The sequence below is a fragment of the Podarcis gaigeae genome, assembly GCF_964106915.1.
Source record: "Podarcis gaigeae genome assembly, chromosome: 4".
Classification (NCBI taxonomy): domain Eukaryota; kingdom Metazoa; phylum Chordata; class Lepidosauria; order Squamata; family Lacertidae; genus Podarcis; species Podarcis gaigeae.
Window position 1 is genome coordinate 107,718,447 of NC_139677.1, and position 121,896 is coordinate 107,840,342.

The window sequence follows — 121,896 nt, forward strand, 5'->3', positions numbered from 1 at the left end:
TGAATAAAAGACTTCCTAGGAAATTCCCTTTGACTGCTTCTGTATTGTTTCAAATGTGACGTCACTTACAGTTAAGAACAAATCATATTTATTGCTGACAAATCATACCACTGTCAGCTCATTAATCTCAATTCCAACAAACTCTGCGCTTAGCATGAGCAGCTGCTTTCTTCCCATTTCTTAGGTGGAAATAACTGATAAGGAAGAAGGGAGATAGACCCTTTCCCTTGACCTTTGGGGGTCTGGGGGCTTCATTTCACCCCTTAGTCCTGCTCCTGAAAGCTTGACAGATGTGAAGTATTTGTTCACACTCTGCCATGGCTTCAAAATCAATCCTCTTTGAAAAAATTAAAAATGGTATTGCAGTGCTAAAAAGGCTCAAGAAAGCAATTCCTGTAGTCGCTGGCATCTTAGCGAGCCGAGTGCCACTCTGCCAACTGTCTCACTCCCAGCTAACTAATCTGGAAAACTGCCCTGTCATCTCTGCAAGGACTTCAGTGTCCCTTGAATTAGCAGTTCAGCATTTCTGGAAGTGGAAATGATATACCTTTGTATATTAGCATAAAAAGCATGCATTAGAAAGTATTATCACCTTCGCTGGTGGGAGCAGCTGAGTGGACCAGGCCTCCTCCTGATAGCACTTGGGCTGCCAGCCTCCAGGTCAAGTCATCCAGTTTTGCAGCAAGCAACCCAAAAAAATGGGGGGGGGGCAGGCTCTCTGGGACCTGGCATGGCCGTAGAAGAAGAGAAGAAGAAGAGTTTGGATTTGATATCCCGCCTTTCACTCCCTTTAAGGAGTCTCAAAGCGGCTAACATTCTCCTTTCCCTTCCTCCCCCACAACAAACACTCTGTGAGGTGAGTGGGGCTGAGAGACTTCACAGAAGTGTGACTGGCCCAAGGTCACCCAGCAGCTGCATGTGGAGGAGTGGGGAAGCGAACCCGGTTCACCAGATTACGAGACTACTGCTCTTAACCACTACACCACACTGGCTCTCGACCTGCCTCCTCACACACAAGCAACCCAAAAAAATTGGGGCTGCCAGCTTCTGAGTAGCTCTCATCTCTTCTAGGATCAGGTGCTTAAGGCGCCTGCAACACACTCTTTCCACCCACAGGACCTCCGATGTTACGCCCTTTGGGAAAGTGGGGAGGAACAGAAACCAGCGGCCAACAGCCTCCCTTCTCTGCTGGCCTTTGCCCGAAGGTCCCCCCATCTCAGAGCAAGTAGCTCTCCCTCATGGATTCAGTCCTTTGAACACTTCCATCTCCCCAAGAGGCTCCCAAGGCTACTCATCCTCTGCAGTTGATAACAGACAGAACTGACTAAAAAAACAGCTTTGTCTTCTGGTGACACCAGAGAATTCTAGAAGACATTAACCCTTTATGGATGCACGATTCCCACATACAGGTTTCTTGGCAAGACAAGGGCCTTCTCTGGCCACTTGAGTGTCCTCCTCAGCATCCCCAAAGAAGGAGCTGGGTTGCAAGAGCTGCAGCTAATGGGGGGGGGGGACCCAGGCTAATGGGGGGGGCTGTCTAGCTAGGAAAGCGAGACCCAGAGACCGTTGTGGGAGACCCAGAGACCGGCTTCCTCTGTGCCGGAGCCAAAGCTGCGACAGATGGAGAAGCCAGACCTGCTGGGGGTGTCCGTGCTGTGAGCCCCTCCATCCTACACTTGAATTTGTGAGTAAATAAAACCAGATATCATAAAGACACCACACTCTACGCTGACCTTCATTCCAAGGAAATTGGATCTTTGGTCAGCGCCTGGGAGCCCTGGAATCTCACACTCAGAGACAGGGGTAGTTTACAAATACAAAACACAAACACACACAATCATTTGTGCCTGTGTTCCTGACACACAACCAAGTGTGAAGGGTGCATGACATGCTTTAGCAACAGCCCTCCTGTAAATTAAGAAATGCAACCTGGTTGACTGAAAAAGGCAACAAGGGAATCTTCTCCGGTGTCCCAGGAGGTCTGAGGGCCCTTAAAGAAAGAGGAGCCATTTCTGCACCAGTTACAGATAGGTAGACGTGTTGGTCTGCCATAGTCAAAACAAAAAATTCCTTCCAGTAGCACCTTAAAGACCAACTAAGTTAGTTCTAGGTATGAGCTTTCGTGTGCATGTATCTGAAGAAGTGTGCATGCACACGAAAGCTCATACCTAGAACTAACTTAGTTGGTCTTTAAGGTGCTACTGGAAGGAATTTTCCATTTCTGCACCCTGAGACACCAAAAGGTCAGCAGACTCCCCTGCAAATCCTGCGGAGCTGAGCTCCTCCTCCCGTCTTCTCCAGGGCCAGTTTCTGCATGGGGGGGGGGGTCTGCCTGCTTTGCCCTGCACCAGCCACAAGCACCAAGCTTCTCTCCTTGCCTGCCCACCCCCCATATCTACCCCAGATGAACCCCAAGAGACAGTAGTTTATTTTTTCCCCCTGGCCCTAACCACAGTCTTCTGCAACCTGGTGCCCTCCAGGTCTTTGGGCTCCAACTCTCATCAGCCCCAGCATCATCGGGGGGGTGGGGGGGCTAATGGTATTTGTTGTCCAGAGGGAACCATGTTTCAGAAAGCCAAAGCATTGCAATAAATCAGTCTGAAAATATAGTTTTTCCCCCTTCCCATTTATTGCTTCATTAAAAGCATTACTATTATGTGCTTAAAAATAATTACACAAATATCGAGGGAAAATCTAAAATATTCTATCCCATTTTTTTCTGCATTCTTTATTGCATTCTTAAATCTCGCTGTATAGTGATGTGTCTTCCCCAAAATTAAAATGAAACAGACATGAAGATGACATTGGCTCACTTTGCATACAGCCTTGTGTACTTGCTTTATGAACAACAACTGCAGTTTAACATGAACATTCTTTGGAACTTCCCTTCCTGGAGAAATGAGCCTGGCTCCCTCCTTGGGGTCTTTTGGCCGGCAGGTCAAGACTTCCTTGTCCCAAGAGGCTTTGGGGAAGTGACGGCTTTGCATGAAGACGCTGGTGACATGCTGCTTCTGTGGGAAGGTTCTAAATGCTTACAGTATACCAGATATTTCTATTAATTCCATTACCATAATATGTAATTGTTTCTTAAATTATTACTCTTTTTCTATGTGTTTAGCTGTTTCTATCTTAAGTGTAAGCTGCCTTGGGTCCCTGTCAGGGAGAAAGGCAGGACAACAACAAGAACAACAACAACAACTACAACAACTCTGGTATATCAAAAAGTTATTATTCCTCCTCCTCCCCCAAACTGTGCTGCAGTGATTTGGGCCAGAGTCCAGCTTGCCAGGATCAAAGAACTGTTAGGGACTTCAGAATCCAGACCAGAATGGAAAAATCCAAGCAGCAATATTTTACAGAAAAGGTTTTTATTGACTTTGGTTTATTTGTCAGACAAGCAAAGCAAAGGGGTGCATTCAGCAAAAATGAGAGAATGCCCCCTGTCAGTCAGATGCAGATACTTTTTATACCTTTAGGCAAAGCAATAGTTCAACCCTTGACCCACCCCTTACACATTCCCCTTTATACATATTCATTAAAAGCTCTACCAATAGGAAAATTGGTGGTGGCCTTTGGTTCCAAACTGCGTTATCCACTAGGTGGTGCTGCGAGCTTATAAACTATCTGACCTTCTTACAATTGCTAGGAAAACCACTTCTGACCGCATGCATGTAAAGATAGCTACTCACAATTCCTAGTAAAACCATTTCTGAACACCTGCATGCTGGTAAAGATAGCAAGGCAGTTTGTGGTTTTCACAGTTAGTCTTGTGGTGAGCTAGAGCTTCCTCTTCTCGGTGTTTTACTGGAATTGGGTCAACAGCTAGCTTTGCAGGAGTGAAGTGCTCTGACCACACTTGCTGCGTTTACAAAAATGCTTTGTGCAAGCAGAGGAGAGAAATAGTTTTTTAAGCTTTTAGCTTGCTCCTTATAAAAATGGCTTCAGTCTGGCTCTCCAAAGTGGACCCAGGTGGACCCTTGGTCCTCACTCCTTCAGAACTGCAGAGAGTTCTGAATCAGACCATCGATCCATCTACCTCAGGATGGCCTACACTGATTGGCAGCAACCGCTCTCTGGGGTTTCTCTCCCAGCCTTACAAAACACTCGGATTACGTACAGCATGTTATATATCTGAACTCCCACTCAACAGATTGTAGGAATGCAAAATAGAATCGTAGAGTGGGGAGGGACCCTGGGGGTCATCTAGTCCAACCCCCTGCAAGGCAGGATAATCAGGAGATGTTGGACAAAGGCGCCCTTTTGGAGAACAAGAACTGCAGGATCCTGCTGCGCAGCTCCCGGGTCCGGATGCCGTAAATGACGGGGTTGAGCACCGGGGGCAAAATGAGGTAGAGATTGGCAATGAGGATATGTGCATAATGGGGGATGTTGCGTCCGAAGCGGTGGGTGAGGAAGGAGAAGAAGGCAGGAGTGTAGAAGACACAAATGACTGCAACATGAGAGCCACAAGTGCCCAAGGATTTGAGCCGGGCCTCTTTGGAGGGGAGCCGGAAAACAGACTGCAAGATCAGCACATAGGACAAAAGAATGAGGACCAAATCTAGCATGAGGAAGGCAATGGCGAAGAGGCCATAGATGACATTGATCCGGATGTCAGCGCAGGCCAGCTTGGCGATGCCCATGTGCTCGCAGTAGGTGTGGGCAACGATGATGTGGTCACTGCAGAAGGGCAGGCGGAGAGTCAACAGGGCAATGGGCAGCACCAGCATGGAGGGTCTCAGAGCCACGCCAGCACACATCCAGGCGATGCGTGGCTTGGTCAGGATGGTGGTGTACCTCAAGGGGTCACAGATGGCCACGTACCTGTCAAAGGCCATGGCTAGCAACACGACAGACTCCATCCCCGTGAAGGTGTGGATGAAGAACATCTGGGCGAGGCAGGAGCCGAAGCTCATCTCCCCGAGGCCAAACCAGAAGATGGCCAGCATCTTGGGCAGAGTGGAGGTGCAGAGGCCCAGGTCGATGGTCGAGAGGAAAGAGAGGAAGAAGAACATGGGCTGGTGGAGGCTGGCTTCCGTTTTGATGATGAAGAGGATGGTGCAGTTGCCCACGAGAGCAACGAGGTAGCCGAGGCAGAAGGGGATGGAGATCCAGGAGTGGAGAGCTTCCAGCCCCGGGACCCCCAGCAAGATGCACGTGGGGGAATGAAAGTGGGTGGCATTAGACAGTGGCATTCTCCTCCTGCCTCTGGCCAGGTGTGGGTCACTTCATCCCTGCCAAGAAAAAAGAAACAAGCTAGCAGGTAGAACCATTTGGACGCGAGTAGAGATGCCTGAAGATGGCCATGGTGACCTACGATTGCAGCCAAGAGACCCGTCTCACATTCAGGAGTCAAGAGGAGCTTGGAGGCAAATGGGAATAGGTGAGTGACTGTAGAGAGGGGGTAGGAGTCAAGAGGGACAAGGAGGAAGCTAGAGCCAACACTGCAGTTCTAACCCCCGTTGCAGGGGGTTGGACTAGATTACCCCTCGGGTCCCATCCAACTCTACAGATCTATGATTCTATGATTATTGCATACATGAAAAGGATTACAGGTGCAGGAGTGTGAAATGTCTGGGTCTCAGCTTTTGCACATAACCTCCAGTTGCCTTGGCAACCAGTCTTCCGTGAGGGGCCACTGGCATCTCTTCCTACATCTTTCTCCCTGGCTTGTCAAAACACCCTAGCAAAACACCCTGAGTCCTTCTAGGGTCAGATAAGGCTGGCATTCAGTGCAGGAGGAAGGCATGAGAGCTGCAGAAGGCAGGCACACAGGAACCGGGAATCAAAACGTTCATTGGTACATTCTCTCTCTCTCTCTCTAAAAAAAAGGTTAAATGCACTTAGCGTTGGAACAGTTAGAACAAAGTCTGTATCAGGAATCTAATATCTAATCAGATGTCAAAGTTTTTACGTCACAAGCAACTGGCATTCAGATGCATCGCGGCCTCCCCATGTGGAGGCAGAGAAGAGCCATTCTGGCGAGACGAACCCTCTCACCTGCAGAGCCACAGGGAGATCCGTCAATCACCAGGAGAGCATCTGCTTCCCATGCAGAAGGTCCCAGGTCTGGTCCTCAGCAACTCCAGGCCGGGGGCTGGAGAGACTCCCTGCCTGAGACCCTGAAAAGCCACCGCAGCCACTGCCGTCCACCTCTAGGTTAAGGTGTCGTTCGGCTCAGCCTAAGGCAGCTTCTTCTGCTCCTGAGCTTCCTGGTGGAGTTTTGCAAGCAGCTGCATCCTGCACACAGCATCGCTCTGAGGCCACCTGGCTGAGCGGGAAGCAGCCTTTATGGTGTCTCTGTGGAGAACGAGGGAGGGGGCATCTCAAGGGGCTGTTCAGAGACATTTTCCATCCCAAACAGGTCCATTGCACCAAGGTATGCCCAGCTGTGGTGCATCTCTCCAAGGCCACCGGGTCAGGGGACAATGGACAGCATTCATCCTTGAGTCCCTCCAGCACAGTGCTGCCCCCAGGGTTTGAGGACCACAGGGCTGGGGAATCTGTGGCCCTCCGGGTATCCATGCAACCCATCTCCCGTCATCCCTGACCACGAGCTGTGCTGTTTGGGACTGAGGGAAGTCAAAGTCCCAATATATCTGGAGGACCACGGTGCCCCCATCCTGGGCTGTAGCCTCTAACTCCAGCGAGTCCAAGTGGAAGAAGAGAGGAAGGCTAGCCTGGATTTGAATTGTTTGAAGTTTCAGGCTAGCCTTCCTCTCTTCTTCCACCTGGAAGAGGGAAGAGGTGTCCGCAAGGATGCAACGGAAGAAGCTGCTCCATCCCTTTTGGGGTTCATGCCTCTGGAGCAGCAGAAAACAAGGTTGCTCCATCTTTTATGAGAGAACCCTTCAGATATTTGAAAATAGCCATAATAGAACCACTAGATTCCTCACCACCTCCATCAGAAGCCTCTGGCACTTGGTTCCTGCCTCCCTGTTCCCCAACGCTGCCCCTTGCCTTGGCAGGGAGACACACAGCCCTGGTCAGGCATCCCTGAGCCCCTTCAGGATTTCTCGTCAGAAATTGTTCCAGGGGAGGCAGGAAGCCAGAAGGACTGACTAAGGGATGTTGTAAAAGTGCCTCCTCTGCAGAGGCTCGTTCCAGTTGCTCTGCCCACACCCGGACAATTCTTCCGCTCAAAGGCTGAGTGTGAGCCCAGGAACAGAGATATCTCCCCCATGCAGGCACTTAGAGCACAGATGTCAAGGAAATAACTACCAGATTTTTAGAAAACATCTGAAGACAGCCCTGTTCAGGGAAGTTCTTAATGCTTGACTGTCCTGTGGTTTTATAAATTGTTGAGAAAGCCGCCTAGAGTGGCTCAGGCAACCCTGTCTGATGGGTGGGGTACAAATAAAAAGATGCTGATGCTCCATGTCTGTTTTAGCTGAGATTCTTTAGTTGAGTTGCTTTAGCTGAGATTCCTGCACTGCCGGGGGTTGGACTAGATGGCCCTCAGGGTCCCTTCCAACTCCACAGTTCTGTGGTTCTAGGATTCCTTCTCCAGGGCAAAGACCAAGTCAAGTGCTTTTGAAGTAGCCAGTAATTTAAGAATTCTTAAGTCCTCAGCTGAGTAGCACCTTTTATTTGTTGCTGTTGTTGTTTAGCCATTTAGTCGTGTCCGACTCTTCGTGACCCCATGGACCAGAGCACACCAGGCCCTCCTGTCTTCCACTGCCTCCCGCAGTTTTGTCAAACTCATGCTGGTAGCTTCGAGAACACTGTCCCACCATCTCGTCCTTCGTCGTCCCCTTCTCCTTGTGCCAACATCAGGGTCTTTTCCGGGGAGTCTTCTCTTCTCATGAGGTAGCCAAAGTCTTGGAGCCTCAGCTTCGCGATCTGTCCTTCCAGTGAGCACTCAGGGCTGATTTCCTTAAGAATGGATAGGTTTGATCTTCTTGTAGTCCATGGGGCTCTCAAGAGTCTCCTCCAGCACCAGAATTCAAAAGCATCCATTCTTCGGCGATAAGCCTTCTTTATGGTCTGGCTCTCACTTCCATACATCACTACTGGGAAAACCATAGCTTTAACTATATGGACCTTTGTCGGCAAGGTGATGTCTCTGCTTTTTAAGATGCTGTCTAGGTTTGCCATCACCTTTCTCCCAAGAGGCAGGCGTCTTTTAATTTCGTGACTGCTGTCACCATCTGCAGTGATCAGGGAGCCCAAGAAAGTAAAATCTCTCACTGCCTCCATTTCTTCCCTTCAATTTGCCAGGAGGTGATGGGACCAGTGGCCATTGTTACGGAAAAAATTCCGGGTGCGGAGTTGCCCTTGCCACCCGGCTCGTCGGACAGAGTCCGCGGGTCCTAGCGGAAGAAAATGAGTTCAGCCGGAGACAGGAGCAATAAACGGAGATCCAAAGTTTATTGCGCAACAGGTTCAAAATGGCATTGAACCCCGAGAATGGGGTGACATAGACTTTTAAAAGTTCCCTCCAAGTCCCAGAATACAGTGCAGAAAACGTCATGAATACATTATGGGAAGGTTGGGTTACATGGATGACCTCATGAATATATTACAGGGAGGTGGGGTTACATGGATCAGCACTTCAGAAAGGGAGGGGGAGATATGCAGAGTAAAGGATATGCATAGACAAACATAGATAAACGTTTCCTGAGTATGGGTGTTGGCGAGACAATGGGGCAGATATGCATCGTCTATCACCGGGCATTGTCGGGAGGAAGGGTTTGGCAGAACGATCCGAGCGGATTAGGGTCTTCCTGAGTACGTGACCTGTCACTCAGGAGATTATGGAAGTGAGGTAACGACATGGAGCCCGGAAGGAACAGAGTAGAATGACATTAAAATGGAGAAAATCGGAGTTTCGGTTGATTTTATATGATTTTCCGAAGCTTTTGGTCCCTTTGCCGGTCAAGTGTATATCGTATATTGAAAACGGAAACAAATGGATACATTGTAACGAAGTTTGACAGTTTTACGAGGTCGCTGGTTTCGGTTCCATTGTTCTCGCAGCGGGGAGCCGTCAGCAACTTGTCAAGAGGTTAAATGAGGCGTGCAAGAGCTCCCTGAGCTAGCTGCTGCAGGGGAATGCATGCTCCTGATTGGCTGAGGCGCAGCCATTATAGTCAATGGAGAATGTAGTTCGATACGGTCAACCCATAATAAAATAGGGCGAAGGAAAGGCTTAAGAAAAGAAGGGCTTATTCCGCCCGTATATAGAAAGGAAGAATATCATTTTATTAAGTCAAGGGGTATAGTGTGGTGCTTGTGCAACAGTGTGGGGTTTCGGGAGCTGGGCGCCGTTGGGGTCATCGCCTCGGGCCCGCTTTTGAGGAGGAGGAGGAGGAGGAGAGGAAAGGTACCCCCCTCTCCTTCCGTATCACCATGATCTTCGTTTTTTTGATGTTGAGCTTCAGCACCTTTTATTAGAACCATCCCAAAAGTCACCAGCAGTTTGAGGTCTCCATGACTCCATGACTCCTTCCTGCAGGAGGCAGGGATGCCCCCAACTTGGGTGGCTTTGAAAGACGATTAGACAAATTCAGGGGGGAGGAGAGGGGTCTTGAGGGCCAATAGTGCTAAGGAAGTATCAAAACTTGGGGTTTCCCAACTTTTTTCGCTCTGCAGGTCCAAAATTGGTCAGGTTCAAGCAAGATACCACAGGCCAGTTAAAGAAGCCAAACCGGCTATTAAGCCTGATCATTTATTTGTTGCAACTACCGGTAATTTTCCCCTGCAATTATTCATCCGCCTTTCACCTTCCATGGAAACATTCCTGTATTATCTTGAATCAGTTGGCGCCACTTATTCTTGCTGCACCTGGTGAACTCCCAGCCTGCATTGCGTTTCCCCAATATGCATTGTGAAGGTGATGGGCTTCTGTCTGGCTCTTTGCCGTGTGGGCTCTTGCCCAGCCTGCCAGGCAGGAGGGGGATTGGGGGATTGTGGCTGACCCTGACCCACCCACAGGGCAACGCGGGTCTTCTCCCCTCCAACATCATTACTACCTTTGGAACTAAAGGGGGGGGGAATTGGGCTATTTTGGGTGATCTTCTGTGTTTTATAGGGTTCCTTTGCCTTATTCTGATAAGATGGTCATAAGCATTGGTTCCTGAGCATTTGAACGGGTGCTCTATGTGTGTATGTGTGTGTGTGCACGAGCACACACTCGCTTTGTTTTGAGTCCCTGCAATGCTTCGGAAGCCTTGTTTGGGTGCCCCTGCTTTTGTCCATAAAATAACATCAGTTGGCGGCAGCAATGCTTTTAAATACCAGTGGCTAGAAACGGCAGGAGGGGAGAGCTCAGGTCCTGCTTGTTGTTTTCCCCCTTGGGGCATCTGGTCGGCCGCTGTGAGAAGAGGCGGCTGGGCTGGACGGGCCATTGGCTTGATCCTTCTGTCTGTTCTTCCCCAGAAGCTGTAGCAGGATCCAGATGAAAGAGGCGGGGGCCGCCTTGCAAACCAAGGAGGTCCACTCATCCTCCCTGCTGACGGAGATGCATCTGTGGTAGCTGCTGGGTGTGAGAATGTTGTGGATAGTAGGAGAGGATATATTGATTCAATATTATCCTTTCTCACTCACGCTAGTGAGCTGGTAGCAGAGCACATTCCCTAGAACACAGCAGGAAACTAGCTGATGGATTCGTTAGAACCATATATATTGAGCAATCTAGTCTGGCTTGTCCAGACTGGATTGTTCCTGGTAAATTCCCCTTTAGTTCCTTCTTAAAAAGAATGATGACACAACAGTCTTCTTTAAAAAGTAATGATAAGCATGTTCCAGCAGCCTTAAGGGTTTTCAATGCAAAATCCGTTTCCCAACTCCTGTACGCTGCAAATGTCTGGCATAATGAGGACCTGCCTGAGCTAGATGGCTTTCAGGCAAAATTTACGATCTCTGCTGCAGGTACCCAACTGTGTCCCCAACTCCATACTTCTGTTAGAAGCTGGTGAATGCCCAATTTCAAGTAAAGCATGGTGGGCTGCCCTAAATCATTGGCTCAGGATTTCAGTGTTTGATCTAGGGAAGGGTTTGTACCAACCCCTGACCAATGAGGAGTTTGTCAGCAAATGCCAGAAAACCATGGCTAGAAAACCCACCTCTATTGGTCTGTCACCCCCCAACTGTATTACCTGGGTTATGAAGGTGCCCTAAAGACGTTAAAGCAAAGATTATGGGATAATACACACAGTGATTTCTTTTTTAAAAAAAAAATAATTTTTATTAACTGGCCAATCACATCAAATTAAATCACATCACATAATTTCCGAATTACAAAGCCAAATTTGTGACTTGTGATCTCCATCACACACAGTCTGTAGTCTGTTGGCAGTAGGAGTACAATATGGGCATGTCTTTTAAGTTAACATCTTACATTAAAAACCTGACAGTACCAAACTATGGAAGGCTTTTCACCAAAGCCAGACTCAACGTCTTTCCTTCTGCAGTGTTGGATGGCAGGTGGAGAGGAGTTCCCTACCAGGGCAGACTTTGCTCATGTGCTCAAGACATTGATTCTATAAAACATATTTTGCTGCACTGTGCGAAATACGAGCAAGCCAGGGCTGAACTGATATTACCCTTCCTGGTACCTTTCCCGGGAAAATCAGAGGCTCACTATGTCAGGTTCCTATTGGAAGACCGGACAAACGCCAGAACCTTAGCAGTGGTGAGGTTTTTATCAGTGGTTGCAAGAACCAATGGAGGTAGGCTGTCTGAATTGTGCATTGCTTTGTAATGATTTGTTGGGTCTCTGGACTGTAATAAAGATTGATGATGATGATGATAAGCTTTGCTTACATTCAGTTCACAGTATGGTCCTGAAGGCAGGCTTGAGCTTTTAGTTACAGCTACAGAGAAAGGTATGGCTTCATCCTCTGTGAGGGATGAGCCCATGTGCTGCTGGCTGAGAGCCGGCAGACAGCAGAAGGCAAAATTGAGAGGAGGGATCAAGAGAGAGCAGCATAAGAGGAAGATGGCTGCGTGACCAGCCCCTTTGTAGGGTCTGCCAGGGTCACACCTATCTACCTGGTCACATGCAGGGGGAGAATGCTCCAGACCAGGTGTGACAGGAAGTCTTCCCGGCTGGAGCAACATTCCCCTGTGTGTCCACTCTGGGCAAATAGGAAACCTTGTATTTGACTGCTTTGACGTTCCTTCCCACACTGGGAGAGGTCCGCCTTTTCCTCCCTGTGCAGTGATACGGAGGGGGGGGGGGCATGTCTTCTTCACCTTCTTCTTCGCTAAAATATATCCACTTATTTCCGAGTCCAATTGTCAATGTCAAAAGGGACTAAAATCTATAAAATTCATAGATGCCAATTTGCTCAATAAAATTCATAGGTGCCAATTTGCTCAATTTCTCTAGAACTCCATGACACCTCCCCTGTCCTCCATAATCCCTCAAGCAAGGTGTCAAGACCCTAATCCTGTCAAATCACTCTGCCAAGCCTTTCCTACGGGCAATGCCAGTACATGGACCATTGTCTTCTCATCACCGGTACTCAGGATGTGCTTATCTGCGCACATCTCCAGCTCTGCATATTCCCCCCTCCCTCCTCCATTTGTTAATCCTGTGTAACCCAACCTCTTCTTAATGTATTCATGATGTAACTGGGATGTACTTTGCACTGTATCCTGGGACATGGAGGGAAGTTTCAAAAGTTCATGTCACCCCTTTCTCGCTGTTCAATCTCGCCTTGAACCTGTTGCGCAATAAACTTGGATCTTCTGCGGCTTGTTCCTGTCTCTGGCTGAGCTCATTTTCCTCCACAGGGACCCGCGGACTTAGTCCGACGAGCTGGGTGGCAGAGCAGCCTCGCACCCAGATTTTGCCGTAACAGCAGAGATGTGCAACACCAGCTTCACCTGCCTTCCTCTTTCCTCCTGGTCGGGGTCCTGGGGCTGGAGTCCCTTGACGTCTGACTCTCCATCCCTTACGGCTGCGTGGACCTCACAGCCTTGCTGGGGAACGTCTCCCTCCTGCTGGTCTCCCTAGCCTCCACCAGCCCCTGTTCCTCTTCCTTGCCATCCTGGCCCTGAGCCACCTGGGCCTCTCCACCTCCATCATGCCCAAGCTGCTGGGCATCTTCAGCCTCGGCGCCAGGGAGACCAGCCTGAAGGCCTGCCTGGCCCAGACGTTCTTCCTGCACACCTTAATGGCCACAGGGTCGGGTGTCCTGCTAGCCATGGTCTTTGACCACCAGGTGGCCATCAGCACCGCACTCAGGTATGGAGCCATCCTCACTCCCCTCTGGTGCTGGCCCAGAGAGTGGGGCTGACTGTGGTGCCCTCCCAAGGCAGCCCAGCGCCAGGCCCTTGGCACCTGTCATTCCCACAGCACCATCACCCTCAGTTTCTGCATCTCTTTCCTGACATCATCCTCTCTATCCTCTACCTGTTGGTGCCCCCATCATTTAGGGGGCCAAGACCAAGCAGATACGGACCAGGCTGTTGTTCTTGCAGGCAAAAGTGAAACTCTGAAGCTCCCACCTTGCGGTGGGCAAGAGGAAGAGAGAGGCATTGGGACACGCACCCCCCAAAAAAGGAGGCAAAGATTTCATGGAACAGAACTGTAGACTTCAAAGGGACCTCAAGGGTCATCTCACTCAACTCCACTTCCTGCTTTGTGCCTGAACGAGGATCCCAGTAACCTCCCTTTGAAAACGAGGCTTGAAGCCTTCTCAGGACAAAATGTGTCTTGGCCTCTGATGGTCACTAGCCTAGATGGATTGGACAAATTCATGGAAGAGGAGAGGGCTATCGGTGGCTATTAACCAGGGTGACCATCCACAATCAGAGGCAGCCATGGTTCTGAAGACCAACTGCTGGAAGCCACTGGAAGGGAGAGTTGCTCTTGTGCCCTCGGATCCTGCCTGCGGGTGGTCTCCATCTGGTTGGCCGCTGTGAGAAGAACAGGATGCTGGCCTAGGTGGGCCATGGCCTCATCCTGGAGGCTACACCCCCACCTCCCACACCAGCTACTTATATTTACATGTTCTGCACAATTTGCATGCTCAACAAGGTCGCAATAATCACATTCACATCGTTAAATGAATGCCCCTTCTAGTTATCTCTAGTTATCTCTCACTTGGACTCCTGTAATGCGCTCTACGTGGGGCTACCTTTGAAGGTGACCCGGAAACTACAACTAATCCAGAATGCGGCAGCTAGAGTGGGAGCGGCTGCCGAGACCACATAACACCGGTCTTGAAAGGCCTACATTGGCTCCCAGTACGTTTCTGGGCACAATTCAAAGTGTTGGTGCTGACCTCTAAAGCCCTAAACGGCCTCGGTCCAGTATACCTGAAGGAGCGTCTCCACCCACATCATTCTGCCCAGACACAGAGGTCCAGCTCCGAGGGCCTTCTGGCAGTTCCCTCCCTGCGAGAAGCCAAGTTATAGGGAACCAGGCAGAGGGCCTTCTCGGTAGTGGCGCCCTCCCTGTGTAATGCCCTCCCACCAGATGTCAAAGAGAAGAACAACTACCAGACTTTTAGAAGACATCTGAAGGCAACCCTGCTTAGGGAAGCTTTTAATGTTTAATAGGTTATTGGATTTTGGTGTTCTGTTGGAGGCCACCCAGAGTGGCTGGGGAAACCCAGCCAGATGGGCGGGGTATAAATAATAAATTATTATTATTATAGTTGGGCTGAGTGGAACCGGAATGTCAAGCAGCAGAGCTGAGTCAAAGGTTTTCCCTCCCTCAAAAGGAGTCATGCACAGTTCCTTGGAAAGAGGTGGGTGGCAGAGACTGGCAGGTTTTAGCCTTGGGGAAGCGGGTGTTTCCCCAGGTTCTTCCTTCCTTGTGCATCTCAGGAGTGCCCAGGTCTCTTCTAGGCAAGCCATAATTGGGAGAGTTACTAAGGTAAAGGTAAAGGACCCCTGGACAGTTAGGTCCAGTTGAAGGCAACTATGGGGTTGCGGCACTCATCTCGCTTTCAGGCTAAGGGAGCTGGTGTTTGTCCACAGACAGTTTTCTGGGTCATGTGGTCAGCAGGACTAAACTGCTACTGGCACACAGAGGACTGTGACGCCCCTTCTTCCCCAGGGAATGTGAGCTTTGAGGTCTGCTATGGCCTCACAAGGGGTTGCGATGGAATTTGGGAGCAGGCAGCCAGGCACCCCCTTCTCCTTGCCAGCAGCAGTTCCCTCCTCTGTCGGAGATGGGATGTGTCTCCTCATGCCAGAGTTTGATGAGCAATGCGCCACACGACGCCAGCCTTGGCCGTCAGCCACCTCTGCACCTGATGTTGCCCAAGAAGAGGTGGGGGCTGCTGAGAATAAAAAGGTGTGTTCCCCATCCCTCCCTCGCTCGACTCTCTTGCTTCAGACCTGCTGCACATCTTCCTTCAGAGCCACCATGAGTCTTGGAGGATTATCCCCCACCAAACCGGCCACTCCTGAGATTCAGGCAATCGCTGACCAGGTGAGCTGCCCTCTCCCCACAGATTCCTCTCCCCCTCCACCACCACCAGGCAGAGAGAGGCTCTGGGGCTCTGCCTCTTCTGGAGACAGAGTAGGGGTGGGGAAGCCTGGCTTCCAGCCTCGTTGCACTAAGAGGCTTTTCTTGACTCACTGTGGAAAATGACAGCCGTGGTGAGGCCTGTTTCTCAAGGATTCCCAAATGTCAGTGCTAGCTGACCACAAGCTCATCATGAGTCCATAGTGTGACGCAGCAGCGAAAAAGGCTAATGCTATTCTAGTCTGCATCCACAGAAGTCTAGTGTCCAGATCCAGGGAAGTCATAGTTCCGCTCTCTTCTGCCTTGGTCAGACCACACCTAGAATATTTTGTCCAGTTCCGGGCACCACAATTCAAGAAGGATGTTGAGAAGCTGGATCATGTGCAGAGGAGAGCGACCAAGATGACCAAGGGTCTGGAAACTAAGCCTTATGAGGAGTGGTCGAAGGAGCTGAGTATGTTTAGCTTGGAAAAGAGGAGACTGAGAGAAGATATGGTAGCCATCTTCAAATATCTTATGGGCTGTCACATGCAAGAGGGAGCAAGCTTGTTTTCGCCTGCTTTAGGGGTTAGGACATAGGTAGGCAAACTAAGGCCTGGGGGCCGGATCTGGCCCAATCCCCTTCTAAATCTGGCCCGCAGACGGTCTGGGAATCAGCGTGTTTTTACAGGAGTAGAATGTGTCCTTTTATTTAAAATGAACCTCTGGGTTATTTGTGGGGCATAGGAGTTAGTTCATTTTTCTTCTTCAGAATATAGTCTGCCCCCCCCCCCGAAGGTCTGAGGGGTAGTGGACCGGCCCCCTGCTGAAAAGGTTTGCTGACCCCTGGGTTAGGACTTGAACCAATGGCTTCAAGTTACCAGAAAAGAGATTTTGGTTTTCTGACAGTAAGAGATGTTTGATGGCGGACCAGTCTCTCTGGGGAGATGGTGGACTCTCCTTCTCCGGAGGTCTTTAAGCAGAGGTTGGACGGCCCTCTGTCCTGGATACTTTAGCTGAGATTCCTGCATTGTGGGGGTTGGACTAGATGCCCCTTGGGGGCCCCTTCCCAACTCTACAAGTCGATGATTCTCTGAAAGGCTTTGGGGGCCTTGTCTGCAAATAATAACATCCTCAAGGTCCCAGGCCTCAGAGAGGTTAGGCTGGCCTCAACTAGAGCCAGGGCCTTCTCGGCTGCAGCTCCAATCTGGTGGAACGCTCTGTCACAAGAGACTAGGGCCCTGCGGGACCTGACATCTTTCCACAGGGCCTGCAAGACAGAGTTGTTCCACCAGGCCTTTGGTCAGGGCGCAGCCTGACTCCCTCCTCTGGCAACCTGCTTAGAATCTTGCTTAATTAGTTGCCATTAATTCGATTTTAATTGATTTTTATAATGAAATATTTTTAGAATGTGTGAATATCTGATAGTTTGATTGTTTGATTGTTGTTAGCCGCCCTGAGCCCGGCTTCGGCTGGGGAGGGCGGGATATAAATAAAATTTATTATTATTATTATTATTATTATTATTATTATTATTATGCTCTCCAAGTGTACAACTCCAACCAGCTCCCAGCCAGGATGGCCAAAGCACTAGGAGGGCATCCAATGGGGAGGGGCTGGCGCCAAAAGCTTTCCCCCCCCTTGCCTGTCCCAGGGAACCTCCAGCAGCCTCTTCTGGCCCCCGTGAGTGAGCCAAGCCCCTCTACTCCCACCCTCGGGGCCCTTTCAGCTTCCTGCTGCCACAACCACCAGCCTTTGCCTTCTTCCCGCAGGTGAAAGTTCAGCTGGAAGCAAAAGTGAACCAGGCATTCAACATCTTTGAGGTTACTGAGTTCAGGACTCAGGTGGTGGCTGGCACCAACTACTTCCTCAAGGTCAGTGGCCCTTTCCTGGCTGGTTTATTTATTGCATCTCTATATCAGCTTTTCCTCCCGGGACCTCCAGGGGGCAGGCATGGCTCTCATCCTGCTAAGAGACGGCAGGCTGTTTTGAGACATTCTCCAAGGAGAATCTGAGTAAATCTTAGAAATACCGTATTTTTCGTTCTATAAGACACACCAGACCACAAGACGCACCTAGTTTTTGGAGGAGGAAAAGAAGAAAAAAATATTCTGAATCTCAGAAGCCAGAACAGCAAGAGGGATCGCTGCGCAGTGAAAGCAGCGATCCCTCTTGCTGTTCTGGCTTCTGGGATAGCTGCGCAGCCTGCATTCACTCCATAAGATGCACAGACATTTCCCCTTACTTTTTAGAAGGGAAAAAGTGAGTCTTATGGAGCAAAAAATATGGTAAATTTCTGAGGGCAAGAGACGTCTGACAGTAATGGGCTCCCATGGAAGGTGATGGCCTCGCTTTCCCTGGAGGTTTTTAAACAGATGTTGGATGGATATACAACACAACACAACACAACACAACACAACACAACACAACACAACACAACACAACATTTTTATTAAGTCTCCAACAATATTTCAAAGCATTTATCATCATATGCACAGCGGGTGGTGCAGACCACTGAGCCTAGGATTTGCTGATCAGAAGGTCGGCGGTTGGAATCCCCACAATGACGGGGTGAGCTCCCGTTTCTCGGTCCCAGCTCCTGCCCACCTAGCAGTTCGAAAGCATGTCAAAGTGCAAGTAGATAAATAGCTCCAGTGGGAAGGTAAACGGCGTTTCCGTGTGCTGCTCTGGTTCGCCAGAAGCGGCTTAGTCATGCTGGCCACATGACCCGGAAGCTGTACACCGGCTCCCTTGGCCAATAAAGCGAGATGAGCACCGCAACCCCTGAGTCGGCCACGACTGGACCTAATGCTCAGGGGTCCCTTTACCTTTACCTTTACCATGTTTCTTTTTTTACTTTCCAACCCTCCTTGCCTGATGTTTGTTTTTCACTCATTTTTATTAGCTGTTTTATAACAGAAATATTTTTATCATCTAAACCCTGCTGCCGTTCAATCTTTCGTTCATCCACTGCTCATATTTCAAATCCTGCCCATGACTTCATAACTGGGTGATAATTTGAGAGGTAATCATAGAATCATAGAGTTGGAAGAGACCACAAGGGCCATCGAGTCCAACCCCCTGCCAAGCAGGAAACACCATGGGACTCCACCAGCGGTTCCCATTCCTCCTTAAACGCTTTGTCATTACGTCCTCTTAATTTGGCAGTTTATTATTATTTTTTATTGGATTTATATCCTGCCCCATACCCAGAGGTCTCAGGGCAGTTCACGGAACAAAATCTCACCATTTCAGCATATTCCATCCGTTTCACAAGCCATTTCTCCTTCGTTGGTTGTCCTTTCTCTTTCCACTTCTGTACATACAAAGTTCTAGCTTCTAGAGGAACCATCGGTCAGGCGGTCTCTGCTGGTGACACCAGCTTTCTGTCTTCTTCTGTCCTCCTCCTCCTCACAGGTCCGGTATGCAGAGGACAAATACGCCCACCTTCGTGTGTTCCAGAACCTTTCAGGCGATCTCACGCTCCACGGTTATGAGCTGAACCACACCAGGACGGACCCCATCACCTACTTCTAGCAGCAGCGGAGAGCTCAAGAGCTTTAGGAGCTCCATCAATAAAGAGGAGGTCTTGGAAAGAGTCTCTGCCTTGGAGAAGTTGTGCAAGGGGAGGGAGAGGGAATGAGCTGTGGGGTGAGAGGAAGGCCCCCCGGCAGCCCCTGGAAGGTGAAGGGAGAGAGAGAAAGGTGGCATTTCTGGGGAGGAAGCGGGTGTGGCAAAGAACAGCTGTAATGGAGGTCGCCTTCGATGCCACCCCTTCCATGAATGCCAGTCTAGGGAGGGCAGCGGTGAGAGAGGCTCTCCGGGAGGCCTCCCTTTGGGCGGGGCAAGAGGGGCGATGTGGGGGGCTTGGTCTTAGATGGAGTGTCATCAGGGTGTTAACAGAGAAATCTGAGGGCTCCCTTGGACAAAAAACAAGGACACCAGCCAGGAATAGCAGAGCAAATCAGCAGCCAGTACGCTTGGTCTTTCTTGAAGACTGTCGAGACAGGACTCCCACCTGCCACCAGGTGGAACAAGATGGAAGCCCCGAACAAAAGAGCCCACAAACTTTTATTAGCTGCTAATCCCCATGTTACACCCCCCAAAACTACATCACTCATCCATCATGAAAGGGGAGGTCTGGTGGCAGTACTGTGAGCACCCTGGACCCTGTCCCATGGTTCCCCTTGCCCTCCACCAAACACCCATCAAGTGGAACAAAAAAGATATTTCTATTTCCCTGTTTCCCAGCCAAGTTCATCCCACCCTTTTGTCTTCATCTGGGTTTGTTCTTTCTGGAATGGCTACCTGTCTGGCACTCAGGTATCAGGATGCCAGGGATTATCACTCAGGCAGAGGGGCTGCTGAGCTCACAGGTCTAGATGAATTTCTGAAGTTTTCCCAGTGAGCCAGTACAGAGATGCATTGATCAGTGAATTGTTACATTTGGTATCGTGCAGCAGAGGCCCTTTGAACAGATAGGAAGAAACTGTGATGAAGTGTTTTGTGGGGACAAGTCACAAAAGTGATGGTGCTGATTTTGGTAGTGGGCAGCATGTGCATGATGTGTCCTGGAGGGGGACCCCCCCAAAAAAGAAAACCTATACATAAATTCCTGCAACAAGGGGCACATTTGATAGAGGAATGTTCCATAGAGGAACGTTGGTATGAAGGAAGTTAGAAAGTCAAAACCTAGAGGGGCAAATCACTCTGAAACTCTTAAAAATGTAATATGAGAAGCAAACTGGAACGCAGAATGTGGCCATTAAAAAGTGCAAGCAGACGGGAAAGGATGCTCAAAAAGACTCTGAGGAACACATGTCCGAAAACATGAAGACCAACAACACAAAGTTCCTTGAAAATAGTCGTAGCAGGAAGCCATCGAGGGAAGCGGCTAGGGCCACCCGTTCCCTTTGCTCAGGCAGCGAATGCCCCCCCCCCCTCAGAAGCTCCTGGCGCCAGAGGCTGAGGTCTCCTCTGAGGAGCTATCAGGAGGGGCCGCCTTTATCAGCCGCCTGCCAGGAGCGCCTCCTGCCTGATATCCCCCAAATCTCCCACAAACAGGTCTCCTCAGAGGCACCCAGGGCTGCTCCACTCACACACCCTCCTGCTGCACCCACAGCCCCAGGAGAAGTCCTCCTCCAGGTCCTCCAGGGGCCCGTCAGCCGGGTTCCAGGACTTGGGAAGAGTGGCCTCCACCCCACCTCGACCTGCCCCACAGGGCTGGCCCAAAACAGTCTGGAGAGCCACATGAGGGGGGGGGCCTGGGGGCCCTCATGGGCTCCTCAAGCCGGACCCGCCCCGTCCTAAAGAGTCCAGACAACCTCTCTCTCAAAACAAAATTTAAAAATTCCTTCCAGCGGCACCTTGGAGACCAACACTGGAAGATGCTACTGGAAGGATTTTTTAAATTTCGTTTCGACTACGGCAGACCAACACGGCTACCTTACCTGTAACCTCTCTCTCTCTCAGCATAAGAAGAGCAGGCTGGGTCAGGCCAAAGGGGGCCCAATGAGGCCAGCCTCCTGTTCTCCCCAAGGGGACGTGCAAACGCAGGATCCGGGCCCCAGAGCAAGTCTCTCCTCCTGCGGTTTCCAGCACCTGGCCTTCAGAAGCATCGCTGCCTCTGACTGTGAAGCCCTGGTGGCTTCTGGGAACATGGCCAGAGATGCCCCCCCAGGCCCTGGGGGCAGCAGCAGGGCTCCCCCACCTTGGGACCCCCCCCCCCAAGTCCAGTTGAGTCACTGCACAAGTCCGGGAAACTTCTGTCTCAACCAGCCTCCCTTTTTCAAGCATCTGCCGACCACTTGCCCCCAGTGGACCTCGGAGATCTTGGGCGCCAAGAAGGAGGAAGGCTGGTGTCTGTGGGGAGAGGCAGCAGAGGGCTCTGCCCAGGGGCTCCTCTGTGCTGGGGGGCCCAGGGGGGCCTCCGTGGGGCCTGGTCAGAGAGGATCAGCTGGATGTTCAGGGGCCCAGAAGTCTCTGGGTGGCCCAGGGGAGGGGAGACTCTCCTGAGCCCCCTGGCAGAAAAGGGGAAGGAGGGAGAGAAGTTGGAACTGTGTGGCTTATATTCCTCATCCAACTGAGTCTGATCTGCTGGGTCTTCTCTCTCCACATCCCGCACTGAGATCTGGTGTTTTGCAGCCTGCAAAGTGTGTGGGGTTTGGAGAAGGGGCCGAGATCTCATGCCAGGAATCCCTGCAGCCCCTGCCCTGTTCCTGTGAGCCTGGGCAGCGCAGCGCCATGAGTGAGTGGGCTGGGTGGGCATTGTGAGCCTTTTGATGGGGGTCGGGGAGCTGATGGGGGGCAGTGGGGGTCTTTGAGTGGGGAAATGGTTGGCATGGCAAGGAGGGAACCCCTTCTTCGCCCACACTCACAGCGAGCCAAGCTCATACCAAGAACTCATACCAAGCTCATACCAAGAACTAACTTAGTTGGTCTTTAAGGTGCTACTGGAAGGAATTTTTTTTGTTTTGACTATGGCAGACCAACACGGCTACCTATCTGTAACTATTTGCAGTGTTAGTCTTTAAAATCCCCAGGAAAATTTGCCAGCAGTTCTGTGTGAATTTCCCCTGACGCACTTGTTGTTGTTGTTGAGTCGTTTAGTCGTGTCTGCCTCTTCATGACCCCCTGGACCAGAGCACACCAGGCACTCCTGTCTCCCACTGCCTCCCGCAGTTTGGTCAGACTCATGCTGGTAGCTTCGAGAACACTGTCCCACCATCTCGTCCTCTGTCGTCCCCTTCTCCTTCTGCCCTCCATCTTTCCCAACATCAGGGTCTTTTCCAGGGAGTCTTCTCTTCTCAAGAGGTGGCCAAAGTCTTGGAGCCTCAGCTTCAGGATCTGTCCTTCCAGTGAGCACTCAGGGCTGATTTCCTTCAGAATGGAGAGGTTTGATCTTCTTGCAGTCCATGGGACTCTCAAGAGTCTCCTCCAGCACCATAATTCAAAAGCATCCATTCTTCGGCGATCAGCCTTCTTTATGGTCCAGCTTTTACTTCCATACATCACTACTGGGAAAACCATGGCTTTAACTATATGGACCTTTGTTGGCAAGGTGATGTCTCTGCTTTTTAAGATGCTGTCTGGGTTGACGCACACATTTCGGCAAAGCCATTTTCCACAATACAATACATTTTTAATCTTGCTTTTTAATATGTGCATTGGCTTTACCTTGCTATGGTAGCTTCACAGCAGAGTCTGGCTCTCCCAAAAAGTGGCAGGTGCAAAGGGGTTTTTCCTGCCATTGCAAGGGCATGGAGGAGTCAAGGAATGGCGGGATTGGGAGGGACCCCAAGCGTTCATCTAGCCTGACCCTCCTGGAATGCAGGAATCTCAAGCATCCCTCACAGGGGGCAAGCCATGTCCTCCTTACCCAGCCACCCCCCCCCCCCGGGTATGCCTGAAGGGATGGGGGGGGAGAGGCAGGATCCGTGCAGCATTTCTCCTGATGCCTGCCTGTCTTTTGTCTGTGCCCCCCTCCAGGCTGCGGAGAGCGGTGCCACCCCCTGAGCCTCCCCAGAGCCCCCCCTCTAGCAGCAGCTGACTCAGCGGCCCTCAACCTCTCCCTCGGCCCTCTTCTGCCCCCTCCTGCCTCCTTCCTCCTGATGGGCATCCCAGGCCTGGAGCGGCTCTACGGCTGGCTCTCCATCGCCTTCTGCGCCATGTTCTCCGTTGCCCTCCTGGGCAACCCGGCCGTCGTCCTGGTGGTGGCGAAGGAGCAGGCCCTCCACCAGCCCATGTACATCTTCCTGGCCGTGCTGGCCCTCAACGACGTGGCTCTCTGCCTGGTCATCGTCCCCAAGGCGCTGGCCATCTTCTGGTGGCGAGCAGAGGAGATCTCCTTCCAGGGCTGCCTGGCCCAGATGTTCTTTGTCCAGGCCTTCTTCCTCTCCAAGTCGGCCATCTTGCTCACCATGGCCTTCGACCGCTTCATGGCCATCTGCCGGCCACTGCGGTACATGGCCATCCTCACCGGCACCACCCTGGCCAGGATCGGGGCCAGCCTGGTGGCCAGGAGCGTCTGTGCAGTGGTCCCGGGGGTCTTTCTCCTCCGCAGGCTGCCCTACTGCCGCACCAACGTGATCCGCCACACCTACTGCGAGAACATGGGCATCGCCAAGCTGGCCTGCGCAGATGTCACCCTCAACAGCGCCTACGGCTTGGCGGCCGCCTTCCTGACCACCGGCCTGGACGCCATCCTCGTGGAGGTCTCCTATGTCCTCATACTGCAGTCCGTCCTGAGGCTGCCGTCCAGAGACGGCCAGCTCAAGGCCTTGGGCACCTGCGGGTCCCACGTGGGCGCCCTGGCGGTCTTCTACAGCCTGGCTTTCTTCTCCTCCTTCACCCACCGCTTTGGCCACAGCGTCCCCCACCACGTCCACATCCTCCTGGCCAACCTCTACCTCCTGGTGCCCCCCACCCTCAACCCCATCGTCTACGGGGTGAAGGCCAAGGAGATCCGGGGGCATGTCCTTGGCCTGCTGAGACGGAAGGGCAGCGCCCCCCAGTTTGGGGTCTGAGGGACAGACGCCTCGGCCTCTGGGCACTGGGTGGAAGAGCCCTTTTGCTGCCCGAGGCTGAGGACAAGATGGTACACAACATCCAACTAGAGCAGTAACTGGTTCTCACCTGAGTGCTGGAGATGGGGCAGAGTTCTCTCTGACCCCAAAAGCAGCCGGCTGGCTATGGGGCTGCAGGGCAGACCAGGGCGCACACATTTCTAGGGGGAGGCGGGAGGATTGGGATGTTGACAGAGGATTCTCACCACCTGAGTCTTTTCCCTTCCTTGAAAACTCAGCTGCCAATATCCGAATGCCACCCTACAAATCTGTGGTGCAGCAGCTGGAAGATTGTGCCCACCTCTGGTTGCCTCACATGAAAGCGGACATTGCAGAGCTGGAGAAGGTTTAGAAAAGGACACCCCGACTGATCCAGGGGAGGAAGCAGCTGAGGAAAGGCTGCAGCGTTTGGGCCTTTTTGGTTTAGAGAAGAGGCAAGTAAAAGGCGAAACGAGAGACCGATAAACTGATGCCTGGCCTGGAGAAAGTGGAAGGGAGAAGCTTCCCTCCCTCTCTCCTAACACTAGAACTTCTGACGTGTCAGGAAGAGATTCAGGATGGATTACAAAGTCCTTCTTCATGCAGCGCGGAGTTAATCTGTGGAACTCCCTGCCACAGGAGGCAGAGATGGCCACCAACTTGGGTGGCTCTGAAAGAAGATTGGACAATTTCGTGGAGGAAGAGGGGCTGCCAATGGCTCCTGCCAGGAGCGCTCTGCTGTGGCTCCGCAGTCGGTTGGAGGCAAAGATCCTTCTGAGGAGGGGAGAAAGGGCCTCTTGGGCTCAGGTTCTGGGGGCTGGTTTCCCTTGGGAGAATTCTGGCCCATCCTGTGGCCAATGTGGGCATGCTGGCCACCTCAGAAGGGCCTCATCCTGTTTGGCCAACCAGACACCTCTTCTGCAGCCCTCTCCCCACCCAGGTTCCCCAGGGAAGGAGACAGGTAGACTGCCTCTGCAGCTGGAGGCATTGCGTGGCCACAGAGACAAATGGGGCAAGTTACTTTAAACTCTTGATTTTTAGTAGTAGTAGTAGTTATTTATATCTCGCCCACCTGGCTGGGTTTCCCCAGCCACTCTGGGTGGCTCCCAACAGAATATTAAGAATAATAAAGCAATAAAACACCAAACATTCAAAACCTCCCTAAAGAGGGCTGCCTTCAGATGTCTTCTAAAAGTCGGACAGTTGTTTATTTCCTTGACATCTGGTGGGAGGGCGTTCCACAGGGCGGGACCCACTACCGAGAAGGCGCTTTGAGCTTGCAGCCCCTCCTGGGACTTTGCCGGGAAGGGTGGGTCATAAATAAATACTTTCCCTGCACCAGCCTCTCCATGAAGCTCCAAGGGCTGCCCTTCACAGTCAGCGAGAGACACACGGCAGAGAGCCAACTGTGAACATTCACAGACCTTCTTCTCCAGCTCTGGAGTCTAGTCTCTCGGTGCTTGAAAGCCATCCACTCCCAGCTCTGTTTCCTCCCATGGAGCTGGCATGGCTGGCTTCAGGGGCTCTTCCCAGCCCAAGGAAGGCACATGGCAGAGAGCTAGCTCTTTCTTGCCCAATATGACACTGGCTAGGATGCAGCTGTTCCCAGGTCTGCGCTCTGTGGAGCAGCTGCAACAACAGGGGCGACTCTCCCTCCCTCCGTTTACGCTCCTCAGAGCCAGAGACTGTGCCTGCACGGAAGCTCCCTCTGCCCTTCCCTCTTCAGTCCCTTCCTGGTTCTGGGAGACGGAGGTTCAGGAGAAGGTGGGGAAGCCCGTGGCCCTTCCCTGGCCTGGCCTGCCTCTTCCTCCTCTTCCTCCAGCTCTGAAGCGTCCCCTGCCTCCGACGCTTGCCTCCCGACTGGCCCACTTCCCCACAAATCACTGCCCCCCTCTTTCAAGCCAGACTCCAGCCGCTCTTCCCCCGGCGTCCTGCCAATCGTAGACACCCCCTTTTTGGAGGCTCATTGAGGGAAGCTCTGGGTTTGGGTCATCGCGGACATTTCCCTTGTGGTTCCCATTGCGCCTTCATCTGTGCAATGGGTCTAAATGCCACATGAGATCTGTGGGGTGTGTTTTGCCCCTGCAAAATGGCTCTCGGAGTGTGAGCTTCTGGGGAGTCTCCTGGGCTGTGTGCTCAGTCCTGGTCCTGCTGCTTGCAAGGAGATGATAAAGAGAGCAGCTGGGGCCTGATGTCTTCTAGAGAGAAGCAGCTATCTGGGGCCTCCTGCTCGGCCCAGGGCGCCACACCCCACGGCCAGCCTCTTCCCCCCTCCTGCTCCTCAGCCCCACCAAGCTGGGCCCCAGAGGAGGAGGAGGAGCTTTGGCCCAGGGTATAAAAGGCTCCAGCCCTGGAAGGAGCTCCAGCTCAGCCCAGAAGGTTTTCTCCAGCAGCCGAGAGAAGCTCACAGCCAGCCATCATGGTGCACTGGACCGCCGAAGAGAAGCAGCTCATCAACACTTGCTGGAGCAAAGTGGACGTGGCCGCCTTGGGTGGGGAGACCCTTGCCTGGTAAGGCCGGGGGTGGCTGCCTCTCTGGGCAGGATGGGCAGGCTCTCCTCTTTCCACCTGGAGAATGACCATCCGTGCCTCTCCCGGTGTGGTGTAGTGGTTAAGAGTGGTGGACTCGTAATCTGGTGAACCGGGTTTGATTCCCCGCTCCTCCACATGCAGCTGCTGGGTGACCTTGGGCTAGTCACACTTCTCTGAGTCTCTCACCCCACTCACCTCACAGAGTGTTTGTTGTGGGGGAGGAAGGGAAAGGAGAACGTTAGCCGCTGTGAGACTCCTTTGGGTAGTGATAAAGTGGGATATCAAATCCAAAATCATCCTCCTCCTCCTACTCTTCTTCTTTCTCCTTCCTTCCTTCCTTCTCTCCAGCTTGCTGATCGTCTTCCCCTGGACCCAGAGATTATTCACTCACTTTGGGGACCTCTCCAGCCCTGCCGCCATCTGTGCCAACGCCAAAGTCAAGCAGCACGGCCACAAGGTCCTGGCCTCCTTCGGAGAGGCCATCAAGAACCTCGACAAGATCAAGGAGAACTTTGCCAAACTGAGCGAGCTGCACTGCGACAAGCTCCACGTGGACCCCGTCAACTTCGGGGTGAGCCTGCCTGCCTGCCCCAAGGGCTGCCTGGGGGAGGGCGGGGGATGGGTGCCCGAGGTCCCCTCTGCAGGGTCACAATCCCCACACACGAATCATAGAACTGTTCTGTTGGAAGGGACCCCAAGGGACATCTAGTCCAACCCCCTGAGGGAATCTCATGACAGACGGCTCCTCACCCTCTGCTTAACAACCTCCAGTGAGGGAGAGTTTTCCAAGGGAGTCCGTAAAAGCTCCTACTCTTCAGAAAGTTCCTCTTAATATCTAATGGGAATCTCCTTTCTTGTTGTTTAAATCCATTGGTTCGGATCCTGCCCTCTTGCGCACCAGAAAACAAGTTCCAGCCTTCTCTTTTCTCATGCGTTTAACTTGTTTTGAACTTTGTGTGATTTTACTGTATTATTTTTATGTGATGCATTTTTTATGAAGCAGCGATATAGAGATAGAAATCAATGAAATTTTAACTAAACCCACATACCCAAGTAGGGGAGAGTTCCTGGCTATCTTTCACAATCCTCGTGGCGTCATCTCCTGGCGAGTCAGAGTGGGCTCCCCTCATCCGTGGGCACCTTCAGCCACGCCCTGAGCAAGTCGACCCCTTTACCTCGGAAAGAAGGGCAACTCGATGGACTCTCTTGCCTTCTGGCCCTTCAAATGCAGCCTTCTGACTTGTCCCTGGTCAAGCAAGGATCTGTCCGGCTAGCAGAGGCCGAGCCCAGGAGGTCCCTGGCAGGGGCCAGTTTGCTTCTTGGCACCAAATCTCTCCTGGCATGGCAATGCCAGCCTGGGACGGTGTGGGGTTCTGTCTGTTGCCTCCTGGACCGGCCTCCTTCCAGGGGACCCCAAACCCCTTCATCCATCCCAGCTGGCCTTTGGGCTTGACCCCACAGCCTCCAGCTGTGGCTGCATGGGGTGGGGGTTGTGGGGAGAGGGCGTTCCGCACACGGGCCCCCTGGCAGAAGGAGTTACCCCCTCTTTTCTCTTCCAGCTCCTGGGCGAGGTCCTCATCACCATGCTGGCCGCGCACTTTGGGAAGGAATTCACCCCTGCTTACCACCATGCCTTCCACAAGCTGGTCAAGGTGGTGGCTCATGCGCTGGCCCGCCGGTACCACTGAGGCACCCCCAGGGAGAAGTGGCTGCCTCCTGCTGGTCTCGCCACCCACCGGGTGGGGTGGGGGACACCCCTTCCTGCCCCCATGTGACGCTTGACCGTCTAATAAATCCTTCCTCTGCAATCTGACCTGGTTTCCTGTGTCTCCTTCTCTGGGAGGGGGGGGGGACAGGCCTGGGGGTGAAGACGCCTCCTGTTAGCTGGCTGGCGGTGGGCTAGGAAAGTGGGGGGGGGGCTTCTCTGTCCTCTGTCCCTCAAGAGGAACCATTGAGCACAGTGGGGTGGGGGTTCAGGGTGCTGTGGCACTTGCAGAGTTGAAAGGGCCCCCAAGAAATCATCTAGTCCACCCCTGCAGGGCATGTTCCCCTTCCCACCATTTCCTGGTCATTGTCCCTGGCCAGTTGTCCTCCTTGTTTTACCTCCTGGGGAGACTTGAGAGACTCGGTTGGAGATCCCAGCTCTGCACCCCCCCCCGCTCTGCATTCAGCCCCTGCCAGTCACACACCTGATGCCTTCCCCCCCCCCTTTATGAAAGACACCCTCTGCCACCTGGCATGGTCTCTCTCTCTCCGCTCTGCCCGCTGCTCCTGGCCCGCCAAGGTGTGGTAGCTGCCCCAAGTCTGCCCCTTATGGCATGGCTTCTTTGTTGCAGAGCAAACAAGCCTCAACAGAGAGACCAGGTGGGGTGGTGGTGGAGAGCGTGTGAGAGGGGGGAGACGCCTCCTGTTAGCTGGTGGGGGTCTGGGAAAGTGGGGGGCTCTCTGTCACTCAAGAGGAACCATTGAGCACCGGTGGGGGTGGGTGGGGTTTCAGATCACTGTGACACTTTTCCCTCGACACTCCTGGCAGGCTCCCTTCAATGCTCCAAGGTCCAACGTCCGTTGTCTTCCTTCTTTCACCTTCTGGGGAAACCAGGGGGGGGGGCGCTGCCTGCTCTGGCTTCAGCCCCTCCTGCTGGGGGGCACCCAACCAGTGCACCAGGGACATGACACAAAGTGCACCCACAAGGCACCCACCCAGCCCCTCGAGGATGAGGACCTTCTGAGCTGAGGACTAGACAACGGCGTGGCACCATGCTCGGCCGTGCATTCTTGACAAGAATGCATGCGCACACAGCATCATCAGCCCTGTGACTCATGCGCACATTCTCCTTGCCAAGATAAGGCCAGGAAGCTTCATTTCCCCCTATCTGCAACTAACGGACCAATCAGAAGCTGTTCTGTTTGACAGCTGGCGAATCAGGGCCCATTTCACCTTTCAATCTCCCTTAAGGAACAGCAGCCCCTACAGGGGGAAATGCAAATAGCAGGCTGGGGTGCAAAGGAGCTGATCTGCTTCTGCAAAAAGGAAGGAAGTCTCCACTATGAGCCTCCAATGAATGGGGAAGACACGGAAATTCAACAGGAATCTGGTTAATGCAAGTTTTTATCCAGTTCCAGTGGTAATAAGGTTGTTATCCAGAGGTACAGGGTGTTACAGGGAAATTAGACGGGAGAGTCTGGCCTCACCACACAGCACATCACCAAAACCTCCTTCGTTCAGGTTCAAGGCCCCATTCACAAAGTCTAATCAGAAACTGCAGGTCCCTGACAGCAGCCCCGAATGCCCAGAAAATTAAGAGCAACACGACTGCAAAGGCGTCTGCAAGGGAAGCTCAGCTCAGTTGGCAGAAGGAGCCCCTGACTCCCCTCTGAGCCCCAGGTCTCCAACAAAGGAAAACAGGGGGAGTGTCAGAACCAAATCTAGCAGTTTGCTGGTAAATGCATCTATGTACAGGCTCAATGGGAAACCTCTCACAAGACATCGCTTGCTGCATCCATCTTCTCAGTTCCAATGGCATTTAGGACCCAGGGAAGTGAGGTATAAGGGGCGGGGTGAGAGAGCCCACCATAATCCACAGATGTACAGTCACTCCGGCAGGGCCTTCCAAATGAGTCGTGATGGTGATATCCTGCCCCAAGAGTGTCAGACAGATCACCATCTCAATCGCAATGTCTACCTGCCCCATAGTGGTACACTATGGTCTGCCCCAGGCAAAGGACCTTAAGGTCCATGAATAACCATAGTTTAGAGGTCCCTAAGGAAGTCAGACTCTCCTCCCCCAGGGCCAGGGCCTTCTCAGTGGTGGCTCCGACCTGGTGGAATGCTCTGTCCCAGGAGACCAGAGCCCTGCAGGATTTAACCTCCTTCCACAGGGTCTGTAAGATAGAGCTATTCCACCTGGCTTTCCATTTGGACTCAGCCTGATCTTTTATTCCCCTTCCTCCCCTTTTCATGAAGATTCCCCGCTCTGGGATCCCACAGCTAATTCTCCCCTGTTCTCCTTGCTGGCCAAAATAGGATTAATTCAGCCAGCTAGCCCTGGTGATCATCTCATGTTTATTGGATGGATTTCCCCCCTAAACTGATTTTTCAATTCTGATTTTATTGTTATTCGCGTTTTATACTGTATTTTATGCTGTTTTTTGTTGCATCAATTAAGTGTTTAAAATTTGTTGTTAGCCACCCTGAGCCCTGTTAGCCGTTTTCTGAACCGGAAAGGGCGGGGTATAAATAAAAATTTATTTATTATATTATCTACAAGACAAAGGGGTGTCCCTCAGGGACCCGGGAACCGTACATGTTTTCCTCTGTACTGTGATGGAGTATGTGTGAAAGACCGTATTTGATTGACAGGGGCCTGCCTGGATCTCAGGTTCTACCTGTGACCACACCTTTTCTGTGACATATCTATGGTGCCTTGATGACACATCCTGAGATGTATTATGGGAAACTTTGAAATAGGGATGTAACCCATTGTTCTGCGCTTCTAACTGCTTCGTCTTTGAGGGAGTGGGAAATCTTGTTGCTCCTGACTGGCAGATTGGGCAAGATCCCACATGGCAAAGAGCCAGATAGAAGCCCATCACCCTCACAATACATGTAGGGACCTCCAACCCAGGGTGGGAGTTCACCAGGTGCAGCAAGAATAGATTTTCCCAACTGATTCAAGGCAACAAAAGGGAAGGTAAAGACTTTCTTTGGAAGGTGAAAAGCAGGTGAATAATCACAGCCTTGAGGGACAAGACTCTGTCTGGGACTCAGATTTCTGCCTGACAACACACCTCCTTCTCTGACATTTTTTTTCTGATGCTTCTTGAAATATGTTGTGGGAACTTATAAAAGCGGATGTAACCTTTTGTTCTAAGTTCTTCTTCTTTGCTTCAGCAGGAGTGGGAAATTAGTTGCAACAAATAAACGATCAGGTTTATTTCAACTGGGCTGCAATCTCCTGCTTGAACCTGGTCACTTTGGGCTCACAGGACCAGATCCTGACAAAGGTGGGGCAACCTCATAAGAAAGGTACCCCAAGTTTTCAGACTTCCTTAACAGGCCCCTCGAGTGATGCCTCACCTCCTAATAAAAGCCACCCTCTTCCCCGCTGCTCCCTGGGGCAGCTAATAATAATAATAATAATAATAATAATAATAATAATAATAATAATAATAATAATAATAATAATTTACTTATACCCCACCCATCTGGCTGGGTTTCGCCAGCCACTCTGGGCGGCTTCCAAAAGAACACTAAAATACAATAACCTATTAAACATTAAAAGCTTCCCTGAACAGGGCTGCCTTCAGATGTCTTCTAAAAGTCTGGTAGTTGTTCTTCTCTTTGACATCTGGTGGGAGGGCGTTCCACAGGGCGGGTGCCACTACCGAGAAGGCCCTCTGCCTGGTTCCCTGTAGCTTTGCTTCTCGCAATGAGGGAACCGCCAGAAGGCCCTCGGCGCTGGACCTCAGCATCCGGGCAGAATGATGGGGGTGGAGACGCTCCTTCAGGTATACTGGACCGAGGCCGTTTAGGGCTTTCAAGGTCAGCACCAACACTTTGAATTGTGCTCGGAAACGCACTGGGAGCCAATGTAGGTCTTTCAGGACCGGTGTTATGTGGTCTTGGCGGCCGCTCCCAGTCACCCGTCTGGCTGCCGCATTCTGGATTAGAAGCAAGCCCAGCAGGGCTTACTTCTGAGGAGACATGCACAGGCAGGTGGGCCTGGTGCTGCTGCCTGGACATGCAGAGTGTGACTCTTCCTCTGGCAGTGAAGGAGCAGCTTGCCAGCAGTTAACTCCTTGCACACTGGAAGTCCTTCCCCTGGAATGGAAACTGTCCCTTTGCACAGAAACAGACAGGAGGAGAACCCACAACGAAAGAGGAATGGCTTCAAAAGTTGATGGACTATGCGGAAATGGAGAGCAAAAATAAGAGATAAAAGAGACGAAGTGTTCCTGGAAGAGTGGAGACTATTTGAAGAACTGTTATGGTCAAATGGAAACATGTGCAGGGTTCGAATTATGAGCAGCAGAATGAAAACAAATTGAAATAGAGGCTAATTGTATTAAAGTATGGCATATAAAAAAGGGACGTGGGTGGCGCTGTGGGTAAAACCACAGAGCCTAAGACTTGCCGATCACCCCGCGACGGGCTGAGCTCCCGTTGCTCGGTCCCAGCTCCTGCCAACCAGTGTTTAACCATGCGCTCTGTGAAAGGCGGTGAGGGAGAGATAAGTGTGCCGTCTAACAATGGTGGCAACCGGTCCCTGGCCTCCCTGTGTGCCAGTGCTCCAGCCTGGGCACCTGCCTGTGAGTGTGGCAGAGGGTTGGACTAGATGACCCTTTGGGTCCCTTCCAGCTCTACAGTTCTGCAGACCCCACAGCCCGTTCCCCCGACACTCAGCAGCGGGGAGAGGGGTGTCCTCAAAGCACCTCAATCCCACCCTCTGGGCCTCTCCCCCCCCCCCAGAGACCTGCTTCTCCTGCCCCCTTGGCCCCTCTCCAGAAGATATCCAGCTGTTTTGTGCCTCTGCTTCCTTCCCGGAGAATTGGGACAAGGCGCCTGCATCCCGGTTTCAGACAGGATCCCACCCGCTTTGGCCCAAAGCCCAGAGCCTTGCCATCATCTCCTGGACAAACAGGATCTGGCCAGGCCCCTGCAGGAAGGCAGGAAGGTCCACGAAGGCCGGAAGGGCTTTGGAACTCACTGCCACTGGATTCAAGGGGAATGCAAGCAGGTTCAAAAGCCAGTGTGTTTTCTGGAAGTGCATTTCCTCGGGAAAAGCTTGGTTTCCTTCTCACGTTCAGGGTCAGGAATAAGTCGCAAAGGCGGTTCTGGGTTGGGTCTCCTGGTAACCACTGAAATGCCCGTCTGGGGGCTAACTAGTGTGCTGCAGCAGTCAGAGTGTGGGACCAGGACCTGGGGGGAGACCAGGGTTCGAATCCGACCCCCAGCCCAGCCCAGCCCTGTAGCTCAGTGGGTGACCTTGTGCCAGCTGCTCACGACCCCTTTGACTGGGGCGACACCTGACACCTCTTCTGCTTCTGTATGCACTCCGTATTTCAGTGTGGCAATCCTTGCACTTTGGGAATTGTTAGATTCAAAAATTAAGAACTTGTCAAGGATGAATAACTTGCTGTTGAAATGGAACACTCAGGATGAAATGGTGAAATCTGCTATGATTAAATGGGCACAAGATGTTGGACATAACATTATGGTTGCTGACTGGGAACAGTTGTGGACCACAGGTATGAAGTTTATGGCATATAATGCCTTAAGAGAGAATATTATGAAAATGATATACAGGTGGTACATGACTCCAGTCAAGCTCGCAAAAATTTATAATTTACCTGACAATAAATGTTAGAAATGTAATGAGACTGAAGGTACATTCTTTCACCTTTGGTGGACATGCCCAAGGATTAAGACCTTCTGGGAGATGATCTACAATGAAATGAAAAAGGTATTTAAATATACCTTCCTGAAGAAACCAGAGGCCTTTCTCCTGGGCATGGTCGGCCAATTGGTGCCAAAGAAGGACAGATAATTTTTCATGTATGCAACAGCAGCAAGAATACTCATCGCAAAGTATTGGAAGACACAAGATTTACCCACCCGGGAAGAATGGCAGATGAAAGTGATGGAATATATGGAACTGGCGGAAATGACTGGCAGAATCCGAGACCAGGGAGAAGAGTCGGTGGAAGAAGACTGGAAAACATTTAAAGATTATTTACAGAAATACTGTAAAATTAATGAATGTTAGAAAAATGTGCGAATGAAGTTATATGGCTTTAGCAGAAATGTTATAAGGAATTAAGTATAAATAGATTATTAGAGTATTAAAGGAAAAAATAAGGTTAGAATATGTTAATTATAGGATAGAAAACAGAGGAAGATGGAAAGGAATTGCTGAAACAACAGAAGTGGAATAAAAAAAGGGAGGTGTGAGGAGGTCGCTGAAACAAGTGAATGAAAGATAAGATATTGAAATTGTTTATATAATTGTTCATATTGTTTTTGTTTTGTTTTGTTAGTTTAATGTCTTAGTGTTAGTGTTATGCAGTGTTTTTGTTTTTGCATTGTACTGTATTGTCTTGTTTAACTTTTTTTTTCTTTTGTAGTGTTTAAACTGTTGGGAAAGTAATAAATATTATTTTTTAAAAAAAAAATCCTTGCACTTTGGAACTCCCTGCCACATGACATGAGACGGGTGCTTTTGCAGGGCTCTTTCCAGCACCTTCTCAGCACCTTCTCCTCCAGGCAAGACCCCCCAGACGCTCCCAAAGTCAGTGCCAGCCTGGATCTGTTGTTTCCAGCCTGTCGTTGTTCCAGCTTTCCAAAAGTCTTGCAATCTTGCTGCAAATTTTCCTAATGGATAATTTCATTGTTTTTTGGAAAGAGCTTTGAGGCTGCTATTGTTTCACGATCAAGAGGTGTGTAAATTTTATGGAATAAGTAAATACTGGAAGAAGATTTAATTTTTTTCTTACATTAAAAAGAGAGGAAAGGATGGGGGGAAATGAGCGGGGCTTTTTTGACTTTTCTTTAGTGATCTTGCGGCCCCCCACCCTGACCTCCGGACCGGCGAAGAGCCATTTCGGGCCAATCCAGGCATGGTCACCCCGCACCCAGGGACCCCTTGGCAGACCCGGGTCCCAATCCCTTGCCAGACCAGCGCCTCCCCCCCCCCCCAAAGGAGCCCAGGCTCAGCCACGGGGGCGTTGGCAGGGGTTGCAACTGGGGGCAGAGACTTACTCCCGAGGAGGCGTCGGGGGAGGCGCGGCGCTCCGCACGCGCTCAGAGGCGCCCTCGCCTCCGCCTCCGCCCGGGCCCAGAGGGAGGGAGGGGGGTCCCCGCGGGGCCGCCTCCCCCTTCCTGTCTCCCGGCCGGAGCGAGCGGAAGTTTGGCGGCTGCCCGGCCAGCCGAGGAAGGAGGAGGAGGAGGAGCAGGTAAGCCGGATTGGGGCGGGGGGGGGGGAAGAAAAAGACACGTTGCCGGGGGGGGGCAGGAAAATCTGGCCCCTCCCCCTCCCTGCGGCCACCTTGCAGCGCCCCTCCCCCAGCCAAGGAGCCCCCCCCGCAAAAGCTGCCCATTTAGCAGCCCCCCCCGACAGACAGGCGTCCACTTCTCCCCCCCCCCTTGAGCTCTTCAGGCGCCCCCTTTCTGCTCCCTCCCCGAGGGGGCGCGGGAAGATGGGGGTCTTTATTTCCTGCCCCCCCCCCATTCCTCTTCTGAGCTCCGCCTCCCTGCAGGGCTGAACGGTTCTCGCCTCCCCAGCCCCCACCCCGCCGGGTGGGAGGCGGGAGGGGGGCGCACACGGGGGTCTTGTGGGGAGAGGCCCGGCCGCGCCCGCCCCCCCCCCCGCCGTCCCCTTCCGCACCCACCCACCCTACAAGTCCTCCGGCCCCGCTCCGCGAATTGGCCCCATTTCACAGCTTCCAAGGGAAAGTCGAGGCTCGGCTCCGTCTCCCCCCCCCCCCCATGGATCCTGCATTCCTCGGCGTGCAGAGCCTGATTCCCCCCCCCCCCAGCCCAGCCCAGCCGCCCCCCCCCTCGGGCTTCCTGCTCCGTGCAGGGCAAGACCAGGCAAGACTCGCCCTGGGCAATCTCCCCCCCCCCGCCCTTTCCCGCCTCCCTATAAATACCGCGGCGGGGGGGGGGAGCAGAGGGAGTGTCTCCCCATTGCCCAAGGTGAGGCTGGGCATGTCTGCAGCGGAGGGACTGGCCCGGCCTGGCTGGGCTGGAGGTGCGCCCCCCCCCCCGGCATGCAACACCCCTTTCCTTCTTGTGGGGGGGGGGTGAGCTCCAGGGCTGGGGGTGCGGAAGCACATCCTGGTTCCCTGGGCTGGGTCTGACAGGGAGAGGGAGGGAGCCGGCATCCTGCTTGCCCCCCCCCCCCCGCGTCGACAGCAAGAGCACCTTGGGCAGGAGGGGGTTACTGGCCCGGCTGCTGAGGGTGGGGTGGGGGGGGGGATGAATCAGCATCCGCTGCTCCTGCTGAGGCAGCCGCCCTCCGCACCCTGACCGGCGGGGCCCCTGGGTGCCGGCAGAAGGAAGAGACGGCGGCAGGAGGGGGAGAGATTCTGGCAGCAAAGGTCAGCCAGAGGGGGGGCAGTTTGGGGGGCATGGAGGCGTGGGGTGCTCTTCAGCACCCAGAGTTCAGGGAAGCGGGTGGTCAGACTCAGACCCTTGGCTCCATTGAGATCAGCGCAGCCCGCTCTGGCCGGCAGCAGTTGCCCTCCAGGGCTCTTTCTCCCATTGGGGACCTTCTGCATTCCAAGCAGGTGTTTTGCCCCGGAGGGAGAGCCTTTCCTTTCAGCCCTGGGGCCACAGAAAGCTGACTCAGGCACCCAGCCCATCTGGTGCAGCACGGCCAGCGCTCTGGCTGGCAGCTTCTCTCTGGGATTTTGGGCAGGGTGCCCCTCCCAGGCATTCCCAAAGAGGCCGCCAACTGGGGTTTGTGCCGGTGGGGACCTTCCGCTTGCCAAGCAAGCGCTTTCCCACTCCGCTGCCACCCCTTGTCTCTGAGAGGAAGCTCAGCAGAGTGTGAGAACCTCAGGGCGGAGGGTTCAAGCAGCGGGTTGGGCAGACGATCCCTGAATTGCAGCGGGTTGGGCTGGATGACTCTTGGGGTCCCTTCCAAGTCCCCCATTCCTGTTAGTCCTGGTTCTTTAGGAAAAGTTGCCTGGTAAAGGAACAGAGGGTCAGGCCCTGGGGGAAACTCAGCATCGCTTACTCTGACTGGCAGCAGGGGGGGGCCTGTCTCACAGCCTGCATTGGCATTCTGCATGCCAAGCGGGTGTTCTGCCCTTGTGCCCCTTCCCGCTGTCACCTGGCTTAACCCTCTCTCTCTCTCTCCCTCTCTCCTAGGCTTCTCCCCCACCCTACTTCCCAGCCCCCCAACCCGCCAGCGGAACCGGCCTGGACCCCTCCCTTGGTGCCACCACCGCCCGGACCCCGCCATGCCCCGGGCCTGGCATGGAGCCCTCTGGCAGCCTGCTTCAGGGCAAGCCCTTCTACTGCCGGGAGTGGGCGCTGGGCCGGCTGGCGCTCAGCCTGGAGGGGGGCGGGGGGGTGCTGGTGACGGGGGGCCCGGGCAGTGGCAAGACGGCCCTGTGCACTGAGGCCCTGTGGCCCACCTCCGAGGCGGGGCGCCGGGTGGGGCTGGGCGAGAGCGCCTTGGCCTGGCACTTCTGCCAGCCCCACGATGGCACCACCGGCTCCCCCCGAGGCTTCCTCCTCCGGCTGGTGGCGCAGATCCGGCGGTGCCCCCTGCTGCCCGGGTACGGCGAGCGCCTGGGCCGGGCGGATGCCCAGAGCACCCTGGAGAACGCGCAGTGCAAGAAGGACCCGGATGAAGCCTTTCGCAGGTGAGAGAGAGCCCCCGCCCTGCCCCCCTGGGGGTGGCATCCTGGTCGCCCCACCGTCCAGAGGGCAGGATCCCCCCTCCTCCTCCTGGATCAGGCCCATTGAGCCGAGCATCTGTGTCTCACAGTGGCCAAAAACGCCTCGGAATACCTGGAAATTGAGGTAGACTGCTGCTGCACCTGGAGGCTCCATAAAAGCGTCAGAAGTACCCGCTGGCTCCCAAGGCGGCAGGGTGGGGAAAAACCAATCATTTTTTTAAAAATGGATTTTTTAAAATTTAAATCGTATTTTTTAAAATAAAATGCTTTTGGGGGGAAAATCATTCTAAAGATAGTTACATTATAGTCCAAAGGCTGTTTGTCAGGAAACAAGTATTTTGTTTTTCATGTCTGTTAAAAGTCTGAGTTTTTTGTTTGTTTGTTTAACCACATCAGTTAACCAACAGGGATACATTTGCTATAACGTTATTGTTTTAGTTAAATAAATTGTTATTAAGGAAATGGGTTTTTTTTCCTCCTTCCAGTAAAGTACAGCAGAAAAGTTGTCCAAATATAAACAATCAACTATGAAATTATTGTGAGGTTTAATAAGTTATCTATGTATTTCTAATACTATAACCAAAGTAATTTTTGATATAAGTGTAAAAAACTACTCTGGGAATTTATTATTTCAGAAATGAAACCTTCACCTGCTTTTAAATATTAAGATTATACCAGCAAGAATGAGTCTTTCTGAAAAAATAAAATAAAAATTGATTTAAATCAAATCCATGCTGCCCACAAGCAAGATCTGAGTCCAGGAGCTGCCTCGCTATCCTGTCGCCACTTAGCTCACCTTTTCTCCAAACTAAAAAGCCCCAAACGCTCTATTCCGCCCCCCCGCCCCCCCACGTTGAATTGATCTTAATGCTGCCCCTGTTTACAGCTGTACACAATCCCCCCCCCCCATATATTCAATTAATGTTTTCCACTCTTCTCTAAACATGTTTTCTTCTTGTTCTGTTATTCTACATGTTAAGTCTGCAAGCAGCACATATTCCGTCAGCTTAAGTTACCATTCTTCTTTAGTCGGGACCTCGCTCGTTTTCCGTTTTTGGGCTAACGAATCACGTGCCGCAGTATTGGCATACATAAATAATCTTTTCTGACACCTGGGAATTCCAGTCTGAATTATCCCCAACAGAAAAGACTCTGGGGTTTTTTTTTTGGGGGGAAGTACTTTTAAACATTTTTTCCAATTCATTATGAATTATTTCCCAATATATTTTTTACCCTTTTACAAGTCTACCACATATGAAAGAATGCCTCTGGGTGTTCCCCATTTGCAATAATCACATTGTGTGCCCCCCCCAGCATAACAATTTATCAAAGATACATCATCCTCATTTCCCCCTCCCCATTTTTTCCCTCCCCCCCCCAAAAAAAACCCTCCCTCCCCCCACCCCAGACTTCCCTCAGCTCCTCTGTCTGTGTTTTCAACACTTGTTATTCTCTGCATATTATGAAATTGTAAAGATCCTTAATTTATCTATATATATGTTACCAATATATGCTCCGGTCCAGGGGGTCACGAAGAGTCGGACACGACTAAACGACTAAACAACAACAACAAACATGTTACCAATAAAAAGTTTGTGCATGTTTATTCAAAACCTGCCAAGGAGTCCAGTTCATTTTGTTGTTTCTTTAAGTAATTTGTAAAAGGTTCCCATTCTTCTTTAAAGTCACAGTTGTCCTTATCACGTAGTTTATGAGTCAATTTCGCCAATTCCGCTTAGTCCATCGGCTTCCCTTGCCACAGTTCTTTGGTCGGGATTTCCATCCTTGTGCTATTAAGACTCTCACCACCGTTGTCACATACATAAGATATTTCTCAGTTTCCTTGGCAGGTCTTTTCCTAAAATGATAGCCATGTTCAAATATATAAAAGGATGTCACATAGAGGAGGGAGAAAGGTTGTTTTCTGCTGCTCCAGAGAAGCGGACACGGAGCAATGGATCCAAACTACAAGAAAGAAGATTCCACCTAAACATTAGGAAGAACTTCCTGACAGTAAGAGCTGTTTGACAGTGGAATTTGCTGCCAAGGAGTGTGGTGGAGTCTCCTTCTTTGGAGGTCTTTAAGCAGAGGCTTGACAACCATATGTCAGGAGTGCTCTGATGGTGTTTCCTGCTTGGCAGGGGGTTGGACTCGATGGCCCTTGTGGTCTCTTCCAACTCTAGGATTCTAGGATTCTATGATTCTAAAATGCTTCAGACTTTTTTGACAAAAGTTAATTGGAACATTTTCTTCAACTCGTTGTACATCATTGCCCAAAATGTTTTAATTTCACCCTTCCTTCCTTCCTTCCTTCTTCCATCCCCAGGGCCGTCCTGCTGCCCCTGCTGGACCTGCCGCCCCCTGCCAAGCCCCTCCTGCTGGTGGTGGACGCTCTGGACGCCGGCCAGGCGGAGCGCGAGGAGGAGCGAGCCCCCCCTCCGGGGCCCAGCCGGACCATCGCCCAGCTCCTGGGGGGCCACCTGCAGCTGCTGCCCCCCTGGCTGCTCCTGGTCTGCACTGCCCGCTCCCACAGCAAGGGGGTGCTGCGCCTCTTCAACGGTGAGGGGGGACCCGGCCGGAGGGGAGGGGGGCCATGGACTTGGGTCCGCCTGGGGCTCTAAAAGCCGGGCGGCTCTACAGGAATGGCTTCAGAAGTCCAACCCCCTGCAGTGCCCAATTGGCAGCTGACTTCTCTTTAACATTAATCTTCTTTAAAGTTGCATATCACCCTTCATCTGGGATAGCCATGATGAAGAGCATGAGACTCTTACTTTCAGGGTTGTGGGTTCAAGTTCTGTGTTGGACAAAAGATTATTGCTGGGGTGGGTGGGGCGTAAGTAAATAAATAAATAATATTATCGCTGCATTGCAGGGGGGTTGGACTGGATGGTACCTTCCAGTTTTACAGTATGATAATTTAGAACTTAGATAATTTAGAATTTAGATGCGGGTGGCGCTGTGGGTTAAACCACAGAGCCTAGGACTTGCCGATCAGAAGGTCGGCGGTTCGAATCCCCACGATGGGGTGAGCTCCCGTTGCTTGGTCCCTGCTCCTGCCAACCAGCAGTTCAAAAGCATGTCAAAGTGCAAGTAGATAAATAGGTACTGCTCCGGCAGGAAGGTAAACGGCGTTTCCGCGCACTGCTCTGGTTCGCCAGAAGCGGCTTAGTCCTTCTGGCCACATGACCCGGAAGCTGTACGCCGGCTCCCTCGGCCAGTAAAGCGAGATGAGCGCCGCAACCCCAGAGTTGGCCACGACTGGACGTAATGGTCAGGGTCCCTTTACCTTAATTTAGAACAGTGTTTCCCAAATTTGTGTCTCTAGCTATTTTTGGACTACAGTTCCCATCCTCCCTCACCACTGCTCCTGATAGGTTGGGATGATGGGAGTTGTAGTCCAAAAACAGCTAGAGAACCAATCTCCAATTGGAAAACTTTTATTGAATATATGGGCAAGAATTGTTTACGGCTGAAAATGCTGGCAGCATTAAGACAAATTCAACAGGGTAAATAAGTTTTGGTGGATGCAATAATGGAATACTGATTGGTATAGGTTTTTGTAAAATATGCAGGGATTTGTGATATGTAAAATGAACCATGGAAAGAGAAGAAGGGCAGTCCTGATAAACTAAGGATGTAAAATCCAGAAAGTTTAATAAAAATTATTAAAAAAACAGCTGGAGACCCAAGTTTGGGAAGCACTGATCTATAATAATCTATAATAATGATCCTGAAACAGTTCACAGCATAAAAATACAGAATAAAACCAGCTAAAACCATAAGATTATGGTTACAATCTTCAGTGTTTTTAAAGCTTTTTGTACTTTAATTGGTGAAAACCACCTTGAGCCTTGAGGAAAAGATGGCATATACAAAATATTATTACTATTTCGTGGCACTTTCTAGGGTGCCCCTGTGGGTGCCAAGTGCAGCCAACTGTTGGCATGTTATCCCCACTTTTGGGGGGCTCACATTTTTGTTGGGGGGCTTTCTGGGGGGAGACCCAGCCCCTTCTCACCCCTCGGTTCTTCCCTCGACACCCCGCAGGGTTCCGTCGGCTGTGCCTGGACGACCTTCGCCGGGAGCCAGTGGTCTGCGATGTCCAGCAGTACATCCTGGCGCGGCTGGACCGGGAGGAGCCCCTCCGGCGCCACCTGACCCGCGACACGGCCGAGGCCCTGAGCCAGCTGCACATCAAGAGCAACGGGTGCCTGCTGTACCTGGAGCGGGTGCTGGACGGTGTGGCGGGCGAGCTGGTCACCCTGCGGGAGGTGCGCCACATCCCGGGCACCCTCTATGGCCTCTACCTCTGGCTGTGCCAGCGTCTCTTCCCTGGCCAGGACTTTGCCCTTGTCCGCCCCCTGCTGGAGGCCCTCCTGGCCGCACCGCGCCCCCTGCGCCCGATGGAGCTGTACGCCGCGGTGTGGACTCGCCACCCGGTGCCCCGGGAGGAATTTGAGGGCTGGCTGGCATCCCTAGCGCCGCTGCTGCACCAGGGACCCAGTGGCACTTGCATCCTCTTCCACGCCAGCTTCGCTGAGTGGCTCTGCGATGTCAAGCACTGCACCCAGAGGTACCTCTGCTGCCCGGCCCGTGGGCATGCCTCCCTCGCCATGAGCGCCTCGTGCCGCGCACCTGCACTGCTACCCGAGCAGGTGCATGAACTGGCGCACCACTTGCTGCACGCCGAACTGGGCATGGAGGCTTGGCAGCTGGCACTGTGGCTGGTGTGGTGCGGGGCGCCAGTCGAGCGCTGCCTGGAGCCTGAGGAGGCGCTGCTGCTGCCCCTGGCACCCGCGGTGCTGGAGCTTCTGGTGCTGGCGGGGGCACGGATGGGTTCCCAGGGGCCTGGACCATCCCTTCAACAGGCCCTCGAAAGGGAGGACTCAGTGCGGCTGCTCCTGGAAAACGGTGCCAGTGTCAACCAGCGGGACGTCACAGGGCGCACCCTGCTGGCCAGCGCCGCTCACAGCGGCAACCACGAGGTGGCGGGTCTCCTCCTGGCACGTGGGGCACAGGCCGAGGTCCCGGACCGACATGGACAGACGCCCATGACCTTGGCTGCCCGCCAGGGCCACACCAAAGTCCTGCTCTGTTTGCTGGCACACGGCGCCCAGGTAGATCGCCCTGACCGGGAGGGTTGGACGGCGCTGCGGGCAGCCGCCTGGGGGGGCCACGGTGAGGCCGTGGGGGTCCTGCTACGAGCCGGCGCCAACGTGGACTGTGCTGATGCAGAAGGGAGGACGGCGCTGAGGGCGGCGGCCTGGGGTGGCCACGAGGAGATAGTTGCCACACTGCTGGAGCATGGAGCTGATCTCAACCGGGCAGATACAGAGGGACGCACGGCACTCATTGCAGCGGCCTACATGGGGCACCGCGAGATTGTGGCGCTGCTGCTGGCGCACGGAGCCCACGTGGACCACGTCGACGTGGACGGGCGCACAGCCCTGTCGGTGGCAGCCCTGTGCGTGCCTGCCAGCCGCGGCTACGCCAAGGTGGTGGAGCTCCTCCTGGACTACGGGGCGTCCCCGGGGCACAAGGACCGGGATGGCATGACCCCCTTGCTGGTGGCCGCCTACGAGGGCCACGCTGACGTGGTGGAGCTGCTGCTGGAGGCCGGGGCGGACGTGGACGAGGCCGACGGAGCTGGTTGTGCTCCTCTGTTGGCAGCCGCCTCCATGGGCCACCGTGCCGTGGTGGACACCTTGCTGCTCTGGGGGGCAGCCGTCGATGGGCTGGATGGCGAGGGCCGCACGGCACTGGGTGTGGCCGCTGGGCAGGGCAGCGAGGCGGTGGTTCGGGCGCTGCTGGAGAGAGGCCTGGACGAGAACCACCGGGACGCCCTGGGCTGGACCCCACTGCACCTAGCCGCCTGGCAGGGCCACGCCAGGACGTGCGCTGCGCTCCTGGAGACCGGGGCCCGTGTGGCGGAAACGAACCGAGACGGGAGGGTGCCCCTGATGCTGGCTGCCCAGGAGGGCCACACGGACACCGTGCAGCTCCTGCTGGACCGCGGCTCCCCCATCGACCACCAGGGCTACGACGGGCTCTCCGCCCTCTCACTGGCCATGCTGGGGGGCCACCGATCCACGGCCGAGCTGCTCCTGCGCAAGGGGGCTGACGTCAATCTCTCGGATGCCGAGGGGCGCCCCATGCTGTACCTGCTGGTGCTCGAGGGGCGCTTGGAGATGGTGGAGCTGCTGCTGGAGAATGGGGCTGGGCTAGAGGGGCAGGACGCCCAGGGACGCTCAGCCCTGCACGTGGCCTGCTGGCAGGGCCACACCAAGGCGGCACAACTGCTGCTGAGCTACGGGGCCGACGTGGACGCGTTGGACACGGAGCGCCGTTCTGTCCTGCACTTGGCAGCCTGGAGGGGCCACGCCCAGATCGCCCGGCTGCTGCTGGAGGGCGGGGCTCAGCCTGACCATGCCTGCAACCAGGGGGCCACGGCGCTGGGCATCGCTGCCCAGGAGGGGCAGGCAGAGGTGGCAAAAGTCCTGCTGGAGCATGGGGCCAGCCCTGGCATCCTCGACAGAGCCGGCCGGACTCCGCTGCGTGTGGCGGCCAGGCGGGGCCACCGGGACGTCTTGCGGCTACTGGAGGGGCATGGGGCTGCGCCCGGCTCCCCGGGCTCCGTGGGCAGCTCCCCCTCGGCCTCGCTGGACTCGGCGGCAGGCGAGCATCCCAAGTCGCAGGCCTCCCTGTGTTCCTCGGGCGCCGCCACCTCCTCCACTTTCCACTCGCTGGCCACCGCGCAGACGGTCCCTGTGGACACCCTCAGCTTTGCCCAGCAGATCCAACAGCACTCACTGCCTCGCCGGCGCCAGGCTTCCCTCGCTGCCCCACCCCGACCCACAGTGGCTCAGGACAAGCACAACGGGGAGGCCGTGGGGAGCCCCTTGCTCCTCTCCATCGACACCCTGGACCCCCACCTGCACCTCAAGGCAGCCATCAAGCTGCAGTTTGAGGGCCCCACCTGCGGCTACGAGTATAAGCAGGAGACGCCCCTCTGACAGGCACTGGGGGGGACAGGGGCATTTTCGTGAGTGGGTCTGCTAATGCACAAAGGCCTTGGTGATGGGCACTGCCACCACATGGGGGTGAAGAGGCAGGGTGTCTGGTTGCCTCTCCTAGGCCGGCACTAGTGAGGAAACGGGTTGTGGGATGTGTGGGTTAGGCTCGTGGTCTGGGGGGCAGAGACCGGAAGGCAGAATTCAAGCCCGGCTACATAGCACAAAGGATCACCATCTAGGGGGCCGAGCAGATAGGGGCACTTTCCCCACGGCTCCCGGCAACACAGTCGAGGTGCCTTGGACTCCAGGTTGCCAGTTTGGGAAGGTGGACAGAACACATGAAAAAGGTTAACAGCTCCTGAACTTAAACTTTGGGGCTGTGGAAATGGTGTTTGGGGTTGGACAAGAGCCAAATTCTGGGGTTAGGATTTCAAGGGAGAGGAAGGTGGGGCATGTACAGAGTGTCTTTTAGCAGGGAGGTGCCCGCTGCGTGTTCCTGGGCTGGCTTGAGGTCCAATGCCAGGCTTGCCTTAACCACCTTGCCCGCTCTCTCACTGGGAGGTGGCACCTGCTCTGCCATGGGGTGCAGTTGAGGGGGCCATATTAGTGGGAGCCCATCCCCAAAGGGGTTGTGCACCACCTGTGCAACAGTAGACCGCCCTCCGCCACCGCCTCTAGGCCCAACCAGAAGTAGAGGCGGCCTCTAGCTCTCCAGAGCGGGGCTGGCAGTGCAGGTTCTCGGCTTCTTTCCCTTCGGTGCCCCGTGGTTGTGTTTCAGAACTTGCAGAGTCGGCAGGGACCCCAGGGTCATCTAGCCCAACCCCATGCAATGCCAAGACGGGCTATTGGTGGCCCTTGGAGAAAAAGCACAGGGGACCTTCTCCGCAGCCACACCCCAAGAAAGACACATAGCCCACCTCTCTGGGGGTCCCTGGCTCAGGCCCTGCCTTTGGGCCCCGTGGCCCTTGGGTGCCTGTAGGTGGCAAGCCCCTCCCCCACCCCTGGTGCTGTGACCATATGCTGCCTTCATTGGTGTCTTAACCACTTCTTTAATGACTTTGGAACCACTGGATACCAAAAATGGCTGGTGGGAGGGAGAGCGCCCGCCCTCTTTCCCTTGTGGGGCAGCCCTCTCCCTGCCCAATGCCTCCTGCCTGCCTCTGGGAGCCGGCCAGTCATTCTGGGGGGGCACTCCTTGCTGGGGCCCAAGATGCCAGTCATGGTGCCTCGTTGCTTCTCCAGGGACCCTCGTGGCTCTCCTTGATTTGCAGAACTCCCACCATCAATAAAGGTCCAACTCTGGAAACATTCTTGTCCTGGCATCTGTTGGCAGGGTGGGTGTGGGGAGGACTCAAAGGGTGGGGGACGTCCTTGCGTGCAGTGGCCCAGCAAGGGTTGCCAGGGCCCGGGGCAAAGCAACCGGTATGGTGCTCAGATCAGAAGAAGAAGAAGAGTTTGGATTTGATATCCCGCCTTTCACTCCCTTTAAGGAGTCTCAAAGCGGCTGACATTCTCCTTTCCCTTCCTCCCCCACAACAAACACTCTGTGAGGTGAGTGGGGCTGAGAGACTTCAGAGAAGTGGGACTGGCCCAAGGTCACCCAGCAGCTGCAGGTGGAGGAGTGGGGAATTGAACCCGGTTCCCCAGATTACGAATCTACCGCTCTTAACCACTACACCACACTGGCTCTCAAAGAAGACCAGTTCCAGACATTTTGAGCTGGCAAGACATCTTGCCAGCTGGGGGGCAGGACTGAGGGGGCTTCCTGACCCAGAATATCATGGAAAAGTTCATTTATTTCAGTAATTCAACTTTAAAGGTGAAACTAATATATGAGATTAGAAAATTAGAATATTAAATGAGGCATCATATATTAGTTTCACCTTTTAAGTTGAATTACTGAAATAAATGAACTTTTCCACGATATTCGAATTTTTCGAGTTTCACCTGTATCTAACATATCGTGAGATTTAGCCGCTGATCTCTTGCAATGTTCAGTGGCCAACCAGAGGCCCAATGGGAAGCCCAAAACCAGGATCCCGAGTGCAGAAGCAACTTGCTGCTATTACTCCATGGAGGCAGAGCTGAGCTCTGAGAAGCCCCCCCCCCCCCATTCAAATTCTATTCAAATTCTGGTTGCGTTAGAATTCGTCCGATGCAACAGAAATCAAGCCGAGTCTGAAAATTTCAAAGGCAGCAGATTATTGTTCCAGATGCAAAGAACACTGAGAGCAAGAATAAGGATTTCTTTATTCATTCGATTTCTATACCACCCTTTATCCAAATGTACAATATTTAGAACATTACTTTATGCAGCATAATAATAAAAGCATAATGCAGAGTATGATAATAATAATATAATCACACAAACACGTTTAAAGGGCTGCAGAATATGAATCAACCAAAGGCCTAGTGGAAGAGGAACATTTTCACCTGGTGCCTAAAAATGTATAATGAAGGCACCAGGCAAACGTCTCTGGGGAGAGCATTCCACAGACAGGGAGCCACTGCAGAGAAGGCCCTGTTCTCAAGGAGGAGGCAAACCAAGGAGGGCCTCAGAAGGTGGTCAGTTCATTTGAAGAGAGGCAGTCCTTAAGGTATTGCAACCCTGAGGCTTTATAGGTCAAAACCAGCACTTTGAGTTGGGCCCAGAAACTAATTGGCGGCCAGGGCAAACTGTCTTGCCCTGGTGAGCAACCTGACTGCCAAATTTTGCACCAACTGAATTTTCCAAATCGTCTGCAGAGGCAGCCCCACATATAACAGTAATCTAACAATAACAACAACAATAATAATAATAATAGAAATAATTATTATTATTTATTTGTACCTCGCCCATCTGGCTGGGCTTCCCCAGTCACTCTGGGTGGCTTCCAACAAAAATTAAAAATACATCAAAATGTCACACATTAAAACCTTCCCTAAACAGGGCTGCCTTTGGATATTTTCTAAAGTGTCAGGTAGTTGTTTATCTCTTCGACATCTGGTGGGAGGATGTTCCACAGGGCGGGTGCCACCACTGAGAAGGCCCTCTGCCTGGTTCCCTGTAACTTGGCTTCTTGCAGTGAGGGAACCACCAGAAGGCCCTCGGTGCTGGACCTCAGTGTCCGGGCAGAATGATGGGGGTGGAGACACTCCTTCAGGTATACTGGGCCGAGGCCGTTTAGGGCTTTAAAGGTCAGCACCAACACTTTGAATCGTGCTCAGAAACATACTGGGAGCCAATGCAGGTCTTTCAGGACCGGTGCTATATGGTCTCAGCAGCCGCTCCCTGTCACCAGTCTGGCTGCCGCATTCTGGATTAGTTGCAGTTTCTGGGTCACCTTCAAAGGTAGCCCCACGTAGAGCGCATTGCAGTAGTCCAAGCGGTAGAGAACTAGAGCATGCACCATTCTGGCGAGACAGTCCACCTAGAGGTTACCAGAGCAGAGATGACGGAATTGAGGTTATCCCTGGCCAGACACAAGCGTAGCTGGGCCACCAGCTGAAGCTGATGGAAGCCCTCCTGGGCCACCGAGGCCACTGGAGTCTCAAACGACAAGAATGGCTCCAGGAGGAAATCAATCTCTGTACCTGCTCAGCTCCTTTTTTTAGGGGTCCCAGGTGGGGGAGGGGCAAGGCAGGAAGGTGTCTTGGTCCTGGGAGTCCCAGCTCTCTCCCCGCTGTAATAAGACATTGTGGGGCACCCCCACAAGCATCCCTACTCAGTTTGGGGGAGCAGGAGTAGGGGTCTTGCACCCCACTGTGGGTGGCGTGGGGGGAGCCCCTCTTGGCCCTCCTTCAACAGTACTGGAAGGTCTTCAGGCAGTGGTGCATGCTGTCTGCCACCACTAGGTGGCGCTCCCCGAGAAGGACAACCCCCCGGGGGCTGCTTAACCCCTCGGTGGCCACGGCCCAGCCCCTCCCTCGCGGAGGGTAGCAGAAGACGGCGTGGGAGAGGCGCCCCCAGTCGGCCACCACCACCCGCCCGGCCTCGTCCAGGGAGACTCCCCAGGGGTTGGTGAGCAGCGGAGGGCGGCCCTGCCCACCCAGCACCCTCAGGAGCTGCCAGGTGGGGGCCAGCACCTTGACGCAGCAGCCCCCGTCCAGCCCCCGCTCAGAGACGGCCACCTCCCCCCGGCTGTTGGTGGCCACCAGGTAGGGCTTGACAAAGCCCCCCACGGCCTCCCTCCGCATCAGACGGCCCCCAGACACCCCCAGGACATGCAGCGCCCCCAGACGCGTGTCGGCCACCAGGAACTCCCCCCGGGGGGCAAGGGCAATACCCCGGGGGCTCTGGAAGCCCTCGGCCAGGGCTTGCAGGAGGCGGCCTCGGGCGCTGTAGAGCTCCACACGGCGCCAAGAGGGGCTGGTCAGTGCCACGCAGCCCCCCCTGCCTTGGGCCACGTCAAAGTAGGCCTTCCGCGGCAGGGGCATGGCCCGCCCCCCAGCCCGCCCCACTTCCTGCAGCCGGCAGTTCCCAAAGTCCACCACAAAGAGGGAGCCGGCGGGGGCGGCACACAGCCCATGCGGGAGGCACAGCTGCCCCTCATGGCTGCCCCACGCCCCCCATTGCCCCACCAGCCGGTTGCAGGGAGGGCTGGGGGGTCCCAGGTGGTGGGGCACAGCTGGGGCGCACTTTAAATGGGGGCTTGGGGGCTCCCCCCACCCCAGCCGGGTCCCCTTGAGGAAGGCAACCCTCTCCGCTCTGCGCCCCGCCAGCTCCAGGCAGCTGCCCCCTAGTTGCCCCCTGCCTCTCTGCAGCCGCCCCAGGGACTCTGCTGAGGCCCACCGGGGCAGGGGCCCCCTGGCTGAGGGCGCCCGGCTGCCCAGCACAGCCACCTCCCGGAAGGGGCCCGATGCCCCCATCTCCCCACTGCTGCTGCTGTCAGAGGCGTCTTCTTGCACCCAGACCGCCCTGGCACGGAAGAGGGTGGCAGGCTCCAAAGGCAAGGGCGTGCCAGGGGCGTCGGCCAGGTCGGGGGACCCTTCTGGAAGGGACAGGCCTGGCCTGGCTGTGCCACCTGCTTCCTCAGGCCCTGACGAGCAACTCGTGGGCACCGCCGCAGAGACGGCGGGCATTGCCTCTGCTGGCAGGGCTCCCTCGCTGCCCTCTGCCTCCCTCACAGCAACCTCTGCCACAGCCCCCATCTCCTCTGCCCAGCTGCACATCTCCCCCTGGGATGCCAGTCCAGCCTCAGCAGTCGGGGGCCCCCCTGGCAGCTCCGAGGGGCAGCTCTTGCTTGCCTGCTCCTTGTTGCCACCCTCTGGGCTGCTCCCTTCCGTGGGCACAGTGGGGCCTCCTCCACGCCCTTCTCCATTGCCCCTGGCCAGGACCTTGCTGGTGGCCAGGCTAAGGACCCTCTCCTCCAGCTGGAGCTGCCCCAGGACGTGGGTCAGATGTCCCTGCAGAGATGGCATGAAGATGGCCCAGGTGAGCTGGAGCGAGAGGGCGCTGGCACGGGCAAGCAGATCCCGGGCCTCCTGCGCCCTCTGGGTGGAGGGTGCTGCCAGGAGGCAGGTATGGAGGTGGCTCAGCTGCTGCCGCAGGGCCTGGATCCTGGCTGCGCCCGCTCGTGCCGCCTCCTCGTTGGCATCCTGGAGAGCAGCCAGCTCTTTTTGCAGCTGCAGCCGCTCTGCCCGGGCACGTGCCCACAGCTGCTCCTCTTCCTGCAGCCCTGCAGCCAGGGCCGCCTCCAGGGAGCGCTGGGCCCCCGCCAGGCCCACCAGCTGGCGCTGCTGCAGGGACTTCAGCCAGTCCTGTGCACCACTCAACACCAGTGCCAGGGCCTTGTGATCCACAGGGCTTTGTGCCATCTCCTAGGGACAAGGGAAGAAAGAGAGGGTGATATGGTCAGGGGGGGTGTTATGGAAATTATAGGGGGGGCACATCTTTAAAGTTGTTAAATGTTACAAATATTATGCCTGAATGCATCCTTTCAACTTGACAGCTCAGGGAAGTCACCTAGCTTTAAAAATAATATAAAATCAACTCCTTTGCCAGTTTCCTCCATTCCAAAGCTATTTCCCCCTGGCAAAAGGACTCCAGGAAGTTCTCAGAGGTGACAATTGCTGGGCTCATTGTTAGCCAAGGGAAGCCAAATCCCATCACCAGACGTGCCAAGGGGCCAGACATGCAGAAGAAGAAGAAGAAGAGTTTGGATTTGATATCCCGCCTTTCACTCCCTTTAAGGAGTCTCAAAGCGGCTCACATTCTCCTTTCCCTTCCTCCCCCACAACAAACCCACTGTGAGGTGAGTGGGGCTGAGAGACTTTAAGAAGTGTGACTGGCCCAAGGTCACCCAGCAGCTGCAGGTGGAGGAGCGGAGACGCGAACCCGGTTCCCCAGATTACATGACTACCGCTCTCAACCACTACACCACACTGGCTCTCACCACATGCAAAGGAAGTTCCATTGGACTTTGGGTGGTGTGACTTCAGAGGTGTTTGCCTATGATAATCTTATACAGTGGTACCTCAGGTTAAGTACTTAATTCGTTCCGGAGGTCCATTCTTAACCTGAAGCTGTTCTTAACCTGAAGCACCACTTTAGCTAATGGGGCCTCCTGCTGCCGCTGGAGCACGATTTCTGTTCTCATCCTGAAGCAAAGTTCTTAACCTGAAGCGCTATTTCTGGGTTAGCGGAGTCTGTAACCTGAAGCGTATGTAACCTGAGGTACCACGGTACCTGGGTCTTGCCCTGACATGCCTGCTTAGGCTAATATTGTACCAAGGACTTGTCTGGACATGTTTGCCAAGGTTGAACTAGTGTAACCCCTGTCTACCCCTCCCCTTTGGTGACATGTCAGTGATGTAGCAAGGATGCTGTATGAAGTGTATTCTGGAATATAGTGGGAAAGTTTTAAAAGTCTTTGTCACCCCATCCTCGGGGTTCAAACTTGCTCTTTGAACCTGTTGCGCAATAAACTTTGGTCTACAGCTATTTCCTCCGGTTGGTGGCAGGACTCCTTCCTTTATTCCGCAGGGACATTGGGCTCTGCCCGACCAGCTGGGGGACTGAGCAGCCTTGCACCTAGATTTTTCCGTAACAGGTGGCATCAGCCTCGCCAACAAACAGGCTCCCTGGGGGGTGAGATGCAAAGGCTTGGCTGGCCAAGCGCAGTTAAACTGTGGAACTCCCTCCCACAGGAGACACAGATGACTACCAGCTTGGCTCTGCTCTGCTTCCACGGTCAGAGGCAGTGATGCTCCAAAATGCCAGTTGCCAAAAACCACAGGAGGGGGAAGGGCTCAGATCCCGCTTGTGGGTTTCACACAGGCATTTGGTTGGTCACTGTGAGGGCAGGAGGCTGGACTGGATGTTCCCCCTTTGGCCTGATCCAGGAGCCTCTTTGGACGTTCTTGTGGAACCTCCAGCCCCAGAGGCAGTCTACCTGCACTGCTAGGTTCTTGGGAGTATTTGGCCTGTGCGAGAACAGGGCGCTGGACTTAGCTGCTGTATTTTTCGCTCCATAAGATGCACTTTTTTCTTCCTAAAAAGTAAGAGGAAATGTCTGCGCATTTTATGGAGCAAATGCTGGTCCCTGGAGCCGAACTGCCCAGGGGAGAAAAGCAGATCATGCTTTTTTAAAAAAAAAAAAGAAAGAAAGAAAAGAGGGAAGTGGGTGTTGAACCAAAACCACTGATAGTTTGCCGATCGGGGAGAGAGATAAGGGACGCTAGAGATAAAGGAGGCTGGCTGAGACGGGGGAGGTAAAAGTCCATGGATCCTCAGGATTTTTGCGTTGGGTCACCCCAAATTCAACATCAGGTCACATAGCATGTCCATGGCTACAGCCTCCACCAAAAAAAATCACACACCCACTGTTGCGTGGGACCGCAATGGTGCAAAAACATGGTTACAAAGCACGGATCCGCATGGATCCTCAAGATTTTTGCATTGGGTCACCCCGAATTCACCATCAGATCACATGTCTGTGGCCACAACATGAACCACAACTATCATACATCCACTGTTTCGATCAGAATATTTTTTTTCTTGTTTTCCTCCTCTAAAAAACTAGATGCATTTTATGGTCAGGTGCGTCTTGTGGAGCGAAAAATACGGCAGTTAAGCGTCGCCGTTCGCATCTCCAAAGAAGTTGCTTTGTGCTCTAGGGCACACAAGGCGGGTCTTCCCCACCTCACCTGCCTGCCTGCCAGGTAGGAGAGCGAGAGGCAGAGTTTTGGGCTGGGATCTGGGCCTGGAGACGGGGGACACAGAGACCGGCTCGCTCTGCGCTGGAGCCAAAGCTGCCACTGCTGCAGAAGCAGATCTCCTGGGGTGCTGTTGCTGGGAACCCCTCCATCCGTCACTCAGGTTGAACGTAAATAAAATCATATAGCCCAAAGACACCACCGTCTCCGCTGACCTTTTCCCCCAAGGAAACCAAAGATGGATCTGAAACTCCTGGCGTCTCTCACCTCTCAGAGACTCAGAGACTCTCAGAGGCTAGGCAGGCAACATTATCATTATGCAGTATATCTTGCGCTGCCCCGTATATAACGAAGCACGAGAATGATTTTTAGCACCTATAATGACCAGGTCCCCTGCCCAGAAGCCCTCTGACATGATTTTATATCTCCTCGCAGACACAGATAAGCACGTGACCTGGCGTGTAGCACTCTTTGCAACTGCCGCTAGGAAAATTAGAGCAAATTATATAGCCAAGGTAGCCACCAACTGTAAAGGAGATGAATTTATTTGGCCCTATCTACATCAAGCTATATTACCAAACGGTGAATATAATTGCACATTGTATTAATTAACACTATTTTTTAAAATATATTAGTGGCCATGTGATTATTTTAGCCTATAAATTTTATTGTTTAATGTCTTAACCTATATATTAAGATACTTTTATAGCTCTCTTTAGAGTAAGTAATATCTTGTCTTGAGTTTTTTGTATCAATCCAGTATATTTTCTTTTAATTGTTGAATGATTCTGTGTACATTGCGGCAGCCTTTGGCTATGTGCAATAAAACTGACTGATTACTGCTTTATTGCAGTTTATAGCCACCTGCCAGGGAAGCTTTTGAGGCGATTCCTGCATTGTGGGGGGGTTGGAGTCGTTGGCCGCTGGAATGCCTTCCAGCTTCCCTATTTCCTGTGAGTTTCGCCCGCTACTTTGGGGTCCCAGGGCAGATTGCACCAACTGAAACACAACGTTATTGTGCAAGTACAATATTGCAAATCACTGGAATCAAAACCTGCGGGATCAGAGATTCTTAGAAGACTGGGGTAAATTTACAGACTATTTGAAAAGTAATTGTGATCGACAGATTATGCTAGTAGGTTTGCAAGAAGTTTTGTAAGGTGAATTATTAGAAATATTGCAAAAAAGACAATGAGGGAAATTATTAGTTAAAGATAATTAAAGGTAATATGAAATTAAGAAATGCACAATAAGTGATAAGAAGAGAAAATCACCAGAGGTGTTGACGGAAGTCCGAAAAATATTGTATAAGATGTGAAGTCCTGTGGTATGAATGTTAATTAATATGTTAAAAACTAATAAAAATGTATTTTTTTTAAAAAAAAACAATATTGCAAAGCACTAAAGGCAGCTGAAAAAGACTCCAGAGGACAGATGCTCTAAGCTGGTCCTAAGAGCATCCATTGCATCTCTGGCTTCCAGGAGCTGGGGTGCGGGGGAGGGCAGGCCAGCATGGCAGCTGCTGTCTCAGGTGTCACCATGAATATCTCATGAGCCCTGGCAGACTCTCTCTGTCTCTTTCCCCACGGCTGCCCCATTCCCAGGCCAGCCCACTAGGCGCTCAATTCCTCTGGGGCAGACAGATCCGCAGGGGTGTTGGGTGCCGGAGAGGAATTGGGGGTGAGCTTGTGGAGGAGCTATGCAGGAGACAGAATTATTGGGGTGAGGGTAAAGGCCCCCAAGTGCTAGGGGGTGGATGGGACCTCCCCTCCCCCTCCTGCGGATCCCCAGGGCCCCACGAGGAACTCACCTTCTCCCTGAAGCAGCAGGAAGATGCCCCAGGAGGGTGAAGGGGCTTCGGCCAAGGACAGGTGAGAGGGAGACAGGGAGAGAGAGGAACTGGCAGGCAGGTGGAGGCAGGTGGGGGCAGAGAGGCGTCACGTGATCCTGGAGGCTCCAGCTGGGGGAAGGCTGGGTTGGCAGCCTCTGCAGGGAAGCTCAGAGAAGGAGGGAGGGGGGACAGGTGGGGGCACGGGCTGCCCCATCCTCTTCGCAAAGGCAGCTGAGCGGGACGCTTTAGCGTAGAGAAAAGGCGAGGAAGAGGAGATACGTTAGAAGCTTATAAGATTACAGTGTGGAGAAAGTGGAGAGATCAAGCTGAATGTGGGAAGATTCAGGGCGGATAAAAAGAAAGTCACGCAGTGCAGTGACTATGGAACTCCCTCCCACAAGAGGCAGGGATGGCTAGAAACCTTGATGGTTTTACAAGAGGACGGGAGGCAGCTGTGTTTCCAAATGCCAGCTACAGGAAAATGCAGGAGGGGAGAATTGCTCTGGTGCTCCAATCCTGCTTGTGGGTTCCGCTTTGGGGCAGCCGTTAACCCCTGAGAGGAAAAGAGGCTGCACTAGGTGGGCCGCCTTTGGCCGGATCCAGCTGAGCTTCTCCTGTGGAGATGCAGCTTCAGATTCCATAAAGAGGGTTGCCATGTTCTGAAGAGCAAAAAAGAGCCATGACGCTCAGGGTCCCTTCAGGCTCTGCAGTTCTACGATCCAGGAACCCCAAGAGGCAGAGACATCTGTGGGAAATTTTGGAACAGGAGGGGGACAAATTGAAATTGCAGAGCTATGTGGTCTGGACAAAATATAAAGACTTATTGGAGAGTAAGACTCCGAGGTGGCTCTCACCGGTGGAGGCCAAGGCACGTAAGAGACCTAATATGGAAGCCAATTGGCCTAAATATGGGGAAATCATTGAAAAGATTGGAGACAATTGGAGGTTCAGAGCTTGGAAAAACTAAAAAACAAGGTGCGAGATTGGTTGCATTATGCACAAATTCAAGAGGTCTTTAAAGTAGATAAGAAGGTTGGATTCCAGGTGGAAAAATCGAAACTAGAGACAGAATTGTTAGAACCAAAAAGTAAACTACTTTCGAGAATGTATAACCTGCTGCTTAAATGGAATACTCAGGATGAGACAGTCAAATCCGCCATGATAAAGTGGGCGCAGGATTTGGGGCATAACATTATGTTTGAAGACTGGGAAAGGTTATGGAACACCGGAATGAAATTTACGGCATGTAGTGCCTTGAAGGAAAACATTATGAAAATGATATACCGGTGGTACATGACCCCAGTCAAGCTTGCTAAGATATATCACCTGTCTGATAATAAATGCTGGAAATGTAAAGAGGCGGAAGGGACATTCTTTCACCTCTGGTGGACCTGCCCGAAAGTGAAGGCCTTCTGGGAAATGATTCATAATGAACTAAAAAAGGTACTGAGATTTACCTTACCTAAGAAACCAGAGGCCTTCCTTCTGGGCGTGGTGGACCGGAGAGTGTTTAAGAAGGACAGAACTTTTTTTATGTACGCTACTACAGCAGCAAGGATTCTGATTGCAAAATATTGGAAGACACAAGATTTACCCACACTGGAGGAATGGCACACGCAGTTGATGGACTACATGGAACTGGCCGAAATGACTGGCAGAATCCGAGACTTGGGAGAAGAAACATTCGAGGAGGATTGGAGAAAATTTAAAGACTATTTGGAAAAACATTATAAGTTGTATGAATGTTAAAAAAAGCACCTTTTAGGAAATTCTAGCTTCAGTAATGTTAAATTAAAGAAATGGAAATTAAGGTACAAGGAGTCAGAGATAGAATAATGAAACAACTTTATTGTGTTAAAATGAAAATGTACATGATTTGGGTTATAATACATTTGAAATTGGGTAACATGATAAAAAGGAAGATATAATAAGTATTGAAATAAGTTAACAAATTGCAGACGTTATGCATCACAGAGAATGCAGGGTTGGGAGGACGTGGGGAAGTCCAACAGATTTGGAAAAAAGAGTAAGAAAATTTGTAACTTTCTTTTTCTACTTTTATAATATGCTCTTTATTCTTTTTTCTGTATTTCATAAAACTAATAAAAAATATTATAAAAAAAAAAGAAATTGCAGAGCTATGAGAAACTTAAAGATAAGGTGCAGGATTGGTTACATTATTTCCAAGTAAGAGAGGCCTATAATTCGGACAGGAAAAATGGTTTCCAGGTGGAAAAATCGAAGTTGGAAACAGAATTGCTAGAACCCAGTGCTAAGGTATTGTCGAGAATGTATAATCTGCTGCTGAAATGGAATACTGAGGATGAAACGGTTAAATCTGCTATGATAAAATGGGCACAAGATATTGGTCATAACATTATGTTTGCTGACTGGGAACGGTTGTGGACCACCGGCATGAAATTTACAGCATGTAATGCCTTAAGAGAGAATATTATGAAAATGATTTACAGGTGGTACATGACCCCAGTCAAGCTAGCAAAAATCTATCATTTGCCCGATAATAAATGTTGGAAATGTAAAGAAATGGAAGGAACATTCTTTCACCTTTGGTGGACGTGCCCAAGGATCAAGGCTTTTTGGGAGATGATCTATAATGAAATGAAAAAGGTATTTAAGTACACTTTCTTAAAGAAACCAGAGGCCTTTCTCCTGGGCATGGTCGGCCAATTGGTGCCAAAGAAGGATAGAACTTTTTTTATGTATGCCACAGCAGCAGCAAGAATACTTATTGCAAAGTATTGGAAGACACAAGACTTACCCACCCTGGAAGAATGGCAGATGCAAGTAATAGACTATATGGAACTGGCAGAAATAACCGGCAGAATCCAAGATCAAGGAGAAGAACAGGTGGAAGAGGACTGGAAGAAGTTTAAAGTTTACCTACAAAAATATTGTAAAATTTATGAATGCTGAGGACATTGTAAAGGAAATGAAGGGGTTCTAGTGATTAAGATAAATAAGAGTATAAAGGGAAGGATAAAGGATGAATTTGAATAATAAATGATCTTGCTGAATTAATTTTTAAAGGGGAATACAAGAAAGGAAGGCGGGTGGAAGTAAGGAAAATAAGATTTGGAAGGGTATTAACTTGAAAGAGAGCTTTTTTTATGCCAAATTTTCTTTTTTATGTTTTTCTTTTTTTCTGTTTGTATTTTTGATGTGTGTTGTTGGTTGTTTTTGTGATTTTAGTTAATTTTTTATTGGTTGTTAACTTTTGTAAAACCTAATAAAAATATGATTTAAAAAAAAAACAAGAGGCAGAGACATCGGGAGGGAGGGAGGGAGGGAGGGAGGGAGGGAGGCTGGCTTCTGCTGGGCTGAACAACTGGGCCTACACACCAAGTATTACATGCACAAAAGGCACAGATCCTTCCTTTGGGGAAACCTGCCTCAGCTCCCTCGGAGACCACGGCTGTGGACCACCAAGGTAAAAAAGGTCAAGGACCCCTGGACGGTTGAGTCCAGTCCAAGGTGACTATGGGGTTGCAGCGCTCGTCTCGCTTCAGCCCGAGGGAGACGGCGTTTGTCCGCAGACAGTAAGTGGGGGGGGGGCTGCTCCCCTCTGCTCCCCCCTCACTCACCTCAGGCCTCCTCAGCTGCTCCACTTCCTGATGGGAGCAGGCGGGGGGGGGGGCTTCGTCTTGGGCCTCCCAGTACGACACTTTTCTAGATCCTTCTCAAATATATGTTGCCCAAGAAACCGCTTTTGCAGCCAGGCTGGCCATAAGAGCACTGGAAGGAGCTGCTGGATCCAGTCCAGCCCCCTGACCTCACAGCGGCCAACCAGAGGCCCATGTGGGACCCCCCCCCAGAGGCCCCCGCTCTCCTCCTGCTGCTTCCAGTAATTGGTCTCCGGGAGCCTTGCTGCCATTGACAGTCCTCTTCTCCTCCATGAATTTGTCTAATCCTCTTTTAAAGCCATCCAAGCTGTCTCCTGTGGCAGGGAGTTCCAGAGGTTAACGATGCGCTGCGTGAAGCAGGACTTGCTCTTCTCGGTCCTGAACCTTCCAGCATTCAGCTTAAATCTTTCCTCTACCCACCCTCCTTTCTCGTCTGCAAAGGCGGCACCAAAACGTGCCCCCACCCGCTTTGCCAAGGGCTGTCTCCCCCTCCCTCTGGGCTGCTCAGATGCAGCCCCCTGGGGTGATGGCGGCAGAGGGCCCTTTGTGACCTCACAGGCCAGCCCTGCCTTCTGCTGCTCCCAGCTCCAAGCCTGCACTCCTGCCCAGCCGCTGAACAGCCCCTCCATGCCCAGCCCCATGCCCTTGGCCTTGCCCATGCCCACGCTCTCTTGCCACCCTCCCGGACCCCTCTAGGCCTTGTCCAGTTGCTTGCAAGATGGACGGCGGGGTCCAAACCCTGCAGATTGGGGAGGCGGATGCCAATTGGGAGCTGATCCGGGACAAGGTGAGGAGGAGGAGGAGAAGAAGGAGGAGGAGGAGGGGAGCTGGCCTGGCGAGGGGCGTCCTGGGAAGGAGGGACGAGTCTGCAGGGTGGGCTTCCTGGGCGCCCCTCACACCAAGACCCCCAGCGCGGTATCAGGGGGGCCCTGCTCCACCTCCTCAGGTGGAGAGAGCGATGCTTCTGAATGCCAGTGGCCAGAGACCCTAGGAGGGGAGAGATGCTCTGGGGCTCAGATCCTGCGTGCGAGTTTCCCATTGAGGCATCTGTTTGCCCCTGTGAGAGCAGGAGACGGGCCTGATCCTGCAGGCATTTCCCTGGAGAGGGGCAGCAGAGCTAGCCTGACCTGGGGGCTCTCATGGGATACCTGTGCTTTGTGGGGTCCTCACTTTAAGGAGGATATGGGTCATCATCCTGGTCCCCCTCCTCTACCCACCTTCTAGCTTGTCAAACATCCTCCTTAAATTGTGGTGCCCAGAAGTGGACACAGGACTCCAGGTGTGGTCTGACCAAGACAGAATACAGTGGTACCTCGGGTTGAGAACTTAATTTCTTCTGGAGGTCCGTTCTTAACCTGAAACTGTTCTTAACCTGAGGTACCACTTTAGCTAATGGGGCCTCCTGCTGCCGCTGCACCACTGGAGCACGATTTCTGTTCTCATCCTGAAGCAAAGTTCTTAACCCGAGGTACTATTTCTGAGTTAGCGGAGTCTGCAACCTGAAGCGTCTTTAACCTGAGGTGGCACTATAGATATAGTGGGACTATGACTTCCCTTGATCTGGACACTAGACTTCTGTGGAAGCAGACTAGAATAGCATTCCCTTTTTTTGCTGCTGCATCACACTGTGGACTCATGTTGAGCTTGTGGTCCACCAAGACCCCTAGATCCTTTTCACATGTACTGCTAGTAAGCCAGGTCTCCCCCATCTTATATTTGTGCGTCTGGTTCTTCCTGCCTAAGTGCACAACTTTACTTTTGAAACTTTTTTTTTAAAAAAATAAAAGAATTCCTTCCAGTAGTACCTTAGAGACCAATTAAGTTAGTTATTGGTATGAGCTTTTGTGTGCATGCACCCTTCTTCAGATACACTGAAACAGTTAGTCACCAGACTAACTTAGTTGATCTCTAAGGTGCTACTGGAAGGAATTTTTAAATTAAATTAAATTTATTTTGTTTGGACTACAGCAGACCAACACGGCTACCTACCTGTAACTAGAACCTTACTTTTGTCATATTGTTAGCTAGCACCCGGTTCTCCAGCCTGATAAGGTCATTTTGAATTCAGATTCCGTCTTCAGTCTCTCTCCAGTTGTGACCCCCGGGGGTTGCCCTAGATGCCCCTTGGGTGCCCCTCCCCACGCTGCCCGTCCTGACCCCCCCCATCTCTTTGGGCAGGTGGTGGAGGAGCGCTTCGGCCCCACGGTGGTCCCGGTGCCCTTCCTGGAAGACGCCGCCTCCTACGACCTGCTGACGGTGCTGATCAAGAAGCCCCCCCTGGGCCAGGGTCTCCTCCGCCGCCAGCGCTGCCTGGTGCCCGTGGGGCCCCTGGAGAACCTGCTGCAGGAGGGCACCCCCGCCCGGGAGCTGACCCACTGCACGCGCGAGTACCACGCCCGGGTGCGCGGCGAGTCGCGCTACGAGGAGACGCGGCTGGTGGCGGGCGCGCTGCGCCACCTGCGCCTGACCATGTCGGGGGTCCACAAGAAGGTGGCCTTCCTGGTCCTGCGCCCCGGGACCGTGGCCCTGCGCCCGGACCTGCCCTGGCTGCGCTCGCAGAGCAGCGTCTACGTGGTCTACGAGGTCTTCTACTGCGCCAGCCTGGCCCTGGCCGTCACGCAGGGCGCCCAGCGCAGCATCTTCCACCGCGAGCAGCCGCTGCCCGTCGCCTTCTCCTGCCTCAAGTTCGCCCTCGGAGCCAAAGGGGTGCTGGGCTCCCAGAAGCCCACCGGACACAGCTTGCCAGCCAGGGCCGCCTGGGTCCGCATGGCGGTGCTGGAGCCCCCCAGGACCCCGGCGCCACCCCTGGAGAGCCCCCTGCCCAAGGAGGAGGGCAAGGCTGCCCGCAAGCGCTGGAGACCCCTCAGCAGGCCCACCAGGACCCTGGCAGGTGAGGCAGACGGGGGCGCGCCCTACGAGGAAGCCCCCCATTTCGCTGGGTCAGGGATGCTTGAGCTGAGATGCCTACATTGCAGGGGGTGGGGATGGATGACCTCGGGGGTCCCCTCCGACTCTGCGATTCTGATTCTATGAAGAGAGGGCTCTCCGCAGCCACTAGGCAGGGCGGCTGCGCTCTGCCTCTACAGCTGGAGGAGGTTTTCAATGTTTGGTGCTTTCATTTTGGGGGGCGGCCGTGTTTCTGGGTCCCAGGTGCCCGAAGTCGCAAGAGAGGAGAGCTGTGTTCGAATCCTGCTTGTGGATTTCCCATAATGAGCAGGAGACTGGCCTTGGTGGCCCCCTCTGACCCAGGCGAAAGCCTCTTCTTCTGTTCCTAGGTTGCAGCTGTGCCTTCAAGTGGGGTAAAAATAAGGCCCGTATTTTTGATATCTGGCAACCCACGAGCCCCTTTGGTTTCAGATAGCAAGAGTCTAAAAAAGCCCAGGACACAAATTTCTGGCGGTCTTCTAGTGGCTAAATGCCTCTGTCTCAATTTGCTGCCATCTAGACCGCCCCCCCCCCGGTCATTTCTCAAGGACCCCCCCCCCCCACTGCCGCCATGCTGCCTGGCGCCCCCTTCCAGCCACTTGGCTCCCTGCATTGCAGGGAATTGGACTAGAATCAGCAGTTCTCAGCCTGTGGTCCCCAGATGTTGTTGGACTACAACTCCCATCATCCCTGAGCTCTGGCCTTGCTAGCTAGGGGCGATGGGAGTTGTAGTCCAACAACATCTGGGGACCCACAGGTTGTGTGTGTGTGTGTGTGGGGGGTGACACTGCTTGGCTCTTTCCCTGTTCAGAATTGCCCCCCCCCCCCCGCAATGATACAAGGTCCACCTGTTAGCTGCGATTCCTGCACTGCAGGGGTTGGACTGGAGGATCCTTGGAGGTCCCTCTCAACTCTACAATTCTATGCTTTTCCCTTGAGGGGAGAAGCACTTTGGGGAGAGGGCCGCTCTTGCCCCCAGCCAGGCCCCCACTGGCAAGAGTCCCACATCAGCCCCTACAGAGGCCTCTGCCGGGCTTCTCCCCCTATGCCCCGGGGCTTGTGAGGCTGAAATGTGGGGAGAGGTGGTGGTTTGGGAATGTCCAGTGGACAGCAGGGCACCTTCTGGGAAGGTCTAGGAAGCCAGGGGTTCCTGCGCCACAGGGGGCTGGACTAGATGCCCTCGGGGAGCCCCACCCAACTCTTTTATGCTGCGATTCTTCTGGTCCCCGCAGGGAAATGGCCCTTCCGGCGCCACCGCCCCAAGTCCGGCCCGTCCACTGCCAGCCTGGCCGACGCTGAGAGGCACTCCATGTCGCTGCCCCTCCTGCAGAGCGCCACGGCCGAGAGCGACACCGAAGAGTGAGCCGAGACGCCGCCGCCAATAAAGAGCCCTTTGCACCCAGAGCCAGGCGTGTGGCCCCGATTGGAGGGGGAGGACGGGCGCAGGAAGGGGGGGGAGCAAGCCAAGGGAGAGAACCTGCAGCAGAGGGTGGGGGGCAAGTACCAGAAGAGGAGCCGCCTCATGCTCTTGGGGGCACCCAGAGGCCATCTAGTAGTTTAGAGGTCCCGGGCCCTAAGGAAGTCAGACTCTCCTCCCCCAGGGCCAGGGCCTTCTCAGTGGTGGCTCCGAACTGGTGGAATGCTCTGTCCCATGAGACCAGGGCCCTGCAGGATTTAACCTCCTTCTGTTGGGCCTGTAAGACGGAGCTATTCCTCCTGGCCTTTAATTTGAAATCAGCCTGATCTTTTATTTCCCTTCTCTTCCCTCCCCTTCCCCTTTTATGAAGATTACCCACTCTGGGATCCCACAGCTAATTCTCCCCTGGTCTCCTCGCTGGCCCAAGTAGGACCAATTCAGCCAGCTAGCCCTGGTGATCACCTAATGTTTATTGGATGGATTTCCTCCATAAATTGATTTTTGAATTCTGAATTGATTGCTATTCACGTTTTATACTGTATTTTATGCTGTTTTTTGTTGCATCAATTAAGTGTTTTAAATTTAGTGTCAGCTGCCCTGAGCCCAGTTTTCTGAACCGCGAAGGGTGGGGTATAAATAAAAAAAATATTATTATTTATTATTAGTAGGAATACACTTGGCTGAGGCTCCTTCCAGCGCCACCCATTGGTCAGAGCAGCTGAGAGCCTGGGGGGGGGGGGCTGTGTGTGCAAAGCCCAACACTGAGCAAAAAGCTGAACGTTAGAAGATTCAGGGCAGACAAAAGCGCAGCACAGAGGCGGACACTGGAACTCCCTGCCACAGGAGAAAGTGAACTTGGACGGCTTTAAAAGGGGATTAGACAAATTCAAAGAGGCGGAGAGGGCTGTCAAAGGCAACTTGGCAGTTTGGGGCAGTGTAGGAGTGCAAATATCCAGAGTGTGGGGGGATCAGATGGGATTACGATGAGGAATTATAAAATATGCGTCAGGCCATTGTGTCCACTATGAAAGCATGGTGTTGACCGGGTTCGATTCATTGACAAGAATTTTTGACTAAATCCCACAAGCCTCTGCATCTCTGGCCATTTTCTCTACTGTTCATTTTCTCTGCCTGGCAGGCCCATATAAGCATTCTAAATACACAGGCCAGTTGCTTCATCAGGCATCCTCAGTACAGAAAGATAGTAGGCAGTTTCTTTGATGTAGCCTTCCTTGGTTTTGTTAATCTTAGGGCCTGGAAATAGCCTCACATGAAGGTGATAAAGATCCCTATCTCCTCGCCATCCTTCCTCTCGCGTTTATTGCTGTTTATGACCTCCGGAGTTTCCTAAAAGCATTCCTCTAGCCCTGTTTTATTTATGCATACTCAGAGTTGTCTCTTTAGTTACTTTGTCCCCACGTGGGTTTTTTTTGAAATGCTCAGAGGGCGTCTGATTGGTTCTTACAAACACTGTGTAAAAAGTTCCTTTGTGAATAAAACGACCTGGGCCAAGGGGAAGGGGATTATTCTATGCACCGCTCCCAGAGTCCTGCTGGTCAAGCCTCTGTGTGCATTTTATCAGAGTCCAATCCTTCCTTTGCTTTGGGAACGCCTCAGGGCAGCCCTGCGTCCAAATACCAGCCACTGGAAACTGCAGGAGGCGAGAGCTGCTCTCGCACTCGGGTCCTGCTTGGGAGAAGAGGCTGGACCAGATGGGCCCCCTTGATCCAGCTGGGCTCCTCTCAGCTCCCCCAATTCTCTGCCCTTGGTTGGGGGCAGGAGGCCAAGAGGGGAGCTTTGGGGCTGGGCGCCCGACGGCCAGCAAGGCTTCAGCTGCGGTTCCTGCACTGCAAAGGGCTGGGCTGGAGGACCTCTGGAGGGCCCTTGCAACGCTGCAATTCCACAGCGGGCACAAAGGGCAAGTGACGGGTGCCCCCTGCCCTCTTCCCCCTCAATGCAAAATCACCCAGGCCACATCCAGCACAGAGAGAGAGCTTCTTTTATACATATTGCAACGAATTCTCCAGAAAAAAACATTCATTCCCAATAAATTAAAAAGGTCCTTGTCCTGGTACGGAGTTTTCTTTAAAAAGGTGCCCCCCACCCGCCCCACGGGGTGCCCCCCACAGGCTCCCCGATTAGTGCAGACCCAGCCAGGGCTGAGCCGGGGGGTGAGGGAGAGTCGGCGGGAGATTCCAGTTAAGAGTCCCGGACGGGGGTGGGGGGCGTGGAGTGGAGTGTTCGGGAGGGGGAGCAGGCGGGCAGTGGAGGGGGGGTGTCCCGGCCGCGCTCACTCCGGCCCCCCCGCCTCGGCCTTCTCCTCGGGGGGCTCCAGCAGGAAGGGCGAGGTGACAGCGTGCGCCTGGGCGATGGCGGCCAGCTCCTTCAGGAACTCAGCGAAGATGACGGCGCAGTAGACGGCGTTCTTGACCCTCAGCGCCTCGCTCTGCTTCTCGGCCGAGGTGCGGAAGAGGGAGCCCCCCGCCAGCGCGTGCATCACCGGCCCCTCGCGCATGTGCTGCAGCGCCAGCTGGGCCGCCTGCCGCGCCCGCGTGGGGCTGTGGGTGTGGCGCATGATCAGCTCCCCGATGGACGGCTTGCGGCTCTTCACTGCGGGTGGGGGGGGAGGGAGAAAAGGGGAGGGGGTCAGCGCCAGGCAGAGTTTGGGGAGGGGGGAGAGCCCCCTGGCAAAATCCCCCCCCCAAAAAAACGCCGCTTCTGGTGAACCAGAGCAGTGCACGGAAACGCCGTTTATCTTCCCGCCTGAGCGGTACCTATTTATCTACTTGCACTTTGACGTCCTTACGAACTGCTAGGTTGGCAGGAGCAGGGACCGAGCAACAGGAGCTCACCCCGTCGCAGGGATTCGAACCGCCGACCTTCTGATCGGCAAGTCCTAGGCTCTGTGTTTAACCCACGGCGCCACCCGCTTTTAACCAGAGGTACCACTGTATAATTATTATTATTCAATAGCAGGCTCCCACGGACTCTTGTTAAAGAGTCATCCGTGCCCAGGGGACCCCTGGGGCATGAGGACCTCTCTCTGACCCCTAGCCATCCCCCGAGCCCCCACAGCACCCATACAGCCACCTCCCGGGCCCCCCGCCCCGCCCCCTCCTCCTCACCCAGAGTCTCCGAGCGGCGCAGGGCGGGTGCGGCGTTCTGGGCGTCTGACCAGTCCAGCTTCCCTCTGGCCACCAGGTACTTCTTGGCTTTGGAGAGGAGGGAGGGAAAGTCTTCCTGGGAGGCGGCAAAGCTCTCAATCTTGTTTTTGACTGAGCCCAGGACCTGCCGGGGGGAAGAGGGAGGGAGGGTGAGGGGCGCTGCCAGGAAAGGGGTCTGCCCCGCAGGAGGGTCTCTCCCCCCCCCCCGGGCTCCTGCGAGGGTCCATTGCATCCGCTAGCTCTCGCCCGGCACAACATTTTAGAATAATTAGGTCAATAATATCCTTAGGAGGACAACCAGATTTAAGCACAAATTCGACCCACAGCTGTGAGGCATTCGCGAGTTTTTTTTGCGGATAAAGTCCTATTGCTCCGCCGTGACCTCCCTGCCAATTTAGATACAGTGACTGAACTGGAGGCCCCTCGAATGACTTCAGGTCCAGTGTTGGACCATTTCGATCGGATACTCCCTACTGATGTGGATAGATTCCTCCAAATTGGTAGGCCCACCACCTGCCTCCTTGATCCATGCCCGTCTTGGCTGATTAGGGAGTGTCCAGATGTTGTGCGGACCCCCCTGGTTGAAATTATCAATTTGTCCCTTGACACGGGGACATTCCCAGGGGAACTGAAGGAAGCAGTGGTGTGTCCACTCTTAAAGAAAACTTCATTAGATCCCTTAGACCTATCCAATTACCGCGCAGTTTCATATCTTCCATATCTGGGTAAGGTAATTGAGAGAGCGGTTGCTGAACAGCTTGGTAGGTTTCTGGAGGAAACATCGGCTTTAGATCCATTTCAGTCCGGTTTCCGTCCTGGTTTTGGGACGGAGACGGCTCTGGTTGCCCTAACAGATGATCTCCGTAGACAACTGGATCGAGGCGGGTCAGGACTGCTGATCCTTTTAGATTTGTCAGCAGCCTTTGACATGGTCGATCATGATCTTCTGGACCACCGCCTCGCAGACGTGGGGATACAGGGCATAGCCCGTAACTGGTTGTGCTCTTTTATCTCTGGTCGGGGACAGAGGGTGGCACTAAGGAGGGAAATGTCGTCGCGCCACTCCTTGGTGTGTGGAGTGGCACAGGGCGCAATTCTCTCCCCAATGCTTTTTAACATCTTTATGCGCCCCCTTGCCCAGATTATCCGGAGCTTTGGGCTGGGCTGTCACCAATATGCTGATGACACTCAGCTCTATCTGCTGATGGATGGCCACACCGACTCGGCCCCGGACACACTGACCAGATGCTTGGAAGCTGTGGCTGGATGGTTTCGTGGGAGCCGATTGAAACTAAATCCTTCGAAGACAGAGGTCCTATGGCTAGGTCGGGATGGCATGGGGATGAGGGACCAACTCCCTTCTCTTGCGGGGGCCCAATTAGTGCCATTGCCTTCCATTAAGAGTTTAGGTGTAATCCTTGATGCCTCCCTTTCCATGGAGGCGCAGGTTACAGCAATAGCCAAGGCGACATTTTTCCACCTTCGCCGCATCAAGCAGTTGGTCCCTTACCTTTCCCGCCCCGACCTGGCCACAGTGATCCATGCGACGGTCATCTCCAGGCTTGACTACTGTAATTTGCTCTACGCGGGGCTGCCCTTGAAGCTGTCCCAGAAACTCCAGCGGGTGCTGAATGCTGCAGCGAGGCTCCTCACGGGGTCTCTGCCATGGGAGCATATTCACCCAGTGCTTTTCAAGCTGCACTGGCTCCCGGTGGAGTACAGGGTCAGATTTAAGGTGCTGCTTTTGACTTTTAAGGCCTTTCACAGTCTAGGACCCTCGTACCTACGGGACCGCCTCTCCCGGTCTGCCCCACTGAGAGCTTCAAGGTCCATAAATAGCAACACCCTTGTGGTCCCAGGCCCTAAGGAAGTTAAATTGGCTTCAACCAGAGCCAGGGCCTTTTCAACTCTGGCTCCGGCCTGGTGGAACGCTCTGCCTCATGAGACCCGGGCCCTGCAGGATCTGATTTCTTTCCACAGGGCCTGTAAGACAGAGTTGTTCCGCCTGGCCTTTGGCTTGGAGCCCATTTGATTCCCTCCCTCTCTCTCTCCCCCCCCTTTCTTTTCCTTCTCCTCCTGTGATGAGGCTAGATTTTAATATTTTAATGTTTCAATATTTTAATGTTGTCTTTTTTAATTTTGTTTTTTTAAGTTGTAATCATTCATCTTGTTTTTATTATTACTTGTAAGCCGCTCTGAGCCCGGCCTTGGCTGGGGAGGGCGGGGTATAAATAAAAATTATTATTATTATTACCTGGATGAGGGACTTGACGCTGGGCTGGAAGACCATGTTGGTGTTGAGGAGGAAGGAGCGCAGGAGCGGCTGAGGGTGGGCGGCCAACTGGGCGATGAGCCCCGTCAGGAGGAAGTTGACGTAGAGGGAGTTCTGCAGCATGTTCTCCAGCTTGGCCAGCAGCACCGCCACAAAGGGCCCTGCGAGGGAGGACAGCAGGGGGTCAGCCCAGGGGAGTCCCCCCCCCCCACAGAGCCACTTCCAAGGGAACCCGGTTACCTTCTTCTCAAAAATAATTTCTGCTAAATTTTCTGCTTCGCAATTTCGACAAAATATCAACGGCTTCCCCTCCTCCTCTTTCCATGGTTCCTTTTGCATATCACAAATCCCTGCATATTTTACAAAAGCTTTACCATTCAGCCAGGGCCGGATTTCAGTTTGATGCGGCCCTTGGCTGCTGGAGGGAATGGGGCCCTTTATGTGTCCAGCTCTCCTTTGTCAACAACAAATTGCCACTGCTTTTAGTGTTGAATACCATATTTTTTGCTCTATAAGACTCACTTTTTCCCTCCTAAAAAGTAAGGGGAAATGTGTGTGTGTCTTATGGAGCGAATGCAGGCTGCACAGTTATCCCAGAAGCCAGAACAGCAAGAGGGATCGCTGTGCAGTGAAAGCAGCGATCCCTCTTGCTGTTCTGGCTTCTGCGATTCAAAATGTTTTTTGTCTTTTTTTCCTCCTCCAGAAACTAGGTGCGTCCTATGGTCTGGTGCGTATTATAGAGCGAAAAATACGGCATATGCTAGATGGTAATTGATGGAGCTAAGACGTATCTCAAGCCATTTGCACATCACAAAAGATGTATTTTATCAAAGTAATTGCTGAACTGGAATACAATTAAGTAGTTTATCGTATAGTTTGGAAATGTACATCCAGTTTTCCCCCCTAACCTTAACCCCAAGAGAGTGGGGCCCTAAGCTATAGCTTGTTTAGCTTATATGTAAATTGGGCAATATTCCCTTATTGCATCCATCAAAACTGTTGAATTGATCTTAATGCTGCCCACATTTTCAGCTGTACACATTTCCCCCCCATATATTCAATAAACGTTTTCCACTCTTCTCTAAACATGTGTCCTTCTTGTTCTCTTATTCTATATGTTAAGTCTGCAAGCTGCACATATTCTTAAGCTTAAGTTGCCGTTCTTCTTTGGTTGGGACTTTGCTCGTTTTCCGTTTTAGGGCTAACAAAACACGGGCCAAAGTATTGGCATATATAAATAACCTTTTTTGACACCTGGGTATTTCAGTCTGAATTATCCCCAACAGAAAGGACTCTGGGATTTTTTTGGGGGGGCGGGCAGTAATTTTTAAACATTTTCTCCTTCCTTGCAGCTTTTAAAGCAGGTTTTGTGATTCTGTGAGCCCACTGAGCCACTTGGTGCAAACAGGGCCAAAGACCCGACAGGGGATTGCAGAGATGTAGACGCCCCCGCCAAGGATCATTTAGGTTCCCCCCACCCACCCGCAATGCATATGCCCAAGTGGCCGAGGTCTCCTTGGCATGCAAAAAAGCACCTGCAGCTTCAAGAAAAGGGCCAGAGCTCTCTCTCTGCCCAAGAGCCTCCGGGGACACTGGGGGCTGGATGTCCCAATGGGTGGAGACGGGATGGGGCATGTTGCTCTGCAGGGGAAAGCCCCCCCCCCAGATGGGGTCATGCCAAGGGAGAAGAGGCCCCCGGGTGACACCAGCGCTGCCCCTTGGCAGCCTCTGGCTCCTGGGGGTGGGAGCCCCATCGGACCCAGACCAGGCTTGCCTGCACTGGAGAGATGCCAGGGGGCGAGGGGGGGGGCAGGCAGAGAAAAGGCAGGAGCAGGAAAGGAGCAGCAGCAACAACAACAACGCACACAGACCCGGTTGGGGGGGGGTCTGAAGGAAGGAAGGAAAGGAAAGATGGAAGGATAGGAAAGGAAAGGAAAGAAAGGAAGGAAAGGAAAGATGGAAGGAAAGAGAAGAAAGAAGGAGAGGAACGATGGATGGATGGATGGATGGAAGGAAGGAAGGAAGGAAGGAAGGAAGGAAGGAAGGAAGGAAGGAGAGGAAAAGGAAAAATAGACAGGAAAAGGAAGAAATAATAGGAGGAAAAAGGACAAAGAAAGGGGGAGCAGAGGAGAAGGAGACGAACGAAACTGGAAGCAGAGAAAAAGAAAGGAGTCTCTTGCCTTTGAGAATGGAGCCAAAGGCTGGGCGGGCGAAGTGGGCAGCGGGCAGAGTGCCCATGCGCCCAGACTCCTTCCGAATGGAACTAGGACCCCCCCATCCACTGGGCCCCAACCATCTGCTGCCCAGGTCTGACCCCTCTGATCCCCTCCAGAAGTTCCTCTGGGGAAGCCCCGCTCAGGCTAAACTCCCACCTTGCACAGCAGACTTAGTCTTGGGAGGCAAGGGGGACCCCTGGAGAGTGGGGGGCCTCCAGGAGCAGCAGGGGCCAGAGAGACCTCCAAGGAAGAGGGTGGGGGGCCCCCAACGACTCACCTGTGAACGGCTGGCTGGGGAGGGCCCCTGGGGTGGGTGGGGGGCTGCCGACAATCTGCGCCAGGGGGTCGGCCAGGCGGGTGGGCCCCAGGCTGCCCTCGGGGGGAGCGGCGAAGCTGCGATAGGCCTCCTCTTCCTCGGGGCTGAGGGGGTCCGCCTGGGGGGGCTCCTCCTCCTCCTCCCGGCCCCCGTTCGCCATCTCGTCCTCCAGGCGCCGCAGCTCTGCCGCAAACCTCTCCACGGGGTGGGCGCCCCCGTTCTCGGTTGGCGCCAGCGACTCGTCCGGGCCGGGGGTCTCAGGGAGGCCCCCGTTCTCCACCACGGCCCCCTCCTGCGGGCACCGGCGGACCTTCTTGATCAGTGCGGGCTCCGAGTGCGCCCCATTCAGCAGGGGCCCCGGGTCCTCGCTGCCGGGGGAGGCGGCAGGGGGCGAGGTGCCAGCGTCCGGGGTTCCCTTGGGGGCGGCCCCCTCCTCAGGCGGAGCGCCCCGCTTCTTAGTCCGGGGGGAGGCAGGCCCCGGGTGCCCGCCGGGCTGGAAGGAGGTGTAGGTGAGGGGGTCGCCCTGGCGGGGCAGGGAGGGGTCCAGGCTGGCGGGAGGGGGCCGCTCTCCGTCGTAGGGGGCCGACCAGACGCGGCAGGCCCAGACGCAGCGGTCGACGTTCAGGCGGGCGTCGCGCAGGTATTCCAGGTAGTTGCCCTCCAACTCGCAGGCCTCCTCCCAGCGAGGGGGGGTCCGGTGGGAGGGGCTGCCGACGGGGGTCCCCGGGGAGCGGGGGGAGGCGGGGCTGGCAGGATCGGGGCCAAAGCTGGGCTGGCGCATGAAGAAGGAGAGGCGCGAGGGCGTGGAGGGCTTGGGCACCGTCACCACCGAGGAGGAGTCCACACTGGGGCTGCCGTGACCTGGGGGGGGGGGAGAGAGAGGAGGGGGGTCACCAAATCGTGGAGTTGGAAGGGACCCAGAGGGTCATCTAGTCCAAATCCCTGCAATGCAGGAATCTTTTCCCCCATGTGGGACCCACAACCCTGAGATTATTCCTGGCGCCCCCCACTGGGGCTCCTGGAAGACCTGCCCTTTTCCTGCCCTTTTTGCCTGGCCGGCAAGGGAGGCCCACCCCATCTGTTTAGCTGTGGGGGTGGACTAGATGAGTTTTGGGGATCCCGTCATAATCTGCAGTTCTGCGGTTCAGTCAACTCCTGCTCAACACAAACCGGGAGTAGAGGAGGTTTTGCAACCCCCCAGCGGGAAAATGCTGCCCTCTCCCCCCACCCAAAGAGGCGAGGGTCCAGCGCCCACCGCAAAAGCCCTCCAGGCTCCACTGCCCCAGACCCCCAGCGAGGATATCACTCCCCCCCCCAGCCTGCAAACTAGGAGGAGGCAGAGAGGAGCCCCACAAATGTCGCCGGTGCCAAGGCCCCCCTTGCCCATTCCACGTGCCCCTCCACCCCCTGCCCCTCCCGCCTGGCCGCGAGAGGCTCACCCTTGGACCAGGTGGCGTGCTCCTCCTCTCGCTCGGGGGGCGGGGGGCTCTCTGGGCGGCAGCACCGGGGGACGAGCGAGAGGAACTTGCTGGCCGCCTTGCCGTAGAGGTCCAGCTCCTTCACCGCCCGCCTCTGGCTCAGCATGACGTGGCTGCAGGGGATCAGGTACCTGCCGCGAAAAAGCAGAGCTGCGGAGGGGAACCCAAAGGCCATCCAGCCCACCCCGGCGGGGCAGGAAGCGCAGCCGGAGAACCACGGCAGCCACAGAATCGTAGCGTTGGAAGGAACCCCAGAGTCATCTACGCCAACCCCTGAAAACAGCGGGGAGGACACCCTATGGTTCCCAGACATCCCTGTTTCCTGGGGACAGTCCCTGGATTCACACATTTGTCCCCGGATTTCATTTAATGTCCCCAGATTTATATTTTAAGTGTTGTAGATTTATTAGTAGGGAATGAATGTTGTGTGATTGCTTCAATGGCATAAGACACACCCAGCGAGTCAAGACAGCGGGCGCCACTGCTGAGGGGGAACCGGGGACGCCCGGCAGGTGCACTGGGGGAAGCGCTGACCCCCCCCCTCCCTGCAACCCAAATCAAGCCGGGAGCAAGAGCACCCGGCCACCACTCCGACTGCCCAGCAGCGCTCCAGGGCCATGGCAGGGAGAAGGAGGAGAGGAGAAGGAGAAGGAAGAGAGAGAAAGAGGAAGGAGAAAAAAGAGGGGAGCTCTCTTTTTTAAAATATCAAAAAAGAATTGTCTCTGGATTCAATGAAAAAAATCTGGTAACCTTAGGTTACCTGGAAGAGGAGGCTAATGGGTGAAGAGGGCCAATGGGGCCACCAGGGGGAGCCCCCGCACCAGGGAAGTCTCTGGGAGCAGGAACAGGGAGCCCAGGGCTCTGCTGGCCAGAGCGGGAGGATGCCAAGGTTGCGGGTTCGATCCCTGCCTTGCAGGGGGCTGGACTAGATGACCCTTGGGGGGGGTCCCTTCCGACGATCGCATGAGTCAGAGAGCCAAGGGGTTGGGAGGGGGGGGGGCTACCTGAGCACCAGCTGCAGCAAGACGTCTTCACAGTGCAGGTTGAGCAGAGTCCGGAAGAGGCTGAGCGAGACCATGCAGAGCTGGGGGGGGGGGGGAGAAAGAGAGGAATGAAGGGGGCAGTGGGGCAGAAGGCTCCCCCCACTCCAGCCCCCACCAGCAACACCCCCCAAGCCACCCCCGGGGCACCGAGGAGAAGAATCAAATTCTCTTTTTGTGGGAGGGAGGATGTCTTCCTCCCCACCCCACCCCCCGGGATAGGGATGAGCCCACAGCCGCCCACCCCGATCCCAGGACCCTTTTTGGGGCAGGGCAGGAGCAAAGAGCGGCCACACCAGCCCTGCAAGGTAGGACACTGTGCTCTTGGCACACGGCTGGCTCCAACCCCGCTGCCCCGTCCCCTTGGCGTCTCCCCCCCCCCCCCAAAGACACACCCGGGAGTTGCTGGCGATGCGGGAGACCAGCGTGTCGAGGATGGTGCTGTTGTCGTGGCGATGGAGGAGGAGGAAGCGCAGGAAGGTCTTCAGGAGAGCAGCCTCGCTGATGCTGCGCAGGAACAGGTCCAGGTAGGCCGTGCTGGCAATCATCTCTTCAATGGAGGTCTGGGGGGCAGGGAGGGGGGATCAGGGGGGCTGCCACACCCCAGAATTGACCAGCCAGGTGGTACCCTGAAGGTCATCCAGCCCAACCCCCAGGAACGGCAGAAGCCGGACCAGTCCTGGTGGGGCTCATGCCTCCCCCCACTTCAGTCCCAGACATTATCACGGCCCCTCTTTGCCCTCGCTCCCCACTGGCTTGGCGGTGAGAAGCAAAGCCAGTTCCGAGCCAGGCATGCTCCGGCAGCAGGACTGATCTGGCGGGAGGAGGCTTGCTATCCACCTGCCCCAAAGGCAGCTCCGGGAAGCCTGGGGGGGGAGGGAGTGGAAGGTAGGGGGGGTCCTCCCTGGCCAGGCCACACAACCCCCCACCCCAGCCCAAGCCTGAACTGACCTTGTGCAAGGCGGGGCCCAGGACCGGCACCAGGAACCCGTTGTGGATGTAATCCACCAGCTGCTTCTGGACCAACGGATGGGCCACCTGCGGGGGGGGGGGGAGAGAAGGTGAGAAGCGCCCCCAGGATCAGGCCAGGGGCCCAGCCAAGCCAGTGCCCCGCTCTCACAGGGGCTATCTGACGCCCCACGGGGAAACTCGCAAGCGGGACCCGAGTGTGAGAGCTCCCCTCCCCTCTGCTGGCTTCCAGCAACCGGAAGGCATAAATAAAGTGTGTCACCAACACAAAAAGGTTGGAAAGCTCTGGGTGCGAGTGTCACACGTGGACCTCACACACCAGGGTTCAAGCCAAGCTTTGACTGAAGGTGACCCTGGGCCTGCCTTCTCCCAGCCTATCCTACCTGGCAGGGTCTTTGTTGCTAAATTGCCACCTCTGACTGGCACAAGTAGCCGTGGGCAACCCTCTCCTCCTTCAGGGATCTGCCCAACTCTCGTTTAAGATAAATACAGAACATTAAACAAAGCCACAAAGACTTGCGAACTACCCAGCCTAAAACGAACTACCGCATTTTTCGCCCTATAGGACGCACTTTTCCCCCTCCAAAAATGGAGGGGAAATGTGTGTGTGTGTGTGTCCTATGGGGCGAATGCAGGCTTTCGCTGAAGCCTGGAGAGCGAGAGGGGTCAGTGCGCACAGACCCCTCTCGCTCTCCAGGCTTCAGGAAGCTCTGCGCAAGCCGTGGGAGAGCTGTGCGACTTCGCGCAGCTCTCCCACGGCTTGCAGAGAGCTGCCTGCACCCCGAAGCCTGGGGTGCGCTGAGTTCAGTGCCCCCCAGGCTTCGGGCGGCTCTCTGCAAGCCGTGGGAGAGCTGCGCGAAGTCGCACAGCTCTCCCACGGCTTGCAGATAGCAGCCTGTTCTGGGGGCTGGGGAAGCTCGGGCTTCCCCTGCGCCTGGGGGGAATTTTCTTCTTCTTTATTTTCCCCCCAAAAAACTAGGTGCACCCTATGGGCTGGTGCGCCCTACGGGGCGAAAAATACGGTAATAATGTCTGGTTTCACTAGATTCAGCAAATCAGTCTCTTAAGCTTAAGCCAAGAAGGAGTATTCTCTATAAGACTGAATATCAAGACTTTGAGATTAGACCACTGAAGAAGCCCAGAAAACCATCTTGGGAGTGTGCTACCTGCAAGCCCCAGTAAAAGGGCCCCATCAGGGGCAAACAGCGGCCTCTTGATTCCTTGGCCTGCCAGGGCGAAACAGGTGCAAAACGCCAGCACCCTGTCGTCTACAACTTCATTGTCTACAACTTTACTAACATCTATCCACAACTCCACTAGCATCTCTCAGTATTGTGAATATCCCCGAACTTACCTTTTGTTGGCATCTTCATGAACTTATCCAAAAGACTGAGTTAAGCATTTGAAAAATCAATTGAAACCAGTTCATTTCAGGCTGGCTAGTTCACAAGTCTCTGTGGCTTTATTTAATGTTTTGTATTTTTCTCAGAAGGTTGATAAAGTATGTATAATTATTGTTCTGTGCATATTAATCGCCAACGTGTTGCATGAGTCGCACTACTTCTATCAGCAGCACAGGCTGCATTTTTCTAGCAATTCTCTTTCAAAGCCATCCAGGAGGGCGGCTGGCCCTGCGTCCTGCAGCAGGGAGTTCCACCGTTTAACTCTGTGCAGCCTCCACAAGTGCTACCAAGAGACCCCAAAACCCACCCAGTCTTGGATTTTCCTGGTCTCTGAACCCAGTGAAACCTGCGGTGCAACTCCATACAACCCAGCAGCCTGGGTCTGCCCGCTAGTTAACGGATCGTAGCCCTGCAGAGTTGGCAGGGACCCCAAGGGGTCATCCAGTCCAACCCCCTACCGTGCAGGATCTGCAACCAAATCCCTCTTCACGTGGCTTTCTGTCCCAGAAAGGGTCCAGCTGCTGCCAGAGCTGTGGTTGGGGGTGTGAGGAGGCCAGCCAGCCCCTGCCCCTTCCCCCCCCCGAAGGCAGACTCACCTGGATGACGGCATTGCAGAACTCCAGCGAGTTCATGAAGAGGACCAGCGAGGGAACGCCCACCCAGTCCTCCCGCCGCAGGAAGTGCCAGTCGTCCCCCCGGACCTCCAGCTTGCGGGGCAGCGAGGAGTACAGGGCACTCAGGCCAGTAGCCAGCACCTGGGGGGGGGGCGAGGAGAAAGAGGGTGTTTGGGGGGGGGAAAGGGGCGTTTGAGATTTATCAGCAGCAAAACTGCCTGGCCCTTCTCAAAGAGCCTGGGCTTTCCAAACCAGAAAATAAACTCTGGCTTCCCGGAAGAAGGAGAAGACTCCCCAGGAAGCCTGGTGACCCCCCCGCCTCCCCGGATTAGGGGCTATGCAAAGAGCATGGGACACCCATGAAGGCAGCCCTGTTGAGGGAAGTTTTTAATGTTTATTGCTGTATTGTGTTTTTAATATTCTATTGGGAGCTGCCCAGAGTGGCTGGGGAGGCCTGGCCAGATGGGCGAAGTATAAATTAATAAATTATTTATTATTATTATTATTATTATTATTATTATTATTATTATTATTATCATCATGAATGGGGGTGGGACGCTCCTTCCCTGGAGGTTTTTAAGAAGAGGTGGGGACTCTGCAGATTGAGGTCAAATCCTGACAAGACAGAAGTACTGTTTTGGGGGGACAGGGGGTGGGCGGGGGTGGGGGACTCCCTAGTCCTGAATGGGGCAACTGTGCCCCTGAAGGACCAGGTGCGCAGCCTGGGAGTCATTCTGGACTCACAGCTGTCTATGGAGTGTCTCCACCCCGTTGTTCTGCCTGGATGCTGAGGTCCAGCTCTGAGGGCCTTCTGGCGGTTCCCTCCCTACGAGAAGCGAGGTTACAGGGAACCAGGCAGAGACGCCCTCCCATCAGATGTCAGGGAAATAAACTGAGTTTTAGAAGACATGTGAAGGCAGCCCTGTTTAGGGAAGCTTTTACTGTTTGATCTTTTATTGTGTTTTAATATTCTGCTGGAAGCCGCCCAGAGTGGCTGGGGAGGCCCAGCCAGATGGGCAGGGTATAAGTAATAAATTTATTATCATCATCATCAACACTATTACTATTATTATTTCTTCAATCTACACAAGATTGTATCTGGGGCAGGACCAAATCTGGGGAGGCTGGAATAGAAGTCTTGGCATGTAGGATTCCGACTGCAAGGTTTTACAAATCTTTTACTGCTTGTGTATTGTCGCTGCATGTGCCCAGTCCTCATGGGGGGACCCTGGAACCTCTCAGGCCCCAGGCACTCACAGAATCACAGAGTTGGAGGGGACCCCAGGCGTCATCCAGTCCACCCCCTGCAACGCAGGAGCCGCAGCTGAATCGGGACAAGGCTTCTGCCCCCTGCCTCCCCCCCCCCCCGCTGCCCCCTTCCTTACCGGGCAGAAGAAGGAGTTGTCGGTGATGTATCGGGCGACGGTGTGGCTGCCGGCGGACAAGGCCATGAGGAGGAGGAGGGCGTCTCTGGCCTGCTGCCCCACCAGCCCCTCGCGGTGGATGAAGGGCACCAGCAGGGAGAAGACCAGCAGGTTGGCGGGGCCCGGCTCGCCTGCCGCGGGGGGGCTGTGGAAGAAGAGCTCCAGCAGGGGGGGCTCCCGGGCCGCCGAGACGCAGAGCTGGTGCAGCAGGAGCACCAGGCTGCCCTCCAGGGCCGGCGAGGCCGGGCCGGCGCACAGGCCCAGCAGGCGCAGGAGGGGCCCCAGGACGGGCCGGTGGCGCAGGAGGGGCTGGTGCGCCTGGCCCAGGAGCATCTCGTAGAGCTTGAGCAGCTCGGCCTTGCGCTCCTCAGGGAGCTCCCCCCGCCGCAGGTGCCAGGCCAGCAGGCGGCCCAGGACATTCTCGGCCAGCGCCAGCTCCAGGATGGGGCCCGGGGAGCCCTCCGCCCGGGGACGCTCCTCCGCCAGCAGCGTCAGCATCTGCAGCGTGTGGTTGCGCACGGCGCTCAGGTCGTCCGCCGCGCCCCCCTGCGCCCCCCGCGAGGCCGGGCTCTTCTCCAGGATGCGCAGCACCTGCGAAGGGGGGGAAAGAGTCAGACGGAAACCAAGGTAGACTGCCTCCGGGGCTGGAGGCTCCGCAAGAGGAGCCTCTGCTCTCACGGATGCCCCCAAACTCTCCTGTAGCGTTCCCAAAGCAAGGAAGGATTGGACTCTGGTTAACAGAATACACATGAAGCTTGACCAGCAAGACTCTGGGAGGAGTGCCAGTAATAATCCTCTCCCCCTCCTTGGCCCAGGTCGTTTTATTCACAAAAGAACTTTTTACACCGTGTTCATAAGAACCAATCAGGCTCCCTCTGAGCATTTCTAAAACCCCACGTGGGACAAAGTCAGATCAGAAGAAATTCTTTTAACCACAAAGAAACTATTTCCTACTTGAGCATGCACAGTAGTCCAGAGTCAATAAAACAGAAATAAAAGGAGGAATGCTTTCAGCAAAACCACGGAGGTCATAAACAGGAGAGGCAGGATGGCAGAATTTACCATCTCCTTGTGAACTCTATTCTTGGCCCTTAAGATCTGTCTAAAGGTTAAACTACATCAAAGTAACCTACTATCTTTATGTATTGAGGATGCGCAGTGAAGCATCTGGCCTGTGTTTCAGAATGCTGATATGTGCCTGTCAGGTGTAGAGAAAGCAAATGGCAGAGGTGGAGAGGCTTGTGGGATTTGATCAGAAATTATTGTCAATGAATCAAACCCAGTCAACGCAATGCTTTCATCGCGGACACATTGGCTTGCTTCATTTTTCATAATTCCTCATAGCAATCCCCCCCGCCCCCCCCCCACTCTGGATATTTGCACCAGAAAACTCTCCCCCTCCTGTCCATGCACAGGGGCGCAAACAGGGAGACACTGGGGAGCCTTTTCTAAAATACAGTGGTACCTCGGTTCTCTAACATAATCCACTCCAGAAGACCCTTCAATTTCTGAAACGTCCGAAAACCTAAAACTCAATAGCCAACAGGCCCCAGGAACTTGTACTCAGCGGAAGCCGCATGGCATGTTCGAAAACCGAAGCATTTACCTCTGGGTTTATGGCATTTGATAACCAAAATGTTCGTCAATGTTCAAAAAGCAAGGTACCACTGTACATCATAGGGCAGAGCTTTCCAAACTGTGTGTCTTGAGACATTCGTGTGTCGGCTGCAATGTGCAGAAGCGTCGCACAAACACTCTCTGCCCTCCTTCCGAAGCTGGAAAGAGGTTAATTTAACCTCCGGGTTTACCTGTAAAACTGAATTACTGTGTCGCAAAATGATGTGTGTCTAAAAAGTGTGTCAACGACAGGAAAAGCTGGGAAAGCTCTGCGGAAGCTTGTAAACAAATGTATACCGTATTTTTTGCTCCATAAGACGCACATAGTTTTTAGAGAAGGAGGAAAATAAGGAAAATAAATATTCTAAATGAAACAGTGATCTGATGGTGAATTTGGGGTGACCCAATCCTGAGGATCCATGTGGATCTGTGCTTTGTAACCACGTTTTTGCACCATTGCAGCCCCAGAAAACAGTGGATGCATGGTTTTTTTCGTGCAGGCTGTAGCCATGGACAGGCTATGTGATCTGATGGGTGACCCAATGTAAAAATCCTGAGGATCCATGGGCTTTTACCTCCCCCCTCCCAGTGTGGTGTAGTGGTTAAGAGCAGTGGACTCGTAATCTGGGGAACCGGGTTCGCGTCTCCGCTCCTCCACCTGCAGCTGCTGGGTGACCTTGGGCCAGTCATACTTCTCTGAAGTCTCTCAGCCCCACTCACCTCACAGAGTGTTTGTTGTGGAGGAGGAAGGGAAAGGAGAATGTGAGCCGCTTTGAGTAGTGATAAAGCGGGGTGTCAAATCCAAACTCTTCTTACTCTTCTTCTTCCCCCTCCCAGGCAGCCTCCTTTATCTCTAGCCTCCCTTATCTCTCTCCCCGATCGGCAAACGATCAGGCTTTGTTTCAACACCCACTTCCCTCTTTCAAAAAGAAAGCATGTTCTGCTTTTTGCCCCTGGGCAATTCGGCTCCAGGGACCACCCATTCACTCCATAAGACGCACAGACATTTCCCCTTACTTTTTAGGAAGAAAAAGGTGTGTCTTATGAAGCGAAAAATACGGTGTTTTGTATAATTTTTGAATAATATTTGTATAATTTTTGATATTATATTGAGAGAGAAAACACACACACTCACACAAAAAAAAATTCTCTTCCTGTGGTTCCTAACACCCAGGATGCAGAACGTTGATGCCCCTGTCTTTGGGGGGCAGAGCAGACCCCCTGCGGCTACTAGCCCTCGATAGCCCTCTCCTCCTCCATGAATTCTTCTGATCCTCTTAAAGCGGCCATCAGTCTCCAGTGGCAGTGAGTTCCACAGCTGTCCATGCACGCCCCCCACCCCGAAGCCTCTCTTGGGGGGAACGTCCCCTCTCCCCCCCAACCCCCTCCCTGCCAGCCACTCACCTGGACCCAGTGATTCTTGAAGACCATGAGGCAGGTTTCGGGGTCGGCCGCCATGGGGCTCTGCAGGCTGGCGCCACGGGTTCCCCGGTGCCCCCCGGCCCCCGCCCGGGGGTTCAGCTTGCTCAGCCAGCTCATCCTCTCCATCGGGAAGGGCAGTGCTGCGGGGGGGGGGTCACGGGGGGGGAGAGGCTGTTGCAGGCGGTCAGGGGTCACAGGTGGCCGTGCACTGGACTGGCTCCTCCGAGGACGGCTGCTGGGCACGGGGCGGGCAAGGAGGGGGGGCGGGAGGCCCTTGTGGCCAGGGGGGGCGCCATTCTGCTTCGGAGGAAGCCCCGGCCTGCGGAAACAGAACGTGGGGAGGAAAAAGTGAGCGGGAGCCGTGACCTCAAACTGGGGTGTTTTTTTAATAATCTTTATTAATTTAAATTACACACTTATACAAAGAATTTACAATTTCATACTACAAAAAGAAAATTAAAGAAAAAGCAATTAAAAAACAGAAGAAGAAACAGCAAATTTACGTACGTAAAGAAAACACTTAGCCTTCCTAATTAATACGAAATTAAGCACTTAAATAAAAAAGACTTCTGACAAAACGAGACTTCCAATCATTCTCATTGTACTGCATATACTGTCGTTTCCCCCTGCACAGTTTTATATTCTTTCATATTGTTCCCGTCTACTCCACAAACGGTCTTTGTTGTGTTTACAAGTGTCACTCATGTTCTGCTAATACGGTGTGGTTGGTACAATATGATCTTATGTAATCCTTAAATATTCTCCATTCTCCAAATATTTTCTGGTTCAATACTCCTCTAACTCTTCCCATCAATTTTTCTAGTTGTAAATATTCTAACATGAGTATCTGCCAATCTGCGATTGTCGGTATTGTTTCCTTCTTCCACTTCCTCGCCACAAGAATTCCTGCTGCTGTGGTGGCATACATGGTCTTATGTCTTTTTCAATTTCTAATGGTAAAATGCCTAAAAGAAAGATCTCTGGGTTTTTTTTACAAGTAAGTCTGAATAATTTCTTGAATTCATTATAGTTATTATCCCAAAATTCCCTAATGATTGCACAAGTATATGACCCCACATCTATTTTACATCTCCAGCAAGTCGGTGACCCCCCTTTATACATTTTCGCTAGTTTCAAGGGGGTACAATGCCATCTATATAACATCTTCATGATGTTCTCCCTAAGTATGCTGCGAATTTAATATCTACCTTCCACAATCTCTCCTATTGATCCATATATGTGTGTGTGTGTGTGTGTTGTATTCCAAACTCTTTCAAAGGAATTGCAAAATTGTAGGGTCGGAAGGGACCCCATGGGTCATCCAGCCGAACCCCCAGCAATGCAGGAAGCCCCGCTAAGGAACCCCCAACAGACGGCCATCCAAACTCTGCTTGAAAACCTCCAAGGAATAATAGAATCATCTAGCCAGAAGGCACCCCAAGGGTCATTCAGTCCACCCCCGCCAATGATGAGCAACTTTTTTTTCTTTTATTTAACATAATTATTACCAAACACAAGCAAAATACCTACAAATACATACATATATTTTTCAGATAAGCAGAGAGGAAGTGCAGTGTAAGCGATGGAAGTCAATCAATGAAGTTTTATTATTGAGATATTTGTAGAATAAATCTGGAAGAAATTCTTCCAATTTTTCTTCTTATTTTTTTCCTTTTTCTTCTTTTTTATATATGTGTGCTTATCTGAAAAGTATATGTTGAGCAACTTTTCAAACAAAAGAAACAGCATTCCCCCCCCCCCTGCCGCCACCCCCCAGACATGATGGGCAAGGGCCACCTCCAGCTAGTTCTGAAACACCCCATAATCCAGCCTTTGCCACTGGTAGACTGTGCTTGGGGCAGAAAGTCAGGCAGACCTTGCCGCTGTTTCAAGCCAGCTGAGTTGTAAGGCTGCCTGCCTGGGATTCTTCTGCTGTGATTCCTACGATTCCCTGACCTCCTTGCTCAGCCCAGCGATGGCTCCCTCCTTGCCCTGAAAGGCTTGCCCTGCAGAAGCAAAATAAAGGCAAAGAGCAACCGGCTCTTTGGAGGAGTGTTAAGCCAAGATACGATCCGCTACGAAAACCTCACTCCTTCCTTCTCTCCCCACCAACAGAGGTCTGAGGCGCCCGCCCCAGAGATGCCCCACAGATATGTCACCATCTCTTCCCCCCACTCATCCGGAGATCATTTTCAGAAGCCGTTTCTCAGACGTCCAGGACAAATCCCTCCTGGCTGCCAGCATTCAGAGATCCTAAACGCCAGGTATCTTAAATGAGACTGTGTGGCACAGTGGTTAGAGAGGCAGACTAGGGACCTGCGAGAGGCCAGGGTTAAAATCCCCACTCGGCACCCATGAGAGATTCCTTTGGGGGACCTGGGCGGCCTCTCAGGAACTTGGCCCACTTCGCAGGGTCCAGAATGCTAATCCAAAATGCGGCAGCCAGACTGGTGACTGGGAGCAGCCGAATATCCAAAGACCGAATATCAGATCTAACAACATTAGAAACGCGTTACAGATCATCAATGATAAAATCATAAAACAAAGCATACCGACAGACAGCCTAATAGTAAAATGATCGTCGTAAAAAAAAAAGTCCTCTCTGCCTCACTTTCACAGGCCATCGATTATTTAATGGCCAAAGGGCCATGTTTCTTCCTGGCGCCCAAAGGCATTTCAGGATGGCACCAGGCGAGCCTCTCCAGGCAGAGTGCCCCACAACCGGGGAGCCACCACAGAAACAGCCTGTTCTCCGGACCTCTCTGGGGCCTCAGGGAGAAGCGGAAGGTCTGGGCCGGTGGGTCCTGAAGGCCTGGAGGCCCTGAGCCACGTAGGAGCTACGGATCTCCCTCCATGAATTTATCTCATCCTCTCTCAAGGCCATTTGAGTTCTTGGCCATCCCCGCCGCCTGCAGGAAGGAGTCCCCCAGTTTAACCCTGCGCTACATGAAAAAGGACTTTCTTTTATTCCCTCTGAATCTTCCAACGTTTGGCTTCCCGGGAGTTCTCGTGTTCGGCCTCTTTTCCCGCTGGTCCTCATGGGAATGGGGTGGGGGCCAAGCTGCTGAATTTTGCTAGCTCTGCTCTGAAGGCCCCTCGGCCAACGGCCATTGGGAAACATTCGCGTCTTCCAGGGAAACAGCTGCATTGTGCAAAGCCCTGCAAGAGCTACTTACTCTCATGTAGACCTGCCAGGGCTTGGGCCACCAGCAACCGCAGGAGATCCAGCAGCTGAGCCCAAGGGGGAAGGGTCTGGGGGGGGGGTAGCCCTCCCCTTGGCCTTCTCTCTGAGCCCCTCTGACCTAGAGATCAAAGATTTATTGCAGGAGACACTTAATCCCCCCCACTTCTTTTTTTAAAAGCCACTTCTGCTTCTGGTGGTTTATTTCAGTCCCGGAAGAGGAACGAGCCGCTGCTTTTAATTGCATTTCTCCTTATTGTGCTGGGTCTCTTTCTAGGGAAGCTTCCTCAAATGCAAGGAAAAGAGAAGCAGGATCCGAATGCAGCCCCTCTGCTTGGCATCTCCTTCCCCCGCAAAGGGGAGGCTGAGCTGGGGGGGGGGGTGAGGCAGAATGCCAGGCGACCCATGAGCCAAGTTCTCACCTTACAAACAAGCAGGAGGAACGCAGGCCAAGGAGGAGCCTGGGTCGTCCCCCCCCCCCCGGGGGTTCCTCTTGGCAACGGAGGAGAAGCAGCCGCAGCAGCTGCCACCCTTGGCAGCAGCAGCAGCAGCAGGATCAGGCCCTGCCCTCACCCACAAGCCCTCCCTCCCTCCCGCTGCTGGCAAGGGTGGGGCTCTTTGGCGCAAGTTAGAGGCCCAGGAAAGGCGTTTCCACGTATCCCAAACACTCCTTCCTGGCCAGATGAAATAAACCGGGGGAAATTCCTTCCGCCTCAAGGCCAGGGAAAGTCTAAAGTCCGCCCAAGAGAGGCTGCCGCCTTCTGCAAGAGAGGGAGAGGCGGAGGTCTCTGGGTTGCAACAGGCTGGGCTCAGATCCCGGCTGCCACGAGGGCTCCTGCCTGGCGGGTCTGGCATGGGTAGCAGGGTCTCAGAAGAGCCGGCTGGATCAGGCCAAGGGGGGGGCCCAAGCCCACCGCCCTGTCCTCACAGGGGCCAGCCAGATGTGCCCATGGGGTGTCCCCAAAAGGACATGGACAAAGCAACAGCCCCCTCCTGCCCTTCCCAGCAACTGGGGCTCAGGTGGATTGCAGGTGCCCATTGCGGAGGCAGAGAAGAGCTGGGGGGGGGGGGGAGATCTCGTTTCCAATATTGTGATTGATCACCAGCTAAACATCGCGATATTCCGGTGTCTCATCACGATGTCTGAAATAAGGATGGAACTACAAAGAGGCGCTGGCTGGCTTCACGGCTTCCCCTGCACGGTGATTTTTGCATAGCACACAAACACACATCGTGATTCGTGATACATTGCCAGGTCTGAAATGATGAAACCGTTATCACAATATGGATCTCATACATCAATGGATGGCCCAGCCATGGGCGGCCCTTTCCTCCTCCATGAACTGGCCTGCTCCTCCTTTAAAGCCCTCCAAGTGGGTGGCCCTCATGGCCTCCTGTGGCAGGGAGTTCCACGGTTCAACTCTGCATAAAGAAGGGTCTTTCTTTCTCTGCCCCGAATCTCCCAACATCCGGCTTCACTGGATGCCCAGAAGTCCTAGCGTTGGAAGGGAAGGGGGGATTTTTCTCTCTAGCCCCTTTCTCCAGCCCAGGCATCATTTTATAAGCTTCTAGCTTGCCCCCTCTTCCCCGGCCTTTCGCTGAGCTATAAGCCCTTGGGCAACCACTGCCCCCCCCGGATCACCTGGGGTGGGGGGCTCTTTTCTGAACCTTTTCCAATCCTACAACATCCTTCTTGAGGCGAGGCGACCAGAACTGAGCAGAGGATTCTATGGTTACCAGACGTCCCCATTTCCCGGGGACAGTCCCCAGATTTACAAATCCGTCCCCGGACAAAATCCGCCCCCGGATTTCATTTAAAGTCCCCGGATTTATATTTTAAGTGTCGTAGATTTATTAGTAGGGAATGAATGTTGAGTGATTCAACAGCACAAGACACATCATATGGGGACTTTCGGTGAGGCAACGTGGCGAGCGCCACGGCAGCGGGCAGCTCCAGAAGCTACCAGGCTGGCTCTGGGCTGCTGAGACTGCCACTGCCGCCACCGCTACCGAAGGGGAACTGGGGAAGCCCGGTGCGTCAACTGGGGGAGCCACTGACACACACACACACACAACCCAAATTGAGTTGGGAGAGAGAGCGCCCAGCCACCCGGCCAACTGCCCCGGGGCGAGGCAAACCCCGGAGCCAACGCAAAAGGAAAGGGGAGAGGAGAGGAGAAGGAGAAAAAAGAAAGAAGTCCCCACCTTGCACCACAACAGCACCACAAAGCTGGCAGATTTTTGTCCGATTCCTTTCCGAATGATTCCCTAGCATGGTATAGAATCCTTACAACATATACTATTCTGTTGTTCACTACATTCAGTTTCTCAGATCAGATTTTTGTCCCCTTTATTATTGGAAATCTCGGGTGACTCCTTGGAAACACAGCTAATACATTTACTGCAAGATTCTGATCCGAGTAGGTCCCTTTTTGTTGCCAGATTTCTGATAACAGTATTAGCTTATAAGAGGAAAAATGGATTACTCTATGATTATTGATTTTGCCTAAATAATATTGATTTATATTGACAATTTGATATTTTAAGCGCTATGTTGTTCTTATTTTAATGGAATTTAGAAATTCACGGTTTGAGATGTACTTGATTTAAACGTATTTTAATTTATTAATTTTATTTTGTTATACCTGCTTTGCTGTATGATGTATTGAATATGGGCCTATGGCCGTAATAAACTATCTATCTATCCCTAGCATGGAATCTGCTCCAACGGAACGGCCTTTGCCGTTTTATGAGCCACTCGCTGCATTTGGAGAGAGGTCCTTCTGGAACTCCTTGCAATCGCTTTTCCTTTTAATGGCTCTGAACAATTTGGTTTCCTCAACCAATGTGGCCATCCCTAGGATTATCTAGTCCACCCCCTGCAAAGCAGGAATCTCAATGAAAGCATTCATATAGTTCTGGACACTCTCACAGAACTCCAAAAACTTTTACCTACAGGTAGGTAGTTGTGTTGGTCTGCCGTAGTTGAAACAAAATAAAATAAAAAATTCCTTCCAGCAGCACCTTAGAGACCAACTAAGTTTGTTACTGGTATGAGCTTTCGTGTGCATGCACACTTCTTCAGATACCAGCTCATACCAATAACAAACTTAGTTGGTCTCTAAGGTGCTGCTGGAAGGAATTTTTATTTTTATTTTGCTCCAAAAAGATTGTGAGTTATGACTTGTCCTTGCCAAAGCCATGCTGACTCCACTTCAGCAAGGCTTGTTCTTCTATATGCTTGGCTATTTTATCTTTAACAATACATTCCACCACTTTTCCCAAGACATGAATTAAGCTAGGCAGCCTGCAATTCCTAGCATCCCTCTTTAAAAACTGGTGTTACATTGGCTACTTTCCAGTCCTCAGGTATGGAGTCTGATCTGAGGGACAAGTTACTTATTTTTGTTCGACCAGCAATTTCCCGTTTCTTTGAGATCTTGCAGGAATGCCATCCGGACAATTTTCAGCCAAGAATTCCTCCCTTCTCCCCACTGTCTGCCTCAGTTTCTCGGACAGATGCACAGAACTGCTTTGGCTTCTTTGCCATTTCCTTCTCCTCCTTTAGCCCTCCCTCGTCTCCTCCGTCATCCAAGGGTCCAAGAGTCTCCCTAGACAGTCCCTCTCTTTCAGAAGGCTTTGTGAGAAAGTTACTCCAAGGCCCTTAAGATCAGCCTCTGAGCCCCACCACACATCCCGCAAAGGGCAGCCCCATTAAACTGGCGAGGGCCAGAGGCAGGACCTTTTGGGGGGCAGCCCCACATCCTTGCCCCTCTCTCTCCAGGCATGCCTTCCCACATGGGCTCCGGGGGCCAAACAGCTGTTCCTTAATACTTTGGCTGCTTTCGGGGTAAAATGCTGTTTAAAACTCAGTTTCTGCTCATCGCTCGTATTTTACTGCTGCTATTTTCAGAAGCGTTGGTGTTTTCTAGAGTGTGCTTTGCAATTCCACGCAGAACAGATTTTGCGTTTCTAGCTATGCCGCCTCGGGTGGGTCAGTCCCCAAATAGGTGACCTGTAGCATCAACACGGAACAAATCCCAACACTTTCGACGAAGAGGTGAGCCTTAATCTCAGAGTCCCAACCCAACTGCAGCTACCGGCCAGAGCTGGAGACGGGCCAAAATCCACACCCAGAACTGAGATTGGACTAGAAGAGCCTGGGGAAGGGTCCCTTCCCACCCCACAGCTTTGCGATTCCATGAACAGCCCTGGCTGCTGCACTGCTTCTCTGGGGGCCTCAAAGTCATGCTCTCTGAGTCAAGCGCAGACTTCCTGCCCCCTCCATCTTAACCAGCCCAGAGCTGGATCCTGCCGTGGGGGCAGGTGTGCCCCCTTTAAGGTCCAAGGTGAAGGGGAGCCAGGCAGAGCAGCTATCTGTCCACCCCGCCCTCCATCTCCTGGCTGGCTGCATTCCCAGGAAGGTCATAATCCCCACTCGGTAGGTGAACCTCAGCCCTCTGTGCCTGCCACCCAAAGCTCAGAGCCCCACGGCACACACCTGCCCCCCACCCCACCTGACACACGGCGAAAGGAGTCCCCCTCCCAGCCCCAGTGTGGAGGAGTACCGCAGAGCTGCCCCTTCCCCAGAGACGCTACTCACCGGTTGCCCAGAGAGAGAGAGGGAGGCAGGGAGCAAAGGCGGAAAAGCAGCTCAGCCGCTGCCCCACACCCCCCACCCCGGCGTGGACTCTGCCCCTTGTTGGAGCAGGGCAGGGCAAAGCCAGAAGGAGGCAGCCTCGTCCGGACGCCCCACAGCTGCTGGGACAGCCAGGGATCTATGGGGCGACTGCGCTGGGTGGGAGCCCTGCGTTGGATGACTCAATGCAAAAAGGAGATTGCAGGGCAGAAGAAGTTCGGAAAATAGCAACCGAGAGGATCGAAGTGGCTCCTGCGAGGAAAGTGTGGGGCGTTTGGGAGTCCTTAGCTTGGAGAAAGGGAGAGGCAACGGGACAGACACTTGTCGCATTTGATTGGCGTTGGAGTGAGACTGAGTTGAGAAATAAGACTAGGAGCACAGATTGATATGGGAATGTATTAGATAAAATATACAATAATAAGAGTACATTCACTTGTAAAAGAGGAATATACAACGGGATAGACAGGAAGTTTAGTGTGTTGGTATGTGTACGATTTTGGGGGGGGGAGAATTGTTTTTGTTTTTTCTCTTTTTTTTGTTTATTTCATTTTCTTTCTAGGTATATAAAATTTGCATGCAAGTTTTGTATTCATGTTGGAAATTATATTATAGTAAGTCCTGTAACGTAATATGACAACGTTTACTGATGTAATATGAGAATGCTAGCAAACAAATAAATAAAATGAAGGGGGGTAAAGGATAGGTACTTGTCGACTTAGGTACTTGTTGTACTTATTCACGGCAAGGAGAACTCGCAGACCTCCAGCTGAACGTGGGGAGGCTCAGGACAGACCAGAGGAAGTGGGACTGTGGAACTCCCTCCCACTGGAAGCCCCCAGCCCAGATGGCTTTAAAAGAGCTTCCAACCAACTGAGGGAGGAGGAGAGGACCATCGAAGGCGAGTAGCCAGGCTGGCTCTGTTTTTCTCCCTCTCCCCTAAATCCAGAAGTCGTGGAGATCCAAGAAAGCTGAAGGGTGTGGGGCAGATGGAAGGAAGGCCTTCCTCCTGCCCCGTCCGCCAGCCGGGAGCCAGGCCCCAGAGGATCGTGTTCCTGCCTTTCCTCCAGGAATAGCAGGAGCCCAGACGGCAGCGAAATCCCAGGCAGGCTGCCCAGGAGCAGAGGCAGCAGGTGGGGGGAGAAGGTGGCCCAGATTCACCTGTCTGCCGAGGATGGGAGCCCTTCCTTTTTCCTGCCCTGAATCTCCCAGAAATCACCTTATTCGCTTCCACCGTGTCGCCTCTTCCTGGCCTTTTCTCCAAACTAAAAAGCCCCCAGCGCTTCAGCCTCCCTTCTCAGTCGCTCCATCTCTGGCTCAGTTTCCGAACCTTTTCAAACTCTGCCATCTCCTCTTTGGGGATTATTTATTAGGAGCAAGTCGGGTTTTGAGACGCGCAAAGGGAGGCCTCGGGAGACCCGAATCTCCCCCCCCCCCCATAACTCTGCCAGAAGCCAAGTGTGTTTTGCAAGGGGGGGGGGAATGACGGAGAGAGGTTGCTAAGATCCACTCCAGGCACCAGATCCCTCAGGATCAGCAGTCCCACCGGCTTTGCAGGGCAGCTTGATTTCCCTTTTGCAGCAGCAGCAAGAGCTCTGGGGCTGGGAGGGTCCAGATCAGGAAGGCGAGGGGGAGGGGGAGACACCCACCCCATAGCGCTGCTCTTCGGGGTTTCCGTTCCCCCATCCCCCCCTCCACAGCCCCCCCAGCTGCTCTGAACTCCAAAACCTCCTACAGGAGATCAGGGGATCCTCCTCTCATAGAATCCTAGAGTTGGAAGAGACCCCAAGGGCCATCGAGTCCAACCCCCTGCCAAGCAGGAAACACCATCAGAGCACTCCTGACATATGGTTGTCAAGCCTCTGCTTAAAGACCTCCAAAGAAGGAGACTCCACCACACTCCTTGGCAGCAAATTCCACTGTCAAACAGCTCTTACTGTCAGGAAGTTCTTCCTAATGTTTAGGTGGAATCTTCTTTCTTGTAGTTTGGAACCATTGCTCCGTGTCCGCTTCTCTGGAGCAGCAGAAAACAACCTTTCTCCCTCCTCTATGTGACATCCTTTTATATATTTGAACATGGCTATCATATCACCCCTTAACCTCCTCGTCTCCAGGCTAAACATGCCCAGCTCCCTTAGCCGTTCCTCATAAGGCATCGTTTCCAGGCCTTTGACCATTTTGGTTGCCCTCTGGACACGTTCCAGTTTGTCAGTGTCCTTCTTGAACTGTGATGCCCAGAACTGGACACAGTACTCCAGGTGAGGTCTGACCAGAGCAGAATACAGTGGCACTATTACTTCCCTTGATCTAGATGCTATACTCCTATTGATGCAGCCCAGAATTGCATTGGCTTTTTTAGCTGCCGCGTCACACTGTTGGCTCATGTCAAGTTTGTGGTCAACCAAGACTCTCGTTCAGGACCTGGTTCTAAAACCAGACAGGGTGCCCACGACCGCTGGCTCCCAGGGGGCAGCAGAAGACCCCCCACGGGCAGGGCCAGGAGAGAGGGAAGGGACCCCCAGGGTCATCTCACCCACCCCCCAGGCAGGTGGCCACCCCACCTCTGCTGAAACATCTCACAGGAAGGAGTATTGGACATTGTGGGGCAGGAGCTGTGGCTGCCGAAGGGAGGAAGGAGGGAGGGAGGGAGGGAAGGAAGGAAGGAAGGAAGGAAGGAAGGAAGGAAGGAAGGAAGGAAGGAAGCAAGCCTGCCTCCTGGTCTGAATGTCAGACAAGAAGACCCCCCCCCCCCCCGGGACAGAAGCAGGCGGCTGGGGTGGACCCAACAGTGAACTTCTCCAAGCCACACAAACCCCCGGCCTCCACCAGACTCACGAGGACGTCAGAAGGGCCTGAAGGATCAGGCCAAGCCGCCTGTTCTCACAGCAGCCGAATGCCCCTATCAAGCCAGGAATCCAGATAGACTGCCCCTGGGCCAGGAGGCTCCACAGAAGAGCCCGCTGGATCAGGCCAGGGGCCCACCTAGTCCAATCTCCTGGGCAGATGCCTGAAGGGAACGTGCAAGTGGGATTTAAGCAACGCTCTCCCCTCCTGTGGCTTCTGGCAGTGGAGTCAGAGCCCAGCTAGCCTGGCTAGGAGCCACCAAGAGCCCCCTCTCTCCTCCTCTGTGTGGTGTAGTGGTTAAGAGCAGTGGACTCGTAATCTGGGGAACCGGGTTCGCATCTCCGCTCCTCCACCTCCAGCTGCTGGGTGACCTTGGGCCAGTTACACTTCTCTGAAGTCTCTCAGCCCCACTCACCTCACACGAGTGTTTGTTGTGGGGCAGGAAGGGAAAAGGAGAATGCTAGCCGCTTTGAGACACCTTTGGGTAGTGATAAATAATAATAATAAATTTTTTAAAAAAAATTATACCCTGCCCTTTCCGGTTCAGAAAACCAGGCTCAGGGTGGCTAACAAAAAATAAAAAACATTTAATTGATGCTACAAAAAAACCCCAGCACAAAATACAGTATAAAACGTGAATAGGAATAAATTCAGAATTCAAAATTTAGGGGGGAAATCCATCCAATAAACATGAACCCCAGGGCTAGCTGGCTAAGTTAGTCCTATTTGGGCCGGCAAGGAGACCAGGGTCCCAGAGCGGGGAATCTTCATGAAAAGTGGAGGAAGGGGAATAAAAGATCAGAAGTGGAATAAAAGATCAAGGAAGTTCAATCCTGCAGGGCCCTGGTCTCCTAGGACAGAGCATTCCAGCAGGTCGGAGCCACCACTGAGAAGACCCTGGCCTGGGGGAGGATAATCTGACTTCCTTAGGGACCTCTAAACTATGATTATTCATGGACCTTAAGGTCCTCTGCGGGGCAGACCAGGAGAGGCAGACCCTTAAAGCGGGATATCAAACCCAATCTCTCCTCCTCCTCCTCCTCTGCGAATTGGTGTGGTCCTCTTTCGAAGCCCCCCAAGCCAAGCCAGGAGGCCAAGCAGGACCACCAGCCCCCTTGCATTGCAGCGGGTTGGGCTGGATGACCTTCAGGGGACCCTTCCCCCTCTGCACTGCTATGAAGGACTCCAGGCAGGGGCGCCTTAATCCTCATTTCATGTGGGAGAGCCGGCACGTCTGACATCAAGATGAAGGGGGGTGATGGAAACATGAGCATTGCAAGCCAGGACTCCTGGGTCCCAGCGGAGCAGCCCTCCCCCACCTCCTCCAAAGACACACACACACACACACACACACACACACACACACCCTCGGAAGAAGAGGAGAGGGCGAAACCTTAACACAGGCTGAGCCTGCCCAGCCCACAGGAATTGCAGCACATTCCACAGGGCGCTGGCCTGGGCTGGGGGCCAAGGAGGCTGGAGTCTTGAGAAAGGAGAGAGGGAGAGAGCCATGCCCTCTGGCCCAGACAGGCAGGGAGTGGCTGAGGGGAGAGCAGAGGGCACTCTGCGCGCGTGCAGAGGCACTCCCTCCTCCCGGGTATTCATGCCCGCTCTGGCCTGGCCCCCCTGCAGAATGAGGCCCCAGGAGTCTGGCTAAGGAAACTGGGAGGCGCCCCAGAACTAATAATAACTAATAGTAATAAATTTTATTTATACCCCGCCCTCCCCAGACAGAGCCAGGCTCAGGGCGGCTAACAGCAACAAAATAAAATCACAGTAAAACATAATGGGGGGTGGGGAGAGGGAGAAATTAAAAAAACCAATTTAAAATACAGCTTAAAATGCAATTTAAAATGCAGCCTCATTTTAAAATAGCAGATAAATCTAGGCAGAAACAGAACTGTGGAGCTGGAAGGGGCCCCCCAAAGGCCATCTAGTCCTACCCACTTCAATGCAGGAACCGAAGTAGGAGAACCGGCCCCAAAATACCCTTCTCAGCATTTCCTCCCCTGCCCTCTGGCCCAGCAGGTGAGCTAAAGGCTGCCACCCACTGCCGGGGGGGGGGCACACACTAAATCTAGCCCACACTAGACCCTTCCTTGGGGTCAGAAGGGGGGGCGAGGGTGGCATTCCTGAGAGCCCCCCACCCAACCCACATAACCTTCTGCCACAGAGGCAGAGCTAAGCAGAGGGCGGTGAGAAACAGCAGGAATCTCCCCCCACCCAAAAAAAGGACATGCTGTATTTGGATCTCAGAGCCGCCAACAGACTCCCCCTGCCCCCCCCCCCGGACCTGTGAGTCAGGCCAGCCAGAAATAACCCTTAGCAGCAGGAGGAGCATGCTGGGAAGGGAAGAAGGAGGGGGCTCAGCCTGGCCCAGGACCCCCCCCTTTTTTTGCAATATTGACTTTATTCCATGCTTGCCAAATGGTGGGGTTTTGCCCATTTTGAATTTCTGGGTGTGATCAATCAATCAATCCCACTCCCTCCCCAAAGGCATGGGGGGGCAGCTGGCCCAGGAGGCAAGGAATTTTGGGGGGGGGGGGTCGCCTGCCCGCATGTTTGCCAGCCCGGTGTGGGCACAGCGCTTTGGGGGAGAGCCCAGTCCCAACCGGGGCCCAGAGGGGAGCAGGGCCAGGGGGTCTCTGCAAGGAGCTCCCCCCCCACCCCTCCCTGCCCCACATATTAACCCCCCTGCTGAAGACCCATTGGTGACCCTCTCCAGCTCTCCTGGCGCTCCTATGAAACTGCACCAGTTGCCTCCTGAAAACATCCCTGTTTACACAACCCCGTACAGATGCTTAGGAAGCGGAAGGAATTCTAATCCGTTTTGGTAGTTTTCTCTGCTCTGAAGCCCGGTCTCAATTCTTCCTGGGTTTTCTTATCTTTTTGTAAACCGCTCAATCCTAATCGATACTGTTTTTATACCCTGCCCATCCGGCCGGAGGGCCTTGAGGTTTGGTTTTGTTTATCAATCAAGCAGTGTATAAACCTCGCGAAATAAACAAATGAACCTCAGGGCTGGAAGGATTCAGAGAAAAGACAGCGCAAAGTTGGGCTGGGGAACTCCCCGCCACAGGAGTCAGCGAGAGCCACACAATCCAGGCAGCCCTTTCAGAGAAGGCTGGGCAAATTCCCGGGGGAGAACAAGGCTCCTGAGTGCCAGCAGGACAAGTGGGGAAGGGGCCCTGGTGCCCAGCGCCTCTGCAGGAAGGAGCCCATGCCAGGCGGGCAAGGCGGAGGGTGGCTGGCAGGGCAAAGCGGGCCTCCCACGTGGGGTGACTTGGAGGGGCAGCCAAGAGGCCTCGGGATCAAAGCCCTGCTTAAACCTGCCCAGCGGGCGGCTGCCCCGGTGCCCGCTGCCGGGCCCCATGCCCAGGGAGGGAGCTGCCAACGGGCGGTGCCAGGCCAGGACGCCTTCCAAGAGGCTGCCTCTCCTCCTCCCTGCCAGGCCAGGGTGACGAGGGCCGGCTCGCCACACCCTCGCGGCTAAATTTAGCCTGGAAGAGGCTCTTCGGGGGCCGGGATGTCCTTGAGAACAGGTCTGGAATCAGAGGGCTGGAGCGATGGAAGGGACCCCAAGGGTCATCCAGACCAACCCCCCAGAAGGCAGGAATCTCAGCACAGTTGGCAGCGCTGCCGGAGTCCGAGGGGGTGACAGGGAGGGGGGCACAACAGCCTGGCAGGGCGGGCCAGGGCAGGAAAGCGCTTTCAGCTGAGCCAGACCATTGGCTCCATCTAGCTCCATACTGCCCACACGGACTGGCAGCGGCCGTCCAGGGTTTCAGGTGGGGGTCTCTTTCCCAACCTGGGGATTGAATCTTCTACATTCCAAGCACCTGCTCTGTCCCTGAGACTGAGGAAGGCAGAAAGCTGCCATGCCGGGGGAAGAAAAGCACTCTGCACATGGCCAGGAGCCCTTTCTGCCCACGAACATTCAGAAGGCGACGGCTGGGAATTCAGAGGGCAGGGCTGGCACAGGTGTGCACAGACGCCCATTCAGGCAGGCGCCCCCTCCAAGTGCGGACTCCCTCCCCAAGAACCCCCCTCTGTCTGGGCACGTTGTGCAGGCGGCTGTGTCCCAAGGTGACCCCGGCAGCTCGGCTCACTTGCCAGGGAACATCTGGAAAAATGACGGAGGAGGAGAGGCAGAGCAGGATTGGCCCCTTCCACTGCCCACAACGCAGCTGACAGGAGGCAGGGAAAAGGGGGGACTCCCCCTTCCAGCACCCCAAAACCAAGGCGCAGGATCTGAGCCCCACAGCCCCTCCCAGAATGCAACTGGTCTTTGTCTCCACCTAGGAGCCCCGTCCAGCCCTCTCCTCCTCCTCCTCCACGAACCCGCCCAATCCTCTTTCACGTCCGCCTCTGCCTCCTGTGGCAGGGAGTTCCACAGATTAATCTTTTTAAAAAACTTTTTTTGAGAAAGATCGGCTGATCAGCTACAAATCGACTTCTTAGGGCAGCCCAGAGCAGCCAGCCCCCCCCCCCCACGGGGCACCCACAAGAAAACGGGGCCCCCTCACCACACACACAACAGAAAAGAGGTTCCGTGGACCCTTTGATGCGCCTGGTGTCAGGCCCACAAGGATTATATCGCAGCCCCACACTTAGGGGCTCCATCAAGGGCTGCCCACCCCACACAAAAGAGGGAGAAAGCAGGGGGTCTGCAGCCCCCCACCCACCAAGAAACGCCACAAGTCCTTTGTCAGGAAAAGCCTCTTTTTCAGGCGACAGCACCCCCCAAGTCACCAAGTGGGGATTTGAACCTTGCTCAACAAGAGGCTAGTCCTCATTTCATCGCCACTGCAACAACCACCACCAGTGCCTGGCTCCAAAGCTCACATCCAATGAGCTTGGAGGTGGGGGGGTGGAGCCCTGGTCCCCCCCCCCACAGATCGTGGTAGAGTGACACTCTAACCACTTTGCCACGCTGTCCTGAGCTGCCCTCAATGCAGTTGGCACCACCCCATCCCACCCCCACTCCCCACAAAACTCACCTTAGCTGGCTTCTGGGGGGTGGCCTCCTGGTCCTGACCCTCTTCTTTCTTTTCAGGGGGGCCGCCAAGCAGGGCCGCTCCCCCCCACAATCCAAGAGGCCTGGGCGCCGACCCCCACCCACCCACAAAGCCCCCCCCCACCGGAAAGCCCTCTGACGCTCACCTTGCAGTGTAGGCTCCTAGGGTTCGGGTCCCATCCACACAGCAGCTATGGGGGGAAGGCAGGCAGGAAGGGGGGGTCAGAGTGGAATCCCCTTTACTGGCGCCCCCCCAGTCCTCTTCCAGGGATGCGCCCACACCCAAAGCCCCCTTCCGCCCTGGGGGGTCCCACAAGCACCCCCCACCAGGTAAGCCAGCACGGAGATGCCCCCCTATTGCAGGAGGGAGAGGCCCACGGGGGGGGGCTGCCAGGCCAGCCTGCTCTTTCCTTCCAGGGAGGCGGGGGGAGGGCGACCCTTGGCCCTAAGGACCCCCCCCCCCACCCGGGGTCCGCCTGCAGGCCGGGGATCCCCCCCACCTGAGGGACGGAGCAGCCCCCCCCCCAAGAAGCTTTGCCCCAGGACCCTCCTCGGAGGGGGGGGGGTAAAGGGAAGGCATCCCTCTCCCTCCGCTCACGCATCTGGGGGGGGGGAGGGGGAGGGGGCTCCGCTCCGCAAATAGACAGCCCCCCCCCCGCGAGGCGCGACCCAGGACACGCGGGGGAGGGGAGGGGACTCTGCCCCCCCCCAGGGTGGGGCCTCGTGGCAGGAGGGGGGGAGATGGGGAGGGGGCTCCGAGGCCCAGCAGCAGCCCCCCCCACCCCACGGAGAGAGAGGCGCACCAGACTCTGCCCCCCTGGGAAGGAGGGGGTGGGAAGGGGGCGCGAGAGGGAGTCCCCCTCCCCCCGGGTGATGCCCCCCCCCCGCCGGGCACCTGAGTGTCGCCGCCTCCGCTGCCGCCGCCGAGCCGCCATTTTCCTTCCTCCGCCGCCGCCGCCGCCGCCGCCCGGCCAGGCCACGCCCACGGGGCGGGCCCCCTCGCGCCGCAGTCTCCGCCCCCACCTGCCAGCCCCGCCCCCGGCGCCTCCCAGGTGCGGCCAGGGGCCTCTCGGCGCATGCGCGGGGAGGCCGCGGGGAGCAGGGCGCCTCTGGGCATGGGCAGAGGGCGCCGAGGAGCAGCTGGCGGGCAGGATCCCCCCCCCCAAAAGGAGGAGCGCCTCCTGGGGGTCTCGGGGGCAGGACAGCTGCGCAGGAGTCCAGATCCGCTCCTTTCCCCAGGGACTTTGGGGGCTGCGAGGCTTTTCAGGCTCTTCAAATCCAGCCGTAGCTGCAAATTTAATTAATAATAACATCACCTTGCCAACAAAGGTCCATACGGTAAGCTCTGGTTTTCCCAGTAGTGATGTATGGAAGTGAGAGCTGGACCATCAAGAAGGCTGATCGCCGAAGAATGGATGCTTTTGAATTATGGTGCTGGAGGAGACTCTGGAGAGTCCCATGGACTGCAAGAAAATCAAACCTCTCCATTCTTAATGAAATCAGCCCTGAGTGCTCACTGGAAGGACAGATCGTGAAGCTGAGGCTCCAAGACTTTGGCCACCTCAGGAGAAGAGAAGACTCCCTGGAAAAGAGCCTGATGTTGGGAAAGATGGAGGGCACAAGGAGAAGGGGACGACGGAGGACGAGATGGTGGGACAGTGTCTTCGAAGCTACAGACATGGGTCTGGCCAAACTGCAGGGGGTAGTGGAAGACAGGAGGGCCTGGCATGCTCTGGTCCAGGGGGTCACGAAGAGGCGGACACGACTAAACGACGACAACAACAACAATAATCAGTGCTTTTTTTCTATATAAAAAAAGTATAGGGGCACTCTCATTTTGACTCGAGAAAATCACAATTTTGTAGTTTGAATCAGGGTAAAATAAATACAGTCATACCTCATGTTACGTTTGCTTCAGGTTACGTCCCACAGCGACCCGGAAGTACCAGAAAAGGTCACTTCTGGGTTTCGCTGCTCGCGCATGCGCAGGCACACCAAATGACATCATGCGCATACACAGAAGCAGTGAATCGCAACTCGTGCATGCACAGACGCAGGTTTCATTCTGCTCATGTTGCAAATGGGCTTCCAGAACGGATCCTGTTTGCAACCAGAGGTACCACTGTCCAGTAAATGGACAAAAGTGCAAAGATGCACAAAATGTTTAGGGGTATGCGTACCCCTGTGTACCCCCAGAAAAAGCACAAATAATAATAATAATAAATTATTGGGGGGGTGCGAGTTTGGCCCGGCTTCTCAAGCGTTTTCCAGCACAGCATCTTGAGTCCAACTACATTCGGTTCCAAAGGTTTGCTTCACCTTGACATACCTGAGATGTCAGTCTCTGCAGATTTCCAAAATATTTGGACTTGGGGGCAATTCCAGAGAAACGCAGCCTGCTTCAAGAGAGCCACCTGTCCACCTTGGTTGGTCAGATCCAGGGCCAGGGTTTCAGTTTGATGTGGCCCTTGGCTCCTGAAGGGAACGGGGCCCTTTCCATGTCCAGCTGTCCTTTGTCAACAACAAATTGTTGCTGCTTTTTGTGTTGAATATATGCTATGTGGGAATTTATGGACCTAATGGGTATATAAAGCCATTTGCACATCACAAAATATGTATTTTATCAAATTAACTCATGAACTGAAATACAATTAAGAAGTATATTAATAGGGAAATACAATTAAGAAGTATATTAATAGTGAAATAATTATTAAGCTCTAACTTAAAATGATTGGGGGCCCATTCCTTACATCTCAGGAGCCTACACAACACAAAACACTGTTGCTGTATGTAGCTTTTATTTTATTTGTTTTTTATCTTACATTCTGGGAATGTACATCCAGGTTTCTTCCCTTTATTTTCGGGGGGGGGGGGGCAAGAGAGTGGGGCCCTAAGCTATAGCTTGTTTAGCTTATACGTAAATCCGGCGCTGGTCAGATCTAAGACTATATATTCAGGTTAGTCTACAGGGTGATAAAGGCCAGTGGCAGAGAGTCTGAAAAGAATTTCCTCTTGCGCTCAGGTCTCTCTTGCTGGTTCCGTTTGGGGGAGCAGGCTGACCCCGGGGGAAAGGGGGTGCTGGCCCGGGGGGGCCTCTTGGGGCCCCCGACTCTGCCTGTGATGCCTGTATGTTCCTGATGTGGAGGAGAAGGACCCTATTTTCACTGGAGAAATGTTGGAGGGGATGCGTCTGTGGGACCCCCTGGGCTGCCCTATAATAATAATAATACAATAATTTATTATTTATACCCGCCCATCTGGCTGAGTTTCCCCAGCCACTCTGGGCGGCTCCCAATTGAGCATTAACTATTAAAAACTTCCCTAAACAGGGCTGCCTTCAGGTGTCTTCTAAATGTCAGATAGTTTTTTATTTCCTTGACATCTGGTGGGATGTCACAGGGTGGGCACCACCACCGAGAAGACCCTCTGCCTGGTTCCCTGTAACCTCACTTCTCGCAGGGAGGGAACCCCCAGAAGGCCCTCGGATCTGGACCCTGGTGTCCAGGCTGAACTATGGGGTGGAGACGCTCCTTCAGGTCTACTGGACCGAGGCCGTTTAGGGCTTTAAAGGTCAGCACCAACACTTTGAATCGTGCTCGGAAACGTACTGGGAGCCAATGCAGATCTCTCAGAACCGGTAGGTTATGTGGTCCCGGCGGCCACTCCCAGTCACCAGTCTAGCTGCCACATTCTGGATTAGTTGTAGTTTCTGGGTCACCTTCAAAGGTAGCCCCACGTAGAGTGCATTGCAGTAGTCCAAGCGGGAGATAACCAGAGCATGCACCACTCTGGCAAGACAGTCCGCAGGCAGATAGGGTCTCAGCCTGCGTACCAGATGGAGCTGGTAGACAGCAGCCCTGGACACAGAATTGACCTGCGCCTCCATGGACAGCTGAGAGTCCAAAATGACTCCCAGGCTGTGCATCTGGTCCTTCAGGGGCACAATTACCCCATTCAGGACCAGGGAGTCCCCCACACCTGCCCGCCTCCTGTCCCCCAAAACAGTACTTCTGTCTTGTCAGGATTCTTTTTTTTTTATAATATTTTTTATTAGTTTTATAAAATACAGAAAAAAGAATAAAGAGCATATTATAAAAGTAGAGAAAGAAAGTTACAAATTTTCTTGTTCTTTTTTCCAAATCTACTGGACTTCCCCGCGTCCTCCCAACCCTGCATTCTCTGTGATACATAACATCAGCAATTTGTTAACTTGTTTCAATACTTATTGTATCTTTCATTTTATCATGTTACCCAATTTCAAATATATTATAACCCAAATCATGTACCTTTTCATTTTAACACAATAAAGTTGTTTCATTATTCTATCTCTGACTTCTTGTACCTTAATTTCCATTTCTTTAGTTTAACATTACTGAAGCTAGAATTTCCTAAAAGGTGCTTTTTTAACATTCATACAACTTATAATGTTTTTCCAGATAGTCCTTAAATTTTTTCCAGTCCTCCTCGATTGTTTCTTCTCCCAAGTCTCGGATTCTGCCATGTAGTCCATCAACTGCGTTTGCCATTCCTCCAGTGTGGGTAAATCTTGTGACTTCCAATATTTTGCAATCAAAATCCTTGCTGCTGAGGAGGCGTACATAAAAAAAGTTCTATCCTTCTTAAACACCCTCTGGTCCACCATGCCCAAGAGGAAGGCCTCTGGTTTCTTAGGTAAGGTAAATCTAAGTACCTTTTTTAGTTCATTATGAATCATTTCCCAAAAGGCCTTCACTTTCGGGCAGGTCCACCAGAGGTGAAAGAATGTCCCTTCCGCCTCTTTACATTTCCAGCATTTATTATCAGACAGGTGATATATCTTAGCAAGCTTGACTGGGGTCATGTACCACCGGTATATCATTTTCATAATGTTTTCCTTCAAGGCACTACATGCCATAAATTTCATTCCGGTGTTCCATAACCTTTCCCAGTCTTCAAACATAATGTCTTGTCAGGATTCAACCTCAATCCATTACCCGCCATTCATCCTCCAACCGCCTCCAGGCACTCACACAGGACCTTCACCGCCTTCACTGGTTCTGATTTAAAGGAGAGGTAGAGCTGGGGTGGGGTGGGGGCAAGGCCTGCACAGCTTGGTCTGGGCCCCCATCCCCCTGCCTGCTTGCCTCGCCCTGCCCTGGCAGCCGCCCTGCCCCCCTGCTCTCCCCAGGGTCCTCATCAGCGCCGCTCCCTCCCTGATTGGGCCCTTTAGGGTTGCACCTGCCGGCTCAGGTGTGTGGCTGAGCCCCGGGGGGGGGGGGGGCGGACGGGAGGGGGGAGCCCTGCTGCGTTGCTAGGCACCCATGCGCCTGGATGCAGAACGCCAGCCGGAGAAAGAGAGAGAGGCTCTGCTGTGGGGCAGAGAGGGGGCTGTGGCCTCACTTGGACCAGGAGCCTGCAGCTGCCAGCCCGTGCCAAGATGAATAGGCTGGCCAGGGTCTTCCGAGGCAAGGACAGGGAGGGGGAGGCGAAGCTCATCAAGACGGAGGAGAGCACCCCTGGAGCAGCCCCCAAACCGCGGTGAGTGGGGACCGGCCCAGGGCAGGGGGGGGGGGCGTGAGTGAAGGCAAATATTGGGGGGGCAGGCCCCATGGCAGCAGATATGGCAGGCACTCTGCAGGGCACCGGTTGGGCAAAGGGGTGGCGTGGGGAGAGGAGTCAGGGAAGAATAGGACTAAAAAACTGGCAGGGACCCCAAGAGTTTTCCATCAATTTTTGTCTTCGCTCCGATTTTTTTTTGGCCTTTCCAGTTTGAGGCTGTTAAAATTCTTGCGGCCACTCTAGCATGTAAAAATAATTCCCTTACATTCTTTAGTATGTCAGAGCCTAATATTCCAAGAAGGAAAGCCTGTGGGTTGTTTTTTTTATAAACGAGATCTTTTAAACATTCCATATAGATTTCATCTCAGAACTCCTTAATTTAATTTTATTTTATTTTTTGCATATCCACCACATGTGCTTCTTCACATCTCCAACGCTTGTTTGATACATTTTGGGTAATTTTAATGGAGTCAAGTACCAACAACACTGCATTTTCAAAAAAATTTCTCTCGGTGTGTAACAAGTAGTGAATTTCATATTGATTTCCCAGATTTTTTCCCAATCTTACATTAAGATATTATATCCAAAGTCCTGTGCCCATTTTATCATAACAGATTTCTCCTCCTCCTCCTCGACTTCCCAATCAAGGAGGAGTCAGTACATTTTAGAAAGAGTTTGCGCTTTTGAGTTAATCAGGTCATGCTCTATAATAATAATAATTTATTATTTGTACTCCGCCCATCTGGCTGAGTTTCCCCAGCCACTCTGTGCGGCTCCCAACAAAGATGAAAAATACATTAAAATGTCAAGCATTAAAAACTTCCCTGAACAGGGCTGCCTTCAGATGTCTTGTAAATGTCAGGTAGTTGTTTATTTCCTTGACATCTGATGGGAGGGCGTTCCACAGGGCGGGTACCACCACCGAGAAGGCCCTCTGCCTGGTTCCCTGTAGCTTTGCTTCTCGCAGTGAGGGAACCGCCAGAAGGCCCTCGGAGCTGGACCTCAGTGTCCAGGCAGAACGATGGGGGTGGAGACGCTCCTTCAGGTCTACTGGCCACCCATATTCACTCTAGATGGCCACCCATCTTAAAAACCTCTGGTAAAGGTCCACCACCTTCTGAGGGATCATTGGTCCTGCTATCTGGACCCGCAGAAAACAAACTTGTTCGCTCTCCCAGGTGGCAGCCCTGGAGAGATTTGAAGATGGCTCCCACATCTCCTATCTTCTATTTTTCCAGGCGAAACAAACCCAACTCCCTCAACCGTTCCTCACAAAGAAGGCTTGGTTTCCAGACCCTGGATCATCTTGGTCTCCCTCCTCTGCCCCTGTTCCAGCTTGTCCACATCCGTCTTCAATGGGGATGCCCTGAACCGCCACTGGGCAGAGGCCCCAACTGCTCTCTGCGTGATCTGCAGCCCCTCTCTCCCTGTGCCCCCCCTCCAGTCTTGGGCACACGCCTCAAACCAGGCCTTGCCCACCTGGTGCCTTCTCCCATCACCCACACATCCCAGACACAGCTGTGTTGCAGGCCCAAACCTAGGGAACTCCCTGCCACAGGGATAGCCCCTGATTCGGAAGGGCTGGAGAGGGCTCCTTCCAAGGGCTCCAGGCCCCAGCGGCCATTCTCTGCCCTCCACCCCCAGAGGCAGCCATGCTTCTGAATCCCAATGGCTGCAATATGCAGGAGCAGAGAGGGCTCTGGAACTCGGATCCTTCTCTGGCTGGCCCCCGTGAGAAGAGGATGCCGGAGTTGAGGGGCGCCCCATGGCCCGATCCGGCAGTCTCTTCTTAGGAGGTTCCTAGGGGATGGCGAAGCGGGAGAGGCTTCCTTCAATCCTGCAGCTTTTCAAACATTAAAGTACAAGTTACAGATAGGTAGCCGTGTTGGTCTGCCATAGTCAAAACAAAAAAAATTCCTTCCAGTAGCACCTTAAAGACCAACTAAGTCAGTTCTTGGTATGAACTTTCGTGTGCATGCACACTTCTTCAGATACAGTGTATCTTTAAGGTGCTACTGGAAGGAATTTTTTTTTGTTTTGATTAAAGTACAAGGTTCTTTGGAACCTTCAGACCTCCTTCTCTCCCTCCGTAGGTTCTATGTTTACGTTTAGTTTGCCTCATCTTTTACCATTATCCACCTGTTGTGTATCCCTAATTGCCAGAGATAATTCCACATTGCAAGTGCCATTCCATCCCTGCCAGTGATTTTAACTGTTTACAGTGGTCTTTTAAATAAGTTACGACTCTTAACGACTGCAATAGGTTTTAAGTTGTAAACCATGGAGAAACCTGGCCTGAACAAAGACCTTGGATTCTTATCTCATTATACATGACAAAGCCATTTTTCACCTTTTCACCCCTTGCTTCTTCCTGTAAGACCTATTGCAGTCGTTAAGAGTCGTCAACAGGCTCATCACAGCTATCTGCCGATCACCCATTCCCACCACCCTTCTGAGTAATACCCCTCCCCACCTTCTCACTATATAGAAGGGTCTGGAAACTTCTGTTTCAGTGTATCTGAAGAAGTGTGCATGCACACGAAAGCTCATACCAAGAACTGACTTAGTTGGTCTTTAAGGTGCTACTGGAAGGAATTTTTTTGTTTTGACTATGGCAGACCAACACGGCTACCTATCTGTAACTCTCCTTATTGCTTTAGCCTTCCTGTTTCCCCCCTTTGCAAGTTTGCTGTCTTTACCTCCCCCCTCCCAGGCAGCTTCCTTTATCTCTAGCATCCCTTATCTTGCTCCCGATCACTTGCCAATCAGCGGCTTTGTTTCAACACCCACTTCCCTCTTTCAAAAAAAAAAAAAAAGAGCATGATCTGCTTTTCTCCCCTGGGCAACTCAGCTCCAGGGACCACGCATTTGCTCCATAAGACGCACAGACATTTCCCCTTACTTTTTAGGAAGAAAAAAGTGCGTCTTGTGGAGCGAAAATACGGTACTTGTTCTTCCTGGTTTCAGATCTTCCCCGTCAGTCTCACCATCTCTGCATACTCCATCAGATTCGTCGGCCATTCTTCTTTTGTTGCTACTTCTCCTTCCTTCCATCTCTGGGCTAGTAGCATTCTCACTTCCATCGCTGCGTAAATAAAAATTCTTTTATCTTCTCCTGGTAGCCACTCACCTATTATACCTGTTACGGTAAAAATCTGGGTGCGAGGCTGCTCTGCCACCCAGCTCATCGGACTATGTCCGTGGGTTCCTGTGGAGGAAAATGAGCTCAGCCGGAGACAGGAGCAAGCTGCAGAAGATCCACGTTTATTGCGCAACAGGTTCAAGGCGAGATTGAACAGCTAGAAAGGGGTGACATAAACTTTTGAAACTTCCCTCCATGTCCCAGAATACAGTGCAAAATACATCCCAGTTACATCATGAATACATTAAAGAGAGGTTGGGTTACACAGATTACATCATGAATATATTAAGAAGAGGTTGGGTTACACAGGATTCACATATGGAGGAGGGAGGGGGGAATATGCAGAGCTGGAGATATGCGCAGATAAGCACATCCTGCTGAGAAGACAATGGTCCATGTACTGGCATTGCCTGGAGGAAAGGCTTGGCAGAGTGATTTGACAGGATTAGGGTCCTGACACCTTGCTTGAGGGATTATGGAGGACAGGGGAGGTGTCATGGAGTCCTAGAGAAATTGAGCAAATTGGCACCTTGATTTTCTATGAATTTTATAGATTTTAGTCCCTTTTGACATTGACAATTGGGAATAAATTATATATTGTAGCGAAGAAGAAGGTGAAGAAGACATGCCCCCCCCTCCGTATCATACCTAAGAGAAAGGCTTCTGTGTTTTTTAACAAATGTATTTTTAAACATTTTCTTTAGTTCATTATATATCATTTCCCAGAAGGCCTTTACCAATGTCCTCCTCACTCCTCTGCTCTGCTCTCAGCCAGGAGAAGAAACGGATCCTGGACCCATCGGGGGACTATTATTACTGGTGGCTGGTCACCATGGTGTTCCCCATCATGTATAACTGGATCATCCTCATCTGCAGGTGGGTGGAGGGGGGCTGGGCTGGATCCGCCTGTGGGGAGGGGACCGGGGGCTCAGGGAAGCCACGGAGGGGTCCCAGCACTGGGCCCAAGGCTCTCCGGCCGGGAGCATCAGCAGAAGCACAACTGTTGCCCAAGGAGGGAGGAGGGAAGGAAAGCGACAGAAACCCCTTTTGGATTCCTTCCTTCCTTCCTTCCTTCCTTCCTTCCTTCCTTCCTTCCTTCCTTCCTCCCTCCCTCCCTCCCTCCCTCCCTCCCTCCCTCCCTCCCTCCCTCTTTCCTTCCTTCCTTCCTTCCTTCCTTCCTTCCCTCCTTCAAACAAGATGCCTGGGAAGCAGACTCCAACAGTCCAGCCAGGGTGGGGGGCAAATATTCAGCGAAAAGAAATTTGGGTGAAGTCATGGAAACAGAGAAAGGTAGAGCTGGAAGGGACCCCTGAGGATCATCGGATAATAAAAATAATAATTTTATACCCCGTCCATCTGCCTGGGTTTCCCCAGCCACTCAGAAAAATATCAAAAATAATAAAGTGCCAGACATTAAAAACTTCCCTGAACTTCCCTTTTCCAACCACTACCCCTTCTGTACTCCAAGCCCCCTGATTCACGAATCCCAGCTAAAGAATTCTTGACAGGTGACCATCAAACCTCCATTGAAGGAGAGCTCACCATCTTCGAAGGTCTTCTGTGCCGCTGTCAAAGGGCTCTTGCTGCCCGGAAGTTCCTCCTAAACTTTCTTTGCAATTTCCTTCCTTGTCTTTTGAATCCAGGGGTTCAGGTCCTGGCAAAACAAGAATGCAGTACTGGGGGGGGGTCCTTTTAAGAAGGGAGGGAGTTTCAGAGCAAACTGCCCCCCCATTAACATTTTGGGGATATTCCTGGGGGGAAGGGAAGAGCTGAGTGGGGGTCTGCGTGGGGGTGGGGTGGAGCAAGGAACAAGGAGAGAGCTTGGAGGGGCCTGCCTGGCTTTTGGGGCGGCTGCTGCTGCAGTGGGCGGGTTGTGGGTTCGGATGCTGCCACCTGTCTCTCTCTCCTTCCCTCCTGCGCAGGTCCTGCTTCCCTGAGCTGCAGCGCAAATACCTCTTCCTCTGGCTGGCCCTGGACTACCTCTGCGACCTGCTGTACCTGCTGGACATCGGGGTCCACTTCTACACGGGTCAGTGGCCTTTCAGCCTCGGGGCCTCACTCCTCGCCCCTCCCCTTACTCCCCCCCTGCACCCCACCTGGCGAATGCTTCTCCCCCTTCATCCAATGAAGCTGAACGCTGAGAGATTCAGGACAGAGAGAAGAAAGTCTTTCGTCCCGTAACGCGTCGTTGTAAGGGACTTCAAAATGCAGACCAGAAATGAAAAGACAGGCAGCAATATTTTTAAAGAAAAGTTTTTTATATTCAATTTGGTTTTTGTACAAAAAGCAAATGGGTGCATTCAGGAAGAAATGAGAGAATGCCCCCGAACACCAGGCACAGACAATTTTTATATCCTCAGGCAAAGCAACAGTTCAGCCCCTTAGCAATCCCTTTAGCCAATGATTGACAATTTCCTATGGTCTTTGATGCATATTCATTAAAAGCTCTACCAATGAAAAAATTGGTGGTGGCCTTTCGGTTCCAAGGTGCCTTATCCACTAGATGGTGCTGCTGGCTTATTATTGAAAGAGAAACTATTTGACACCTCATGGATTCCAGTAAACACCCTTCTGACCACCTGTTTCTGGGAATATGTACTGAGGCGAGTCTGTGGTTTAACAGCTTCTAAATAGCTCTTGCATCTGCAGTCTTGTGGTTGGCACACATCCTGTGTTTATCGAAATCTGGGGCAGCGTCAGGGACTCGTTTCTCAGAAATCACCTCTTTGATGCAAACTGCCCTAACCACAATCTTGCAACTTGTTGCATTTGCAAAATCCCCTAACCACAATCGCTTTTGCATTGCTTCCGCAAACAGGAGAAAGAGAAAACTAGTCTTTTAGCTTTTAGTTTGCTCTCTAAGATGGCTTTCAGCTTATAAAATGGCTTCAGCCTGGCTCTATAAAAATGACATTTAGCCTGGCTCTCCCAGTATTCCAAGGTGGCCCCTTCATCGTTAGACCGTGGAACTCCCTCCCACAGTACGCAGGGATGTCCACCAGCCTAGATGGCTTTAGAAAAGATTGGACCAATTCCTGGAGAAGGAGAAAGATATCAAGGGCTCCTGGCCAGGATATCTTTGTTCTGCCTCCACAGTCAGGGGTAGCAATGCTTCTGGATCCCAGTCACTGGAAACATCCAGAAGGGAAGAGAGCAAACTTCTGACGGGGGTTCTGATTGGAGCTTCCTGCAGCCAATCAGAATCCGTGCTTTGGTTTCTGAATGTTTTGGAAGTCTAACGGACATCTGGATTGGAATCTGTCTGACTTCCAAGGTACGACTGTACATATTTAAAAGCTGACTTCCCGCCCTTCTTCCATGATAATAATTGGAAATTATAAACAGAGAAATATATAATGTGGGAACAAAAACACTAGGAAACATAAGATCTTTTCAGGGCTGGATTTAGGTTTGATGTGGCCCTCAGCTACTGAAGGTAATGAGGCCCTTTATATGTCCAGCTGTCCTTTGTCAACAACAAATAGTCGCTGTTTTTGTGTTGAATATATGCTAGATGGTAATTGATGGACCTGATAGGTATCTCAGGCCATTTGCACATGTTGCCCTGCAACCAGTCCATGCAGAATGTCGGCACCCTAGATATAGAAAGGAGAAAACCAGGGATATTTTAGGGGGCAGGCTAGCAGGCGGAGGCCATGACTTACATCATAGCAGCCTACACAACACAAAACACTGTTGCTGTATGTAGGTTTTATTTGTTTTTTCTCTTATATTTTGGAAATGTACATCCAGGTTTTTTCCCCTTAATTTTTTTGGGGGGCCCAAGAGCGTGGGGCCCTAAGCTATAACTTGTTTAGCTTATACATAAATCCGGCACTGGATCTGCTGAAATAGTTGGCCTCTTCCTTCGCAGAGCAGGTTCCAGCTGACCAGGCCCTGGTGCTGACAGAGAGAGAAGCAATTCTGGCAGCTTTCCTATCAAGAGGGTCTCTCTGACCCCTACATTCCCCACCTTTGAAGGGTGAGGGGACCGGATGGGACCCTGTGGCTCAATCCAGTAGGCCCTTCTTAGGTTGTTCCGTTTGTTGGAGAGGAGTGGAGATAATAATAATAATAAATTTTTATTTTTACCCTGCCCTTCCCAGTTCAGGAAACCAGGCTCAGGGTGGCTAACAACAAATTTAAAACACTTAATTGATGCTACAAAAACACCAGCATAAAATACAGTATAAAGCGTAAATAACAATAAAACCAAGAATCAAATATTAATTTAGGGGGGAAATCCATCCAATAAACATGAGATGATCCCCAGGGCTAGCTGGCTAAGTTAGTCCTATTTGGGCCAGCGAGGAGACCAGGGGAGAATTAGCTGTGGGATCCCAGAGCGGGTAATCTTCACAAAAAGGGGAGGAAGGGGAATAAAAGATCAAGTGAAGTTCAAATGGAAAGCCAGGCGGAATAGCTCTGTCTTACAGGCCCTGAGGAAGGAAATGAAATCCTGCAGGGCCCTGGTCTCCTGGGACAGAGCATTCCACCAGGTCGGAGCCACCACTGAGAAGGCCCTGGCCCTGAGGGAGGATAGTCTGACTTCCTTAGGGCCCGGGACCTCTAAACTATGGTTATTCATGAACCTTAAGGTCCTCTGCCCGGGGCCGAGGGTCTCCTCTGACCCATCTCCTTCCCCCCTCCGTACCCCAGGCTTCCTGGAGCAAGGCATCCTCATTCAGGACCGCTCCAAGATCTCGCGCCACTACACCTGCTCCTCCGCCTTCCTGCTGGACCTCCTCTCGGTGCTGCCCACCGACCTCCTCTACCTGCGCCTGGGCCTGGCCACCCCCGCCGTGCGGGCCAACCGCTTCCTGCGCAGCCCCCGCCTCTTCGAGGCCTTTGACCGCATCGAGACGCGCACAGCGCACCCCAACTCCTTCCGCATCTCCAAGCTGATGCTCTACGTCTTCGTCACCATCCACTGGAACGCCTGCGTCTACTTCGCCCTCTCGGGCTACGTGGGCTACGGGGCGGACGAGTGGGTCTACCCCAACGTCAGCATCCCCGGCTTCGAGCGCCTGCTCCGCCAGTACCTCTACAGCTTCTACTTCTCCACGCTCATCCTCACCACGGTGGGCGACACGCCCATGCCCCACCGCGAGGAGGAGTTCCTCTTCATGGCGGCCGACTTCCTGCTGGCCGTCATGGGCTTCGCCACCATCATGGGGAGCATGACCTCGGTCATCTCCAACATGAACCAGGCGGACGACGCCTTCGTCCCCAACTCGGACCTGGTCAAGGGCTACCTGCGCACCCACTGCCCCAACCGGCGCCTCCAGAACCGCGTGGTGGAGTGGTACCAGCACCTGCAGATGGAGAAGAAGATGACCAACGAGCTGCAGATCCTGCAGCACCTCCCCGAGCGCCTGCGGGCCGAGGTGGCCGTCAGCGTCCACCTGCCCACCCTCCGCAAGGTGCAGATCTTCCAGAGCTGCGAGCAGAGCCTCCTGGAGGAGCTGGTCCTCAAGCTCAAGCCCCAGGTCTACAGCCCCGGGGAGTACGTCTGCAAGAAGGGCGACGTGGGCCGGGAGATGTACTTCATCCGGGAGGGGAAGCTGGCCGTGGTGGCCGACGACGGGGTCACCCAGTACGCCGTGCTGGGAGAGGGGCTCTACTTTGGGGAGATCAGCATCATCAACATCAAAGGTGAGCTGGGGGGGGAAGAGGGAGGGGGCGGGGGTGTCGTGTGTGGAGGAAAAACTGAAGCACATTGCAGAGTCCCCCCCAAAATAGACCAGAGGCAATTTCATCCAGCAGAGCTTTACTGCCACTTAAGGCAAATGACCACAATGGTCAGAAATTCGAAATCCGCATTTGAAGAAGTGTGCATACATATGAAAGCTCATACCAATAAGTTGGTCTCTAAGGTGCTACTGGAAGGAGTTTTTTTATTTTGTTTCGACTATGGCAGACCAGCACAGCTACCTAAAGGGTAAAGGGACCCCTGACCATTAGGTCCAGTCGCAGACGACTCTGGGGTTGCGGCGCTCATCTCGCTTTATTGGCCGAGGGAGCCGGCGTTCAGCTTCTGGGTCATGTGGCCAGCAGGACTAAGCCGCTTCTGGTGAACTAGAGCAGCGCATGGAAATGCCGTTTACCTTCCCGCCAGAGTGGTACCTATTTATCTACTTGTACTTGCTTTCGAACTGCTAGGTGGGCAGGAGCAGGGACCGAGCAAGGTGAGCTCACCATGTCATGGGGATTTGAACTGCTGACCTTCTGATCGGCAAGCCCAAGAGGCTCAGTGGTTTAACCCACAGCGCCACCCGTAAACAAATCCGAAACATTCAGGATTGGCCCTGTCCATCAGGAATCCAGTTGCAGCAGCAGACTTAACTTAAACTTAACAATAACTTATAATCAGTGCTTTTTTTTCTATGAAAAAAATGTTTAGGGGTACTCACCTTTCCCTACTCATATTGAAATACTGCCCCTCAGTGAGGCCAAACTTAGATTCACAAAATGTTTAGGAAAAAAATAAATAAAAAATCCTTCCAGTAGCACCTTAGGGACCAACTAAGTTTGTTACTGGTAGGAGGATTTTTTTTATTTTGTTTCGACTATGGCAGACCAACATGGCTACCTACCTGTAACTAAATTGTTTAGGGGTATGCATACCCCTGCGTCACCCCAGGAAAAAAAGCACTGCTTATAATAAGACTAAACCTTAAGGCTAAGCATACAGAACAGAACACCACAGCCAGAACAAAGGCTCCTCCTGGCCTGACTATTATAGTCAGCACGATCTTGACAAAAAGGATAACAGGAGCACTTTAACCCAGCTGCACTCAGCTTCCCAGAAGGAATAACCCAAACATCAGGAACCTTCCTTCTGCCTCTTTCTTTACATAGAAAGAAAGTTCCCAGAACCCTCCTGAACTACCGTATTTTTCGCCCTATAGGACACACTTTTCCCCCTCCAAAAATGAAGGGGGAATGTGTGTGCGTCCTATGGGGCGAATGCAGGCTTCAGGAAGCTATCCCCCCAGCCCCACAAGCTCCCAGAGCGATGCCGAAGCTGCGTGTAGAACGGGACCCGTTCTGGGGGCTGGGGTCAGGGGAAGCCCGTGCCTGGGGGGAGGATAATTTTTTCCCTTTTATTCCCCCCCCCCCATCTAGGTGCGTCCTATGGGCTGGTGCGTCCTATAGGGCGAAAAATACGGTCATCAGGACAGGAAAGGTCTCTACACATCCAATCCATACTTCCCGTACTAAGAAATGCAAACTGACAGGGGGCTGCTCTCAACCACACGCCACCTTTGCAAGAACCTAAGAAGAGCCTCCTGAGTGAGGCAGGGGACCCACCTGGGCCAGCATCCTCTTCTTGCAGTGGCCGAAAATCAGCAAGCAGGACTCAAGGAACCAGAGCAGGACCCCTTTCCCGAGGTTTCCTGCACAGCTGCCTCCCACTGGGACGGCAGAACAGGGTCATTCTGGCTACTAGCCTTTGATAGCCCTCTCCTCTTCTTCTTCCTCTTCCTCCTCTGTGCATTGGCCTAATCCTCTTTGCAAGCCACCCAAATCAGCAGCTCTCACCGCCTCTTTTGTGCCAAGAGCCAGCCAGCAGTAAATCACACTGTGCAAGTTGGAGTTAACTCCTTGTCAGCAAAAACAGGACCGACACAGGAGTGTCAGGCCCAGTGAGCACAGTGGTTATTTTATTTATACCCCACTCATCTGCCTTGGTCACTGAAAAGCCAATAAATGCCACAGACCAGGCACCCCCAAACTCGGCCTTCCAGATGTTTTGGGACTACAACTCCCATTATCCCTAGCTAACAGGACCAGTGGTCAGGGATGATGGGAGTTGTAGTCCCAAAACATCTGGAGGGCTGAGTTTGGGGATGCTGCCACAGACAGAGGGGATTCCCACAATCACTCATTTATTCAGCTGAGTAAAACAGAGCGGACAAGCCACACTCACCAGCGTGATGGTGAAGCCGCGCCAAATAGGCTTTGTTCACGCTTTTTATAGGCCTCCCCCCTCCCTCCCCCACCTCGAGGTTCCTTGCACTGATGGAAACAGGACACCCTGCCTGGAGACCTTGACGGGGAGAGTTGCCTGGCAGAGGGAGGTTTTCCTGAAATCGCCTAGCAACGTTATCTGGTCTTCGCATGAGTGTGGCTCACCCTCCTAAATTCTAAAGGAGGCAGTTGTTTACAGAAGCAAAATCAGTTAGGCTAACCAAAAAACAGGACAAGAACAGGCCTCTGTGGCTTTTCCTGAGACCCCACAATAGTCATAATAATAATAATTTTATTATTAATCCCCTGGCCCATATGATAAAACATCAAACGTTAAAAACTTCCCTAAGCAGGACTGCCTTCACATGTCTTCTGAAAGTCAGATAGTTGCTTCTTGCCTTGACATCTGGTGGGAGGGCGTTCCACAGGACGGGCGCCACTACTGAGAAGGCCCTCTGCCTGGTTCCCTGTAGCTTTGCTTCTCGCAGCGAGGGAACTGCCAGAAGGCCCTCGGAGCTGGACCTCAGCGTCCGGGCAGAACGATGGGGGTGGAGATGCTCCTTCAGGTATAGTGGGCCGAGGCCATTTAGGGCTTTAAAGGTCAGCACCAACACTTTGAATTGTGCTCGGAAACGTACTGGGAGGCAGTGCAGGTCTCTCAGGACTGGTGTTATATGGTCTCAGTAATACTTTATTTTACAGAAAGGTTCAATCTCACTGGCATCCTCTTCATATTCACCCGCAGAGGAAGGTTTCCTTTTGGGAAGAATGAAATCCTTTTTTTTTACAGAAAGGTTCAGCCTCGCCAGCATCCTCTTAATACACTTTGAATTGTGCTCGGAAATGTACTGGGAGCCAGTGTAGGTCTTTCAAGACCAGTGTTATATGGTCTCGGCGGCCGCTCCCAGTCACCAGCCTAGCAACACATAAACATCTTGTCTCCGGTGGGTCTTGCCCCCGTGATGGAAGGGCCCCCCCCCGCCGCTGCCTCAGCCCCCTCCTCTCCAAGGTTTCTCCCAAGGAATTCCAGATGGTATCTGTGTGTCCCCAACATCTCCTCCGCCATTTCCATGCCTCTTCTGGAGACTGAGGGGGGAGGGGAGCTTGTTTCAGCAGGAGGGGGAGACCCCCCTGGCTTCTTCACTAGCCGGACTCCTCTCTGCCTCTTGGCCTCATCCTCCCACCCCAGGGGCCTGATCCTGCATGTTCTGCTTATGTTCTCAGTGCCCCCACTGAACTCAATGCCCCCCTTCTCCCCCCCCCAGGGAACAAGTCCGGGAACCGCCGCACGGCCAACATCAAGAGCATCGGCTTCTCGGACCTCTTCTGCCTGTCGAAGGAGGACCTGACGGAGGTGCTGGCCGAGTTCCCCAGCGCCAAGGCCATGCTGGAGGCCAAGGGCAGGGAGATCCTGCTCAAGATGGACAAGCTGGACGTCAACGCCGAGGCGGCCGAGATCGCCCAGCTGCAGGAGGAGGAGCGCCGGACGGCCGCCCTGGAAGAGGGCCTGGACGCCCTGCAGACCAAGCTGGCCAGAATCCTGGCGGGACTCGAATCCAGCGCCTTTAAGGTGGCTCTGCGCCTGGAGCGCCTGGAGTGGCAGATGCGGGAGTGGGGGGCCGAGGAGGAGGCGGAGAGGGAGGGGGCCGAGCCTTAGCCACACACACCCCACACACCCCACACCCCACCTGAGGCAGTGAGGAGGCTGCCCACCCCACAGTTACTGCTGCCAGGCTGAGTCCCCCGGCCTACGATGCACATGGCCTCTGGTGCAGCCTGGGGGCTGGCGTGGGGGGTGAGATTCCCACATTGCAGTCTAGATGAGCCTTTGGAGTCCCTTCCAGCTCTACAATTCTGGGAATTGCTTTGGGCTTCAGAGCTGAGGCTGGACGGCCATCAGGGATTCTGGAGTGGCGATTCCAGCATTGCATGAATGACCTCTGGGAGTCCCTTCTGACCCACGATTCTGTGTGCCTCAGCTCACGAATGCACTCTTCATAAGAGTCATCTCTGCCCACGTAATTACACAGAACAAATGGAATACCGAGAAAATCCCTGAAAGGAGAAGTAATCGACAAGAAATGTGATCTTACAGAAATAAACTAAATAATAACAATCAAAAAGTTTAAGCAAACAATAGGAAAACCTAGAATTATACAAAGCCTTAATGGGATGCCATAATTCTGGGTTTTCCTATTTCTGGGTTTTGAGGTGCAGAGAGAGGGAAGGAGGGAGGGAGGGAGGGAGGGGAGACCCCCCCCCCGCTGAGCTCCGGCCCCTGAGTGGAGACTGATCCCTCCCTCCTGGCAGGTGGGGGCAAAGAGGCAGTTAAGGGCTCTCTCCCTTTTTGCTTCCTAAGCACCAGTGATGGGCGTTGCTAGGCAACCGCCTCCCACTCAGCCAGTGCTTGGCTAGTTCTGGCCCTGTGGTCCAGACTGAATGTCCCCTTTATGTGGGGCACCTTCCTGGCTTCTATCTCCTCCCCCCCCCCCCGATCTTGCCTGCAGCGCCTCCCCCCCCCCCCCAGGACTGTTGCAAATGCAGGTTTTTCTGCCAGCCCAGGATCAGGGCCTTGAAGCTTTGGGGTGGGGGTGGCACAGGGAGGGCTGGGGTCCAGGTGCAGGCTGGCATCCCCCAGGAGAGCAGAGATTAGGGCCTCGGAGGGGCAAGGAAGCCCCCTGCCCCTCCCCCACAGAGTTGGGTCTGACTCTGACATGCCTGAAAGGGAGGCGGAGCTGGACGGATCATCCATAATACTAATCTGGGGTGTGTGTGTGTGTGTGTGTGTGTGTGTGAAGATGATGCAAAGCTTTGAGCAATAGGCTGGCTCTTTTTGAGGTTCCCCCTCCCCCCTTCCCCAGGTGGGGGCAAGCGCTTTTCAGGTGAAGGCAGCACAGTGGGAGGGGGATTTCAAGCTTCCTTGAGCAGGACAGAAGAATGGGGTTGTCAAGTTAGAAGGGACCCAGAGAGTTATCTAGTCCAAGCCCCGGCAGGAATTGAATTTCACAGTCTTCCCTTCCTGCCTCTCTGTTAATGGTTGCTGGAGGTCCCTCGGTGGCCTGACAGGTCTGCTATGGGCCTGGGGGGGGCAGCGGGGATGTGTCCCTGGGGAGCCTTGCAAGCCTGCCTCTTCTCTTGCCCCGGCCCAACTGTTGAATATCTGTGTGAATCGAGAGCCTTGCTGAGATTTGGGCTGGGCTGGGTGTGAGTGCGGAGGTTCTCCGGATTGTCCTGGACACGATGCACTTCTGTGGATGCAGCCGAGAAGAACATTTGCCTTCTTTGCTGCTGCATCACATGTTGGGCTCAGGTGGCGCTTGGGATCCACCAAGACCCTGAGATCCTTTTCGCATGTCCTGCTAGTCAGTCCGGTCTCCCCTGCGCAGCAGAGTCTCCCTGCTAATTGTCCCAAATTAAATCCAGGCGTCTTGTGTGAGGGAAACTGCGATCCAGGGAGTCTCTGGCAGGAGATAATGAGACAAGGAAAGTTTTATTTACAAAAAAGAGAATGGTGAAACAAAGTGAAGACAGGAGATGTGTTCTTTCAGGTAGAAGTTAACTTATTACTTCAGCTAAATGTCTCAGGATTAAACACAGTTCTGCAGGCACAGCTTCTCTTCAACTCCCTCCTCTCAAAATCAGTTGTCACACTTCAGGAAGATGTTCAGGTTTCCAGAATAGGTGGTGAAAGGCTGAACTCTCTTTCTGCTGCTTCTCTCTCATCCCCTCACTTAGTTATGAGGGGTCATAGAATCATAGAGTTGGAAGAGACCACAAGGGCCGTCGAGTCCAACTCGATTTCTGTGAGGTGCTTTTGACACAGCCCAGCTTCCTTCACAGCCAGGGGCCACTTTTCCTGGGTTCCCCTCTCTCTTAGCAATCCCACTCCTGAGGTATTTTCCTTTGTATGCCAGACCCAGGGGATCCTCTCAGCCCTTGCCACGGACTTGGGAATCTCCTTTTCCTAGAAGATCTCTCTCCTCCAGACTGGAAGGAGACCCCAGAAGAAGAGGAGAGTCATCCCACAGCTTCTCCCTCCAGCTTCACTCCCTCCAGACCTTCAACATGGTCTCCCCATCTCAGCTGTGAGGCTCCTTCCTCTGGCTCCATAGATATTCTCCTCAGAGCGGAGGATCCACTCAGATCAGAGCCACTTCTCCCTCCCTCCAACCCCTCTGACTCTCTCTCCCCAAACTGTCTCCTGGGCAGCCCCGTTGCCACTGCGGAGCGCTCCTTCGGCTCACCGGGTCTCGCCTGGTGAATGCGGCTTGGGCTACAGGGTGGTTTGGCAGGGCACATCCCATCCCACGAGTATTTTAACCATAGGACCACATAACTCGATGGTTGGGAGGGACCCTCGAGGGTCTTCTAGACCAACCCCCTCCAGTGCAGGAATCACAGCACAAGCATCTCTCCATCTTCCCTGTGAACAGCCCTTCAGATACAACAGAATAGCAGAACCCTTCACAGAGATGGAAGGGAACCAGCAGGGCCATCTAGAACCTCAAAGCCAAAGTGAGAGCATTTGGGTCAAAATTAAGGGAGAGAAGAATAACAGGGACCTCATTGTGGGAGTTTACTATAGATCCCCAAGCCAAACAGAGGACATAGATGATGCCTTCCTGGAACAGATGGCCAAGCATGCAAAAGGAAGGGAGATAGTAGTAATGGGGGACTTCAATTACCCTGATATTTGTTGGATGTCAAACTCAGCCAAGAGCATAAGGTCAAACAGATTCCTCACTGGCCTTGCAGACAACTTCATTGTCCAGAAAGTGGGAGAAGCAACAAGAGGAACAGCCATTTTAGATCTGGTCCTAACCAATGTCGATGACCTGGTTAGTGGGGTAGAAGTGGTAGGATCATTAGGCGCGAGTGATCATGCTCTTCTGAAGTTTACTACACAGCGGAAAGGAGCAGCCAAGCATACTAGGACTCAATTTCTTGACTTTAAGAAAGCCGACTTCATAAAACTTAGGGAAGTGCTGGGTGAGATCCCATGGACAGCAATACTAAAAGGAAAGGGAGTTCATGATGGCTGGGAGTTTGTTAAGAGGGAGATAGTAAAAGCACAACTTCAGGCAATACCAATGAGACGGAAACATGGAAGGTGCCTAAAGAAGCCAGGGTGGCTATCTAAAGAACTTTTAACTGAGTTAAGATTAAAAAAGGATGTGTACAAAAAATGGAAAAGGGGGGAAACCACCAAAGAGGAATTCAAACAAATAGCCAGCACGCGTAGACACAAAGTCAGAAAAGCTAAAGCACAGAATGAACTCAGGCTTGCTAGAGAGGTTAAAAGCAACAAAAAAGGCTTTTATGGGTATGTTCGTAGCAAAAGGAAGAACAAAGAAACAGTGGGGTCACTCAGAGGAGAAGATGGTGAAATGCAAACAGGGGACACAGAAAGGGCTGAACTCCTCAATGCCTTCTTTGCCTCAGTCTTCTCCGATAAAGAAAACAATGCCCGACCTGAAGAATTTGGAGCAAATGATTCAGCAGAGGAAACACAGCCCAGAATAACTAAGGAGATAGTACAAGAATACTTGGCTAGTTTAGATGTATTCAAGTCTCCAGCCTACCTTGATTTCAGCAAGGCATTTGACAAGGTGCCCCATGATATTCTTGTAAAGAAGCTGGTAAAATGCGGTCTTGACTAGGCTACCACTCAGTGGGTTTGTAACTGGCTGACTGACCGAACCCGAAGGGTGCTCATCAATGGTTCCTCTTCATCCTGGAGAAGAGTGACTAGTGGGGTGCCACAGGGTTCTGTCTTGGGCTCGGTCTTATTCAACATCTTTATCGACGACTTGGATGATAGACTCAAGGGCATCCTGATCAAATTTGCAGATGACACCAAACTGGGAGGGGTGGCTAACACCCCAGAGGACAGGATCACACTTCAAAACGACCTTGACAGATTAGAGAACTGGGCCAAAACAAACAAGATGAATTTTAACAGGGAGAAATGTAAAGTATTGCACTTGGGCAAACAAAATGAGAGGCACAAATAGAAGATGGGTGACACCTGGCTTGAGAGCAGTACATGTGAAAAGGATCTAGGAGTCTTGGTTGACCACAAACTTGACATGAGCCAACAGTGTGACGCGGCAGCTAAAAAAGCCAATGCAATTCTGGGCTGCATCAATAGGAGTATAGCATCTAGATCAAGAGAAGTAATAGAGCCACTGTATTCTGCTCTGGTCAGACCTCACCTGGAGTACTGTGTCCAGTTCTGGGCACCACAGTTCAAGAAGGACACTGACAAACTGGAACGTGTCCAGAGGAGGGCAACCAAAATGGTCAAAGGCCTGGAAACGATGCCTTATGAGGAATGGCTAAGGGAGCTGGGCATGTTTAGCCTGGAGAAGAGGAGGTTAAGGGGTGATATGATAGCCATGTTCAAATATATAAAAGGATGTCACATAGAGGAGGGAGAAAGGTTGTTTTCTGCTGCTCCAGAGAAGCGGACACGGAGCAATGGTTCCAAACTACAAGAAAGAAGATTCCACCTAAAGATTAGGAAGAACTTCCTGACAGTAAGAGCTGTTTGACAGTGGAATTTGCTGCCAAGGAGTGTGGTGGAGTCTCCTTCTTTGGAGGTCTTTAAGCAGAGGCTTGACAACCATATGTCAGGAGTGCTCTGATGGTGTTTCCTGCTTGGCAGGGGGTTGGACTCGATGGCCCTTGTGGTCTCTTCCAACTCTATGAGTCTATGATTCTAGTCCAACCCCTGCATTGCAGGAATCTTTTGCCCAAGACTGAAACCACAACCTGGAGATTAAGAGTCTCATGCTTTACTGACTGAGGTATATCTAAGTTTAGCATTTTTTTCTCATTTTTGTGCCAGGTCAGGCTTGTTAGGATATAGTTCCATTCCACCTTACAAGGGTATAGGCATGATGTTTGTGTGTCACATGCCTGTTTACTCCCAGCACTGCTGTCAACTTCTGTAGGTTTTGTGTTATGTGGGTTTTGTGTTACTGCTGTTTCACTGGACACAAAGGCAAGCAGTCATGTTTTCCTTTGTTCCTGCACTACACTGAATAAATGCTGTAAATTATGCTTGCACATATTCCTATGTCCGCCTCTTTCATTGTGGATGATTTATACACGGGTCTTGGAGCATAACTGAGGCTCGTGTCGCTAACTGATTGATGCTGTTCCATGGGAGACCGGTGATCGTCCGGAGCAAGCTGGACGCCTGCCTGATGCCTCCGTCTCCCCGGCAGTATCCCAACAAAGCTAGGCCATTTTGCTTGGACAATTTAAGACTGTTGGGTGTAGTGAACACCTTCTGTGTCTCGAGCTCGAGGGGGAAGGGCTTACAAAGGAAGTAAGCCAGGACCTTACGTCAACAGCTTGTTATGCTGTGAAGAGAGTGCTTTCGATTTCAGATCGGTCGCTGCACTGAGGATGTGAGGAGTCAGAGACAATGCAGCTGGACACTGATGGTCTTTGATGGATTGTAAATAAGCTATTTGCTGTACAATAAAGCTTCTAGAATAGAAGAAGCTGTTTGGACTGATTTACTGTCCTCCTCACATTTCGCTGTGCATTCTGCTACGTTTGCTTTCTCCCGTGATCATGCTGAGGACAGAAGCCGGCAGACGCTCGAAGCGGAGCATAACTGGACGGAGAAGCAATAAATCTTCACAAGAAAGACCAGGAGTGACTTGTCAGATTTTAGCTGGCCCACATGCATCTGAGACTACAGAACATGGAGGCTGTCTTGAACCCCATATCTATATATATATTCCCATGTAGTGTGAGCGCTGCTGCTTTGCATGCAGTAGATCGATCCCAGGTTCAATCCTCAATATCTTCAGGTAGAGCTGGGAATGTCCCCTGTCTGAAACCCTCACCACTGCCAGTCACTGTAGACAATAAACTCAGCTTCCTGTGTTCCATAGGCCGCTACTAGTATATCCTATCCGGTGCTTTAACAGAGAACTATCTCATATAATTTACCGTATTTTTCGCTCTCTAGGACGCACGTTTTCCCTCCTAAAAAGCAAGAGAAAATGTGTGTGCGTCCTATGGAACAAATGCAGGGGGGAGGCAGGCGGGAAAAGCCCCCAGGAGCCGCACACAAGCTCTGTGCACTCTTGCGGGCTTTCCCCAGGAGGGAGAAGGGACCGACTGGCCGCATCAGTCCCTTCTCCCACCTCGTAGAAAAGCCAGCAGGAGCCGTGCGTTCCTTAAAGGGTGTGTGGCTCCTGTGGGCTTTTGCAGGAGATGGGGGAATTCCCCCACCTCCCGCAATAGCAGGAAGGACTAGGACAGGGGTCTGCAACCCGCGGCTCCGGAGCCGCATGTGGCTCTTTTACACCTTTGCCGCGGCTCCGGAGCGGATACTAGCGATGGGAGGAGGCGCATTGTGCGCCCCGACACTCCCCACTGTGGCGGGCGCTGTACTGGCTGTGATGTCGCATGGGGGGTGCGTGCGTTAGTCACACACCGTCCCAACGTCACCTTCCCCCCTGCCCGCTACATTGTAAGGGTCATGTACGCTGGTCACTGCATTGAAAGGGGGCATGTACGCTGGTCACTGTTTTGAAGGGGAGTGAAGAACACACACACACAAAATGGTAACTTGTTAATTTAACGTTTATTTCTATGAGGAGAATTCTGAGGGGTCAAACAAAGAAATAATAAAAAAATGACAAAAAAGTTATTTTTATAATGACGAGTTTTGCGGCTCCCAGTTTTTTTTCCCCTTCGGAAACGGGTCCAAGTGGCTCTTTTTGTCTTAAAGGTTGCAGACCCCTGG

General features: G+C 53.1%; 7 protein-coding genes across 10 annotated transcripts; 5 read left to right on the plus strand and 2 right to left on the minus strand.

Annotated features, from left to right (window-relative positions):
- Window positions 1–4,134: 4,134 nt before the first annotated feature.
- Window positions 4,135–6,877, minus strand: LOC310843633 (olfactory receptor 52E4-like). Its single transcript, XM_083737265.1, has one exon. The coding sequence runs from the start codon at window positions 5,193–5,195 to the stop codon at window positions 4,233–4,235; it is 963 nt and encodes a 320-aa protein (XP_083593391.1). The 5' UTR covers window positions 5,196–6,877; the 3' UTR covers window positions 4,135–4,232.
- An 8,366-nt stretch (window positions 6,878–15,243) lies between these two features.
- LOC310843758 (cystatin-A-like) lies at window positions 15,244–19,008 on the plus strand. Its single transcript, XM_083737479.1, has 3 exons — window positions 15,244–15,394; window positions 17,182–17,283; window positions 18,827–19,008. Exons 1-3 carry the CDS (start codon window positions 15,329–15,331, stop codon window positions 18,944–18,946), a joined length of 288 nt encoding a protein of 95 aa, XP_083593605.1. The 5' UTR covers window positions 15,244–15,328; the 3' UTR covers window positions 18,947–19,008.
- A 7,149-nt stretch (window positions 19,009–26,157) lies between these two features.
- Window positions 26,158–28,297, plus strand: LOC310843791 (hemoglobin subunit beta-1-like). Its single transcript, XM_083737543.1, has 3 exons — window positions 26,158–26,463; window positions 26,833–27,055; window positions 28,044–28,297. The coding sequence occupies exons 1-3, from the start codon at window positions 26,372–26,374 to the stop codon at window positions 28,170–28,172; spliced, it is 444 nt and encodes a 147-aa protein (XP_083593669.1). The 5' UTR covers window positions 26,158–26,371; the 3' UTR covers window positions 28,173–28,297.
- Window positions 28,298–35,331: 7,034 nt separating this feature from the next.
- LOC310843220 (uncharacterized protein) lies at window positions 35,332–46,212 on the plus strand. Of its 4 annotated transcripts, none has more exons than XM_083736142.1 (4): window positions 35,332–35,436; window positions 37,358–37,857; window positions 40,220–40,452; window positions 41,941–46,212. In XM_083736142.1, exons 2-4 carry the CDS (start codon window positions 37,466–37,468, stop codon window positions 44,904–44,906), a joined length of 3,591 nt encoding a protein of 1,196 aa, XP_083592268.1. In that variant the 5' UTR covers window positions 35,332–35,436; window positions 37,358–37,465; the 3' UTR covers window positions 44,907–46,212. The 4 variants fall into 4 exon arrangements, 3 of the variants coding, with proteins under 3 accessions (XP_083592268.1, XP_083592269.1, XP_083592267.1); XM_083736143.1 differs by lacking the exon at window positions 35,332–35,436 and adding an exon at window positions 36,153–36,233; XM_083736141.1 differs by lacking the exon at window positions 35,332–35,436 and adding an exon at window positions 36,277–36,582.
- Window positions 46,213–59,080: 12,868 nt separating this feature from the next.
- Window positions 59,081–62,843, plus strand: LOC310843675 (uncharacterized protein C11orf42). Its single transcript, XM_083737319.1, has 3 exons — window positions 59,081–59,301; window positions 60,693–61,404; window positions 62,672–62,843. The coding sequence occupies exons 1-3, from the start codon at window positions 59,233–59,235 to the stop codon at window positions 62,800–62,802; spliced, it is 912 nt and encodes a 303-aa protein (XP_083593445.1). The 5' UTR covers window positions 59,081–59,232; the 3' UTR covers window positions 62,803–62,843.
- A 1,995-nt stretch (window positions 62,844–64,838) lies between these two features.
- FHIP1B (FHF complex subunit HOOK interacting protein 1B) lies at window positions 64,839–97,450 on the minus strand. The gene is made up of 13 exons (XM_083736291.1): window positions 97,365–97,450; window positions 96,616–96,660; window positions 80,774–81,110; window positions 77,714–78,343; window positions 76,311–76,469; window positions 74,294–74,380; window positions 73,738–73,905; window positions 73,307–73,386; window positions 72,264–72,433; window positions 70,786–71,685; window positions 68,275–68,453; window positions 65,982–66,144; window positions 64,839–65,466 (listed from the first exon to the last, which is right to left on the minus strand). Exons 3-13 carry the CDS (start codon window positions 80,915–80,917, stop codon window positions 65,147–65,149), a joined length of 3,000 nt encoding a protein of 999 aa, XP_083592417.1. The 5' UTR covers window positions 80,918–81,110; window positions 96,616–96,660; window positions 97,365–97,450; the 3' UTR covers window positions 64,839–65,146.
- Window positions 97,451–101,841: 4,391 nt separating this feature from the next.
- Window positions 101,842–115,193, plus strand: CNGA4 (cyclic nucleotide gated channel subunit alpha 4). Its single transcript, XM_083736829.1, has 5 exons — window positions 101,842–101,986; window positions 105,921–106,025; window positions 107,072–107,178; window positions 109,809–110,804; window positions 114,389–115,193. Exons 1-5 carry the CDS (start codon window positions 101,886–101,888, stop codon window positions 114,778–114,780), a joined length of 1,701 nt encoding a protein of 566 aa, XP_083592955.1. The 5' UTR covers window positions 101,842–101,885; the 3' UTR covers window positions 114,781–115,193.
- The last annotated feature ends 6,703 nt before the right edge of the window (window positions 115,194–121,896 follow it).

Bases quoted from the DNA above. Each gene is read 5' to 3' on its own strand.
- CNGA4 (XM_083736829.1), top strand. From the start codon at position 101,886: ATGAATAGGCTGGCCAGGGTCTTCCGAGGCAAGGACAGGGAGGGGGAG. The intron at 101,987-105,920 runs GTGAGTGGGGAC...CTCTGCTCTCAG, and splicing joins GGAGCAGCCCCCAAACCGCG to CCAGGAGAAGAAACGGATCC. The intron at 107,179-109,808 runs GTCAGTGGCCTT...TCCGTACCCCAG, and splicing joins CGGGGTCCACTTCTACACGG to GCTTCCTGGAGCAAGGCATC.
- LOC310843675 (XM_083737319.1), top strand. From the start codon at position 59,233: ATGGACGGCGGGGTCCAAACCCTGCAGATTGGGGAGGCGGATGCCAAT. The intron at 59,302-60,692 runs GTGAGGAGGAGG...CTCTTTGGGCAG, and splicing joins GGGAGCTGATCCGGGACAAG to GTGGTGGAGGAGCGCTTCGG. The intron at 61,405-62,671 runs GTGAGGCAGACG...TGGTCCCCGCAG, and splicing joins GCCCACCAGGACCCTGGCAG to GGAAATGGCCCTTCCGGCGC.
- LOC310843758 (XM_083737479.1), top strand. From the start codon at position 15,329: ATGAGTCTTGGAGGATTATCCCCCACCAAACCGGCCACTCCTGAGATT. The intron at 15,395-17,181 runs GTGAGCTGCCCT...TTCTTCCCGCAG, and splicing joins TTCAGGCAATCGCTGACCAG to GTGAAAGTTCAGCTGGAAGC. The intron at 17,284-18,826 runs GTCAGTGGCCCT...TCCTCCTCACAG, and splicing joins GCACCAACTACTTCCTCAAG to GTCCGGTATGCAGAGGACAA.
- LOC310843791 (XM_083737543.1), top strand. From the start codon at position 26,372: ATGGTGCACTGGACCGCCGAAGAGAAGCAGCTCATCAACACTTGCTGG. The intron at 26,464-26,832 runs GTAAGGCCGGGG...CCTTCTCTCCAG, and splicing joins GGTGGGGAGACCCTTGCCTG to CTTGCTGATCGTCTTCCCCT. The intron at 27,056-28,043 runs GTGAGCCTGCCT...TTTCTCTTCCAG, and splicing joins TGGACCCCGTCAACTTCGGG to CTCCTGGGCGAGGTCCTCAT.
- FHIP1B (XM_083736291.1), bottom strand. From the start codon at position 80,917: ATGGAGAGGATGAGCTGGCTGAGCAAGCTGAACCCCCGGGCGGGGGCC. The intron at 68,454-70,785 runs GTGAGTCGTTGG...CCTCCCTCGCAG, and splicing joins CCCCAGCCAGCCGTTCACAG to GGCCCTTTGTGGCGGTGCTG. The intron at 65,467-65,981 runs GTGAGGAGGAGG...CCCCACCCGCAG, and splicing joins GCGCCGCTCGGAGACTCTGG to TGAAGAGCCGCAAGCCGTCC.
- LOC310843633 (XM_083737265.1), bottom strand. From the start codon at position 5,195: ATGCCACTGTCTAATGCCACCCACTTTCATTCCCCCACGTGCATCTTG.
- LOC310843220 (XM_083736142.1), top strand. From the start codon at position 37,466: ATGGAGCCCTCTGGCAGCCTGCTTCAGGGCAAGCCCTTCTACTGCCGG. The intron at 37,858-40,219 runs GTGAGAGAGAGC...TTCCATCCCCAG, and splicing joins CCGGATGAAGCCTTTCGCAG to GGCCGTCCTGCTGCCCCTGC. The intron at 40,453-41,940 runs GTGAGGGGGGAC...GACACCCCGCAG, and splicing joins GGTGCTGCGCCTCTTCAACG to GGTTCCGTCGGCTGTGCCTG.